Source organism: Parasteatoda tepidariorum, chromosome 9 (genome assembly GCF_982258835.1).
Source record: "Parasteatoda tepidariorum strain Cologne lab strain chromosome 9, Ptep-v5.0, whole genome shotgun sequence".
NCBI classification, from domain to species: domain Eukaryota; kingdom Metazoa; phylum Arthropoda; class Arachnida; order Araneae; family Theridiidae; genus Parasteatoda; species Parasteatoda tepidariorum.
In genome coordinates, this window is record NC_141763.1 from 88,121,175 (window position 1) to 88,243,070 (window position 121,896).

At 30.2% G+C, this 121,896-nt stretch overlaps 2 protein-coding genes across 6 annotated transcripts; one reads left to right on the forward strand and one right to left on the reverse strand.

The window, feature by feature from the left end:
* Positions 1-76,062: 76,062 nt before the first annotated feature.
* LOC107451466 (dehydrogenase/reductase SDR family protein 7-like) lies at positions 76,063-99,654 on the reverse strand. 5 transcript variants are annotated; one of them, XR_015429394.1, is made up of 9 exons: positions 99,499-99,633; positions 99,352-99,412; positions 94,993-95,176; positions 92,283-92,380; positions 90,537-90,756; positions 86,041-86,133; positions 83,007-83,159; positions 76,852-77,267; positions 76,063-76,802 (listed from the first exon to the last, which is right to left on the reverse strand). XR_015429394.1 is itself a non-coding variant. In XM_016067566.5 (8 exons), exons 2-8 carry the CDS (start codon positions 99,394-99,396, stop codon positions 77,053-77,055), a joined length of 1,008 nt encoding a protein of 335 aa, XP_015923052.2. In that variant the 5' UTR covers positions 99,397-99,412; positions 99,499-99,633; the 3' UTR covers positions 76,063-77,052. The 5 variants fall into 5 exon arrangements, 3 of the variants coding, with proteins under 3 accessions (XP_015923052.2, XP_087008421.1, XP_042900430.2); XR_015429393.1 differs by having other exon boundaries at positions 99,352-99,592; XM_016067566.5 differs by having other exon boundaries at positions 76,063-77,267.
* Positions 99,655-100,297: 643 nt separating this feature from the next.
* On the forward strand, positions 100,298-103,339 carry LOC107451461 (uncharacterized). Its single transcript, XM_043044495.3, has 2 exons — positions 100,298-100,361; positions 101,291-103,339. Exons 1-2 carry the CDS (start codon positions 100,298-100,300, stop codon positions 103,264-103,266), a joined length of 2,040 nt encoding a protein of 679 aa, XP_042900429.3. The 3' UTR covers positions 103,267-103,339.
* Positions 103,340-121,896: the final 18,557 nt, after the last annotated feature.

A 121,896-nucleotide genomic window follows, 5' to 3' on the forward strand; every position in this document is an offset into this window, starting at 1 on the left:
TTTATTTTTGTAATTGCAAATATAGATTTTTTTTTCTTTTTTAAGCAAAATCTCTTTTTCTGTAAAGGTAAAAACTAGTTTTAGCTGTTTTTTTAAAAAAAAAAATACTGCAAATATAAAAAATAAAGTAGATAATTGGAATAAGAAATTTTGAACAAAAATTATTCGTTTTTTATTATTTTTAATATTATTTTGTCTTCTTCTGTGTGATCGCAGAGTGAATTAATAATAACGAATGAATTAATAATATTAGCATGAATGAATGAATAATAATTCTTTGAGATTTATTGTCTTAAAGTTAAATTTTTACGCTTCATTTTAATCATAATTATCGAAATTAGATTGAGCGAAGCTATATAAGCAATTTGAAATTTTTTTATACTGTGCTCTTATGTAATAACATTTATGTATACATAGCATTTTCTAATCAATTACAAATCCTGTATTTTACATTTTAGTTCTACTGTATGTAAAAAAAATTCTGTCATATTTTTAGTTACCGTTGTTTATTTCTATCTCTCGTATAATTAATTCTACTACAAACAGAGAAAAACCACTCGTTGCTGGAATTTTTCATTTGTTTTAATACTATAATATTCATTTCATAAATTCTTTGTATAATTCAGACAAAAAAATTTTATTACCCCTTTAAGCAACCCCTATTTGTTCTTGAAATTAGTACCATTACAATTATTTCATTTTTAATTCAATTTTGTTATTGCTAAGACAGAAACAATTATTTTTTCTAAAATCAGTTTTTTTAAATCAAAAATCAATTGCTGAAGTAAAAATTTTGCTACCACTTTGGTGTATAGCAGCTGGGCTTGGCAGTCTGTTCTATAATTTCCACAAAAAAATGCATATTAACTACAGTTATTACAAGTAAATTTTTTTCTTTGATGTAATTTTTTTCTGTATTCTTTTCAGTGAGAAATAATCGCGAAAATAAACAGTGCCTAGTGAAACTTGACATTACCTATAGCTGGTTTTTGCCAAGGTTGTAGCAAACAACGCAACTGTGGAATCTGGTTAATACTACCAAAAATCGCCAACTCATCTAGGAACCCGCAGAAGCAGGTATGGTTGGTGATAAACAGAGAACTGTTATATTTATTTCCATAATCACTTCTCGTTCAACAAAGTATTAAAATAGCGAGAGAGAAAAAAAGGTTCAAATGCCTTACTTTGAGGTACCCTAGGTTCGAATACTAGCGGTGACTGCTTGGTACGAATTCTATTCCTAGCTCACACCGATTGCAGAGCTGGAGTAAAGTATCCTTAGAGGTAGACGGATCATAGTTTAGAGTCCCTTGCCTTTGGGCTAACCATGGGAGGTTTCCGTGGGTTTACTCTCCATGTAATGCGGGTTATAAAATCTATAAAAATTATCAAATCCATAAAAATGTAATGAGGGTGAGCCGCGGTGGATGATTCTACTTCCGATTCGCGCTAACCATAGTGATGAAGTAAAATGTTCTCCATTGTAGACGGATCATAGGCTAGAATCCCCTTGCCGTCGGGCTAACCGTGGTAGGTTTTCGTGGGTTTTCACACCTTGTAACGCAAATGTAAGTTAGTTCCATCAAAAAGCCCTCCCCGAAAGCTAATTTGTCCCAATACTTAATCCCGAAGTTCCGTTGTCTTCGGGGTTTGGTTTTAAATTAGAATGAAATGGAAATAGTCGTAAACGCTGTGATGGGTCGGCTGTTCAACGCATGGTGATAAAATTATAAAATAAAATGAAGAAAAAAAAGAAAATGGAGGTTGAATCCCTTTAGTCTTAAATGTAAACCAATGCATTTGAATGTAATTTGCACGCGCTTTTGAACATTTCCTAACTTTGAACTTAATAATCATCAAATTACATCAGCTTATCAGTTTTATTCTTATTTTTCCATTTAAAAAAATAGGAAAAAGTGCGCATTCAAACAATAAGTTATAACACCTTAATCACGAATCCCCTAATCATCCTTTAATCATGCCTCATAAATTATAACATTATTATCACTTCTGATATAAACCAGACGAAATAACTAGCATTTAATTTAAATTGTTTGGATAACAACAAGAAAATACAATCTCTTTCGCCTCATCTTAATATAAATAAGAAATAAAAAATAATGAAAAAAATAGTAAATAAATAAATAAAAATTATCACCTTGAATTGATCTTGAATTGTATCAATTTGACTTGAATTAGTTCTTATTCGATTTAAATTTTATCAAACAGGCATAAGAAAATACAATCTACATTGCATCGTCCTAAAACAAGAAAGAATTGCATCACGTTGAATTGAACTTAAATTTCATCAATTTGACTTGAATTGAATTTTATTGGTTTAAATCAATTTTTTTACATCAGCTTACCTCACTTTTCTTTATAAGTAAAAATTCAAAAAAAGATCACACAACAATATAAGACTTTTTTCTGGATTTTATACAACAAATGTAAAAAAAAGTTCTGCAACACTATCTTGATCGCAAAAGGGAAACTATACGATCTTGTAGAAACTTGGTTGTTTTCTTTTCATAATCACCTATCATTAAAATAGATAAACCACTGAGACATCGAAGAAAGAAATATCTACTTCAAGTATGCAAGCTTCTTAATCACCTTTAATTTGATTTCATCCAAGTTTCCATTATCTAATAACATTTACTTTTTAAAAACATTAATTTATTCCAATTTTTTTAAAAAGAATCAAAGATACTACCAAGATATCGCAGAATCTTATTTGTTTGAATATGTGGTGATAGCCATTTTACTACCGAAATCTCGTAGGTAATCTAGACTTAATCATTGGCAAATACTGTGTGAAAGCAACATTTGTCTGCAAATTGATACTAGGAAAAGGCTATTTTCCGAGTAGAATTGGAAATTTTATAGCTATTTTCCAGATAAGGGAGCTATTTAAATGTCTAGACTAGATTTGAATTTATTTTATTTATAAAGAAAATAAGATGATTTTGTAAAAAGAATGCATAAACGAAAATGTGGAATCTTTCTGGAAAAGGCTAGTACCGGTTTACTTATATTAATTTAATCTCCATAGCTTGCATTCCTTTAAATAATTGCTTTCTTGAATTGTTTTCCTTCTCCTTTTAAGAAATTGTGTTTATCGTTCAAAGATAATGAAAGTAATTTATATAAACTATTCTTCATAGGCTTTTTTACGTTCTACAAGGAGTGTCGTAATATAAAGGGAACCACCTTCTTTATTGATTCGAAATTAACTTGCAGATCATGTCTTTCTTAGTTCCACAGTGGACTGATCATTAAGGCACGGTTCCCAGTGGAATACCGAAGTCAGGCATCGCTGGCGGTGGTCTGTGTGTCGGTGGGTGACCACTTGGATCAGTCAACGGAAAAACCAAGGGTGAGCGGTATTGGTCCTCGTTAAACTGTTCTACTCTAAAGTGCTATACTTCGCGCGCAGGTCATCGGGCTACCGAAGTAGGGGTGACATCCCCTCTGCAGAGGATCAAAATTGCGATAGTATTTCTTCGGATCATCCTCAGGGATGTTTCCCAGACCGTCACCAATAGCCCATAGTGCAGCTCTAGTGCGAGTGTAAATAAACTACAGCTACAATAACCATGGCTTTCTTTAGAATATTTTTCCATTTTTTTTTCTTATAGAAGAGAATTTGTGACAGAGATGTTTGTTGGCTGATGACAGGCCTGAAAGCGAGACGGAAAAGAGAAAATACTGGTAGGAGAAGTATTTCAATATTGGATAATATTCGGGAGGAGTCAATCTATTCTTAACAATACTCAATTCACTGTAATTAATTTTTTCTCTGCGAAGAAGCAATTCAATATGAAAGTTGTATCCGTTAAAAACAATTGGTAGTTATAGATTTTTATTATTCCCGAAAAAAATTAAAAAATGAAATTTATTTGTTACCAGTTTTTACTCTTTTCCGTCTTGATATATATGGGCTTTCATCCCGGGCTGACGGCAGGGTTCGAACCAAGGACCTCTGGGATCGCAGTCAGAAGCTGTAACCACCATAGAAAAAGGTATACACCCCAGTACTGGGTAAGTTATGAAGCTTTATACGTATATAGTGGCAACCACATTCCTTGCTAAGACCTACAATGCATCTTAAATACAGTGAAATTTCTCGGGAGCGACCGCTTTCCACACGGGAGCGACCACACACAGTAAAATGGTCGTTGGTGGAGGTTAGTCGTTCTTAGAGGTTACCTGCGTCGACGTCTAAAAGTTAATGAGTCTAAGTGTTATCTAGTGGAAGTGTTATAAGTCTAAGTGTTATAAGTCTAAGTGTTATCTAAGGTTAATGATTTTTCGCAAACGATTCTAGTTTTAGTCAGTGTCATTTTCTTGGAGCGGAAATGCCACTCCTGTTGGCGTCATGAAAAGACAGATCTATGAATTAAATTTAGCGTCCATAAAAATTATCACTACTGATATATTTATGCTCAAAAAGTTATAAATTATGAATGATAAATCTATTTTAAATAAATAAACAATTATGTTTTTTGTTTAAAGTTTGCATTTAATTTTATGTCATAACAATTAGCTAGCTTTAAAGGATGAGAAGAGCTTTGTTTGAGATGCTTGTTGTTGTTTTTTTCTAAAATAACTTTTTTTTTCTAATTTAACTCTCAGCTCTAAAAGTAAATCATTGATAGCATCGTCTTTAGTGCCCTCTGACGGCAACATGAAATTGCATCGTCAAAAAGAACTCTCTAATTAAGAGGGTCTCACAAATATTTAGAATACATTTCAATCTACTTATTTGTCTTGTTAAATTTTTTGTTTTGCTATTTTTTTCGTGTTTCCTTATTTGACCTTTTCCGCATTTGGTGAAGTTGTTTGTCCGGTAGCTGGGAGAGGTTTTAATGGTCTCTCCAAAAGGTTTTTTTTACAATACAAAGTCTATTGAAAGAATTCCACACCTCCCAAAAGTGGTCGTAAATAGAGGTGGTAGCTACATATACATGTCTTTCCTTGAGGTTTCACTGTAGTATTTACTAGATAATCCCTGGGAAATTGGGATTCCATCGATTTTTCTAGTACCACTACAGCTTCTGTTTAAATAAGTCAATCCACATCAACTGAAAAATTGCATCAATACTAGAGAAGTTTGAGAAACCCCAGTTTACTCTATACATTCTCGAATCAGCACCACAATTTTTTTACTGTGTGCTTAAGTCTATGACCATTCTTTGAACTTACAAACGCCTTCAGATTTAAAAAGTTTAGATTTAGAGAGTTCAGATAGAGTTTAGATTTAAAGAGTTCAGATTTAAGGAGTTCAGATAGAGTTTAGATTTAAGGAGTTCAGATAGAGTTTAGATTTAAAGAGTTCAGATAGAGTTTAGATTTAAAGAGTTAAGATAGAGTTTAGATTTAAAGAGTTCAGATCTAAAGAGTTAAAAAATTTATAACTAGGTTTATTAAATCGGAAGCACACGAGAAGACTCTCTTGTTACAGATACATCTGGTGGAAAATTATGGAGTTATTGTTTCTATCACAAGAACAGTACAGGATATGGGTAAAAAGTGAATTATAAAGTTTAAGATAATCGTCGGTTTAGCTTGAATACGCAATTTCTAGGCAATGATATAAAGAATATTTGCCTTTATCCAAGCACCATAACCAATTTTTACCTGGATATATCTTTAGATGAACGAATTTTTAAAATTTTGTACAAAAAGTTTTCAATTCGCTTAAAAATTTCTCGAGATATAAAAAATGTACAAAAATTAAAATTAACAATGAGGGGTCTAAACTTTGGACCCCTCTCCTGGTCAAACTTTCAAGTTTGCGTCTGCTCCCTATATTTTGAGGATCAAAAATCGGAATCCTCCGAAAAGGGGTATGTTTATATAGAGAATGTACGTTGATTTCTTAATTTTAATTATCGTTTACACTAATTAATTAACATATTTGAGATTCCAGCCTCAAACCATTAAGATTTTACCCTAGAAGGTGAACCCTATCATTAGAGCAAAAGTTTTTCTGTTTTTTTTTTTCTTTTTTTTTTTTTTTTGCTCATTGTACTTTGAGGTAAAGTATTTGAGGAAATAGTATTAAAGTATTAACGAAAATATAAATACTTGAAAATAAAATTATCAACTAGTTCAAAGTAACCAGTTATTTTTCATTCCTAATTTCGTTTTGCATAGACATTTAGCTCCACCTAGACACAAATTTGTGAGAAACTGTGAAAATTATTTCGGAACGCGAATGTAATGAGCATGGAGTGTGGACCTTAATTGCAAATTATTACATTATTTTATCCGAATTATTTTTAACTACCACTGCTTTGTAATAAAAAAAAGTAACGAATTGTAAGATTTTTATTAAAAATCAATTTTTAGTGGTCGTTCATTCAAAAAAGGAAGAAAAAGGCAAATGAACTTATGGGAAAAGGCGAAAAACTTAAACTTTTACCTCTCAATAACTGTTTCATCATTTCAAATTAACATAATTTGAAAGACGCAAATTTTTACCGCCTTAAAATATTTTTTTTTCTATTTTTTTTTAATTTTTCTTTTTATCACTTAAAAATCACAATTTTTATTAATTTCAGAAGGCTAGTAACAAGTTTAAAAAATTCCTAATATACATTTAAAATCTCAAACATCCATAATTTTTTCAGCTCTTAAAAAACTGGACTATCTTAAGAAAACTGATAGCGTTTTTCCAAACTTGCTTTTCGTGTAATAAAGGAAAGACAGTCTAATCTTTATTTTTCTTCTTCTCTAAAAAGCCTAAGACTTTTATAAACAAAAATTATGAATAAAACATGATTTTGAATTTTGTTTTTTTATTTTCTGTAGCTGAATAATTTTTTCTGACGAAATGCAAGCATAGGAAATGCTATAAGAATCTATTTAAATATGCACATGATAGTCAAAATCTCTTTATTATGACACAAATTATCGCCCAGGATTAAAGTTTGGCTATACGTTCTTTAAAAGCATTTGTCTCCAGAGAAATAAATATTTTAGCTTCTGAATTTTAATTTAAGATATGTTGACTTCACAAGTCTTTCAAATTTAAATATCTGACTATTTGAATAACAATACATACCTTGCTTACCCTGTAATTAAAAATAATTTAAATAGAGGTAAATATTAGTTTTCATTTATTATTTTCTAAAATATTGGTTTGGCAATACTGAGAGATAGATTTAAAAAAAAGTTTCCACCATGAGTAATAATACTTAAAGACAATTCACTCTGACATTATCATGACACGTTTCTTAAAGTTTCTCTTGGCCCAATTGCCAATAGCGCCCTCTAACAACACTTAATGGAAACAGTTAAATGATTCAGTTGATGTGAATGATTAGCACTCTACTGTACATTATGTGGTGTTACTGTATTATTTTTGTTTACTTCTGTGAGATCATATTTATAGCAAGGAAGAATCAATAACAATTCTTCGTGATTTATTGCTTTAAAGTTGAGTTTTCAAGCTTCATTTCAACCAAATTGGATAGTGCGAATTTATGTTAGTGATTTGAAATTTCTTCATACAGTGCATCTCTTCATACTGTTTCTTCATACTGTAGAAACATAAGATTTTCTAATTAATAACAAACCTTTAATTTTAAATTTTAGTTCTATATTATGCAAGAATATTTTGCATAATATAGAGCTCAAATGTAAAAACTAAATAAATTCGTAAACATGCAAGTTTAAGCGTTCATACTTGCGATTGCTCAGTTCTTCGATGTTTCCGTTCTTTGTTGCCAACGCGAAAAAGAAAGTTTTAAAAAAATTTGTAACTTTGTGTGCATCATAAATATATTTCTAGATATTTAATTAAGTAAGGAAATATTGAAGGAAGAAAAATCAGTGCTCGTTTCGGAATGTGTATCCAAGTAACATATCCTAATCTGTTATGTTTGTAGATGTCTGTGTTTGAATTGTAATTATATTTACACGAGAACTAATCATAAGAGATTACGAGATTAAACGTGTCTGAGCCTGTAGTCTTATACGAAGTAGTATAATTGTAATGTTTCTAAACATTTATTTGAAGAAGAAAAATTAGTTTAATCCTAAATTTTCCTGATATTTCAGAAAACATGAAAAATATAATTATGAATAGTACTTGAGATTAGTTGTTTAACAAGCGCATAAAATTTTGTACAATGATTTGGTCAGAGAATAATTAAAAGAAGTACAATTAATATATTTAATATCGTTTAAAATATCGAAAGAATGAAAGCTAATTTTATTAAATTTGTTCTTGCTGTAAATATAAAATGGAATTAAGTCTGCTTCTTTTGTTAAAATATTTCCTCTTTTATTTATAATTATTTTTATTTTTTAGGCTTAAAAAATTATTAATTAGTAATATCTCAAGATATTCTAAAAGCGTGGAAAGCAGTATCTTGTAATATCTATTTTCAAAGGAGGTTTAGGTTTCTGCACAGTGTATATTCTTATAATTTTATTTTTTTTTTCTTTATGACTTAATTCTTTTATCTTTTATATGGAGCACCTAACTTCAATTCTAAAACAGCGTCGAATACACCTATTGAAGAAATTTTAATGGCGAAATATGATATCTTTCCTCTGAACTAGAATCCCTATATCTAACGTAGTTAGAGAATTACGGGTAGCAGTCGCAATTTATCGAAGGTCAAGATTTACTAAAGAGAAAGGAAACTAAAATTTCCTCGTTGACTTCACACGAAATTCAAGGTATTTTTAGTCCACGGACTGAAAGAATTGCTAGCGTCAAAGTATCTATTATTTACAAAAATAATGCTGAATAACCATATATTTTGTTAAGTAAATGGATTTTAATGAACTATTATGCCTATACTTTGCGCTTTTATCAATTCTTTTTGGCTATTATATGCTAAATAGACGGTTATTATTATTATTTTGATAAATCTATCTTGTTTTCTTGATTAAAAATGATTTACTATAGTAAACGTTAAAACAAAACTAAAAATAAAATTACATTTTTATATTTAATTAACCTAACTTAATATTTTTACATTTAACTAAGTAAATAGTTCATCAAACCTTCAGGAGACTTATGTGCTAATTAGCGCAAAATATACATTGTAAAAAAACAGAAAACTCCATAGATTTAATAATTTAACAAGCTGCAATAATTTAACAAGTTTTGCGAGTGTTATGAGAGAGAGACATAGTGGCACAGGGGGTGGCCTTCCCGAGACCTGAGCCAGGTTCAAATCCCACCGATGGCTAGTCGATATGAATTCCTCACCAACGTTTAGGAAACATCAGACGACATCTGTGGTTTGCTTACGATTCGAACACGAAAAGATTGAAGTTAATATTCGTCACAGAAACAGTATTTATCTCCTACAAAAGGCATATATGTTTTAGTTCTGTAATAAAGATAATTATATTCTCATAATAAGATTTACAATAATCTGCCAGTTGTATTAAATAGTTTTAGAATACTTAATTTCTATCTGCTTATTTTTGTTAAGCCTAATTCTAATGCGTCTTAATATTCTTTCTTTACCGGGTGTATGTTTGCTTAACAAGCTAATTTTTCAGGAATGAGTGTATACGGTACGGCCAAAGCCCGAAGTCCGGCCATTTCGCACTTTGGCCATACCTCTCGGCCAAAGTGTGATGTAATTGAAACGATCAGTGAATATTCTACTTTGGTCGGCCATTTCGCGAAGTGGCCACGATGTTCCGGCCAAAACGCGATGTGCTCATTCAAGAAAGCCCGGTAGGCGGCGCATCTGCAATTCCGTCGGGAATATGCCACGTGGCGACATTTGTCTGCTGCTACTACTTTTTTAATATCTTTTGTATTTCTAATAACTTTTACTTTACAGAAAAAGAAAATTGTAGTGGTATGTTTTTTCACATACCGGGTGGTACGGTGGGACCACAATTTTTTAATGTTTGTTTTATCAAAAAGTTAATTTGCTAATATTGTCCCTTCTGTTTTCTTCTTTAATTTAAAAATATAAATCTTCTAATTTAAAAATATAAAAAAATAAACAAGTTTTTAAATTAAAATTTTAAAAATTTAATTTTTTACTTTGTCTCAAATGGCCACATCCCACTCGCAGCTAGTAATTTTACTGTTATACGTGCCAGTGATTTTTTCTTCCAACTTTGGCTGATCCTCCCATGCAACTTCGCGATCTGGCCGGCCAATTACCGAAACCAAGAAAAGATCACGATATTGGCCAGCCAACTTACAGCATTCCTAACCATATTGTGATTTGGCCGGTCAATTCGCGAAGTGACCGAATTCGGGCTTTAGCCGTAACATATGCATACATTCTAAATTAATGAATCTTACTTTATATTGTATCACAAAAATAAATTTAATGACTCTTATGCATATCACATCTTATTGTAATTAAATTTTAGTGTTACTCAGTAACAGAAATGGTGGCAGCTACTTTACACCAAGTAGTGTAAAAGAACGTCCTTCGTTCTTCGTGTAATGAAACAAATTCAATTTAAAGAAAAATATTATTTTGCATAGAGTCACATTTTATGGTTAACAGAGCTTAGTAACAGGTTTCAGTTACCAGAAGAAGAAAAAAATTAAAGTCCCACTGATGTTGAATGAATGAAGTACTTTGAAAAATAAAGATCTTTGAATAAAATTTAAATTTATAAAATTGGATCTATGAATGGACTTGTTAGGAATTCCTTTAATGAAATTCCTATTAATGAGAATTACAGACCTCTGAATGGAATTTCATTGATGTAGCGTGCATTTTTTTCGGTTGTATCGAGTTTATTTAAGCCAGGAAAGTAAATGAAGTCTCCTGGATGCGGAAGATAGATTTTAGAACGAAACTCTCTTGATATGGAAGACAGATTTTAAATTGGAGGCATATTTTTTTTATTTAAAGGCACGTTTATTAAACGGTATACCTTAGGAGGGAATTCCGTTTAAAGGATGACAATGTACCACTCACAACTTGATTTTGTGAAAAATAGATCTTGGTAAAAGATTTGAGGCATTAAAAAAATGTCAAAAGAACCTTATTAATGTTGTAAACAGCAAATTCTTGCAATATAATCCGATTAGTAAGAAAGATGAAGCTGGGAATTGCCTTCTCTTAAGGTAACTTATGTATCTTTAAAAGGAATCCTATTTGTTTTAGAGTCAAATCAGCAAATAACACCCTTCTGACAAGGCAGATACATCATTGAATGGAATCCCATTGACTTCGAAGATAGATCTTTAGATGAAGTTCCATTGACGTGAAGGATAAATCATTGGACAGAGTCCTATTGCCGTGGAAGATGAATCTTTGAATGGAGTTCAGTTGACATGGAAGACAAATCGGGATGGAGTACCATTAATGTTGAAGGTAGATCTTTAGATGGAGTCTAACTAATGTGAAAGATAAATCATTGGATGCAGTCCCATTGACGTGGAAGATGAACCTTTTGTATAAAATCCAATTGCTATGAAAAATATATCATGATGGAATCCCATAACTTTGAAAGTATTTAGATGGAGTCTCATTCACAAGAAGGAAGGAATAGATGGAGTCCTTTTGACGTGGAAGATAAGCCTCAGAATGGAGTCTAACTGAGAGGGAAAACTAGTCGTGATAGAGTCCCATTAACGTTGATCTTTCGATGGAGTCTGATTGACGTGAAAAATAAATCATTGGATTTAATTCCATTTACATGAAAGATGAAACTTTGAGTGGACTCCAATTTATATGGAAGACAAATCATGATGGAACCGCATTGGCGTAGAAGATAAACCTTTGAAGACTCATTCTGAAGTGAAAGATAAGTCTTAATAGATTCTTACTGTGAAAGAGGATTTTCTCGAGGCATTCATTTCAGAAAGAGAGATTCTTCAGTTTAATTTGTGTTGGATTAGCCAATTTCTAAAAAACACACTATATGAAAGAAAATATATTGAATAACAAATAGAATAGATATTAAGGTAAAATTTTCTGTATCAAATCTTAACTTATTAATAAAACAACTAAGCACAAAGCGCCATCTATGAGAAATATCATCACAAATCCTTAAATGTCATCCGAAAGAAAAAAGATTTTGCTTCGGATTTCCACTTGTGCTAAAGATTAGTAATGAAATAATAACACAGTGTCATATAACTTTTTCCCATTTTTATATTTAATAAAACTAGAATGCAACATAATGTAGTTTTAATGACTTATTGCTGATTACGTTTTGCCTTACTGCCTACTTCAGATTATGATTTACTGCTTGAAATTTTATTTACGATTATATTGCATGAATTAGCCTATCTTTAAATGTGGCTATATGCCAGAAAATAAAATAAAAATATCCAAAACAATCCTTACACTGGAATTTTAACAACAAGCCCTTAGTACAGATTTATATATTTTTTTATATGCAATTATTTTTTTGCCTTTTCTCACAAACAAATTTCTGTTTCGGATTTAACTAGTAAATTTTTTTTAAGCATACCGACTATTGAATCAAATGGTAAAAAATTTCTGATAAGAACTAAGGATTAAAATATTATGACGTAACCTCGTTATATGACAAATATCGACAAAATTCCTGCGGTACTAAAAGGTCGTTATCAAGAAGCAATAAAAAAGTAACTACAGAAATATAATAGAAGAAAAATAAGATCCATAAACTGTCTTTACTGTTATCACACGATCCATTTACGACCACTTCGATATTTTCTGAATGTTGATAAATTTTTGTTTGGTTGGCTGTTTTTATTTCTTTATTTCCCTTTATAAAGGGATATGAAGAGCTCAGACGTAATTCTTCCCTAAGAAGAGGGAAAAAATGGATTAATGGTTGAATGTAGATAAGTAAGTAGATTCAATGAATGTTATAGCAGTAGACGTTATTTAGTAAGAAGTTTTATTAAATAGAAAAGTGAGTGTTATGCTATGTTGCAGGGATTAAGAATAATATTTACTACATTTTCACTGGGGAAATATATTGTATCACACAGTTCTGCTGTCGCAGTATAAAGTAATTATGTAGCATAAGAAAATTGTTATCAATGTTTTGTTAAATCGAAGAATGAATTGAATAAAAAATAGGAAAATCGTTCATGATTTATGATTTATTAAGTAGAAAAGTGAATTCTTGTTACAAAGACTACGAATAATATTTACTACATTTTCACTTATCACTTCTTTGACTTCATAAAATAATTTTGTAACATATTAAAAAATGATAGTTATAAGATGTAAAAGTTGAAAAATATGTGGGGTGTTTGGTATCTTTGTTAGAGTCCCCACTTAAACTCTAAAAAGAAATCTAACTTAAGGAAAACCTTCCACATGAAAATGTTACCGAGAACTGATTATAGGTTTCTTCATAAATAACACTAAGTTTAAATAAATAACTATCTTTATTAACATTTAGGAAACTTGTAAATTTAACTAAAACTTTCTAACATATATAAAACTTAACTACTTTAACATTGAAGCAGCATAGAAAAAACTGCGAAAAGGTAACCGGCGAGAACATGCCGGACTGCTAGCTAGAACCGACGGGGAGAGAGAGCAAGCTGTGGGGAGGCGGCCAAGTTATATCCAAAACATACTGTGCGTATTTTGCTGATTTCGCCCTTCACGCATATCTCCATTCAGGTATGAGGTTTACGTCAATTATCGGCTGCAAGCGACGTAGTCCAACGTCAGAGATTCGTAGTTCGGACTTTGCATTTCAGACCGCAACGCCACAAATAAATGAAATACAATTGAATAAGAAAACATTTATAAATTATCATCATTGTTTCATTAAATAGAAAAGGGAATTGAATGAAAAAATCTAAGTAAAAGTTAACTTAACAGTGAAAATTAATAATTATAAATATTTTTTTAAAAATGTATTTATATTAAATATGTAAATTAAAAATTGATTGCCATTCTTGTTTTATTAAATAGATAAGTTAATAGAATAAAATTTAGAGTGTCATTATTGCTAGGCTAAATGAAAATGTGAATTATGAAAAAAAGAAATGAAATTAAAGTCATTTAAAATTTATAAGAAATCAGAATTTATTACCATTATTGTTTTCGTTATGAAAAATGTTTTATTAAAAATTATTTATTAAAAAATATATTAATTGTTGAATGTTATAGCAGCAGACGTTATTAAGAAAGAAGCTTTATTAAATAGAAAAGTGTTATGCTATGTTGCAAGGATTAAGAGCAAAATTTACTACATTTTCACGAGGGAAATATATTGTATCACACAATTCGGCTGTCGCATTATAAAGTAATTATGTAGCATAAAAAGTTGTTATTTATGCTTTGTTAAATGGAAGAATGAATTGAATAAAAAAAGAACAAAATCATTTCTGTGTTATTAAGTAAAAAAATGAATTTTTAGCTATGTTACGAAGGCAACGAATAATATATACTTTATTTTCACAAAAGAAATATATTGTTATCACTTATCACTTCTTTTAACTCAATGTAAAATAATTTTGTAACATTTTTAAAGAAATTATATTAATTTAGTAAAAAAGATAACAAATAACTGAAATAAAATTGAATAAGAAAAAAATATGAATTAACATCATTGTTTCAATAAACAGAAAAATGAATTGAACAGAAAATGTCTAAGTAAAAGTTAAGAAACAGTGAAGAATTAATGATTATTAATATTTTTTTATGAAGATATAGGTATTTGTATTAAATAAGGAAATTAAAAATTAATTGCCATTCTTGTTTTATTAAATAGATAAGTTAATAGAATAAAATTTAGAGAGATTAAGTATCATTACTGTTTTATTAAATAAAAATGTGAATTGTAAAAAAAAGAAAAAATTTAAAATCATAAAAAATTAGTGAAAAAAGAAAATTTAATTACCATTATTGCTTTCATAATGAAAAATGTTTTACTAAAATGATAATTATCATTGTTTTATTATAATTTCCTTTTATAAAGGGAAGTAAAGAGCTCAGGTGTAATTCTTCCCAAACAAGTGGGAAAAAATAGATTAATGGTTGAATGAATGTTATAGCAGTAGACGTTATTTAGTAAGAAGTTTTATTAAATAGAAAAGTTAGTGTTATCTTATGTTGCAAGGATTAAGAACAATATTTACTACATTTTCACGAGGGAAATATATTGCATCACACAGTTCTACTGTTGCAGTATTAGGTAATTATATAGCATTAAAGAAAAATTTAATGTTTTATTGAATAGAAGATTGAGTTAAATAAAAAAAGAGAGAAAGTATTTATCATTTATGCAACGTTAAGTAAAAAAGAGTTGCAAAGATAAGGATAGTATTTAAGATAATATTTACTACAAGATATAATAGATAATATTTACTACATTTTCACAAAAAAATACATTGTTATCACTTATCACTTCTTTTAACTCACTATAAAATAATTCTGTAAAATATTAAAAACTTATAATAATTTGATAAAAAAGATGGAAAATAAATTAAATAAAATTGAATTAGAAAATAAATATGAATTATCATCATTGCTTCATTAAATAGGAAAGAGAAGTAAAACTTAATAAAACAGTGAAGAATTACTGATTATTAATATTTTTTATAAAGATAAATATAAGAATGAACGAAGATATATTTGTATTAAATAAAGAAATTAAAAATTATTTATCATTCCAGCTTTATTGAATCAAGAAGATAATAGAATATAATTTGTAGATATTAGGTAGACATTATTGTTTTGTTAAATAAAAAAGTTAATTAAGTGGGGGGGATTAAAGTCATTTAATATTAATTAATATTATATAATATTAAAATTTAATTATTATTATTGATTTTTTTTAAAATGTTTTATTAAAAAGAAATAATTATCACTGTCCTATTATAATTTCCCTTTATAATGGGATGTAAAGGGCTCCGGCGCAATTCTTCCCTAGGAAGAGGGAAAATATGGATTCATAGTTGAATGTAGATAAGTATGTCGATTCAATGAACGTTGAATTTTATTGCAGAAAAGTGAATATTATGTTATGATGCAAAGACAAAGAATGATATGTTCATGTGGAAAATATATCGTGTCATACAGTTCTGTTTTCACAGTATAAAGTAATTGCATGGAATAAAAAAATTTATTTACGTTTTTTTAAATCGAAAAATGAATTAAATAGAAAAAGAAGGAAATCCTTTATTATTTATTATATATATTAAGTAGTAAAATGAATCTTATACTATATTACATAGATAACAAAAAATATTTATTGCATTTTTACAACAGAATTAATATATTGTTAAGCCTTATCACTTCTGTTATCACAATATAAAATAATTTTATAACACTTTTAATAAAAAGAGCAGAAAGATTAATGCAATAAAAAGATGACAATTAAAATGAAGTAAAGTTGACTAAAAAAAAGAAAAAATTAATTATCGTCATTGCCTTATTAAATAGAAAAGTGAAACTGATTAAATTGAGAAGTGAACTGACGGAAGTTTACTTATGAACGAAGTTCATAAAAGAGAGAATAATTAATCAGCAAAAAGGTGAGCAATTTTCTTGTTGCATTTACATAAACACTTTATTCATGTGTGGGGATTACAAACATAAAATTTGCTTTGCACTTAAATTTAAAGTTTTTCTTAATGACAAGTTTAGTCTATTTTTTGTCGAAATGTACAAGTTTAAGAACGTCATGTATAACCGGAGGTTAAATAAATGTTGCAACAAACTTCTAGTGGAGTTATTTGATTTTATAAATGGCGTTGAGCATACAGAAGACAAGAACCTAACCTAGAGGACAAGAAAACTCTTGGATCAAGCATTGGTACATGCTTGCCTTCTTGGAGAACTTTTTGATGAAACTAACCTGCACTTGCGCAACATGGACACGAAAACCTGCCAGGTTAGTCCAATAGCAAGGATATTCTAACCTATGATCCGCCTACCACTGAGAATGTTGTATGTCATCACTGTGGTCGGTGTGAGCGTGAAGTAGAATTCATATCATTCAGCCAGGCGGGGAACCAAACCTGTGTCACATCATTGGGAGGGGAACGCTCTATCCTCTGAGCCAGAATTAAAATTACTTCTGAGCCCCATGCCCGAAAATGCTGTCATACGCGTCTAGGGACGCTGCCCCATTACGGCCTGTTCAAAAGCACGTGAAGAAACAGTTAAGGAAGCACCCCTAGTCACGTATGAGGATATTTCCTGGATTAAGATGCAATTTCAATGCAATTTAAGAAGCCATGGACTGCTCAAAGTCCAAAATAGACTGTTTACGAAACAAGAAGTCTGTAACTATGGCAACGGAATCAAAGACAGAATCCATGAGGCATTTGACTGCCCAGTATGTTTAAAAGATCAAGGCTTCAAGGATAAAACAAAAGACAGCGAGTTAAATGAGACATTCTCTCGCAGAAGAAGCACCAGAAGTCCTAAGAAAGATAGGGAAACTTAAACAAGAACTTCCAGACACATGAGCTAGTGAAAATGCTGAAAAGTATTCCCACTAGGACTACTTCAATATAACTAAAACAAAACCATCCTCCACATAAATATCAACTCTCTAGTATCATGTAATGTAAACGCTGTAACTCTGCCCTGTAATACTAAATTGTAACACTAAATTACTTAGGTAAACCATTTTTTTACCTTTTGAATAGTGTAAATATCACTTTACGTCAAAATTGTTCGATTCATAGTTTGTTGTATGTTTCTGTGTTTGTTATTGCCATGATCCAATCAAAAATTGTTTAATTGATCGTTCTGTGGCGAGGCCTGCTGTGAGCAGTGTCTGAGCCGGCCGAGGCACCAGCGACCGGCGAGGGTTCTGTGCCGAGTGTTTGTGGCTTTAATGAATAAAAATAACTCAACTATGGTTTACCCTAATTGTCTTTTTTATTATAAAGTAAATGGCCCACTCTCTGATAAGAGATGTGCAAAGGAGTCTTGTAGAGCTATGGATTATTACACAGTGTTGTTGACTTAAAGATAATCGTAAAAGAAAATTACGCAAGGTTTGTTTACCGTAATTGTTTATCACATTAGAGAGTAAACAGCCTACTCTCTCTTAAGACTTGAACGAAGGAGTCTGCACAGCTACCGACTGTTAAATATAGGTGTGTTTGTGACTTTAATGAATAAAAATAACACAACTATGGTTTACCCTAATTGTTTTTTTTATTATAAAGTAAATGGCCCACTCTCTGATAAGAGATGCGAAAAGGAGTCTTACAGAACAACGGATTTTTGCACAACAGAGTGTTGGTGACTTTAAGATAATCATAAAGGAAAAGTTACCGACTATTAAACAGTGGTGTGTTAGTGTCTTTAAAATGGCGATGAATAAAAATTATTAAAAAGAAACACGAGGAAGCTGTTAGAAAAACTTTTTGTGCTAAACTTCTTAAATCCATTAATTGGAAAAACAAATTATTTTTCTATGTTTACAGGCGATACTCTTCTTTTCTAAATCCAGAAACTTGCGCTTTTTAAAATGTCATTTTCTTAGCTCTTTAAACCAATCTAAACAATTTTATATATTTGTTGTAACGGAATTAGCTCTCAAGAATGACATTGACTTCTTATGGAATTTAAATCGCGTATATACTTCCTGAAAGAAGAAACTATTAATGCGTGAATAATTAATGCTATTAATTTCAGTTCCCGAAATAAAGTTCTACTCAGCTTAACTATGAGAGCAATTAACTGAATTGTTATAACATTACAAACAAATTTATCGAGTAATTCATTGATTGCCTGAGGAAATTAGTGTTCTATTTTTCGTTATTTCTCACATTAAAATACGATGAGAATTTTAATAAAATTGTTTCAATTAATTTAATGTTATATCTAGAGGGAGTGTTTAAAACACTTGAACGAAGCAAATTATAAGTTGGTACGCATGCACTTAATTTAAGTAGCAGCTTAATACGCATTAAATCAAGCTTAAACAGAATTTAATTGTTTTATTTTACCATTTGTAATTTGAGATCACTTCAGCTTTTCGAAAATAATCCTTTTATTCTTCATAAAATTTGTATTTTTAAAGTCCTCGATGACTTTAATGAAGGCTGTATTCTATGAAAATAATAATTCCTGTAAGTGGAAAATTTACATCGTTGGAGGTCTCCTCCAATACTTCCAACAGAGAAACCCACCTCCACAGTTAGGATTCTTAAGATGCATTACCATCGAAAAATGTTTAAATTCAATCCAGTCTGACGTCATCACGATGCTTTTCTAAAAGTTTCTACTAGCTGAACTTGCCCCTACGCTCTCTACCAAAATTTAAAGGGAACCTGGTTAGTTGATACAGTAGAAACTCTACGGTTTATCATGTGCTCTCTCTCCCATATCTATTAAATCCTCACTTATTTTTAGTGATGGCAACAAGGAATAGAAAGATCAAGCGGTTGAGCTATCATCAGTATGAAAGCATCATCCTTACCTATGTCCGAGTTTCTAAATGAAAATTATTTCCTTGCACAGACAACGAAAATATAAAACAAACTCAGCTATAAGATTTAAAGAGCTGAAACGTGTAAAGCGAACATTTCATATACACAAACAAAGCTCGATATTATACTTTAATTATTCTTAATAATATTTTTGTTCATTTTCAGTGTTGTTCGTTGGAAAAAAAAGTATTAGTAATACTGTTTTGCTTTTTAGTTATTATCAAAAGAAGCATGCCCGAAGAGCAGAAGAAAGCGTTGCTGTTGTCGTATGCTAATAAGGCTAAGGGGGTTCTTGTTTTTCAGTGGCTCCATCTATGGCCAAGAATTCGACTTCTGCCACACCCTACGTCACACCCGTTTATAGGGCGAACCCGTTCATGCATCCATTCATTCATCCACAGATCGTAATTTTGACCTGAATGAGCGCACGATCAATCTCCAATTCAGTACCCCCAGATGTATTGTTATGGGAACATGAAGGAATTTGTGACCCGTTAGATTTAATGAGCACCATTTACCATTTAGTGCACAGAGATTCTTCAGCTGGCGGAGATTGATTTTACGACCTCTTGGACACGGTCCCAATGCTTGACCAACGAGGCTGTCCCAGATCAGAAGAAAGCGTTGATAGCACTTATGAAAGACCTAACATTGAAAGAAAGCTGGGAGAGGCGTCTCCATGCATGATTTAACTGTACAAGTTGAAAAATGTGACATCTGTTCCATAACCGAAACACGGTAATAACCGAAACCCAGTAGTAACCCGATGTAGCTTTTGAGTTGCTCAAATTTGGGCAAGGAAAAAAATTATTCTGGAAAGTATACTAAATATTCCCATAATGGGAAAATAAATTTATAATTGTAAGTTGGAAAATTCTACCTTTAATCTACGCATAATTTTATTTTGTCTTTGCCTTTTTAACCATTTCATCAATCGCAAGGTGTCGCATAAACGTTGCAACAAACATTTTGGGGGAAGGGCACAGCACAAAGATTAAGAAATGCATAGCAAACAATAACCAAAATATCATCGTACGCCGCTAGGGATCGCATCCCTATTATGAACTGTTTCCTAATGTGTCTTTTAACGGGTAATTTTAATTATCTTAATTTTATGTTTTCTAATATAATATTGTCGAAAGTTTTATTCAACTAGGCTTAGAAATAGCTATTTTTTTTGGAAATTCTATGATTTGACGAGCTTTTTCATCTCGTCGTCAAATCACTAAATGAAAGCAAAACAGCTATTTCTAACCTTATTTGAATAAAATTTTCAGTAATAAATTATTAAACAACGAAGAGTTAGCATAAGATTAAGGTATTTTAGATAAATAAAAGTACCGTTTCGAAGGTACGCCACCTAGCGGCGCAAGATGACATTTCCGACCATGAGTTTCTTGTAATTCTTAATCATTATCATGTGCCCTAACTTTTCTTGAAGTTTATAGCAAAAAATTACGTGACACTCAGATATCATGTAATGGTGCTTCAAATTAAATTTTATAATGCTGCTTTTGAAATAACACAAAATTTTAAATTACGGAATCAATAACATTTTAATGACTGAAAGGAAATTTTCATTAATAACATATTATTCATTAATAATATTCTATGCATTAATAATACATATTACGAAATAAACTTTGTCGGGACAGCCTGGTTAGTAGGACTTTGGGCTCGTACTCCTGAGAACGTGAATTCGAATCATGCCGTCATAAGAATTGCCGTGTATTAAATGGTGACTAGTGCACTTTAAATCTCTCGAGATCACTAAGTCCTCCGAGTTTCTTTGGCGAATTAAACCTCTGCGGGTACTGAATCGCAGATTGATTGAGGGCAACCGGGTTAAAATCCCAACAATTGCTGGTCGCTAAGAATTTTGCATCTGGTTTGCGTCGACCACAGTGCTGATGTAAAATATCCTCAGTGGTAGTCGGATCATGGGTCCGAGTTTCTTGTCGTTAGGCTAACCGAGGGAGGATTTCGTGGTTTTCCTCTCCGTGTAATGTAAAGGAGGGACAGTTCCATTAAAAAGTCCTCCACGAAGGCAAGTTTTACCCAATACTTGATCCAGGAGTTCCCTTGTCTTCTGGATTGGGTTCAAAATCACAAAATTACGGAGTTCAACATTAGAAGTCGTAAACCCAAAAAAATTGGATCGGCTGTTATGAAAAAAATTATTTTTAAAACGTAGCCTGCGTAAGAACAGCAAAGAAATCAACTATATTTCTTTCTTTTTTTTTCATTTTATTTGGCCAAACCGAAAAATTTGAATAATTATTTATAAAGTTTGTTTTCATACTTAAATACGCATAATGCTGCAAAAAATAAACAAATAAAAAAAAAGAAGATATTGTAAGAAGCTTTGAATACGTTGACTATAAACTTCATAGTACTCCAGCGCCTCCAAATATGAGAAAAAGATATCATACGATGAGAAATAAGAACAGTACTTTATCCTAGCTTTTCGCAGACACGTTTTCAATATGCATAAAATATGGATTTATATTTTGAATTTCACTGCATTCCTTGCATTGACTTCTTTTTTACTTTTTTGATATATTTCAAGTAAAATACAATATTTTTGGCATATGAGGTAGTAAAAGTGTGTGATAAATATGATAGGAAAGTTTTTTTTTATTCTTTTTACATGGCGCATTAAAAAAAAAAGCAGAAATAGTGTTAAAAATTTCAAAACTTTCAGAAGAAGTTTTAAACAAAAATGTTGCGTTAGAAATAAATTTAACTTGTAAAGTTCAAATTATATTGGTTAATTACTTTTGTCCCGATATACTTAAAGTATTTTAAGTTTCAGACACTATATATGATAAATTTATAAAAACTAGTATCGTTTGAATAAATAAAAAAATACATATTTTATGAGAAAAATTATATGAAATAGTTCTTATATTAATTTTTTTCTTGTTTATTTTATACCACAAATGTTTTTATGGAAATTAAGCCTAAGTTTTATTTATTTATTTTTTTAAAAAAAAAAGGGAGGAGTTAAAATATTTAAAAACATGATAGAAAGAAAAAAACATTATAAATTAAATTCTTCTGAAAAAGCGGAAAATAAAAATGTTCAGTCTTACGCAATATTTATGAATTAAGTTCCTCTTTTATGATATTGTTTCTCAACATAATTAGTATATTTTATGTTTCAGTAATTTCTCAAAATTTAAAATCAATTTTAAAGTATTAAATACCTTTTGGTGGAAAAATTATTTACCCCACTCAAAATGTACATTTTTTTTTATTTTTAATTAAAAAATTCCTAAAATATTTAAAAAAAAAAGATATAAAATTAAATTTTTTTACAAAAAAGTAAAGAGCAAAAATATTTTGTTTTCTTAATATTTATGACTTTAATTAACTTTTTATGATTTTGTTTGGTTACATAATTATTATATTTTGAGATTCAAAAAAATATTAAATAAAATATTAATATCATGCTCATTCTTAAAAATTAAATTCATTTTAAAGAAACAGTAAAAAATATCATTTTTATGTTTATGTGACATAAAAAATCAATTAATCAAAATTAATTCTTTTTTTTTCAGTTTATTTTTTAAATTTCTTATTTTTTACTTTATTTTGTAAAAGAAATTCTAATGAGAAGATAAATCTTACTAAAAAAATGATAAAAAATATGCCGTTTGAAATAATATTACCTAATTGAATTTTATTTTTAGAAATTAATATTTTTAACTCAGTTTGCTCTGCATATTTTGAGAAAAACTTAAAAACTTAAAAGCTTTTGAGAAAAGCTGTTAAAGGCTTAAGTCTACTAAACTCCTTACTCATAACTTCATGTTATACGCATGCTCAATCTTACGTCTACTGTGTAAGATAAAGAAGCTTTTTCTTAAAATATTATTACATTATAAAAATACGTAAAAAACTTAAAAGCCATTTGTGTTCACTTTATTTCCATATTTTCTAAAAATAAACATTTCAATATTTTTAAATCTCATTATAAAAAAGCAAAAACATTCTATTTTTGAATAGTTATATATACATATATATATATATATATATATATATATATATATATATATATATATATATATATATATATATATATATATATATATATATATATATATATAAACACGAAAAAAGTTAAGAAAAACAATAAGTTTCATTTATTACGTATAAGCTGCAAGTAAACAGAACTCATTAGATAAGTTCAAAATGAAGATAAAACGAAGGAAAATTATAGACATTTGCAAAAAGGGGAAGAGGGAATAATAATGAAATAACAAACAACTGATTTTAAAAGAAGAAAAAAAAGGGATGAAATTTTTTTTAAAAAAACCGGGAAAAAAAAGATCTAATCTTTTTTTCAGCCCACACGATTATATCCACAAAAAAGAGTGCTTTCTGATATTGTATCAATATAGCCAAAGCAAAATATATTAATACAATAGTGTGAGGAGCACTCAAAAAAACTTTTTACAAAAATTACAACAAATAAAATAGAACACAATAAGTAGAAATAACGAGTAAAAACAGAAAATGAAATAAAATAAGAACTCTTTTTTTAGGATATAATTGTGTGGGCTGATGAAAAGATTATATCTTCTATTTTCCGGGTTTTTTTAAAATAAATTTCATCTTTTTTTTTTCTTTTTTTTTAATCAGTTGTTTGTTATTTTTTGCATTATTATTTCCCCCCCTTTTTGTATATATATATATATATATATATATATATATATATATATATATATATATATATATATATATATATATATATATATATATATATATATATATATATATATATATATATATATATATATATATATATATATATATATATATATATATTATATATATATAACATATTAAAGGGTGTGCTTTGCTGAAAATTCTGTATATAATTAAAATTATTCATTTTATTTAACATTACATAAGTTATATTAATAAAATATTGCATATAATTACGTGTTAAACAAGATTATGTACATTAATATAAGATAATCGATATAATTGCCAAAATATGTATTTTGATTTACCATATCGAAATCGAACTTTCGGTCAATGCGTGTCGAAACTTTGTTTAAATTTTAGGATTTGATAAGAAATAAGTAAAATGCATTTTGTAAAATGAATTAATATTCCAATGTTTCTTTCTATTAACATTACATTCAATATTTAAAATATTTTATTCACATGTTAAATTGACAAGTATAGCACAAAAAATAACATGCAAGTCGAAATAATTATTAATACCAAAACACTAAATATTTTGACTTTCATAATTTTTGCTGCAAACTTTTTAACACTATAGTCAAATTTTGCATGCGCTGACGTCATAGATCACATGTGTGAGTATACGTGATCTTCTCCTTAAAGTGCAAGTACCCATTACCCAAAAACTGCAATTTTTACCTTGAATCCTTGGATAGGTTGCTAATTTTAATTCATTACGTTAATGAAGAGCATTGCTGGTTATAAAAGGCAAATTTCAAACTTCTCTTTTTAAGTCAGAACTCGAGAACAGCCTTCAATCAGAACTCGAGATTAGCCTTCGCAAGAAATAAAGGAAGAAAACTTTGCCATGATCTCCGTTGCTTTCGTACATCCTTCATTATAATGTAAAGATGATATTTAAAGGTAACTTATTTTACATCTTCTTCATCTCCGTTCGAAAAAACACCTATCTGCTTGTATTGTACTGATTTTACGTGCTCTTTTTCTTCGCGTAAGATTACTAATGTTATTATACGAAGCACATTACCGTTACTTATGTAATATCTACACTCTCAGAAATAAAACTCTTACTTTTGACGATTCAGCAATGATTGAACCTCATTAATTTTGAGAATTCGCGAAATCACTTGATTTGTGACGTAAACTCGTAAATATGTGACGAAAGTGCTTATTCAACTCGAAACCTCATCGTAGTGCATTGCGGGAGTTTTATAGCCAGAATGACGAAACTGGGATGAAGACTTAAGGATGGAAAATAAAGTGACGAAATAAACCGACCAGCCTGTATGGTTATCCAGAAGTTGGTCTTGTGACAGGAAGATCCCGAGTCCTATTTTTTCTTTCCCTTTTTTTGGCAAAAAATCGGATGACGAAACATTTCTTTACTAATAGCGAAATTTGTTTCTCGAAATTATTTCGATAGTTATTTCGTCTCTTTGACGAAATGTTCACTCGGAGCATATACCAGGAAACGGTTTCGTCAAAAACAAAGAAAGTTTCGTTCAATTTTGAGTATCCAGTTTTGACAATATATTTCACAATTCGGAAAAGATATTAACTTTTCGTATAACATTTATTTACGCCAGTGCGTTTATTTACGTACATTATTTCACTAAATAATGTGCGTAAATAAACCCTACTTCACAAAGCAATCAGTTTAGGTATAAGTTTCCTTCAAAACGAATTATGAATGTTTTCGAAAGTTTTCATGAATATCACGAGTTTATCAAATGAATGCTTTCTCAAATAAAATACTTCGCTCTGAAATCTAATTATCGCGTCTCATTTCAATTTTAAAGCAGCTGTGAAAGTAAATTGGTTTGAACATCCTATAACTCTTTATCACAGAACAACGCTTGCATCATTTTGCAGTTTTCATAAATATGTTTGAAATATTTCCCGGCAATCCAATTTTGCAGTCCAATTCGATTAATTTCACATTTCATTACCTATAAGATTCATTATACCTATACGTTCTGTAATTATAAATGTTAATTCCCAAAAGAAAATCCCAGCTTTATTATAACGTTGCATTAGTATTTAAAGGAAATTGCTTATTTAACGTTGAATTTTCCAACAATTATTATAAATTGAGAGAAAATGTTATTTTGATATTAGAGAAAATAAAACGAATTTATGTTGTGATGATACTTACGTTTAAATAACTTTAAAAAAGATTTTTTTAAAAAGGCTGCTTTACTTTTTTTCAGAAAAGAAAGATTTTACAGGTCGTGTTCAATAGCTAGTTATTGGCTTACTAAATGAAAAACGTGATACTCATTTGTAGCCAAAGTTGAATATCTTAGTGTTAAAGTAAGAACTACTACATAAGTAAGAACATACTACTACATATAATTTACATAAGGCTTTTAAAAATATTTATTTTCAAATCAGTTAAAGGCTATCAAGTTTTGTTTATTAAAACATGATTTTAAAAAGAACAATAGGCAAAACTATTAAATTATTTATTTGAAAACTTTATCGTCTTACCTGATCCTTTGGGTTTTAAGTTTGTGTTACGTAGTGTTTTGCTGCACAAAAACAAAATAATACTCTTTAATCAATTCATTACCTAATGTGAAAATTACATTTTTACAATCTAGCAATTGATAAAAAACACTTTATTGCCCATCATAAACCGCTGCTGCTCAGGGGATAGAGAGCCTGCTTACAATGAGGTGTTTCGAAATTGAATTTCAGAGATGGTTGACAAACCATCCACACACCAACCACAGTGCTGACGAGAAATATCCTCAGTGGTTGACGAATTAAGATTTCCTTCTCTGTCAGGTTTAGGGGGGGGAGAGATTTTCGCGGTTTTCCTCTCGATGCGAGTTAGTTCCATCAAAAGGTTCTCCACGAAAACTAATTTGTTCCTATGGAGTTCTCCTGTGTGACATAGGGTCACTGGATTACACTTTCTGATTTTTACCCATTCTCCCCTTAAAGCCATACATACTTCTGTCCCCTTCAATTTCCGCCGCTTCGAAATTCTTAGTCTGACAAGCACTGCTGCACCAGTTTGGCACTTATTGTTATATGGCACTTATTGTTCTTCTCATGCCGGATGGCTCATATTTTTTTCTTCTGAAGGATTTCATAGAGGGGCACAACCTACTCTACACTTTGTTATTTCTTTGTTATTTCTTCTTTGATCAACACGTGTAATTTCGCCATTGTTTCGGTGTCAGCTGTTACTCGCTTCTTCTCTGATTTTTCTAAAAATAAAAATCTGCTGGTAAAATTTAATGGGGGCAGAAATTATTTCTTTAAAAACGTTAAAATTGTAGACGAAATAAGCTCTGTATAAATGAAAAATCGTCCCCGCAAAGAACACATTCCAACTCTTACCAGTATGCCGTAACATTCTTTCTTTAATTTCAACCTTCCCTCGCCTTTCTTTTTCTCACCGATGAGAGCAAAACTGGCACTTATTCTTCTTCTCATGCCGGATGGCTCATATTTTTTTCTTCTGAAGGATTTCATAGAGGGGCACAACCTACTCTACACTTTGTTATTTCTTTTGGAACTGAACGTCGTCATATCCTGCTGGGCCTCCAATAATAGCGGTTAAATTCTTCTTCAACAACGGAAAACGATGTTCCTTTGCTTTATCCCGCCTTTGGTAAGGACGACCATTTTATTGGTTTCTCGTGAGGACCTTATGATCCCAATCATTTCTCCTCCATTGAGATGAGACACTGATCGGAAAAAAATCCCTGAATCCACCAATATTAATAAAATATACTTCTGACGGATTTGTCCTGGACTCATGACGTTTTTTGGTTTTCTTCTGGTATATTCTGCGGTGTCTTCACACAAGTTATATTTTTAATTATATTTTAGAGGAATTACTAGAATAATTTTTTAATAAAAATGTGGGTTGTTGCAAAATAGCATCAATGAATTACCATTTCAATTAATATGGCCAACATTTTATGTAGTGTATATATCTAATAATTTCTTTCACTCAAATGTGAAAATGTGTAAAATTTCAATAAATTTCCATCAACCATAATCCTTCTTTATTGATTACTAAGGTTAATTTAATTACTGATTTATATAATAATTTATTACCCCTTCATTCAACATTTTTTTATTATGGTATATCCTGTCTTCCGGGTTGGGTTTAAAATAACAAGGCTACGGAATAGAACAATGATAGTCATGAACTCAGAATTTGGCCTGCTGTTCAACACCGGTTGTAAAAAATTCACCATTTTATCAAATAAAAAATATTTTGAAAATAATGGAACTTTTATAAATTATGGTGATTTTGAGCACGGAAAAAGAACTAAAACTCAACTACACTATTCAAAAGGTTCAATTCTTTTATCACCAAATATTTTTTGTCGTCAGTCGTATCGACCATGTTTCCAATAGTTAGAGAGCTCAATTATCAATTTAGATTTTTTATTGATTCCAATGCAAGTTACAATTGTGTTTAAAATAGTGCGTATAAAATTTATAGCTGATTGAAATTTTGCCTTCTTTCTGACGCAAAAAAAAAACGAAAAGAATGAAATTATCAATCAGGATAATAATTTTAAAAAACAAATTTTTCAGGCATATTCAAATATGAAAAAAAAATTCTTTCTTTCTTTTTGCCCTAAAGCAAAAAATGTAAGGTGCACTATTTCTTTAATTAACAACGGTTTTCTCAATTAGAAAAATAATACACCCAACGCTTTTCGGTTAAAGTCTGAAATATATATATAAATATATATATATATATATATATATATATATATATATATATATATATATATATATATATATATATATATATTACTGATTTATATAATAATTTATTACCCCTTCATTCAACATTTTTTTATTATGGTATATCCTGTCTTCCGGGTTGGGTTTAAAATAACAAGGCTACGGAATAGAACAATGATAGTCATGAACTCAGAATTTGGCCTGCTGTTCAACACCGGTTGTAAAAAATTCACCATTTTATCTAATAAAAAATATTTTGAAAATAATAGAACTTTTATAAATTATGGTGATTTTGAGCACGGAAAAAGAACTAAAACTCAACTACACTATTCAAAAGGTTCAATTCTTTTATCACCAAATATTTTTTGTCGTCAGTCGTATCGACCATGTTTCCAATAGTTAGAGAGCTCAATTATCACATATATATATATATATATATATATATATATATATATATATATTATTTTTTTGGATTTTTAGTCTACTTGAAAAACGTAATATTTTTAACTTTTATTTCATTACATCATATGGATTTGAATCTATAATATTTAGTATGGGTTTAGTTTATTTTCTCGTTTTAATTTAAATTATGATCAAAAACTTCTTCATTTATATTACAACAGCGTCAAAACCTCTTCCAAAAACTCCTCCTGGGGTGGGTCGTCTGCATCTTAACCTTATATTTGGTATCAATTTAGAAAAGCTAAAAGCAAACATATCCTTCTTACAATTTTAACCCCATATTTTTATAAAGCAATGTGTGGGTGACAGCCAAATAAGTTAACTTCTTCTTCAAAAAAAGTTCTTCATCTATATTTAGAAATCCTGCCGCACACTTCAAAAGCATGCAGCTTTTGTTGACCACATATCTGATAGGCCTCCTTATTTTTCTTCTTGACAACTTACAATTAAAATCAACATTCTCTGTTATCAATGACCTCACATAGTACAATTTATTTTATTTTATTCTGCAAAACATTGTTGCAATTTGAAAACTTGTAGGTCACATTTCTATCGTAGACATGGCTTCTTTTTTTAAAATAATAAATTCAGTTTCCAATGAGTGTGCAAAAACTGTCCACTCAAGATATGCGTTTTAAATCATAATAGTTGTTCAAAATAAAAGAAAAAGATCTCCATTCATTTATCAAAATGTGTCTATTTCATTTTTTAATCTTTTTATTGAAATTTCTGCATTGTTCCTCCTACTTATGCTATTTGCCAATACAAGCAAGCCTGCTTGAAATCAAGTGGATTTTTAAGACAGAGGGTGCGTTTCCTGTTTTTTCTGTGGCGCCATCTATAGCCAAGAGTAAGACTTCAGCCATACACACGTAACACACTGTTTTGCCGGCGGGACCTGATCATACTTCAGTCATTCACCCGCAGAAGTCAATGATCAGTCAATGATCAATCTCCAATTCATTGCCCCAAGAGGTACTGATAATGGGAACTTAGCGGACCTTGTGACCCCTACAAATTTAACGTCCACCCAGTCCCCATTTAATACATGGACCTCCGGGATTCGAACTCACGTTCTCCCGAACATGAGCCCAACGTCCTACCAAAAAGTCTATCCCGGCACTGCTGTAATCTATGTTAAAGAAATGTTTTAATAGAAGAAAGATATAGTGGGTCAAATTTTTCATGTGTTTCTTTCGTCATTGCCGGAAAAATGTAGTTTTACAACAGTTTTTAAGAATGAGTTCTCCATCAAAACTATAAGTCCTAAATTAAATAGACAGCTTTTAAAATTTTATGATAAAAAAGGTCAATATTAAAGAAAAAAAATTCCCAGAGGTATTGATTATAAGAATTCAGAGGACTTTGTGATCCGAACTGATTTAACGTGCACCAGTCAGCATTTAATATACGGGGATTCTTCAGCCGACAGGATTCGAACACATGTGCACATGAATACGTGTCCAACGTCCTATCAACAGGGCTATACCGGCATTGCCATTTTAGCATTAAACAAGTTTATTTGCATAGAACAATAAGCTCACCAGAATGGTAATCTCATGAGCTATTATGAATTATCATTATAAGGGACTTTCACTGTACTTATTTATTTACTTTTTTTTTCTTACTTGTGAAATTCATCCCTCAAATTTCCATATTATGTAAAGAATAAATAAGAATGAGAAAAGTTTAGCAAAGTATTTCTTCCTATCGCTGAAAGAATAAAATAGAGATCATGTTTCAGCTCCCTGTACTATCATAAAAAGAGATTGAATATTCTCTAGAAAATATTTCATATTTATCTCTCGATGTTCAATTCTATTTACCTTCAATGAAAACTATTTTCAGGATATTTGTAAAACTATACATAAAAATCTCTTCACGCACAATTCGGATTTATCTAAATTCCATTCACTCTTTTTCCCTTCACAGAGAGAGAAGGAGGGTTATTTCAAATCAGAAGTGTTGGCATTTTGACATGATTCTTCAAAACTTTATATAAGCACGAATAAAACTGTCTGTCAAAATAGCTGTATTTGAGACAGTTTTTTTTTCTTTCCTCAATATCGTATTCAATAATATTATATTCAAAACTTATAAAGCATGAAAAATTGCTATTCTGTAAGGAGATACTTTAAAAAAAAGGATATTTACTACAATAGAAAAATTTGTATTGCGCAAATAATGAAGTTTTTGTTTGTGTATAAAAGATTACACATTCATAAGATTATTATTTATTTATTAATATCGTAGAATTAAGATTGATAGCGATCACATCAATTTACAGTGCGCAAGAAAAACTAGAATCTTGATAACTTTTAATCTAATAATCGGATTTCCATGGACTAGGATTTAATGTTTCTATGGTCTTAACCTAAATAGGGTAAACTAACCAGTGATGGAACACTTAAGCTTCGCTTGCCTTTTAAAAAATCATTTTAATTTCAAAATTCGTAATTTTAGTTAAATGACAGTGTGAACATATTTGTTACTAATTGCAAATTATGTAAAAAAAAGTTGTAGAGAACTTACATAATATTGTTTTAAAGTTTTGGAGATTCAAATAACAAGTAGTAAGAAGACCAAATGAAGGAACAGCTCTTACCAGTGAATGAACACCAAGTAAAGGAACACTTAATTTAGGTTATATTTTGCTCTTTATGAATTTATAAGCCATACAAATATTTTTAAAAAAAGCCTATTCTTGAAATTATAGAGTATAAATACTTGGAAAATTTTAACTTTTTTTTGTAATCATGAATTAAAAATTAAAGAGTCAACATATTAGCATATACTGTTCATTCACTGGGAAATCTATGCCCAGTAAAGGAACATGCCTGTTCCCTCACTGATTAGAAGTTGTTTTTCGTATTTTTAACATACTTTTGATGCGGAACATCACTGAAGGTACAAGAAAATTAAAGTTTATCCTTTATTTTCATTAACTTAGAAAAAAAACAGTAAAGGAACACTTGTTCCTTCACTGGTCCTTCATCGTTTGGTGATCCAGTGAATAAACACCCCCTTATCTCAGTACTTTATTATGCTATGATTCTTAAAAAAAATAAAACGTAACTTCAATAACTATATTTTGAATTCCATTTTTAACAGTGATAAAAATAAAACTATTACATGCAATTAATTCCACTTCAAACATATAAATACAAACACTCACTTTATCATTTTTTCATAGAAACAAGGTGTTGCAGAGATAATAACAAATTCAAAAAATTTTCCAGAGAAGTTTATTTGACCAGGTAATCCAAAACATTTTTAGATGACTTCCTATTGTTTGGCAGTAAGCTATTGTTACCAATCAATCTGAAGAAAAACTTTCAAATTCTTATTTTTAATCAATATATATGAAATGTTCCTTCACTGGGTAGTGTTCCTTCACTGGTTGGTTTACCCTATGCTAATTAATAACTGTATATAAATTAATAATTAATACTACATATGTATATGTATATATATACACGATTATATCCTAAAAATAGAGCTTTCTATTACTCCGTTAATATAGCCAATACGAAACATATCTCTTTTCTTTGATTTTTTATTGTCTCTTACACACATATATATATATATTGAACCCATATATATATAAATTCAATGTATATTATTATTTGTATATGTATGGGTGAATGGCTGAACAAATTTTAAATATTGAGGCATATAAAGTTTAACTTCACTTTAAACTATGATATTTTCAATCACATAATTTAGAATTTAAAAGGAATCGGTGAAATAATTCTTGTAAGAAATTTTAAAATACGATTTCGTTGAAATAGAGAATTACCAAACTCCAGCCCGAACAAGTGAGAAGTTAGTTTTCAAATAACAACTACTTCTTTGAGAGAAAAGATTTCAAACTCGTCGACAAAAACATATTTTTTCAGAGAGAGTATGCTTTTGTGTCTGACTTTGTTTCTTAAAATATGGGCTGCATAAATTATCTGGGTTATTCCGGATTAGGTCTCCAAGCAATAAAGATTGAAATCTAGCATTAAATTATCCGATTATGCCATTTTTCAATACAAGTTATTACAAAACGAGCAGCTTTAAACAGGATATATACAGGATTTTCCTGAATTAAGTCTCCAAACAATAAAGATTGAAATCTAGCTTTAAATTATCCGATTATGATATTTTTCAATACAAGGTATTACATAACGAACGACTTTAAACCGGATATATACAGAATTTTATACAAGATATTCCATAATGAGCACCCTTAATGTATATTTTTATAAATTCTTGCCAAATATTGAACCAAAATGGTATGCTCATAAAGGAACAGCAGATTAACATTTATGGGAGGGAAAAAACCGAAGGTCTGTCAGAGATATATTAGTGGGGAGCGAAGGATGAAAAACATCAAAACCAGTTTAATTACTTCGTGAAATTTAAAGGTGTTTCTATCAATAACTTTTGAACTCCCTTCATCAGTCTAGCATATTTCGATATCTCCAGTTCCATCTTTTTTAGTTTTTTGTTAGTTTTTTTTTATTCGGTTACTTAAATTGTAATTTCATATCCCTAATTATTTATTTTTTCGTATTTTTGCCAAAACCTCTAAAATCATATATTAAAGGTAGTAATTTAGGAATACCTTACATCGATTACGTAAATAGTAAACACTCTTATAAAAGTTAATCGAATTTTGTTAAACAAAAAACTAGAGAATAAATTACATCAAAATGATAAGGATTAATTGTATGACATTTAAAATGTTGAAAAATAATAATTATGTATTTTTAATGACATAGTTTTGAAACACAAGAATATATCTTCAAATTTATTTCTGATTTCTGCATATAAATTATTTTTTATTCAAAGGTACTTACTTTTGTGATAAAATTTTCTCAGTTAAACTGAACAATATTAGCAAGAATTTTAATGTTTTCTATATAGAAATCTTCATATTTTCTTTTTTCAAAAGTTTCTGAAACTTTTTCATTTTAAAGTTCTTTCTTACTATAACGCATAAAACACTATATGTGTTCATAGCTTACAGAAATTGAAAAAAAAAATTTCTTTATAGTTTAGGGTAAATACTTTGACATTTTGCGTAAACCTACGTAAACAAACTTCTGACTGAAGTCCTGTCAAAATAAGAAGATAAAAAAAAATTTATGGATTTACTAGGAAGAGGAAATGAATTATTTTCCTTATGATACGATATATATTTTTTATTAAAAAAAATTGACAAGCACTTCAGTTTAATAGAAGCCATAAGACAATAAAACTCCAAACTGTTTACAAAATCGTTTATGATCGATCTATCAATTTTTATATTTAAACCCTAAATGGTGTTAACCTTAAACAACAGACGAAATAAAAACATAAAAGCATTTTTCAAACTATATTTTTTCGTTGACTAATTAGAAATTTTGTAGCTTAGCAAGCTGTCGACGAAATTTATCAGACTTATTGCAATGAGCCACAGGGACACATAGCGGAAGGACGTCGACAGTTTGCAAACAGCTGGATTTCTGTACAGCTTACATCATTGGAAAATTTGGATTGTTGCAATATTTTGACTCTGATTGCAATGAGCCTCATAGACGCATTGGAAAGAGCCTCATGGACGCATTGGAATGAGACGTCGGCAGTTTGCAAACAGCTGGATTTTCTGCCTAGCCTGCGTCATTGGAAAATTTGGATTGTTGCAATATTTTGACGTCACTTGCTAAGCTGATTGCAATGAGCCTTATAGACGCATTGGAAAGTAACATCAGAAATTTGCAAGAGGATTGGAGCTTTCCCCGACAGAATACATTTACAAATTTACATATTATTTATTTAAAAAATCAATATTGATTTCCTCATTCACTATCATTCTGATTCACTTAATGTGGGCCTATGATTGTATATGTATTATATAATATATTGGTCTAATTCCCGATTTGGCGATTCATTATTACGCTGATTCACTGTTTCGATGTTTTACAGATTCCCATCACAGCTCATAAATTGTTTTATTCGATTGCAAATATGAATAATAATTGATAATAACAGATACCACAGCAACGCGAACTTATTATAATGACCTTTTAAAAATAAATATATACAATTGAGAAAAAATGAGTAATTATTATTAATATTACTTATTTAAAAAAGTTTTAAAAAAATAAAAACATGGTATTTATTAATAATTTTTCTCTTTCTCTTTGAAAATATATTACTTTTTCCATGTTTTCTTTGTTTTTTTTAACTTTATATTTATAAAAAGCTTCAACTAAACTTTTTATGTTATTCTTTTTCTGTAAATCTTTTTCTTAAATTATTACTCAAAACGAAGCATTCTTTCTCACACTTAATATTCACATCTTGTCTTTTAATCTATTTTTAATTCAAATATGCATTAATTAACATTTTAACGATTATCCCTTTAACTAACTCGCGAGAAAGACTTTTTCCCTGAACTTATTTAACAGACCAATTATATTTACTTAGGTTTCCCTTATTCTCCAAAACGAAACATCTTACATATTTATTTTGCAAGATTTACCCTAACTTTTATTGAGGAGCACAACGATTTTGTGTCACTTAAATACTAGCTCTTTAGGAATATGTCTCAATAAATAATATTTACGTGCCGACCGGACTGTGTAAGGGTTAGGGAACTGCCCTTGCATCAGAAAGGTTCTGGATTCGAATCCCGGGCAAGGCATGGCCAACAAATCTGCCTTTCAGATGCCAGTATGACCTAGGTCATTATCCGGGTGGGCATTGAAAAAAACAATAATAATATTTGCGTTTAGCCTGGTGCCTGAAACACCAGCTTATTTCTCCCTCTCAGTGACGATATATATATGTATATATATATATATATATATATATATATACACTGATTCTTTAGTTGAAAGATTCGCTTCTTCACTGATTTTCTATTTCTCTGATTCTCCCTTACAATATTACACTGATTACTGATTCTACTATTCAATAATTTGCTGTTTCACATACAATTCGGATTTCACTAATTTGTTCTTTCCTTAATTACCTTTTCTATTCACTATCACATGACTCCATATTTTTAACAAGAATATTAGAAATATATATACTAATTACAGTTATTACTTAGAGCCTTGAACAATTTAATAAAAAAAAGCTTTTACAGCAATATAAACAAAAAAAATACATTTAAAACTACTGCAGATAAAAAGGCAGAATCATTCTAAAACTTTCACATCCCCGGAAATAATTGTAGCGGGTATTATAACACAAAGATAGCAATGTTCATTCGGCTAGCTAACGGACCTTGATGTTTTAGTCCTACCTTCCACAAATTCGTTAGATTTCATTAAAGGGACTTTGGATAGGAAAATTAGCTAGATAGGAATTCGTTAGATTTCGATAGACTTATCGTTTAGCCTAATATTAACTTGCTTATTCCTAGCTTAAATACTAACTTGCATTCCTTAATCTTTGACAAAACAATACATTACAAAATATTACACAATCACATTAAAGAACATACATTAATGGTAGTTATTTCGAATCGCATTTCATGATTTAAGAAAAAAACTCGGTAAATATAAACAAATAATAAGATTAATAATCTTGCGTATAAAAAGGCAAAAACGTTCAAAGAATTTCAGTTCCACGGAAATATTATAACAGTTTAAAAAAAACACCGAAAATCAATTAAAAAAAGAACTTAAATAAATATTTGCGAACGGGACTTAAATGTAAACAAAACCTACATTAAATTCCATTGCAAACATTGGGTTTTATTACCTTTAAGCGAGTGGAGGAAAGAATATTCAAATTTAAGTTTAGAAAGTAAATTTATAAATTCTCATTTATTCTTAAGTACAATGTAATTTTTTGCATGCAAGAAATGTTTGCGTCTGCCTAAACAGTTTAAGAAATAATAAAACTAAATAGTGAATAATCAAATATTGGATAACATGTTTAATCGTTTTCCCTCTAGAGAAAAAAAAATTATTTTTATAAACTTTTTTATTTTTTATTTTTGAACAGTTTGTGTCTTTTCTAATTTTATTTTCTTCGCCAAAGTTCGTTCTTTAAAATTCAAATTCTGATCTTCGAATTCCCCTATTATATTAAAGTATAAAAATATAATAATGTTTGAGGGAAAAAAAAGTATTTACAAATGATTTTGCAGTTGAATTTGATCTTTTATCTAACTTTTTATTGTTCTTTTATGACTTTGATTGTTTATATTGCTCTTTTATGACTTTGATTATTTCATTTTCCACCTAAGGCCTCAGTTAAATTACAAAATTAATTTTGCAAAGCACGTTTTTAAGATTGAGATTTTTCTAAAATCATGAAAATTATAACTGCAAAAAATATAAATCTATATATTTTTTCTTTAATAAGAATAAGAGATAAAGAAGAAAAATTAATGTTCTGTTAATGTTATGTACTATAGTTGTAAATTGGGATAAAAAGTAAATTGTATGTAATTATTTTATCTGAAATACTGATTGAATTTTAATATAATCAATATTATTTAATAAATTAAGTCAGCCTGTATAAATTTTTAATATTGCACGACTACCAATCCGGTGCTGTAGTCAGTTAAAGTACCGCTAATACCGCAGGGAAAGCAGGAGGGTGTGAGTTCGAACCCGACAGCCGACAAGACAACCTGTGCTTATGTGCAGCAGTGTACACATTAAATCTGTCGTGTATGAAATTCCTATTTTTTGTCGTGTTGCAGTTATATATTTTATATTTCATTTTATAACCGTCGTTGAACAGTCGACCCAACTTTTAGGATTACGACTACTAATGTTCAACTTATTAGCCTTGTAATTTTGAACCCAATCCGGAAGACGAGGGAACTCCTGGATCAAGTATTGGGAGAAACTTGCCTTCTTGGAGGACTTTTTGACGAACCTAATCCTCCTTTGCGTTACATGGAGGGGAAGACCACGAGAACCTCACATGGTTAGCCTGACAGCAATTAGATTCTATCCCATGATCCGTCTACCACTGAGGATATTTCACGTCAGTACTGTGGTCGATGCAAGCTGGGTTCGGAGTTCGTATCAACCAGCCATCTCTGACATTCGAACCCAGTTCACCTCATTGGAAGGCGAACACTCTATTCCCTGAGTCATCAGGGATCATGGTATGAATAAAAGGTAACAACTGACCATATCCTCAAATTGAAATGGCATTCCAATGATGACCACCTAAAAATGGGACTAGAAGCTTGCCCGTGAGTGAATGATGTGTATAAGATCAAAGATTGAGATTCTGACTAAAAATATTTATTCTAAAATTACTTTATTTAATTTAGGTTTTTTTATGTCTAATTATATAAAATATGTACAGTGAGCTAAAGAAGAAACTCCTGAATAAATTTTGATCTAATGATAGGATCTTCTCATTCTAGAACTTAATCTTAATGGTTCAAGGGGGTAGCTTCAAATATGTTGATTAATTAGTGCAGACGATATTTTACGGAATCAGGCACAAAAACGTACCTTTTTTTCGTACAGATATCTTATTTCAAAAATATAGGGGGTAGCCGCAATCTGCGAAATATGGTCGAAATAGTTTTGTCAGAAGAGCAATCAAACGTTTGCACCCCTGAATGCTAATTTTACTTTTTGCGTATTTCGACATATCCCGAGGACTTTTTAAGAGAGTTGAAAAGTTTTTGCACGCAATTATAACATTTATTTATCCAGAGATAATTCCATGCGAAAAAAAAATAGTAAATATTTATTAACTTCTATTATTTCATTTAATAATAGTCGAAAAATGTTGAAAGATACGATATACAATTTTACATGGCGAAATATAAAATTTAAGTAAAATTAGTTGAATAGTTCCTGGGTAACAAATTTCAAATTTGTGACTTTTTCAAAATTTAATTTCTCAGGAATCTGTAGTAAAAAATAGTAAAAATTCTGTTATTTGATACAAATTCTTTTCCCGGGTCTCGCCGATAACAGTGCTAACGTAAAATATTCTCAGTGGTAAGCGGATCATAGTTTAAAAACCCCTCCCCGTCAAGGGTTTTGTTCCTTTCCTCTCCATGTAACGCAAATGTGGGTTCCATCAAAAAGTTCTCTACGAAAGCTAGTTTGTCTCAATGCTTGAACCAGCAGTCACATTGTTTTCCAGGTTGGGTTCAGAATTACAAGACTATGGAGTTGTGCACTGATAATAGAAAACTCAGAAATTTTTTCTACGGTTTAACGCCGGTTATAAAATTATAAAATACAATTCCTAAATTAACGAGGAAGCTTCAGATTTCGTTAACTGTGAACAGCTTTAAACAGTTTTGCATCTATTAAGCAGTAAATAAATTATATTTACTTTTATAATAAGTTTTTGTGTCAGGTTATGCCCAATCAGCACTCGAAAATAATATATTAAAGATAAAATTGTTGAAAATGATTAAGAACTAAATTTTCAGAATTGGCAAATAAACTCTATGACGAAAAGCATTTAATAAGTTTTAATATGAACGAAAACTTGAATTGGAATTTAAGCAAGCATTTCGCTAAAACTGCAATATTAATCCAAGGAAAAGGCTGTAATTCAAATTTTACCCCGATAGAATAGGGGACTAAATCTGTATAAATTTAATAAATCACTTTGGGAACTTTACGTTGAGTACATTTAAGTTTTCATGCAACAAAACAAAAAATAATAACGTATTGATAAGGAGGGAATACGAGCAAAGCGAGAAATGTGCAGAACCTCCCTGTTTTTAAAATAAGGCTGGAAAACACCAAAACACCAAGGAAGTACTTACGAAAAAACGTAGAAAATACATAGAGAGAACAAAACAAACATTTTTAACCCAAAGATAAACTGAACATTTGAATTGGAGAAATAGAAAATCGAAACCATAAATTGTAAATCCCCTTGAGGATGATCACCTGACATTTGAACGTTACATGGGATTGATATTGTTTTTCAAGATACTTATTTTGAGCGTCCTTTTTTAAGCTTCATTTCATGCGAGGAAAGTCTTAAAATAAATCTGCAATCTCTTACTGATTGGGAGAATGTTTGTTGTTCTAGGTTTTTCCACGAGATCACATTCATCGACTAGATCAATTTCAGCACCATAACCACAAATAAAGAGTTGTGAGAATCATAAAAAAATCAAGCAAACATGAGACATTAATAAAAATCAGCGCAGCGAAATCAAGCAACAAAAAAAAGCAGACGATAGTTTTGGAACTTCTCAGAGTTGTTTTCCAGACTGAGTTGCTTTTTTCACCAGTGAGCATTTTCAACGTTTCTACATAATATTAATTTAGAGTATTTATGTCCTGTTTATGAATCACTTATTTACAATTGATGTCTTGGTGGTTATTTTAATATAAATATGAAAACTGCAAGAGAAAAGGAAATTTTTGGCATCTTATGGAATTGGCTGGAATTGTAAACCAATCCAGTTCATCGGACAACGAGAGGACAAACATCAATTGATACAGTTTTTGCAAACCATAAGTTGAAATATTGTGATGTTTATGAACATCTGTCTAGAAAAAGAAATAAAACTGACCAATGGGTGACCAGTGAACGTAATAATATAACCATAATTTTCTGTCTTTTGTAGTTAATCGTCATTATATTCTAATTTTTTTTCTAAATTGTTACCGTTCCATATTCGAAGAATATTGCTTAATCAGTAATATGATTTAAAGATATAATGAAAGCTAATTTAAATATGCATAGAATGCGGTGAATTATCTCTCCTTTATAATTTCAGAGAAATTATTTCACTGTGTTTTGTTGAAAGCATGATTTTTAATACGTTTTTAAGTGATGTAAAAAATTTTTTCAAAATTTCAAAAAAAGTTTTTAATTTAAACAATGTAAAGTTTTAAGGATTTTTTTCTTAAACTTTGTACAAGAAGAATATAAATTATTCATATTATTTCGTAAAAACCATATTTTTGAAAATTCCTCAAGTTTAACTACCCATAAAGAACTTTTTATAAGAAAAAAGGGGTTATTTTAAATTTCAGATTTATCCGGCATTTGAAAACTTTAATTTTTCATAAAAATTTATAGTTATATGAGGCTTTCATAATCTAGAAGTATAAACTTCACAAAAATTAGTTATTTTATTTTCTCTGAGAACAAGTATTTATTTAAAGCCTAATTAAGCAAAAGAAATTGAAAGTAAAATTCGTTATTGAATAAAATTTCACTAAGATAATTTTTCTCAACTATTAAGGTAGTTAAATTCTCAGAAATGACATTCATTTTGAAAAATTTTTATTCCTTCTAAATTTGAATAAACCAAACAGTTTGAAAGTTTAAAAGTGAAAACTCATTTAATAAAGGAAATCAGCTCTTTTTTTTCCAAAACAGAGAATTTCAACTTATAAGAATTTAAAGGAAGAAGAGAAGAAAATAGTTTCAAAATGTAAATCGTAAGAAGGGTTTTTTATTTGAGGACGTTTCAAAGAAACGTCCTCAAATCTGTTAAGATCTGGAGAGATCTGTTAAAAGATTAACACAACATTTAAATTCTCTCTCAAATCACATATTTAAAAATGTCTTTTTTTTCATAAAAATTTGAAATTACTTGACAGTTTAAAAGTTTATAAGAGGAAGCTTATTTTTTTAAAGAGAAGAAATAATCTCTTTTTTTTTCAAAACAAATTGCTCCTATATGTCCTAAATTCTCTTATATGTGTGTAATTACTATATGTAATTTAATATATTAATTATATTCCTATTTATTAATTTACATTCGGCTGTGTGCCCATATTGTTAAATGTCTTTTTAATCAAAGCTTAAACTTAACGAGCAGTTTAAAAGTCGATTCATTTTTGCCAAAATGATTTCGAAATAAAATGTTTAAAAAAACTTTGAAATTTAAACTCTCCAAAATCCCTCAAATTACATCGGAAATAAACAAAATATAGGAAATTTCATAGAGGTAATAGCCCAAGTATTACCTAAATTCTAATTAATACTCTATCCTCGTATATTTTTTTTAATTAAATTCAGACAGTAACAAAGTTGGAAATTCTAAGCTCATATTTACAAAAATCAAATTTCTACTCAGTAAAAAAAAATCTGTACTCTCACTTTTTCAGATACTCTAAATAAAAGGAAAAAGGGCATATGCCCCAACCTGAACTAAATTGAATTAAACATCTGGATACCTGAAGTCGCTTACGGCCCGTTTCCCATTCATATACCCCAACCAGAGAGAGTTAGAGAACTATACATCGAAGAGCCATTACATTATGACTACCCTGCTAATAACATGTAGGACCACCTCAAAACTGCTAGCACCCGCCGTGGCATTGATTCCACAAGGTGCTGATAGGTAGTCTGAGGTATCTGTTCCTCGAACCAATCCATGACGATTCGACCCTTATGACATGGTGCATTATCCTGTTGGTAAACACCATCCCCCGCAGGAAAAACTGTTGCCGTGAATAGGTGAACCTGGTCTGCAACTATGTTCAAGTAGCTTACAGACGTCAGGGATTGTTCTATGAGGATTATGGGTCCTAATGTGCCCCATGAAAACACTGTTCCTGGGCGAGAAACCATGAAAACCTGGGCGAGCCCATTGTTATAGATGGAGAGTGGTCATAATATAATGGCTCTTTTGTGTATATGCTCATGCACAGTCCTCCTCTTCCTTTAAACAGGAAAGTTTGACTCTTAGTGAGTCGTGAGCGTTTCACGTATTCATGACGTAGTTTGAGATCAAGGCAATTCACCTGTCGAACCATCGGTTCAATGAACCTTGATGGTTTGATGAACCTTGAAAAAGGCGATTGGTATTTCCGTCATCCGTCAGGATATTGGAGAGTTACATGTCCATCGTTCAAGGTCACCAAAGTGAAGGCACCGGTTGGAATCAAACCAGATTCCTCTCGGTCCATAGTCGAATTCCCTAACCGAAAAAGATGAGTTTGAAAGGTTTATACTGCTGTGTACCCTATTTGTGTAGGGTTTACGTCAAACAGAAATTGTACAATAAATAGAAATAAAAGTTACATAAACACCCAAAGGGGCAAACAGACAGTCAAAAGACCATAGTAGTAAAATCAAACACAATAAAATCACAATGTATTAAAATCGAACACAAAAAGAGTTAAAATTACTGAGATTACATCGTAATGGAAAAATGCAGGTAAAACGGATAAGAAGAAATATTAAAAAGTTGACAGTGATTAAAAAAACCCCATGAAAGCATAGAATCAAGCCCCAGTAAAAAAGATGAATGACAATTAATGAGTAACATAAAATCATTAAGGAAGAAACATTAAAAATGGAATAAAGTAAAACAATAAGTTAAAAGCCGATGAAATGCCTGAGACACCCAAGAAGTAGGGAGCGCAGGTTCCGGGTGTTATTGCCTGTCTCCGAGTGCATCTTCCAGTGTTTGTTTAATAATAGAGATGATAATTTTTCTGCAGGCCAAATTGTCAAAACATTGGTGTTGATTAAAATTGGTAAAAATATTGTCACGAAGTGTCCGGAAATGGGAACAATTAAAAATTAAATGATCGATTGTTTGTTGTTCCCCACAGCACTGAATGTTTTTATTAAATAGTCTATTTTGATGTTCTCCGAACACTCCATGACCCGTTAAAAATTGGTTAAAATAAAAATTTGCCTGCAGTCTGTTTAGTTTTGGTTCCTTGAAGAATTTAAAAGTTTGCCTGCCCTTCCCGGAACTCTGCCACTCCCGCTTCCAGCGACTCATATTGTGTGATTTGACCACGGTTTTAATTTGGGCATTGGAACTGGGGACTTCAATTGAGATGTTGCAGTCACTCGTGGCTTCTTTTGCTGCCCGATCCGCCTCCTCGTTGCCTTGAATGCCCACATGGGCTTTGACCCAATAGCAATCAATGTTGTCATGCCAAAGAAGTTTTATCTCTTCCACAAGTTTTGAAATAAGCTTTGGATTGTTTAGTGCTTGTAACGAGGACAGCGAATCGGAGTAGATGGTTGCCCTGGGATAATTCATGTCAGAAAGCCATGAAATTGCCCTTTTAATTGCCACGAGCTCTGCAACATAAACGCTAGAGTTATTGGTGAGTCTGATGGAGGCCACCTCAATAGTCTCACCATCCAATTTCACAATCATGCCAGAGCCTGTTCTATATTCCTTATCTGGCACATTTCCAAGGCACAGGAAAGTGATTAAGAGCAAGGCAAATGTTAAAAATAGTCAATAACCAATTACAATTAAAATAAAATATGTCTCTAAAAATTTCATTTGGGAGTCCATCAGGGCCCGGAGCTCTATTACATTTAAGGTCCCCAACAACTTCTTCCAATTCTGACCTAGTGAAAGGCAAATCATTGTGACTATTCTCCAATGGTTCACATTGTATATCCTCATTATCCGGGAAGTTGTACGACATGATGGCCAAAAATCGTATCCTCAAAGTTCGTTGTAAGAACACCATTATCTCCCACAACTTGACAATGGATGGACAATCTCAGATTATCACCCTTGGCGATTTTATATGGAGCCGAGAAGGCCCCATCCTCATTAACTCTGTTCAAGAATCTTTTTAAGTCCTGAGCCTTAGCCCTCCTAATTTCCTTTTTATAAAGCCCCAATTGTTTCTTAAATCTGATCTTATAAGTTTCGCGCTCTTGACCGTCAGTGGCCTTCTGATAGCGTCTCCTGAGGGCCCTAACCTCTCTGCGCATCTGCCGAAGTCCAGAACTCCACCACGAACAGTGCTGTTTTCCGCTGTTGTGCCGTCTCTGAATGCATTCCCCGTGGTCTATATCTTTATCAACTTTTATGCATCAAGTTTGATCAACATCAGTCCGCTATAATGGGCTAAATGTTTATTTAAAAATGGTTAATTGTAATCCACTCCAAGGTTTGTATAACGCATATACCAAATTTTTGCGATTTCGGTCGATTGCAAAATGTTTCTAATTAAAGTTACCATAGACCAACATAAAACCCATTCCAATTGTCGGATGTCGAACAATTAAATAACACGTATTACCTAGTCATAACATATAATGCATATACTTGACATGAAATCTATCAACTACAGAGTATTTAATATTAAAACTACCCTGTTTATGCCAACATAAAATTCTCTCAAATTTAAAGATGTCCAGCAAACAAGGTAACACGCATACCTAGCTGCAATATACACTGAAGAGCCAAAAACACTGGTATACCTGCCTAATATCGTGTAGGGTCCCCGCGAGCCCGCAGAAGTGCCGCAACACGACGTGGCATGGATTCGATCAATGTGCGAAGTAGTGCTGGAGATAATTGACACCATGACTCCTGCATGGCTGTCCATAAACCAGTGGGAGTAAGAGGGGGTGGGGATATCTTCTGAACATCACGTTGCAAGGCATCCCAAATATCCCAGCGGTGTCGTAGATTTGATGTTTTACCGGATTTCCGATACTCACGGTATACTCGTGAAATGGTCGTACGTGAAAATCCAAATTTCATTGCTATCTCGGAGATGCTATGCCCCATCTCGCGTGCGCCGACTATAACACCACGTTCAAACTCCCTTAAATCTGTATAATCTGGCATTGTAGCAGCAGTAACCGATCCAAGAACTGTGCCAGACACTTGTTGTCATATATACGCGTTGCCGATCGCAGCGCTGTACTTTGATTGGCTCCATACCCCTTTATTTGCATATTCATGCCTGTACCAGTTTTTTGGCTCTTCAGTGTATAATGCATTATAACACATAACATCCGTCAACTACAGGATGGTTCTAGTTAATTAACCCAGTTTACACCAATATAGAGTTCATTCTAGTTGGCGAATGGTAGCAAATTATATAACGCGTATACCTAGTTACAACATATGTCGCATATAACTAATATGGTTGGCATCCCTCAACTGCAGCGTTTTTTAAATTAAAATGAATATGTTTAAACCAACATAGAGTTCATTCTGGTTGGCGGATGTCGTTTAAACTAGGCTAAGCGGATGCTTAGCAATAATATATGCATTATAATATACACCGAAGAGCCATTACATTATGACCACGTTCCATCTATAACAATGGGCTCGCTCAGGTTTTCATGGCTTCTCGCCCAGGAACAATGTTTTCATGGGACACATTAGGACCCAGAATCCTCATAGAACAATCCCTGACGTTTGTAAGCTACTTGAACATGGTTGCAAACCAGGTTCACCCATTCATGGCAACAGTTTTTCCTGCGGGGAATGGTGCTTAGCAACAGGATAATGCACCATGTCATAAGAGTCGAATCGTCATGGATTTGTTCGAGGAACATTCCAGTGACTTTCAAGTCATGTCTTGGCCCCCAAATTCACCTGACCTTAATCCAATAGAGCATTTGTGATCCTACTTTGAAAACCAAATTCGTGCTGCCACGCTACCCCCTCGCAATGTGAGGGGATTGCAGGACCAGTTGGGGAGAGCTTGGTACCAGATACCTCCGACTACCTATCAGCACCTTGTGGAATCAATGCCACTGCGGGTGCTAGCAGTTTTGAGGGCTAAAGGTGGTCCTACATGTTATTAGCAGGTGGTCATAACGTAATAGCTCTTCGGTGTATAATCCATTATATTGTATCAACATCCATCAACTTCAGGGTGGTTCTAATTAAAGTTACCCTGTTTAGAGCAACATAGAGTCTATCTAGAGAACTATTTGCGAATGTCGATGAAATATACATGGTCGATGGTCCTGTTGTCGTATATACGTTATATGTAACAAGGGAGGAGGTACTTAGCAATGTGAAATGAAACGAATGTGGTATTTTAAATAAAATTTCAATTTATAACATGAATTATAATATAAATCATTGCTTTAAAATACCTTTTACCAAAGACGCACCGCTTTTCAGCAAAATGATCATTTAGAGAAATTTATGTGACGAGAAAAATCTTTAAAGTCATTATCAAGAAAGCATTATGAAAAAACCATCAATATGAAATCATTAGAATAATTTGAGAATCATTTATATCGATGCCAAGCAGCAAAGAATTCATGAGTTTGTATAAGGTTTTTATATAAGAAAATGTTTTTAACACATTTTTCACGTTTCACCATCTTAAATCATTTAAATAAAATGATCATTTAAATAAAATAATCATTCATTTGAAAGACGCGTTTCCAAACAAATAAGAGATAGATAATATAAACGAATACTAAACCATACGTAAAATGTAACATGTTAAATGTGTTACAAAAGTATTTCTACTATTTTTCGTGAGAAAACATTTCAATGAATAGTTACAGTTAGTGTCTAGGGTTGAAAAAAATGGAATGCTTAATTTTTGTATTTCTCACATTTAAGAGTACAAAATCGATTACAAAAAATATAAATGGAGTAGAGTCGTTATGCAATGAAATTTCTGTGATGGTGTAAGCATTATTTTAAGTAATTTTCAGTACGAACCGTTTTTTTTATAATTAGAACTCAAAATTACACAGAGAGCACAAATGATTTCAAACATCACAGAATTATATGTTGATTTGAAAAATTTTTAATATCCAAAAAGGTGTCTTAACGCTTTAGAATCAATTTTATATGCCCCATCGAATGTAATGCACGTTGTAAAAAACTTTGCTGCATAGTTTCCACCAGTTTTGGTGTTGAAGTGAACAAATTTTTTACGCTTCTTGTAGTCATATTTTTATATACTTTTTCACTGTTATAATTTTTTTTATTTATTTATTCATTTTTTGATTGTTTGCTTTCTGCCAAGACATATTATCATGTAAGACTTAATTATAAAAACATTTAATTTAATAAAACAAGTACTTTTTTTTTGAAATATTTGTTTCCAATGACCACCTGCGTTGACATTTCGTCAATTCAGTCGTATTACGGCAGATTTGTTGGCCACTCTTTTAGGGGCACCATATAACAGATAATACAGAGAATGAAAGGACACACGTGCCTTGCCCGGGATTCGAAGCCAAAACTTTTCAACTGAAAGAACAGTTCCCTGACCCCTACACAGTACGGTCGGCTCTTTTTAGAAATATATTTGCACTAATTCCTTCAAACAATTGTTATCTTTACAATTTTAGATAATTTTTTGCTCGATAACTACAGTTATGTACTTAAAAGTGTATTTAGTTTACCTCAATATCAAACATGGCATCGACTATGCACCAAAATTTCTTACACTGTATAAATATCCACTTCTCTGCGATCATACTTAAATTGTATTAGTTATGTTTCAGAAAAGTCTCAAAAACAATGCAAGAATATTTCAAAATAGTGTTAAGCATCATAAAATCCTTTTAAAATGTTTCAGTTACGTTTCAGAAAAGTTTCAAAAACAATGCAGGAATATTTCAAAATGGCAGAAACTAGACGTCCAAATTAACATGACCAACGGTATCTCACCCATTGTGGTGGTCCTGAAAGAGTGGATACCACCTCTGGAGAACGCACTAGGTCTGCTCATCAGCAAGACCGATTGTGCAGCTCATTGGAAATAAATAAATTTAAAAAAAATTTAAAAATTTTTTCAAAATAGCTTCAAGTGCCTTAAAATCACGATTCAATATAATTATTAAATATAAGTTCAATATTTTAGGAAGCAAAGGTTAAAAAATAAATTTATGAAAAATCTTTTTTAAATTCACTAATAACTTTTTTAAATTCACTCATAATTCACTAACAAATAGATATCTTAACATCCCATTATCGCAATACTTAGATTTGAGTTCCTGGTTATCTACACTTAAAGTTCTTATAACTAAAGAGATTTAAGGCGAGCAGCAACAAAATTGAGTAAATTAAGGTGGGGAAAAAATGATAGTGGTGCCAATTACCACTCTTGGCGAAGTTTTCTCAAAGCTTTTCTTACCTCGCGTCCGAATCAAGTTAGCTCCATTAAATTACGTTTTACTTTGGGGTTTTTCATTATTATTATTTTATTTACTTATTACTTTCATTATTTTATTTATTAATTTTTAAATGAACACATAGCTATGACAAAGTTACGAAAATTGATGGTTTACTGATAAAACTATTTGAATATAAAATTGTAATTTTATTTCTAATTATTTGCAAATTTGTCTACAATAAATAACTTCTCCGCAAGAAAACTAATGTTATGCGTTAGTGGATCAAATATGAATGAGACTTTTTTAATAGAAGTAGACGATTTTTATTCTCGTTGTCAAGGCAACAATAGAACTATATCTAGAGTCTTAATAATTGTTTGGCTAGTTTTTTGTAAGTTCTTTCTTTTAGTACCTTGAATCATGAGTGAGCGTAATGAGCTAGAAATGAAATTTGTCAGAGATTATTGAGTCACTATATAGCAGAAAGAGATTCACTTGTTGTTGTCGTTATCGTCGGCCATTAAGACAGAGGGGATGTGGTTATTCCTGCTTTCCAGTGGCGCCATCTATGGCCAAGAATTCGATTTCTGCCACACTCATACGTCACACCCTTTAATAGAGCGGACCCGTTTATACATTCATTCATTCATAAACAGATCGTAATTTTGACCTGAACCAGAGAACAGTCATTCTCCAATTTAGTACCCCTAAAGGCATTTATTTGTTATGGGAACATGGAAGACCTTGTGACCCGACAGATTTAACGTGCATTAGTCACCATTTACTACACGGGGAGTCTTCTGCTCGCTGGATTCGAACTCCCGTTCTCACAAACGTGAATCCAGCGCACTTTCAACCTGGCTATATCGGCCAGAAGATCTTATTTGCTTCACTACACCCCTAAAACAAAGCAACCCGGTATGGAATGACGTAGGAAAAATTAATTTGTTCCATTCAAAGCTAAATCTCTGTAATCGGCTGGTAAGAAACTCGCAAGTATTTCTTTAGACACACGAGGTGTTGTGTACGTTTAGTTCTTTCCTGAATGACGAACAATTAATGCAAATTATTATTGTGTTAAATCAGCCCATCGGTCCCAGAGGCGTGGCATAACGATCCGCAAATTTCTTTTGCATCAGGACAACCCGATACCTCATAAAGACGCTGTACCACGATGAAGGCAGGCAGGGAAATAGTTGAACATCCTCCATGTGGCCCAGACTTAGCACCTTCAGGCTGCAATTTGTTCGAACCCCTTAAGGAACCTTAGGGAGGGGGTGCAAAGATTTTCATCCAATTAAAAAGTAGAAGATTTTGTGCAAAATTGCTTCATTACACAGTCTATTTCTTTCCATGCTACTGGAATTTAAAAAAAAAAGAAAAAAATTTATGAAACAGTGGACGTTTTTTTATGGACGTTAAATGTGGAAGTTCACTGAAATTATGTAGAAAAATAACATTTTCGTATTTTTTTACAGTAGTATTTTAATAATTAGTTATTAAAGAAGCCTAACTTATATTTGATCCACACTCGATTTAGAAAATTAACTGTTCATTTGACGCAAGTTTTTTTTAATTTTTAAAAAGCTTATTATTTCATAAGAAATGTAAAAATATTAAAAGCTAATCTTGTTTGTAGATATTTTGCTGTTAAAGAAGTCAAACTTATCCTCCCACGTATTAGAAAATTAACAGTTCTTTTGACACACGTTTTTTTAATTTTTTAAAAGCTAATTGTTTCATTAGAAATATATAAATATCAAAAACTAATTTTGCTTGTAAGCATTTTGAATAATTAAGAAGAATTCCAATTGAAAAATTGAATGCGTATGTGTAATTTCGCGATTCAATTGAATAAAGATGCCATGCCATAAATTTTGCTTTTAATTATTGCAAAATCTATTTATTTATTTTGGAAATTGTCTGTCATTAAAGAGTCTTTAAAGTAAAGTTTAATATAATACTTAAATCATGGGGTTCTATCACGTAGAGATCACGTTGTCTTGTTAATAATTAAAGCTGTCGTTTTTGATTTTAAAGTTTAACTTTATGTAAACATTTAAATTTAAAAAATCTGCCAATTACATCACTACATGGAAGACTATTAACGAAAGGAATTTTTACGTCAAAACGCAATTTGATGGTGCTTTTTATTGAAAAGTCTTTTGTTCTATTCCAGGGCAAGAAGAAAGAATCAATTTTTACTCTGCTACAACTTTTATCGCCAAGGAAAATAAAGTGTCTCAGTTCGAAAGCCTTAAATTTGAAGCGATGTTATAGTTTTAAATTACCTATACCAGCTTGCCGTAAGGAGTTCTTCCAATTTTTGAACAAACTAAAAAAATATTAAGTTTTTTGAAAAAACTTCCCAATTGGACAAAAAAATTTAACTTCGAAAAAATTTAATATACTGCATTGCAAGTTTAAAAAAAAAAGACCATTGCGATATTTGATTTAAGTAATCATCCGCGACTTAAAATAATTTCGCTTTATTTCGTTATGAAATTATACAAATACACCTTCAAAACAATTTATAAGATTTTAAAATTTAAACTCATCAGGCAGAAATTAAATTCGAGCTATCTATATATCATCGAATTATTAAAAAAATGGTTATAGTTTCGTAACCATACTAGAATCCTAGACTTGACTACATATTTCGATAAATAAGGAGAGCATTCATTTTTAAAAAAAGAAAAAGACAGATATATGACGCAGCTGCAAAATTATTATTTTTGAACAGACCACTAAAATGGCGTGTCTTTTGCTCACTTGCCCTTACCCAATTAAGTGTGAGATGAATCAAATGTGAGCCCTTAACAAATCAAATGTCAAAAAACCATACTTTAAACAACTCGTTTTATCTTGAATATTATTTCCATCTCTGCGAAAGATTAAAAAGAAACTTGAGATGCAAATCATTAAAGTCTGTAAATGCTCACAAAACTTGCATTAAATATCTATTATCTTTCATTGTATTACCTTGTATTGTATTACCTTGTATTGAATTATCTTGCATTCTATTATCTTGTTTTGTATTATCTTGATTTGCATCTTATATTATTCTTAATATGCATAGCTTATTCTTAATATTACTTTAATTTTACTTTATGTTTATGAACGCATCCACTGAGCTATGGCAAAAGATTGCTGGACAGAAAGCTATATGTACGATTTTTCTTCAAATACTATCGTCCACAAATGTGTTTCATGCATTGATCTAGATTTATGGGAGAGCTTCCACATCATCGAAAAGAAAAACTCTTATTGTCATTGATCATGCTGCTATATCATTTTATTGGTTCTTAAATGGGTACTTTATTTACATCGAACTAGAACTGCACAATATGCTATTGGCGACAGTTCGGAAAACATCCCTGAGGATGATCCGAGTATATTTCATCACAATTTTGATTCTCTACAGAGAAGATGGCTGCTTCGTTATGTTAGCCAGATAAATTTACGGTAGAACAGTTTAAGAGTGACCGATACCACGCACCCTCGATCTCTACTCTGGCTGATCAAAGCGGTCACCCACCCACTTTTTGACCGGAGCCAGCTTGACTTTGGTGTTCTGCTGGGAACCGTGCCCTCACGATCACTGAGGGACCTCGTTATTTAAAAAAAGAATCATATTAAATAATATGCATAAATATCTTTAAAAAGTGCTCAACAATCTTTGTAAGCGATGTTTAAGATCTTTCTAAAAAATTGTTTTTTAAAAACAAACTATGACATAAATGAAAACAAAAACGACATGAACTATACAAAAGCATATGAGAGCAATATTTTAAAGAATTTCAGCATTTTCTATGGAAGCAAATTTTTGACGCATTTCTTAAGGAAGAGCCATTGCAAAGTTGGCTTTATAATACTTTCACATTAGGTGGCAACATCCCTATTTTAAACACCTCGTCCGTGTTTTCCATTTTCGATATATTCTTGTCAGTGTGACAGGCTGAAAAGAAACTTGAGTTGTAAATTATTATCGACCTGCTGTAAATACTCACCAAACTTACATTAAAATGTTCCCCATAAAAATCTGACTGAGCCAACTATAAATCAGTCGGACATTCAAAGAAAAATCACGTAGCTTAAATGATCGTGTTGGACTGAAATTCTTTCACTTTTGACGCTTCTGTTTCTCCTAACACAGCACAAAAAGGAATTTATTTTTCAAACCGTGATCCGAGCTTGTTTTTTCTGAATTCTTCTGAAATTGATGACGACGCCTTGAATAAAATTCCCCAGCCTTGCAATGCACACTATAAAATTTTTAAGATACACACAAAAATGTTGAGCACAGTGAATAAAGAGTACCTAAATAATCAAATTGTTCTAGCACTCATTTTCAAATTAAAGCGCAAAAAACACAATCAGCTTATTTGTAACTGTGTTGTAAAGCTAAAAAAAGGTGGCAATGAGAGGTACTTTTTTTTTAAATCTGTGTAGTTAAACTAGAAAGGGTGGTAATGAGAGGTACTTTTTTTTTAAATCCTATCTCCTTTGTTTATGGGCAACTCAGCAAAGATGGGATCATAACACAGATCTGTACTTCATACTTTGACAACAAGTAAGTTTAAATTTAATTCGCAGTAAACATTTTTCTGTTTAATCATAAGAAATCTCTAAAAGTTTCTTAATTTCTTTTTTCCTTAATTTGGCTAGGTACTTTATTTATGTCGCACTAGAGCTGCACATTGGGCTATTGGTTACCAAATATAAGAAATCTAAAAATAATTTGGATGAACAAAATATTTTTCTTTACTTTTATAGATATTAAATTTCATTAAAATGAGATAATCTGTTAAAGCTCTATTCTTATTAACTTGTAAACTTAGATATTATTACTTACGAAAATGTTAATGTAAAATTCACCATCACTTTAAGCAATAAAAGAAAACTGCTACCTTCGTTAAACTAGTTTTCCTTTTATTCTGAACTTAGTGATATACAAACTTTATTTAGTTATGCGTCTTTCATGCTCTCAACGAAGTTAATATAGTAATGTCCGAAAAGAGAAGTGGACCTCTGATTGCCTTCATTTGAACGTTTACAGACTTCTTGAATCAGTAATGAGTTCTTTTATTGCATGGAAGTCTGTCTATTGCATTTAGAAGAAAACTATTAAAAGTAGGAGTATTCCAATGCATTTAGGGTTTATTCAAAATTACTTTAAGCAAAGACAATTTTTTTAGTAAAATAAGATCCAAATAACAATATTATTAGTAGTAATTGGATATAGATTTTGGATTACATTTTAATAATTGAAGAATGTTCCAAAAAGTGAACTTATTCCAATGCATTTTGGAAGAATTAGAATGTAATAAAATTTTATTTAATTAAAATTAAACTTTAATTTTTATTTCGCTTAATTAGAAAGTAATAAAAGCTTATTTTTAAAAAAGTTCTTAATTAGAATAATTGGATAACGGCTTCATCCAATTAATGTACTATAATATAATAATTGGATGGGACATTAATAATAATTATTAAATAGATACTAGAAATAAGACATAAATTCTTATTAATTAAAAATAATTAAAAATAAAATATAATGTAATATAAATGTGTGTTTGCAGAACAGTACTTCATCAGGGGACACACTGCCTGCAAACACACAGGAGCCTTTCTGTTGTTAATGGATTTAACCAAAACTAACAGTGCCCCACTAACAGTTAAATCCACTAACAACAGAAAGGCTCCTGTGTGTTTGCAGGCAGTGTGTCTCCTGATGAAGTACTGTTCTGCAAACACACATTTATATTATATTTTATTTTTAATTCTTAAGAATTTATGTCTTATTTCTAGTTTATATGATACAAATTTGGTTTCAGCTGCCTTATCCACTGTTCTGCAAACTCACATTTATATTATATTTTATTTTTAATTCTTAAGAATTTATGTCTTATTTCTAGTTTATATGATACAAATTTGGTTTCAGCTGCCTTATCCACTGTTCTGCAAACACACATTTATATTATATTTTATTTTTAATTCTTAAGAATTTATGTCTTATTTCTAGTTTATATGATACAAATTTGGTTTCAGCTGCCTTATCCACTGTTCTGCAAACTCACATTTATATTATATTTTATTTTTAATTATTAAGAATTTATGTCTTATTTCTAGTTTATATGATACAAATTTGGTTTCAGCTGCCTTATCCACTGTTCTGCAAACACACATTTATATTATATTTTATTTTTAATTCTTAAGAATTTATGTCTTATTTCTAGTTTATATGATACAAATTTGGTTTCAGCTGCCTTATCCACTGTTCTGCAAACTCACATTTATATTATATTTTATTTTTAATTATTAAGAATTTATGTCTTATTTCTAGTTTATATGATACAAATTTGGTTTCAGCTGCCTTATCCACTTTTCCAATTTGAATTAATAAAGTAAAGTTTCAGTGTGTTTATTTTCCTCTTAGTTATCATTACTAACCTAGTAAATTGTATTGATTTTGTGATTGGATTATTAATTAGATATTAATAATAATAATAATTAAACTAAATGCAGGAATAATAATAATTGGACATTAGCCTTAATTGGATAACGACTTTCGATTGTACAACAATATTTGAATTATAACTTTTAAAAGAAGACTTATTTTAGAGCATTTTGGTCTTAATCACACTTTAAAAATAGAAAATAATGTCAGTGGCTAGATTTTGCTTTATCAAAACAATATCGAAGCAGTATTATGTTTAACTTATTCTCAGAAAACAATATGAAAACAACTTTCAGCTTTTTCTAACAAAAAGATATCGAAACAGCGTTTCGCCCGTATTAACAAAGTAATGACAAAACAATGTTGCACCCGTTTTAGCAAAATTATCTCGAAACAACGAAATAAGCACAAATTAACAAACGCACTAACATTGAGTACTAATCAACATAATTAAGCACTAACTGGTACTTACGCGGCGAAATAAGTACTAACTAACAAACACATTAAATTTAGTACTGACAAACGCAATTAGATAATTAAATTCTTTTTCTGACACTACAAAGAAAAAAAAAATAAGCATTAAATATATCTCATTATTAAGTTTTTAAAAATGCAAACAAATGCATTAAACGAAAATGGACTACCTACGTTAACAACAAAACAATGCTATTTAGAATAAAAATTGCTGTTGCATACAGAACAATTACTCGTCCTATGTTGCCTTACTCCTAAATTGGCAAGGTAATCATTCACTACTCAATACAGACAGACACTTGAACAAATGTTTATTTAATGCAACCTTTCACAATTTTAGCAAAACAAAGAGATGTATGCTAATCGCAGTTCTTTGGAAACAAAAGCTATTTGAAGTCTTTTGCATCTGGGTACTGATAATAAAATTATTTTACTTGGCGCACTTCTCTTCTTCCCATTAAGTTTTGAGTCCTGATTGCACTACAACACAAACTGGCATTATAATAGAGCAATTTATATGCATTGACAGATATATTTAGATTGTTCAAAAAATGCTGAACAAACTTGTTCGGAAAATATAGGAGGTGTAAAACCAAAACATCAACTTTTTTCTTTTAAATTACTATTCAAGGCATTTGCGAAACCATTTTCATATGTTTGAAAGTTTTAACGGACATTTATTTTGAGGACGATAATTGATAGCAATATACTTTGATCATAGACATTCTGAATTAAAGTACCCTTTTTGCTATTTAAAGGGAAGCATCAGAATTAAATAGGCGTCTTTGTTTTCAAACACTATTTTCAGAAATCGAATCGCTTCAATTTAAAAGTGCTACCCCCCCCCCTCCGAAACAAGACTCATTGGGTCAATCCCCAAAGCTCAGAAAAACTTTTTTTCCATTTCAAAAACTATCAAAAATACTTACAAAATGTCAATATTTTTAACAAAATTGCATATTATAAATTTATTTTTGTACGCTACGAAAATCTAATCGTCATTACCTCATTACTCGTTCTTCCAACAACGAAATCCCTCTATAGCGAATTTCTCCCAATAACGGAATTTTTAGTGGAATGGTAAACAATGTTCAAAACGCTTTCCATATTAAGAAGAGGTTAACTTCTTTCAGGGGCTATAAATGAATTTATCTCCGTTATTAGAAGAAGGGTCAAGTCTTTCTAAAAAAAATTTTTAGCTAAAATAACTCTTTATGCATTTTAAGCTCATACCAGTTTAACTAACATTTAGAAGTTTAAATTTTTTTTTAATTAAAATTGACGTAATATATACTAAAGTAGCATATTGCGTTGCATGTTTGTAATACCCAGTCTTTAATTTTTGCAAAATATTGAAACTAATGAAAGTTACTAAATGTTGGAGAAAGAGTAAATGATACTAAGAGTTACTTAAGCAAAAAAAAAAAAAACTAGAACTGTGTGTGTGTTTTTTTTAAGCTGAAATGCGTGCTTAAAATGTCTGAAAATACGAAATGCCCCCCAAAACGAATTTTTAAAACGCTAAATATTTCAATTTTTGTCGTTTGCAGAAAAACGAAACAATTTTTAGTAAATATTTTTTTAATTTAATAATGGCCGAAATAATTTTTGAAATTTAAATGTCAAAATCGAATATTCAAAATAAATTTTTAAAATTAACTCTGAGACATAACATTAATAAAGATTTTGTTTTTAATTTCACTTTTTAAGAATTTTTCATTGGTTAGTTTTTCTGACATACAAAATTTAGATTTTAAAAAAAAAATAAAACAATGGGATACCTCCAAATGACGTAGTGTGGGTATCTCGATCCTGATTGGTTGTTGAACCGTGGAATTTGCTTACGTCAACAACTGTTCTTTCTATACTATTTCGAGTAAGCCGAATCCGCCAAGCATCAATTCTCTTAAGTGGCACATTCTATATTCTTTCACAAAGATTTGAATTCTTTCACTATATATATTTCTTACTTAACACAAAGACAGGCATGGAGCCACGCAGAACATAAGCAAATTAATTATGCATTGACGTTGCCAGGTACACAAAACAAAAATATATCGCGGTTACAATAAAATTTATGAACAAATCATATATAAGCTGAGTAAAAGACGTAGAAGAGAAAGAATTCTATTTCAATAAATTCTATGTGTGATACGGCAGTGTATTTAATTACCTTCACGTTAATTAACATTCTAACTTATATGGAGAAACTTAGATCAACTTTAACACGCCATTTTGCTTATAAACGATCAGCTGGTACTGACATCATAGGTCACATGTGTGAGTATACATGATCTTCTTCAACCTGAAGTGCAAGTACCCAATTATGTTTATTTAGAGAATAAATGCTTGTGTCGGATTAAGCAACAAAAATAATCGGTTGTTATAAGCGATAAGCATATTTTTACATAAATAATGAGCAGTAAGCATATTTTTATTGGCATCAATAAATCATTTCAATTCTCTTTTAGTTCGTAGAAATCCGATCATTAATCTAAAAGTAATTTGGGATATTTCGCTTTTTCTTTTGCGTTTTTTCCCTCATTCATTAAAAGATCACACTTTTAAAATATTACATTGATGTATTTCTAAAGAAACATAAATGAACTTACAGAACTTAATTAGAATATCAGTGATGCTAAACTAGTTTAAAACATTCCATATTTGAAAGTAATCCAATTAAATGATAATCTTCAAATCTCTATTATATGATTAAATAATTTTTTTTTCATTTCTTTTAAGAAAAACACTGCTATTGTTCATTTCTTAATCCAATTAATTTCATTGGATTTTTAAAATACTACTAAGTTTTTTTTTTTTTAAATTTAATTAGGTAATTCAATGAAACTTTTTCCTCCAAAACAACATTTTATTTTAAATATTTGGAATTCAATCATACCTTTTTCTTGAATAGCAGCAATTTAGCAATTTATTTTCCTCTGATTGGTGCAATTACCAAAAATAAATGAGCATTTCCTTGAAGTGTAGTTGTTTTATGTCTTTTATTCGTCGTATAACTAATTTTCTTCAAATCGAATAAATTTCCTTTATACTGCTGCTTTCGTATTTACTCATAAAAGATTATGGTTCTAAATCTAATCATTTCATTCCATAGCAGGAGGAATATAGTTTGTATTTAAAGTAGACATTAAAAATTGAATTATCTTTGCTCAAATATAAATAAATCTCATTATTTTAAAAGAAATATAATAACTGTATTTTAAGCAAAAATGAATACTCTGTATAACTCTTGTGTAATGCGTAGATTTTATATACTAATTTGCAATCTTACTATTTCTAAGAGCTTGTCTGCGATCTGAGATGCATTAGTTTATTAACACTAACTAGTTTTTGTAATTACCTCAAAAAGTATGCTTTACAGTAATAGTTGATAAATTTAACATACTTAAACAAACCCTTTGAAGTAAATACAAGTGCAAAACAATGCATATGTACAAAATTATACACGATATACGAGGGTTGTAAATTAAATAGTGGCAACTTAACATTGAAACTCACAGAAGGGCGGGCATGCGCAAATAGGATATGGGCGCGCTAAGGTGGCGGTGTTGTCGATGTGTAGATAGCAAAAAACAGTCGATCTGCTTAGGGTAGTTGTTGTGAGGCGTTAAAGTGAGGAGTTCCGTTTCCATCGCTCTAAAGCATGTTTTCAAAAGGTGATCAGAGGTCGTGGCTTAAAATCGAGGTTGCCCGTGGCAAAAATGCAACAGAATGCTATCGAGGATTAGTGGAAGCCTGTGGTGCAAATGTTTTACCGTATAGGACAGTAGCACGACGGGTTCAAGCATCTCGTCTTTTTTCGTCATTGAGCCTTTTGAAAACATGCTTTAGAGCAATGGAAACGAAACTCCTCACTTTAACGCCACGCAACAACTACCCTTCTAGGCAGATCGACTGTTTTTCGCACTCTACACATCAACAACAGCGCCACCTCACCGCTCCCATATCCTATTTGCGCATGCCCGGTCTTTTGTGAGTTTCAAGGTTAAGTTGCCACTATTTAATTTACAACCCTCGTATAATACTTGGAGGCACCATCCCCTGCACGCTCCGCTCACTAACATCCGTAATTGCTACTCATTTCTTATTGTTTGTTTGCTTTTTCTTAAAACTCAATAGTTTTCATTAAATAAAAAGAACAATTTGGTAACAAAATATTCAATTATTTCAGTTTTACATAAGCTTGTTTTAAAATCATCAAAATATGAATGATTACTAGGATTTAATAAAAAAATAGCAGATACTTCCAAAAAAAATTAAACTAAGGAAAACAGAGTGTGTGACTTGAAGAAAGAAATAAAAAGTAGCTTTACTCGTTTATGAGACTTATAACAGTTCAAATCGAGTGCCGTTTTTATCTTTCTAGTATTATTAGTTTTAAAAATTTTAATATAAATGTTAAAATTTATAACTGACAACCCTCCCTCTCTAACTATCTATCTCTCTATCTATCCGTTTTACAGATGGTAATTTTGACCTGAACCAAAAAACGATCAATTTCCAATTCAGTACCACTAGAGATACTGACTTGTTATGGGAACTTAGATGACTTTGTGACCTCTACAAATTTACATGCACCAGTCACCATTTAATACACGGGGATTTTTCAGTCGGCAGGATACGAACCCCCGCTCTCATGAACACGAGCCTAACGTCCTACCAACCAGACTATCCAGACACTGATGCAATCTGGTGCTGATGTTGAAGAAATGTTTAAATAGCAGAAAGATAGAGTGGTACAAATCTTTTTTCTTTCGTAATTGTCGGAAAATTTTAGTTTCACTACAGTTTTTAAGAATGAGTTCTCCATTAAAACTATAAGTTGTTCTAAATTAGATAGACAGTTTTCAAAGTTTTATGATAAGAAAAAGGTCAATATTAAGGCAAAAATCTTACAATAAATTTATGTAATAGGGCGATTAAATTTTTTTTTATCAGAAATTTTAGCTTTAGTTAAATTTTCAGACAGAAAAATCGCAGGTCATTTAAACTGCAAATCGAAGAAAAATAATTAAAAATTACATCGAGATAATTTTAAAATAATTTATGAATGAAAGTCAAATTATTATATACTTTGGAAATGTCCAGCATTAGCCGCAATCCCTTTTTACAATCGAAGAACGAAATTAGCAAACTCAACGGAAAGAACAGTAAAAGAGGCCTGCGGTGTCATCTGTCAAAATTTTCTTGAACTAAATTCAAGAACTCTGAGGATAAAGTTCACGCCTTTTTACATAACTTTGTTAGAATTGTTCTTTTTTTTCTTAATAAATAACCATTTGCATTTTAATTCTATATAACTTATTATTAAATTAACTTATATATACTTTGTATATGTTACCGGCAAAGTATGAAACGCCGGCATTCTATAGAATGCCAAATGCTGTTTAGGCAAAATATGAATTAAACGACCTGATGAGGTTATTATGTAAATGATGTGCATGTTACTGTGAATGACCGAAATCGGTGGTTGTTGTCTTTCACCGGTGAATGTTGACAGTGACATAGTCGCTTTGGTGAATGTCCGAAATATTTATTACATCCGATTTGATATTAATTTATGGGGATATAATTACATTTATTCGGTATTTTAATACTTACTGACGATAGATTAGAAGAAACATCAGTGTTTGGAGTATCAGGCAAATATATACCGGACAATGGCACTTGACCTTAAGAAAACATCAGTGTAGGGTATACCGGGCAATAGCACTTGACCTTAAAAAACATCAGTGTAGGGTATACCAGGCAAATGTATACCGGGCAGTGGCACACTTGACCTTAAAAAAACATCAGTATAGGATATACCGGGCAAATGTATATCGAGCAATGGCACTTAACTAGACCTAGTATGACTAGACGTTTGGTAAATCTCCGAAATATATACTAGGTCTAGGGTCCGGTATACCCTACACTGATATTTTTTTAAGGTCAAGTGCCATTGCCCGGTATATATTTGCCCGATACTCTAAACACTGATGTTTCTTCTAATCTATCGTCAGTAAGTATTAAAATATCGAATAAATACAATCTATCCTTAGTAAGTATTAAAATACCGAATAAATGTAATTATATCCACGAATAAATTAATATCAAATCGGATGACGTTTCGAATTTGGTATTTTAACGAATCGGAGATGTATTTTATACTTTGCTGGTTTCTCATTTGGCATTCTGTAGAATGCCTAGGCAATGTGTGAAATATAAATCATTTCAAACTTTACCGGCTAATTTTAGACATTCTATACAATGCATGATTTCATACTTTGCCGGTAACATACATAATAAATTACCTTAAAAAAATAACTTTAAGCCGTCAGTCTATTTTAGAACACCCTATGTTTTTTCTTATCCCATTTTAATCCCTCAATAAGATAAGACAAATTTACACCATGATTATGAAACCTTTTTTTTAGTTCTTTAATTAAAAGAAACATTACTTAACAAACTTCAAATAATATACATTTTATAGAAAACCCAAATCACAATGAAGCAAATCAGTATCAAATATTTCCTTTTTATTCAATTATTTTGTTAAGAAAAAGAATTTAAAGAATCAAAATTTCAAATAACAGTAATCTAAAGAGATACTCTTTTTTGTGCTTCCTAATCACACAAAACATCACAAAACTTTCTTTTTTTGAAGAAACTTGTAATTCTTTCAACTAATTTTGTTTAAGTCTCAGCAAAGGGAAAAACGCATGGAATTTAATTACCACTTAAAAGGGAACTTTTTTAAGCTTGTTCCTTTGTAGGATTTTATTTCCCTGATAAATTACTATCTACTTCAACGAATACTACTTTTGTTTACAAAAATAATTGATAGAACTCTGTATTATATTTTTCCCTATCGGCACTTTAAAAATTCCCCATGTGTTCTCTTGAATCTTTAGCTTAATGCAATTATATGGAATTGAACTAAATCCAAAAACGAAATTGTTTCGCTTATTTAAAAAATATCTTTTGGTGAATTCTTAAATTGAATGAATTTTGAAGAAATAGTAAACAATCGACAAATTGCGGATAAATTAAAAGGGAAAAAAATATACAATAAAGCTATAGAATTAGTTTAAGAAAAACTCGAGCTTATTTCTTTTAAATTTTTTCGATAAGAGTTGTACTACAAATTCATTTTTCTTTTTTTTTATTCTTATTGTATAATTAAAAAAAGGAAGAACTAAAGCATTCTCCAACTTATATAGATATATTTTTATAAAATTGAAATTTTAAAAATTGAAATTATATAGTTAAAGGCAAAAAAGTTACAATATTTTTTGTTAAAAATAATATATTCCACTTAAGCACGATTATATAATTCACGTAGTGGATTTATCCTCTTGAAGCATCTACACAAGGCTATTTTACCAACTTATTAAAGAATCAAAATCGAACGGATAAAAAGGGCACATTTTTAGAATAGACTCTGATTTTTAATTTTAAATTTTCATTGTTAAATGAAATAGTTTAAGACATATAACATTATATTTGGCCGGCAAACTGCCCAAAAAGTTGCTTAATAAATACTCGTCTAACACAGAAAAAAGGACACATTTTTTTTACAGAAAAATACACCTTAAAAAATAGACTTTGTTTTGTCAATCAGTTGAAAATGGCGCATTTTCGAAATAGTTTATTATTTCCTTCAGGAGCATACCTGCATGTGACGAAGTGTGGGTATCTCAATCCTGATTGGACGTCAACAACTGTTCTTTCGATTCTATTTCGAGTAAGGTAAGAAAAGCTCGCCAAGCATCAATTATCTTAAGTGGCACATTCTATATTCTTTCACAAAGATTTCAATTATTTCACTAGATATTTCTTACCTTACAGAAGGACAGGCATGAAGCCATGTAGAATATAAACAAACTTAATTAGTCATCGAAATTGCCACGTACACAAATTAAAAATATATCATGACTACAATAAAATACATAAACAAATAATAAATCTAAGTTAAGTAAAAGGCGTAGGCAAGAATTCAACAAATTCGAAGCGCGATATGGCGCTTCAGTTAATTACTTCAGGTTAATTAGCATTCTAACGCATGTGCAGAAACTTAGCTCAACTTTAACACTCTATTTGTTCATAAGCGATCAGCTGGTACTGACATCATAGGTCACGTGTGTAAGTATACGTGATCTTCTTGTCGTGCAAATACCCAGTTTTTTTTTTTCTTTTTTTTTCTTTTTTTTTTTTTTTTTAAAACCCAAAGACGATAAAATACACAAAAATTGTTTTGTTACTTCAAAGAAAGTTCATAAATTTCTTTTTTAGAAAAATTGAAGTTAATTCTTATTAATTGTGCGTTTTGCTTTCTATACAATCTCATCATATCATGATTGAAAATTCAAACTAACGTTAGCAATATTATTTTAATTAATTTCAAATAGAAAAATTATAACACTTTTAACTAGGCTATAGTCTGCTTAACACTTGATATCTAAAATAAAAATGTCGTAAAAAAAATACAAATTAAAGAAAGTAATACACGGTAGTGCCATTTTCGAATTTGAATTATATGCCAGACATATTATTCTTGAAATCTCTAATGACAAATCGTACCATTGAAAAATCTTCGATCGGCTAAGCAAATAGTGTTAGCAAGCCATGCCGCCAATTGCACAAAGCTGTCGCGGGCGCCATAGAAATTTGCATTTAAATGACATACAGCTGAATCGTTATCGTAAAAGTGACAGTTTTGTATTAAAAACAGTATACAATCTTTATCCTTTGGGTTCGATAAAATTCATCTTTATTGCAAATTCTTTAAATTGTTTATAAACATATATCATATAACTGTGTTTTTCTAAATGTCAAACACCAATGAGTGGCTTGAAATTCAATTTAAATTGCAAAGAATGCGTGATAGAAAAGAAATATATTTCTTGTTATTATTTTACAATTACTATAGTTTATTCAATTTCAAATTATATGAATCAGTTTTATGACATACTTTCTAAACTTTTTTTTCTTTTTATTAACATACAAATACAAAAATAATATTTTTTCCGAAAACCATTTTACAAAAATGAAAGAAAAATTAATTGTTGCCAGTTACCATTTTGAAATTTATATTTTTAAAAAAACTAAAACAAAACAGCCTATTTTGATGAGAAAATATGAAAATCGAAAGTCATCGTTATAATATATTGAAACTCGTTATAATATAGTGGTTCATTATAATATAACACAATTACAATATAGCGACTCATTTAATATTGTTCCACAAAATTTCAATTCCTTCACTATATATTTCTTACTTAACCCAAAGACAGGCACAAAACAATGTTTTTTTTTTGTTTTTTTTTTTTCATTTCCAATGAGCTGCGCAATCGGTCTTGCCGTTGAGCAGACCTAGTGAGTTCTCCGGAGGTGGTATCCACTCTTTCAGGACCACCACAATGGGTAAGATACCGTTGGTCATGTTAATTTTAACGTCTAGTTTCTGCCACACTAGATGGCAGCACCGAGTCTCTATTTGGATGCTAAAGTGCACTAACGAAGCAATGTTGAACATAAACAAACTAATTATGTATCGAAGTTGCAAGGTACACAAAGTAAAAGTATATCACGGTTACAATTAAATACATAATAAGCAAATAACAAACAAATAACAAACAAATAACAAATAATAAATCTAAGTCAAGTAGTAGACGAGAAAGAATTATATTTCAAAAAATTCTATGTGAGATACAGCGCTGTATTTAATTAACTTCACGTTAATTAACATCCTAACTTATGTGGAGAAACTTTATTGAATTTTAACACGTCGTTTTGCTTATAAATGATTAGCTGTATCTGACGTCATAGGTCACATGTGTGGGTATTTGTGATCTTCTTCTTGAAGTGCAAGTACCCAATTGAAATTTTAATACTCTAGCTAGTCCGAAAGTGGTCAAAATGTCAATTGACTTTAAATTCTATTTTGTGCAATATTTTGCTAATAGCTGTCTGAAAATTATTGAAACTTATTTTGCCATCAGGCATAATCCTCCAGTTGAGATATGGCCACCTGTCTCCCTTTTCGAAAATTGATCGAAATTTTAATTGACGATCATTCTATTTGGCTATAAAATGGGGCTTGTAGTTGCCAGGAAACGATTATAATTCAGCATAGAGCACATGTTGAAATTTGGTGATACATTTCACTTTGTTGTGTCGCGCTAGTTGGAATGTGTCCAAATTTTGATTGCCAATAAAGTTTCCATAGCAATAAATTCTACATTTTTGTTATCAGGAAATAATTGATGCTTGCATTGTCATACAGCTCAAAGCTCTGGTTAATAATGAGTGCTTTAGCTAATCGGAAAATAATAGCAGTTTTTAATGATTATCAATTCGCTATTGTTGATAAAATGACAATAAACTATGCTTGTAGTGGTCAGGAAACGATTGAAACTTGCATCCATATTTGCTTCGCCCTCTGTAAATAGAGGTAGCTAAGTCAGAGGCTGAACTGGATCAGTGTCCCACTATCTTCAATCAATGTCCTTTTGTACTGTTCCTATTGGACGATTCGTATTCCTATCCCAATAGAAACGAATCCTATTGGTTGAATCTATAACTTATTGATCATTGATAGATTTCCAAAGAACTAGTAACGTCAGCCTTGACGTCTCTATAAGTTTTCCATTAAAAAAAATATTTTATACTGTTGTGGAGTTTAATTTAAGGAGGCGGGCATGAGCAATAAAAAGAAAACCATCTGAGTAAAAGCTGATTAAGTTTCATAACAAAAACAATAACAGTTAATTTTAAATAAACACAGGAAAAGTGAAAACCTTTCCGTGTTAAGCTTTTAAAAAGCATTCTTGTTATTTGCTGACATAATTTTGTTTATATTACTTTAATCCAATTACTAATGAGCTTTCTAAAAAATTCCGATGTCAAAACAAATGGTTTTGACAAATGCAAAACCAGACAAAAAATACAATAGTAAGTGTATTTAACTTTGTTTTAAAAAAATAATAGCTAAAATATATTTAATTTAAATTCAATAAAAAAATTAGTGTAAAATACCACTAGTAATTGTTGTTTATGAAACAGTCGTTCTATATATCCAAGCCTAATTGGTAACTTTTGAGACATTAATACAGGACAAGATTGGGATAAATTGACACATTAGACAGGATTTCACACATTACGCGAATTCGATCAATTCAAGGACTTGGCTGGGCTTCAATTTTTGAGGGGGGGTGAAATTAAAATACACAGACACAATAACTCTTTAAATTTCACACATAAGAAAAAAAAATTCTTATGTCTACTAAAACATGCAAACAGATTGATTATTTATTTTCTTATTTTTTTCTCATTTTTAATTTTGATAAATTTAAATCAATGATGATTCATAAAAATTTTCTTTATTTGTCTAAAACATTGAGATAGAGACTTTTAAGCATTTATAATTATTGAAAAAGATATATACCCACCACCACCCGGCAGCGACTCGCATTGATCAATAGATAATTTAATCAATCCAATCAATTAAGGTTTACATGATTTTTACATCAAACGTTAAAAAGACTAAGACAATTAAAAGGAAAAATTTAAGTAACAACAAAAATAATGTATCAACATAAATGTCCTTAAAAAATGTCAAATATAGCACCTCCATTCATCTATTCCAGATATCAGACTTTTTCATCTCTAGACTCTTTTTCCATGTGCACTATTTTTAAGACAGACCCTGCATGTAATACCAATTTAAAAAGTATTGTCAAGCTATCGCAAGAACTCCCCCAAGCTGAAAGATTGTTTACTGATGTAGAAAGAAGACTAAAATTATTTCTAATAATAAAGAATTGACCAAATGACATAACGTCTCTCCCAATCAAGGAAAATATGAATGCCCCTCTAATAAATGATCTATCTTCTAAAATAACCGCCAGCACGCGAGTCTGATATCTGGAGAAGTTCTCGTGATAGCAAGCCAGTTTCTACTTCATTCTATGCATTTTTGTTCTGTAGACACTTTTTAATGAAAAAAAAAGTTGGTTTTCGTATTCTCAAAGTAAAACGATATTTGAATAAGTAGCACAGCATATTTGAATAAGTACATCTGCGTACATTATATCACATTACCTATTACGAAAAAAATATTAAAACATCAAAGTTAATTTTAATAATCTCTGTGGGAAAATATTTACCTAGAGTACTGTTAAGGGCACATATTGACGTCGAATATAAGATAGTATACGTAGAAGTCCCTTAAGCATTCTTAGCTAAAGGTATCACCAAGTCAAGAAATGCTGCTCTGTGAAACATTAAAGTAGTCGTTTTATAATTGAAAATATCGTCTTGTTAGCAGTTATTTTATTTACTTATTTTTTTATAATTGGATTATTTTCCTAAATAAATAATTTATTTATAAATAAACCCGGAATTAAAATAATTTCTTATGCAATATATTCATCATGCGTGCATATGAAATTAAATGAATAATATCCAAATGAAACTACAAATAATTCCATCATTTTCACTTGCAGTTGGCGCCGATGGTACCCGTACGCAACTCTCATCCACCGAGAGACAGAATCCGAGACGCTGTGCACCATGTCAGATCGTTTGGAAAAAGCCATGGAAAATCAAGATCCCGTCATCATTATACGCTCGTTTCATCTGGCAGAACTTCAAAAAATGTGGTGGAACGCTGGAATTATGATAATAAATGCTGCCAGTACGTTGTCTCTAAGTTCGTTAGTTCTAAGCTCTCATAGAAAAGATAGTTTTCCTCGAGCGTTGGCTATCGGCGGTCTAGCTCTGCATCTGATGCATGCCTTCATGTGGAAAACAGATAGATCAGCCAACTATGGAATTCAGCCGAAAAACAAGTTTACGAACGGACATCAGACGGTTGCAGAGACTTTAGAAGTAGTGCTAGTCAGGAAACCTCAAACCGGATCTTATTTCTTGAGAACAGCGCTGACGCTGTGTGCGGTGGGAGTTGTAGCATATTTTTACTATGATAACAATTTTGACCCAATTGAATCCAATTAATTTTTGCTTGACAACTTACAATTGCATATGTCGTTTTTAATGTATATAACAGACAAATTCAAATCGTGACTTTATAACCTATTGATAAATCACTATATAAATTAACCAAATGCCTATTATTCTCAACAACTGACTGATTGGAAAATGAGGTTCCTTACAAACCATTGCCATCAATATGCAATGCGCCAGTCTAATTTGAAAATTGTTCAGAGGGATAGAGAGTTCGCCTCACAATGAGGTGAACCGTGTTCGAATCCCAACGGTGGCTAGTAAATACGAATCCCTCACCCGACTCGCTCTGACTACAATGCCGATGTAAAATATCCTCACTATTAAAGGAATCATGGGTTAGTCCCCTAGCCGTCAGGCTAACCGTGGGAGGTTTTCCTCTTCATGTATCGCAAATGTGGGGTAGTTCCAATAAGACCTCTGCGAAGGCAAATTTTTCCCAATACTTGATTTAGTCTCTACTTATGTGATCCAGAAGCTCCCTCGTCTTCTGTATTGGGCTCAGAATTACAAAGGCTACGAATTTGAACATTGGTAGTCGTAAATTCAAAATCGGGTCGGCTGTTCAACGACGGTTATAAAATATAATCAGCTTAACAATTTATAGGCTTATTGCAATGATCCGCGATATTTATAGGCTACTAATATACCATTTATTGTTCCATACCGATGCCTCTATATTTAAGCCTAATTTGAGGCTTATTAAAATGCGCATAAGTACATTCGATCTGATTAAGTATATTTTCTGGTGGAAAAAACACAAATTTAAAAACAGACTAAAAAAATGGGGGTTTAAAAAAAACAGACAGGTTGGGTTTTTTAAAAACAAACAGGGCTTTTGCCAACCTTGATGCCAATTAAATCGGCATTTTGTGGTTTATATCTGCTATTGAGTACAAAATTTTGCTGACGCCTTTACGTATTCAGTAGACAAATTCAATTTCAATTCAGTAGACAACTTAATTATTTATTTGTAAACCATTACAAAAAAAAATAAACATAAACTTACTTTCTCTCTATGATAAGAGTCTTTTGAAACCTTTGGAGCAATTGAGATCAAATTATTAGAATTAAGTGTGCAGATCACTAACGTTTTAACCGTAATCATACAGAGAACAATTATACCAGTTTACGAAACATTAGATTATTGTCATATAAATTTATGGAATTGGTAACTAAACTTTTTTTATATTTTTTTAAAAGTTTAAATGGGAGATCTTTCTCGGCCAGTTCTCTTGTCGTTTGACACGAACTTTCGGGCTAAATTTGATTATATCGCTTTTCATCGAACTGAACTCAAATGGCCAGCCCGTAAGAAGCGGTTTTTGAGATAGAAATCTCAATTTTTTAAACCAAGCATACCAATCATGAACTGTTCTTTCAACGATGGCACCCTCTCCGTACGCAACACATTTAACACGAGCAGCGTTTTAACAACACTTCCTAAAGTAGCAAGGCCTTCGATTAGATTACTTTAGTAGTCCGAAGGAATGAACATAAACTGCGCAGTGGGATTAAATTATAAAGATGTCACAACGTTTGGACTACTATAGCTCGTTCACCAGGAGTTGGCACTTGGCTCCGCCTTCATCACGTGGTATGCGACGATACTATTTCGCTATTTTTGGGAGAAGGTTGTGAGCAATCCTGAACAATGTTGCTATTTGGCGATCGTTTGGCAAAAATATTTATTTCGCAAACTTTATGTGCATTTTTTTAACAATGAATATTTCACAAATTTGATGATATTTTACACTATTTTTTATGATATTTCTTTCTTTTGAGGGAATAGTTTGTCCTTTATGAGACATTTCGCTGGGAGAACAACAGTTTTTAAATTTAAACTATATTTAATTAGCTAGTGAAACAAAAGGTATATTAGCAGATGATAAAGCAAAGTGAAAAAGAATTCACTTTCTGTGTTTGGCGCAAATTAAGGGTTGTCTCAATTTCAACAACGGAGATGTTTTTCCTCTTACTCCCCCGCGCTGAAATGAACTCTGCGTCCGAGGAGGTGGAGCCAAGTCTCAACTCCTGGTGAACGAACTATACTCGGATTTCCCGTGCTAAGGCTTCCTCTCTTCTAGAAGATGTTGGTTTTAAGCCTTAAAACCTTGATTAAAATAAAGTGCCGTAAAAGTTCCTTTTTCTGAACTTGACATTCCACCTAATGATCTGAAAATTAACGAAACATCTCTTTTCGAACGATTTGAAACATAATACCAAAAAAACAAGCAAATTATTTTTTTTTTTAAAAAGCGAATTTAGTTATTGACTTAACACTTTCTCTAAAATTTAACGCTTATATGAAATTAGTGGGAAATATTTAGGAAAGAAAAACTGGAGTTGAAAAATTCTTTTAATAAATAAAACATAATAAACAATGAAATTTGAGTAGAAAAACTATTGTGTGTTAGTAATAAATTAGTTTTTGATTAAAAGATAATTTTACTAAACACTTCCGTTAATACCATTGTTCCCTTTTGTCTATCTTCATTTTTAAGAAATAAGCAGGCTTAAAACAGCAACTGATAAGAAAAATGTGAGCAATAAAAAAAAATTAAAAGAATGCATTTAAAAACAATCAAGAAAACGAGTTCGTGTTCAGCAAATTTATTAACCAACAGTATTTTTGTATAAATGCTGCATCAAGGACTAAGATTTTAAAATGACTCAAGAAGTAAGATTTATCAGATTTAATAATAATAATTTGCGGCAATTTTTTATTAACATTTTTAACAAGAACATTTATCATCAAAAAATCAACACGCAAGAAAACATGGCTCTTAAAAAACTATCTTGAAATAATGGAATATTAAAGTTATAATTAAATCACATTATACTATAAAATAAATAAATAATGGAATGTTAAAATTATAATCAACTAAGATTATACTATCAAATATAACTATAAATATAAATATAAAAGACTTGGGTATCAAACCAGAGTATAGACATTCTGTTTTAGTGAACCGAACGTATAACAAATTAGTGAACAATTCACCTAATATCTGCATCGAAAAATCCAAACTTCCAGAAACTTACCTGAATTTTTATAAACCAGCGGAAAATGCCCGATAGAGAAAAGAGAAATTTCGGGCAGTGTGGTTATTTTTCCACATCAATGAAAATGTAATAAAAAAATCGAAAAAAGCTTTATATAAAAAATTAGAAAAAGAGTAAAATTTAAGGAAGAATATAGTAAAATTGTTTTACAAAGCTTATTAGTGAAAAATTTGTTAGCAAAAAAACTTTTGCTGTGTCACTTTTTTTAAATACAAATTTAAAGATGAAAAATAATAATTATGAAAGTAAGTGATAAAGGGATAATACATTTATCACTATTTTTTGTTTTTTAAAATCAATAGCTGTTAATGAAAATAAGGAATATCAAGAAATATTTTCGGAAACAAGTTGTGTACAAATGCTATTTTGGAATTTACTACTTCAACTTAAGTAAAAAAAAATTTTACAATGAAATTATTTTCTTTGTTACAATAATTACGTTAAAGAGCAACACGTCCAGCATCTTCCAAAGCAAATAAACAAGAGCTCAGTGTTAAAAAAAAAAAAATTTAACAAAAATAAACTTCTATCAAAATAACTTTTATTATTCATATTATACAAATTTATACAAATCAATATTACTTTTTAAATAAAAATACAAAATTGCTATATATTTTTAGTTACAATTTCCTTAAACTTAGAAATTTTATTAGGAAAAATAAGTAGTACCTAAGAAAGAATAATACAAAAGACTTTCTTTGAACTATCTGGCACATAGAATATTACATTTTGACCTGCATGCTTTCTTCTGTGAAGAAAATGTGTATTGGAGAAAATAATAATTTAAACTACAAACTAAAAATGTAGAAGCACCAAATAGTTTACACTTAAAATAAGATTCATTTATTCTATTTGTAACTTCAAATTATGAGTTTATTTCAGTCAGAATAACTCCTAAAAGTGAGGATATAAGTTTGATTATTTTCCTAACTTGTAAAAAAATGTATGATAAAAAGCTAATATTTGTTTTTTAATGGCACAACTATTTACACTACAAGGCAGAAATTAGAACTTCAGAATTTATAAAGCAAAACAAAATCTGCAGCACACCAGCTACCAACTTGTATGATTGTTGAAAAAGATTTTATGAAGTGGTAGTAAAATAAAAACTAAGTTTGGAAGAATGTTCCAAAAAGAAAACTATTAAGACATCTATAAGCATAATTAGCCACCAAATAGATCTTATCAATTCATTTTTTTTTAATTATTCATTCAATGTGATAGTTTTAAAAAAAATTTGAAACTTTTCTAAACTTCAAGATTTAATATGCCAAAATGCTAATGTTGAAATAGAAAATTATTTCTAAACAGTCGTACAAGTTGGCAGTCATGCTGTTGTGTTTGTGAATTAATAATATAGATTATGCAATTAATATATTACATATAATTTATATAATTGCAATAAATTTATATAATTACATATAAATCAGTGTCATTCAACTCTTAGAAGTATATAATGAAATTTGAAAAGTTGACAACCAATCTAAATTTATATTTATTATTCCGAACTGAAATCATCCTAGGTAATAAAAAAGAGAACAAAACCTTTTTTAACTCAACTACTGATGCAACTAATCTGTTGACTGCTGAAATTAGTTAAAAACTCAGTGTTATTCTAAATTCATCATAACTTAGCTGAAAAAAATTTTTCAATCAAATGAAAAGAACAAAACAGTTAATCTGTATTCAAAATCCGTATCGGTATCCGTATATAAAAGCGAACTATTGTATTTAACGTTAAATTATTCATTTTTCACAACTTAAGTCTTGGCCTTTTTATCACATAGGCCTATGGGGCCTGGGAACAGTATCTGAAGGAGCACTAAATGTCTGTTTATTATATTTATTTTTAGCAGTATTATCAATATTTGACATGAATAATTCAACATTTTGTATGAAATTATTATATTGAACATATGAAATTATAAGAACTGAATTAAGAAGCAATTAAAGCAAACTACTTCAGAAACAGAAAAATATAAAAGAAATTATACATTATTTGATAAAACGGAAAAAGAGCTCTAATATCTGTATAAAAAAAAAGTATACATAAAAATAATCCCATCTCATTTCGAAAAAATATTATTAGCTCTATAATTATTTTTTAACATTTGATATAATTTTGAAATAAATACTTTCGTAACAAAAAAAAATCATAAATAAAAGTAGTTTATCTCTTATTTTTATCATAATCTCTCTTATTAAAGAATGTTATAATAACATTCAAAAAATACAAAGTCACATGAAAAAATATTGAAAATACAAATTCATTACAATATACAAAAGTAAAAAAAAAATACACTAACAATGCTGGAATTTAAAACACCTAATGTTTTTAAATATATCTAACTTATTTTAGTATCCAATTTGTTCGTATTTTTTCTAAATTATTTTGAATTATAAAATCCAATAAAATTTCAAAATCAGTGTACAAAATAGGTAAAAAGCACATTAACCTTAACACCATTAAGAGATAAAAGCACCAATTCTTTATGCAGTCTACTTACTTGAATAATTCAGAAAATGAAGACTTATTATTATTTTATTGGAATCACTCTTTCTTTATACAAAGTAAAAACTCTAATACAAAATTATTATCATAAAATAAAAGGATAACTATATTTAAATACATAGTGAGATAATTACAAAATCTATTTTAGTCATCAATGCATTTAAATTGGCAAGATAATGATTACACTACCATTCTAAAAAAAAAAAAAAAGCACATAAAATTTGAAGTAAATCAAACACCAAAAAATGATGCATAAAATAATAAGCATAAGAAAGCACCAAAAGAATTCAAATATTTTTTGTAACCATACAAAAAAGTGCAAAAGACAGTTTTTTTTCTTTTTGCCACTAAATAAATAATAATCACTTTATAATAAAAATAAAATTATGGATGAGGAAAGTAAGTGCTTTTAAAATTAAATAAAAAAAAGTAATCATTAAAGATCATTGATGCGCATTAATAGAACACCTAGTATTTCTTGTCCTAGTATTTCGAAGCCCAAACATTTTAATCATGGTCAAGTTTTTTGAGAAAAACCATGTTAATAAAATGTCATGTAACTGTCAACAAAATGTTATGTATGTAATGTTATCATGTTTATTCCTCGAATCTTAGCAACCTCTTCAAAGAACCTATAAATGACTACTTTATGGATTATTTCAGCTTTTTACTCAAATTCTTTTTAATTAGAGTGACTGACTTTAATCAGAAATTTATTCTGAAACTTTTTAAAATCACTATGGACAAAATAATTTTGAGAAACACCTCCACAAGCAACACAAAATTGGTTATTTTAAGAAAAGTTTTTGTGTTTGCATTTAAGTAGAGCTTGACACCAGAAAATGGGACATGAAAAATAATTTAAATGAAACAAAAACTTAAAAGTTTTTGCTGATACAGAACAAAGATTGAGAATTAATGAGTTTTAAAACTGAATATAACAACTCATTAAGAGCAATTTAGAGACACTTTAATTGAATTAAATTGGATATGTATTAATGAACACCATAAATTATGTTTTTAAACTTAAGTCATAACCGCAATTTATCTTTTTCGAACTATTATTTTTTCAATTAATATTAAAACATCATTGATAATTAGCTTTTTAACAGAACTAAAATGTCACAGGGGAAAATATTAAAGAGTTTCTAAGAAACGAAAACAAAAATGAAATATTAAACATTTGTATGTGGAAGATTAAATATAGGAATCAACGCATTCTGAAAAGAACTAGAAAGTTTAGTAAACAAGCACCATTAGTTAAAAAAAACAATTCATGGGGGAAAAGTATTATAAATTTTTCACAAAATACTTTATTAAGACATAGTTTAATAAACGTTACATATAGAATACGACTGTTTACACATTCTTTCAGTCTTTTATTTTAGTTGTTATTTGAATTAAATATTTATTCATTTAAAGAAAGAATTTAAAATTTTAACAATAGGTTTTCCAACTTTTTGAAAAGATAAATGTAGCAATAGAGTTAACCCTAATGTAAGTTTAGGAAATGACTAGGACAACTGTTTTGGCAACTATGACATATAATGTGAAAATAATAAAAAAATAAAAAAGAAATATCAAATTTAAATAAAACTTTCATTTATTTGTCTCAAAAATCCTACCTATTAGTTATTAACTTAATAACAACAATATTTATTGTAAACTTAAATTTTATGATAATTTGTTATTTTCATGATAGCTTTTAAATAGAAAACTAATATTTTCAAATGCTTAAATATAGCTAAATTTTACATCTACATATTTCATATGAAACATATGAAAATTATCTTTTAAATCATAATATAACTTGAATTAATTGTGATCCAACGATTCTTTATTTAAAAAGTATCTTAGCCTAACGCAATTTATTTAAAGATTTAAGTTAAAATTTTAAATTTGAAGAAAACAATAATAAAAAGTTTATTCAATAATTCAATTATCATGCATTCAAAGTTTTTTTTTAACTTTGAAATATTTTTTAAACAAAATGGGATAAGTCAAAGTGATTTTTTTTAGCTCTCAAACTAAACTATTTCAAAACAACAAAGTGAAGTTGAAATGTTAATTTCAACTAATTTCTAACAGGAAATGAAAATGTAAAAGTTTCACTGTACTTGAATATAAGAAAACATCCTCAAGGAGTTGAAAAGAAAATCAATAATAAGTCAAATAAACAAAACACAATTTGTAATAACACAGTTTAAAAATTCCTTTGATATTTTTTATAATATTGAAACTTACAAATAACTTGTTTTTAACCGAACAAATAATTGTAAAATTTTCCTGTACTTTAGCAATAGAAAACAGCGTTAAAGAATTCACAAGAGCATATGAAATATAAATAAATAATAGGAAACTAAATAAACAAATCACAATTTGTAACAAATAAGTTTCAATTAAAAAAATTTCTATATATTTACAGATTGTAACAGATAAAATACGTAACTTATGGCACATAATCTAGTCTTGTTTGATCATATTAGAGGCTCTCATGCGACGTGCTCTACTACCCATGAGGTAAAAATATAACCATGGGCAAAGATCTCTAATGAGAATAGCTAGCTTTGGAAGCATTCCAGCCAAAACTAGCTCAGTTCTTTTAGAGGCTGTAGCTATTATAATACTCTCGGCGGCTTCCTTTGGATCCATACCAGTCGCTGTTGTTTTATCCATAACTACATAAGAAATGGTTCATATATAAATTAATAATATATATATATATATATATATATATATATATATATATATATATATATATATATATATATATATATATATATATATATATATATATATATATATATATATATATATATATATATATGTATGTATGTATGTATATATATATGTATGTATATGTATATATATATGTATGTATATATATATATATATATATATGCATATGTTATTAAAATGCAGACATACAATCAAGCATAAATAATCTGAGAACCACTGGATTTTCATTTCACACTATCAAACTTATAAAAGAAAATCAATTTCTGATTCCGATAATAGTTTTTAACCCTGATGTCCATTCGAGGAGGGGGAAAAATTCCGACAAAATGTGAAAAAAAAAGTCAATAAGAAGCCACAGAGGTCAACCCTAATTCAATTCCCTCCATCTATCAGTTTCTTTTTCGGTTCGACCTTATTTCATTGATTCAATTGAATAAATTTCTATCATTACCACATGACCCAGATTAGTTTTAAATTAATAATGCATACATATATATAAATACATAGTTTCCATGAGAATGCAAGAATCTCACCGAACCCAGCTCAGTAGACACACATGCACACCTGCCAGTATTTCATCAATCATGTAAAACGATTGGCGATTTCATATGCTACGGACCAACAATAAGCTGAAGTGAATTGTATTTGATAAATTGGGAAACCGTTGAAAACAACAATGTGAAAACAACATTTTCACATAATATGTAGTGAAAATCGACATGGTAAAGAGAAATATCTCATTTTCGAAAAAGGAAAATTAAGCACTTTTTAAAAACACCCAATAAAAAAGCACCTTTAAGTGCTTTTAAATAACAAAAATCAAAAGAAGCACCTTTAAGCACTTTTTTTTTAAAAAACGTTACGCACCATGATATACATATATATGATATACATGTATATAATATCCATATATATAATATCCATATATATAATACACATATATATATACGTATATATACATAAATATGTTATTAAAATGCAGATATATAATCAAGCATTGATAATCTGGAAAACCATAAATCAGCAGCACCACCCAAGAACAAAAAATGGCTGTTGCCACAGGCATTTCACTTCAGACTACAAATCTCATAATAAAAACTAAAAAAATTCAATTCTGAGTCCACTAAAACTATCAACTCTGATATCTATTTGAAGCAGAAAAAAATTCTGTTAAAATTTGAAAAAAATGGCAATAACAAGCCACAGAACTCGACCCTAAGTGGTTCTAAACTAAAACTTGAAAATATTTATGAATATAGAATTAGTTGGCTTCATAAGCTCAAAAAACAACATGATATATCCAGGGGTGATTGTGAGCTCAAGTCAAAATTCCGGAAAATTTCTCTTGAGTTTAAAAAAAAAAAAAAAAAAAAAAAAAAAAAAAAAAAAAAAAAACATTTTAAATTGAAAAATTAGAAAAAAATTTAAACACTGTTTTTTTTCCTTTTTCTCAATATTTCTTAGTTTACTTAAAATATGTTTAAAATTTTACACATACCTATGATGACCTGGAGAAGTAATTATAATTTACAAATAGTCTTTCTTTCTTGAGTTTTATGATTATAACAACCATTTACTGATAAAAAATTTATATTAATCATGAATGTAAGCTTATAAAGTATCTCTCTGGCTCCCCTTTACAAACAAATAAAATAAACTATGTTTTTAAGTTCCACCTTTGAAAATTTGATTTCTGGAAACTTCTGTGATCAATGATTTTTTGAAACGTCTGAACCATCGAACTCCGGAAACTTCCGGATCACTGTTAGCGAAAATTCCGGAAATCCGGATTTTTTCCGGCACACAATCAGCCCTATATATCAATGCATGCATTATCGGAAGAAAAGTTATCAGCAGATTAATTTTTTTCAAGAATTTGAAAAATTCCTAAAAGATTTTTCCGATTCAAAATGTCTGCAATTCTAATGAGACAGCATTGTTTTGACAATATTTACCAAAAAGAAATTCAACATGCAAAAATTAAGAATTGTTTTCTGGAATGAAGGAATATAACGATCTCATTATGAAATTTGTGCATTTAAATATAATTAGCACAAATAAATTCAAACTGCTTGTAATTGGGGAAAGTTATAAGTATTGCGCATTTAAAGGAATAAAAGTATTTCCTGTGCAAACGTGACTGGATCACAAGTGAAATTATCATTGATTGGTTTTAGACTTTCATGAAAGAATCGTGTAACCATAGAGAAATCAAATGCCAAAATATATCTGATTTGACAATAGCTCGACATATCCAGAAATTATGAAAAGATAAAATGTGACTATTGTGTATTGAAATCCGAACACTACAAAGCAAACTGAGCCTCAAAATAAAGATATAATAAGATAATCAAAATATTGTTACCGAATGGAATATATGCAGCAATATTTGACTGATATTAATTCGGGAAAGATAGTGACTGAAGTTATGAAAAGCTACACAATTGAAGACACATTTTGGGCTGTTTTTTGATCTTGGGAAAATGAGCAACAGTCAACTCTGCAAAATGACTGTCATTAAACTTTAGCCTTCATTAGTTTTTCATACTTGACAATGACACAACAACTGATTGACTTTAAAGGCTTTCATATATCATCAGAAAAAAAATTTTAAAATTGTGGGATATGTAAGTAATTTTCAAGTAAATAAAAAACTGAAGAATTGATTAAAGAATGGATGTATGTAGATGCCAATGAACCTATTGTTCATGATTTTACAGATGATGAATTAATTTCATCTGTGCAAAACGAAAAGGATGAAGATGAAGAATCAGATTCTGAATCTAAATCACCACCAGGAAAAAATACAATATGCATGCAAAAAAAAATGGGTCAAAAGTTTTTAAAAGGTTCAGAAAAATTTGAATTTAAGGCAATCAAATAAATTATCAGTCAATAAAGCACCAAAATAATGAAAAAAATTAAATAAATTAAACTTGCTTATATGTTTAATTAAAAATATAGATAGTGAGTTTTTTTTACACTATGTGTTACTAATAATTCTTTCTAACTTTCACTTTCTCATATGGACTTTTTTTTACTTTTTCCTTTTATATCCATTATCTAGAAAAAATTATAACTCGGTAATATATAAACCCTGTCGATACTAGATTATTCATGCTTTACTGTAGAATTGACAAAAAGTAGTAAAACAAAATAAATGCCTTAAAAAAATTCAGAGGACAATATTGAGCGCAAATTTATTTAATAATAATACACTGCTGCATAATTAATAATATTATTGACTAAATTCTACTTTAAATGGAGAATTAGTATCAAATGTAATGATTATAGAAGGTTATAGAAATAATGATTATGGAAAGTTATAGAAATAATGATTATGGAAGATTAATAATATTAAGTTTGAATTAACCCACCAGCAGTTCCGAATGTAGTAATTTTATTTTATTTAATTGTGTAATATGAAGAAAATCTCACCAAATTTTTTGCCTACTAACAGTCCTGCACTTAATAAAGGCCTTTAATAATAATACACTGCTGGGTCAGAAGTTGCCTGAAGAAATTCACCTACTAAAAATTTGATAAGAGAAAAATTATCGCTAATGCCATAGTTTTTTTATTGGTAGAAGGAGGGGGGGAAATTAACTTGACTCAGAGTTGTATAACATTATTTTAACACTTGGAAGATGAAAATAAAACAATGTAAAAACTGCTAGTTGGTTAAGCAAAATTTAACTAAAAATGAAACTGCCAGTGATTACTTACACCCTATGAAATACGCTAAATATCTTAGAAGATATGCAAAAAAATAATCAGCGCATTCTCTGGGATTAGTAATTTTCATTTCAAATTAGTCAAAAAATCTTTTTTAACCTTAATTATTGCCTTTTTATTGGAAATAAATGGTAACTAAAACGTACTAAAAATAATCTATTATTCGATTATATTTCTTTACCAGAATACGATCATTTCATATTACTTGTTATTTAAAGTAATGCATAAGCTTATACTTCATTTTTAAATTCTTACCATACAAGTAACATTCATACTATTCAGTTTTCTGCAATACTTGTTATCCAACTTTCAGATAAATATCATTTAAAATTATCTAATCAACATGTACATAGCAAAAAGAATGTAGTGAGTCGTACTATCTTTTAAAAAGATCACTTAATTTCAATTTTTAAGGAAAATTGATGGACAAATACTTTAATTCCGTGTTGAACAATTCTTTAATCAATTACTAATTGCCTTTTTCTTCCTTAACAATAAAAAATAACTTTTATTAATAATATAATAACGAAAAATGAATATTTTCATAACATATTTACTTTTGATGTGCTATATCTTTAACAGAATCATATTACTTCAAATAGGGACCTGCTTTCAGAAAATATGTATTCAAAATCTGGAAGTACCAAGTCCTAAGGTTCTACAGTTCCCAAAGTCTAGGGAAATCACTGAGTTATGATTATAAATATAATATAAAAACTTGGGATCAAAACTGACCATAATAGCCTCAGTTAATTTCATGAAACTTATATATTAAAAAAACTTTCTACTAATACTTTGATAAACAACATTGATAAATTTAAATTGCAAGCACCCGATTACAATCTTTTTCAAATCATAGACTTAAAAAGTTTTAATTAATCAATTCTTGTGCATTTTGAAAAATATGAAATTAAAAATTCAGGAATGTGATTATTTTTCAACAATTTTAGAAGCATAACAAAAAAAACAAGAAAATATTTAAAAAAAAATAAGCATAAAAGAAAAATAATGAAGGGGCTAAAAATTGTAAATTCGTGTGAGAACTTCAAGCTTGAAAATAATAAAAATTAATATATAATGCAATTAAATTTAAATCTGAGATTTAAAGATTATATTTAAAGATAAAAAATAGGAGGTTTTCAAAAATCCAGCTGAAGGAAACATTTTTTGGAGGAACATTAACCTATTCAGGCAAGAAAGAATATGATTTCCGTATTCAGAGAGATTTTGTTATGATACGTTTTTATAGAGTTCAAAAATTCTTTAAACATGAATTTTTATACGAATTTTATACATTATATTAGTTCAATCTAATTTATTTATTATGAAAATCAATTTATTAATTTCTTTTTATAACTGTAAACTTTTTAACTGTGGATGTTAATCAAGATTTTTCTAAATATTATAAGTGTTTTATTTTGTATTTTAATTTTGAAGATTACTAAAACTGTTTTTATTATAGATAAGAAAATAATATAAAGAATAATATATAATTATTAATTTCCCTTTATTACTGCAAACTTTTTTAACTGTCGTGTTTACTCAATACTTTTTCAAAAGGTTATACATGTTTTGTTTTGTATTTTAATTGCAAAAAATTATTTAAACTGTTTTTATGCAATATTAGTAAATAATATCAAGAATAATATATAATTATTAATTTCTTTACATTACTGCAAACTTTTTAACTGTGGGAGTTTACTCAATACTTTTCTAAATGTTATAAGTGTTTCATTTTGTATTTTAATTATGAAAATTATTTAAAACTGTTTTTATTCGATATAAGTTAATAATATTAAAAATACATAATTTGACTTTATCACTGCCTTTGAAACCTCACATTTTATGGCATAGGTTACTTTCTCTATAATACAGCATATCATTTAAAAACTATTATATCCATATGATTATACAAAAGAATATACATTATAAAAACAATTTACCTCCATACTTGCTACCATCAGCGGTCATAGCATTTAAAGAAAGATTAGTCTGTACATAACCAGGACTAACAACACATACGTGAATATTTGTGTGGCTTAATTCTGATTTCAAAGTATCAAAGAAGGCTTGGGTAGCATGTTTAGATGCAGAATCTTATAATGGAAAGAAAACAAATATTAATAAAAAACTATTCTAAATCATACTAACATAGATTAAACATTGTAAATTTACTAACAAGGATTAAACATATTAAACATACAATCGTTAATTAAACATACTAGCATGGATTCAACATTATAAGTAAAAATTACAAGTAAACATACTAGCATAGATAAATTATAGTCATTAAACATACTAGATGGATTAATTATAGTAAGGAAATATATTATAGATTGAACATCGTAAACATTAAGAGAAACATTCATCAAATTAGACTCAAGATAAAACTTAAAATAAGCATATAACAAAAGTCATTTTTAGGGAGAACTTAATAAGTTTCAAAGTATAGTATATATTCAGTGTTGGTAAATGGAATATACATAATCGTATAAGCAGTTATTTACAGGCAGACACATTTATGCGGGTTTGTCTAAAGTAAGAACTCCTCTCGCCATTCGTCTGTATCCATGGCAGTGACTATTGTAACGAGGTATAACTATTTGAAACAGGGGTGTGGGGTCACTGTTTAGGACAGGTTTTGGCTCAGGTCGCCGAGAGAAAGGTAATATTTTTCTCCAGTCTACTGTGTTAGCCCAAAAGTGAAGAGAAGCTACCCTTCCTGAAATGCGCAAGTCTTGTCTCCATAGCAGCACACAGCCTCAGACTTAGTGGCTGGGGGAGTTCTTACTGTACACAAACTATAAAGTACATGAAATTCATCAAGGTAAAAAAAAAAAATAAACATTTAAGTTTAAATATGTGTAGTAATTTACAGTATTTTCGTAGTGAACAGTGGTGTATTTTAATGACAACTAATATTTAATAAATTTTTAAGTATAAGGCCTTAATTAATGAATTAATCAAAATAAATAATTCCTAAACATTGCAGAGGAAAAATATATTTGATTATGTAAAAAACTTGATTTGCTTTTAAATTTATAAAAATGGAGAAAAATAAGTTTACATATTTCGTGTACTTGACAATAAGAGCTCAGTCTCAAGAATCATCAGACAAAATAAAGATAAAAACAGATTTGAAAAAACAAACACAAAGTTGCGAATAAATGAATGACAAATAAAATGAAGGTGACACAAAACTCTGTTTACTGAGACACAACTATATTAACTGATTATCTATTAACTGTAAAAACGGTATTAACTGAGACACAAATCAGGAGAGGATGCATTTCTATATTAAGGGAAAAGATAAGGAACTTATGCTGTTAACAAGAAGATAAGTACTTAGATGAATGAATAAATGTGGCAGTAAAGTGAGAATGAAAGCTACGGTATAGTTATCTTGACACAAACAATAATAATCCAGACTTCCATAGCCTAGCTCTACACCAACTCCAAAATAAATACTCAGAAGTTTTTATGAGATACAAGACAGAAACAAATCTAAATTAATTTATTCAGAAATTGTAAACATAACTAAGATAAACTATATTCTAAAAACTCTACTCTCTACTTACATTTCGGATGAACACTGTGGTTTAAATCACTACAATATTGGATATACAGTACAGCATACAGCAGTGCTCTTCCTATGCATTTTTCTGCCCTGCCTGCCCTTTGATTCCTATATATGCATCCCCTTTGCATCTTTTATGAAAAAATCCCTTAAAAATACTGCCTTTTTATTCATATTCCATTTTAAAAAAAAGTAATTCACTGTTTAAATAATAATTACACACTGGTAAAAATTATCTGAGGATTATTCTAAACTGGTTAAATTTTTATAAGTTACTCTTTTTTTTTGGGGGGGGGGAGAAAGGTATATTAATGAATTTAAGTGATTTCAAGTTTTAAAATATTTTTTTTAAGTAAATACCCTTTTTTTTAAATGCACATTTAAAAGCTCTTATAATTTTCAGTTCAAATTGTAGAAAAAAGCTTTCAAGTTGTTTATCAATTATCAATTAATCATCACACAATTTTTTCTCTTATTTTGATAATGAGTGAGAATTACTTTTTAAAATATACACATAAAATAGTATATGAGGGTAATTTAAATATTGTTGAGAATCAAATTCAGTTATTACATAATATTACAAGTTTTGATGAATTTTTACGGCATTAATTGAGTACCCTTTCAAAACTCAAAATGCCCTTTTTTATTCTTAGGGAAAACTCTGCATACAACATTAAATCAGCAGTTTGAATCCCTACATATAAATGTAACAAAAATCCAAAACAAAAAGGTGAGCTGATATGACAGATGTTGAAATAATCTTAGTATATCAAAATTAAAATTAAGCCCAAGGTTCCAACATTATGCAACAACAATAGATTGCTTATATATTGAATTCTTGATGAAGAACATATTTATCATGCTATCTTGATCTTGTTCCATGAAGCACATCTAGTTTGCTTGATGTATTGGTAAGCTGAATGGTGAATGCTTCAGCAATTTTCAATACTGACAAGATCTTTTTGGGAATTCACTTTTTTTCATAAGCCTCAATTTTTTTAAGACTGAAACAAGATTAGAAATGTTGATTGCTACAAAATTCTGTTTCTATTTACTCAACCTCAGGTGCTGTACTAAACAAAACAATAACAGTTTTAGCAAATGCATTCATGGTTCCAATTTTTTTTAAAAAAATCTCTGATATCTTATGAATGGCAAAGGAACTATCTTTTGAATGGCAAAGGTTCAATTAACATTGAGAATTGAGATCAGTAAACTAAAGTTAACAAAATATTAAAAATAATTGAATTTTATGAAAATAATAACCATTTTCTTTTAACTAAACAGATTAAAAATAATTTCAAGTCATATAAAAAAACAAATACTCTGGAGCTAAATCTTACAAGAATCAAAGAAACTATTATTTGTAATTGCAAATGTGGATTATAATGAATACTCACAAGCTGATCTGAATGGAATGGCGATTTTTCCTTGAACACTACTAACAGCAACGATACATCCAGAGTTTCTCTCAATCATTGATGGCAAAATGGCTGCAAAAATAAATCTTTTTTTTTTTACCGAAAAACAATCAAAATTAAAATATATTTTAAAAAACTGATAACACAATACAGTACAACATAGATTACCTAAAGAAATTGGAATTGAAACATCATTAAAAAATTGAAACTTCATTAAAAAATCGAAATACTTTAATTATTTAGGTTCATCAATAATCTGATGTCAATCATAATAAGTAAGTTTTAATTGAATAACTTACACATATGTTCATAAGGACTTAAAAAACTTTTTTTTTCTCTTTTTTTTTTTGATATAATAACATGATAACAAGATTTTTGAAAGTTAAAGTTTTATTAATTTATATAAATTTGTATTAATTAGTCTTATTTTTAATTTATATAAATTGTATGATTAGACTTTTGATTCAGTTAAAAACAGAGAAAATATTACTCACTTAAAAATACAATACATGAAAAAGATATTAGGTTAGTCATCTAAGTAATTTATTGAAATCAAAATCTTCGAGTACAGATATGATCACATAAAATGACGAGTGCAGTATTGATCAATTTCACTGAACCTCTATAAATTTAAACGTTATGAAAAACAATATATAATTTGCTTAACCCCTTAACTGCCGAGTGAAATTAACGTGATTCACTCCCCAGTGCCACCGTTTTTCGCTCAAGTGCACTTTCTTACACGGTGTTTGGAGTGGGAAAAATGATACACGCTTTGCAATTTAAAAACAGTTTCATTTTACAAGAAAAAGGAAAGAAAGAAAATACAAAATTTAAATTAAATAATAAAAATACAATATAAAAGATGTTAAAACTTAGCTGCTGTATGATAAATCCTGAAACATGGTTGGACACATAAACCAACATCACATTTATCGCACTGATAGCGGGATTCACGCCGAATTTTTTTTCTTGAACAAACAGCACATTTTCGTGATGCATTTTTCTTTGAAGACGTTGATGGAAAAAATAAAAAGCACCAAATACATACGGGAAACAAAAGCGAAAAAAGAATAAACCCGACCCTACTGAAATAAATACACACAAGCGATTCATACGATATCACTTTTCCATAACATCCTTTTCCCCCTCCTCCGAAATTAGCAATACATTCGCAAAGCTAACACTTTCAAGGTCATTTTACTGCATTCTGAAAAAGGGGTGTAGTTCTATTTATAGCAGCGCAATGCAAAGCATCATACTTCGGGAAAGCGTATATATACGCCTGCGGCAGTTAATGCAGACGTGCCAACCTGGGAAAATGAAAAAAGAGGAGGCTTTTGTAAGGAAGAGAAAAATTATCACGCAAGAGTTAAACATGCAAAATAAGACACAAAAATTTTAAAAACAACACTTTTGTCTTAAGAGAGACTTTATTTAGTACATAATTAATAATTCAAATAGTCATTCATATTGTTAAAATTATATATCAAAATTAAACAACTGTCAATATTAATATCTATAATGTTAAATAGTAACAACAACAAGAAAATTCACTTAGTTAACCATAAATTGATTCAAGCTAGTGATCATTTATTATAAATAAATAAATAAATGGGCCAAACCATCTGTTATTTTTAAAAAATATAATAAATAAAAGTTTAGGAAACTAAATCAATACCTTTCTTTAAATGAAAAATTAGAAACTTCATTTTTAATTAAAAATATTTTAGATTAAAGATCAAAATTTTTAAGGAATTATAAAATAAAAACTAATAAATAAAATTTTAATTATTATTATTATTATGATTGACAGTGGCTGTTTTAGCTCTTTTTAAAAATTCATCATCAAACTTCTGCTTATAACAGGGTTCAGAAATTCTAGATTTAACAGTGATTAAGTTTTCCAAGTTTTTTACTGACATTGAAGATCTAAACTGTGTGTGAGCTTTGGTTACTAAACTGAAAATGCGCTCACACTCAGCATTGCTATGGGGAATTGCCAAAATTGATAGCATAAATTTAGACAACATAGCATATTTATTTTCAAATACAACAGATAATTTTGCCCATTTAGAATCCATCCGCTCTTCAGACTGAACACAATCAATAGATTCTAGTTGCAAAGAGCTAAATTGGGACTGCAAACTGTCCAACACTGAATCTTTATCACCCCCTAAGATTTGCAACAACTGAGGAAATCTATTAATAAAAAATCTAATGCTGGAAAAAGATGTAGTTTCCACATTGTCTAGATTTGCAACTTCTGCATTAATAACGACCTCATCATTATAAGGAAATTTTTGTCGCATGTAGTCACAAACCTTTACAAAATATTTCCTAACATCGCAATAAAAAGAATCTTTGTCTTTTCCTTTCAAAGTCTCAACAATAGATAAAGTGGAATGTCCAATTACTAGGTCACAATCATCTTTCTGGTTCTCTCGAAGATAAAAGTTGACATCCAATAAAGAGCTTTTGGATTGACTTTTTACTATATTGGGTAGCATAAATTTAGATAAAATATCCTTGAAAAGGTTATTCATTAACTGCCCCATGACATGAATTTTGGGAATGTTACTCTGCAATTGCAAATTTAGGTTTTCAAATAGAGGAACTATAAATAGCAAGAAGTGTACAAAGGCTTTATTTAGGTCTGAAGACAAAAACATGAAGATTCTTTCTTCTCTGGAAAGAATTTCATTCTTTGCTGAAAAGTCCTCTACCTTTGGTTTTTTTGATGGAGGAGGCATAACGTTGTCATCTTCTCTTTTTTTTATTATCTTTCTTGCTTCATTGTGAGAGAGGTTACTCTTCTTCTTTGGAATGACATAATTGGGAAGGGCAACACTTGGAGTGCTCTTCACTTCTTCTTTAAAAAAAGAAGTTAGCGGCTCCCATTGCTGTAAAACTCTGGACAGACAACGTCCAACAGATAACCATCGAGTACCTACATGTTTCAATATTTTACGTACCTCCGTACTATGTAATTCTTGGAATTTCTTAAGACGCTCCTTGCGCTTAACACTTTTTTCCAAATAAAAAAATATATCCACAATATATTCTTCGATATTTATTGGCAAGCACTTTGCCCCTTTTTCAGCTGCCAAATTTAAAAGATGGCATAAGCATCCTTGCACAAATAAGTCTGGAATGTCTTTAGTAAGCATTCCTGCCACTCCATTTTTTTTCCCTGTCATCACAGGAGCATTATCCACACCTAAAGCTAAGCAATTTGCTAAAGGTATTTCATTAGAAGTCAAAGTATCTAAAATGAGTTTAGATATATTTACACCAGTGGCATCTCCCTCCAAAGCAGGCACAGATATCAAACATGAGTCAATCAGTGTTTTCTTCTCATCATAGAAAGTAGCAACAATTGGAAACAATTTGCTGTCACCCTTGTTGCTTCCATCAGTAGAAATGGAAAACACGTTGCTTTTTAGCAGATTAGTAATTTCCAATTTGTTGGATCTTGCCATTTCTCCAACAATCGCTGTTGTTTTTGTTCTCGCACAGCTATACTCCTTGGCAATCTTGCTGTCTGGGAACATATTCCGCATTAGGGGACCAACATGGTCGGCAACATTGATGGGAATATTATGTTCCACAATAAATGATGTGAAGAGCGCCTCAGCGCGGATTGCAGAATTATCATTTTTTTTCACAGAAAAATCAATTTTTTTATTCTCTGTGCGTATCCTCTGATTATCGACATGTTTCTGTCTCGAAACATGAGCGGATATGTCACCTTTGCCTTTATGCATTATTGAAAAATCCACTGAACAAAACGTGCAGAAGGCATAATTTGATCCTTTTTTAGAAGGAATGATTCCTGGAAATTCTTCCGAATAAGATTGGTTAAAAGAAGTTAAATACTTCTTATTAACTTTTTTCGCCGCCATAATATATATCCACGCAGAAAACTGACTTAAGAAGTCATAAAAATCAACGCTCGTGCATAAAAACAAACTCCGATTCCAAGTTGCTGATATTGACTTCTCTTCACTTCACAGTACAACGAAAGAGATCCGAAAATAATTTCTCAGTGTATACAGCGAACTCTCTTGCTTCCAAAAGCAGCCAATCGCAAAGCAGTTTTCACAAAGAGCAGCCTGACTCAGCACTTATTCTACTAATAGCAGACGCAGAAAGGAAAGGTGAAATAGCGCTCTTGATTGGCCGATGAACGTCACCACTCAGGCCACGCCCAGCTCTGAATTGCGTCAGAGCTGGGCGTGGCCAGAGTGGTGACGCAATTGAGACGGATATGGAAGAAAATTTCGTTCAGCGTGATAAAACCGGAGATTTTCGAGAAAATCCCGGAGGAGGAAATAACTTGCAAAAACCCGGAGTCTCCGGCCAAAAGCCGGAGGGTTGGCACGTCTGGTTAACGTACCGTCTGGCCGAGACGTATATATACGCCCGCGGCAGTTAAGGGGTTAAAAAAAACATAATGTAATAATTGAAATAACCTTTAGTGAGAGCTACTGGTCCAAAATAATTAGTCACCATCACTCTTAAATCCACTTCCAAACTGGTATCAGATACCTCTCCCCGATAACTAATCCCACCATTGTTCACCAAAATGTCAATATGTCCATAGATATTTATAGTACCCTGAGCTCTCTCTGAGATTGTTTTCAAGTCATGTAGATCTAATGTAACAACGGCAGGAATATGTTTTGACTGATACTGAAAGAAAAACAAATCATTGAATTATGGAGTTGCACATACTTTCAGCAGTTAAAGTTAAACAAGAGCATGCAAAAAAAATTAAATTAATTACATAAATTATGTGTTTAGAATCTATTTGAAGAAATAAACTGAATAGCTATCATGATTGAATAATAGTATATTACTTTTCTTCTTTTTGCATAGCTTATAGATTAAGTTAGTTTTTTTCTGCTCAGCCTCCGATTTTAAAACAAAAATAATTTTGAGTTGGTATGTGTTAATCGTGTAAAAGACGACCTTCTAAATATTATTACAATTTAGATGTTCAAAAAGTTGACTTATATACAGAAAAATATATTACCTTGTCAAGGTTTGCAAATAACAAATTATGAATACATTAGCATTATTTAAATAATTAAAAATACATTAAAAAATTTTCTATATTTAAACTAAGGCAAGATCTTATTTTATGTGTATATATTGCACCCTGACAAGAAAGTGACAAAAGTCAAAAAACAGCAACCTTGAGTTTATGTCAATAAGAAATATGTGTGAAGTGCCCCATCAAGCTCAAAAAGTGTCACATTTCAAACTCGCAATTTATCCAGAAGAGAGCAAGTGTGTGTGTGTGTGTGTGTATATATATATATATATATATATATACTGAAATCCTTGAAAAATTTAGAAATGCAGCATCTTACTTATGCACTACTGAGAGTGCTGTGGTAACTACTTAGTAATTACTGTGATTGTTGCTAATCAGTGAATGGTTATTTAGGATAATATTTAACTTTGGTAGCTACATACAATACACTTGAGCTGTTTTAAATCAATCTCTTTATAAGCTAATTATTCATAGCAGTTCGCCTAGTCACTAGTCTTTTTTTCACCACCAGCCACACATTTTTGGCACACTCTTAAAACAGATGAAGCTTAAAATTCTTAATCTCTGATACTTTTGAAAATTGAAATAGACCATGCATCAAGCACTTATTGTTTGTCAGCTACTAAAGGCGTCTAAATTAGAAGTTTTACCTACAATGGTAATTTAAACGACTAATTTATATAACAAGAATTATAATGCTAACTATATATGCAGTTACATCAAAGTCCTAGTGTGTACATAAATTACAGCACAATAAAATTTCCATAGTTTGTGCAGCACTGCACCATTTCCTATATTCATTGTAAATAGATTTGGCATCTCAAGGTTACCCACTCTCCCCTTCTCTGTATCCATGGTTTCAACAAATCTTGATTTTTGTCCAACTAAGTATATACTTCTGATTGAAGCATACTGTCAACAGAAAAGAGCAAGATTTATTGAAACCAAGAACATGGTGTAGGGGAAAGTGTGGAGAGTAGGAAAATTTGGTCACCTTTAACATTTTATAGTACAATGAGAGTAATTCAGTGGCACTTCAGTGTTAGATATTATTTAAGATAGATACAATTTGTCATTACATAGTGAGTGAAAATCATGTGTTTAGTTAGCTATGCTACACAACTAAGTATTTAAAATGAAACTTTTCATTTTATCTTACATTCGTCATCAAATCCTCTTTAACTTTTTCCAAGGCATCTCTACGCCTAGCCGCCAAAATGACTCTACAACCAGCTTTGTGGAAAGCATGTGACAAAGCTAGATTACAAATTTTAAAAAAAACATTAAAATTTTTTGAAACTGAAATACTTAAATAACATCATTAAATGCAAAAATTAATTCAAAAGGAAACATTTTTAGCATAAATAAAATTAATTATACTATAAGACTGCAAGAAATAAAAGTTTACTTCATTGCAATAATAGTATAATAAAAGGCTAGTAGTGCATTTATGTTTTCATTTATTGTTTATATTTTTTTAGTAACCAGTTTCTAAGTATAAACATAAAAATTACATAATTCAAATATGCCACATTAAAATAATTAATACTTCATGGTAATACTTTTAATTACAATTTTCGTAATTACAATTTCCTAAAAAAAATGATTTTGATCTTAATTTTTACCTTTTTAACTCAACTGTTAACTTAACTCAACTGTTAACAGCAGGAGGAGGTCAACAGAATTGATAACAAAATTCAAAGTTTTTGATTTTAATAATAAAATCAGAAAATAATAAAATCAGAAAGAATAGAAAAGTATGGAATAGAATATTTAAAAAATTCTAATTCAATGATTTATATGCATGTACAGGGGTCTGTTCAGTCCGAATTTACTACCGTTTAACCGTACCTTCACAAATTCAACTTTAGGAAAAACGGTAGTTTCACAAATTCAACTTTAGGAAAAACGGTTGTTTCACAAAATACTTTTTCTTAAAATTTTATTTTTGTATCCCTTAAGAAACGACAAATACATATTTTTGTGCTGAGTTTTTTTAATGTAATTTTTATTTTGTCACAAATTATGTTTAAATTTTCACAAAATAGGTACCTATTAGAAAAACCTAGACAGACACCTGATGCATATGCATAAATAATATGAGGGGACAGACCTTCCATTTTTTTTTCAGCTAACCAACACTATTTTGAAGGAAAAAGGATATATTTCTTTCAGAAATTGAAATTATTAAATGAAAAGGCATTTACCAAAAATATGCCAATTCATTTGAGATTTTCTTATGCTAAAAAAGAAGAACAAGCTTTACAATTTTAGGCAGTTATGATAAAAAATTCAAAATCAATAAAATAATTGATAAAGACCAATACAAAGAACAAACAATTCATTAGCATGAATTTAGTGAATTTAACTATGATTTGATAATTCCATTCACAAATAAGCTTACTTCATGGAATGATATTTACAGGGTTGCCACTCAAATCTGGAAAAAAAATTATCAGTGTTTTCCCTGTACATGTGATACGCAATATATTAAGAGGAAACAACAATTACTGTGCTCTTGTGTGAGCTATATTGGGCTAACTATATTTATTAGTTTCAACTGCTGGAAAAACAGCTGAACATACTTAAATAATGCTATGGTAAATGAATTGCCTCTGAAATTCTTAGGCTCCCAAGATTGAAGATTCAAACAATTGTAGGCATCATCACTGGGCACTATCATTTCAGGAAACATCTACATAGAATGGGACTTTTCGAACAAGAACCAATATGTCGGAAATGCCGTGAAGCGGTAGAATCAGCACATCACATCCTATACGAGTGTGATGCCCTCGCCCTTACGTGCCTCACTATCTTAGGCAATCCATATCCTAAAGAGCTTCACCTTAACTCCATTAAGGGACTGTCAGACTATATAAACGAAGTAGGCGACCGAAGACAAAAATTGGGCTTGGAGCATGGTACAAAATGCAACACATGCAGAGGTGCCACATATCTGACAAGCTCAAGCAAGAAGATGGTAATGAAATAGTTTTGTATTACTGAAATATCATGGTTAAATATCCCATAGATTACGCTTTGAGTGGTCACCATTTTTTAAAAGACCAAAATAAAAAAACAAAATTCTCTGTATTTTCCCAGTTTGTAAAGAAAAAATCAAAATTGCCTGTATTTTCCCTGTTATTTTAGGTGATTTTTAAATTCCCTGTATTTTCCAGGTTTTCCCTGTTCTCCCTGTGGAGTAGCAACCCTGTATTAATATAGCAACTACATGCATCATCTGTTTGTTAATTTTTCATTGTTTTTTGGACACTCTAAATACTTGCGTGAAATAAAAATAATAGAGTAAAATAGAGAAAAAATTAGAGAGCTGGTTAAATATTGCATATCATATTAATAATATTTATGGGTTAACCCTCCAAGAGCTGAGATCTTGAGCAAATTCTTACTGATATTACTTTCATTTTCCTATTGAAAAACATAGAGAAAACTGCTTCTTGATATAGTAAACCCTATTACTAAAAGTTGGGAAAAAGCTAAGAATGAGGCTCAGGAAGTAAAATACAGTTTAAAACAAAAAATTAAAAGCCAAAAACAATTAAAAAGCATCATATCAACCTTTTGTAGCCTTATAATGTTAATCACTTAAAAAAAAATTTAGATTTTAAGTGTTTAAAAATGCAGTTACTACAAAACACATTTACATGGCAAAATACTTTGGTAATCATGGCATACATAAAACACACATATAATTCTATAAATAAATATTACAAGGCAACTTCAAAATTCATAAGAAATGCAAACAATTTTTAGTTTTCATCTTCATTAAGAAATAATAAAATTTCACTAAATAACATTGTAGAACACATCTAAATTAGTTTGAAAGTATTTTAATATAGAGTACATACCTTCACCAAGTCCTGAACTAGCTCCTGTGATTAAAACAACTTTATCTTCAAGGGATCGATCTCTGAATATTTTATTCTTAAAATGATAACGATATAAATTGTAAACTAGCAAAGGAAAAACCAAGGGAATAGACAAGCCTCCTATTATTAACCGGGTCCAATGTAATAAACTTGATGACATAACCTATAATGAATATTTAAAAACATTAATATACCTTCTGAATGGAAAAAAAGTCCTTAAACCTCCAAGCATTGAGTCCCTGGATAAAATTGAGCAGTATTATCCTGCTGCTCACTATTTTCCCATTCAATAAGATGGGGAAACGGTTTTTAGATCCAGAAATGCCTGCATTTGAAAGTTCTGAAGGTAGGACTGATGCTCAGATGGTTAAACAAATCACAAAAACACAAAGCAAGTCTTTTAATAACATCTATATTCTGGCTAATTAATATATATAAAAAATTAGTTATTTAAAAAAATTAATTATTTTTAAAAAATATATATATTTTTAAAAATAACTGGCATGCATCACTAACAAAAGAATACAAATGTATTTTCACTAACTTATCAACTTAATATTAAATTTATAAGAAACTTTGTAATTTCTTATAGGGTCGGGTGGGATAAAGTGGGAATATGTTAAGAAAAAATAATCAATTTTTTCCTTTTAAATTCAGAAAATTTGTTTAATATTTTTAGAGACATTTACTGAGATTGCAGCAAGCATTTTAATTTCAGTTTTAGAAACTAATAAAAAATTTAATGTTTACTAACTATATGTTTATGATCGCACAGTAAGCTCTTGATGAACTTTGTTCTAATATCATTAAAAAATGGCAAAAACTATTAATTTTAGTTTAAACTGGTAAAAGGGCATCTAAAGAACAGATCAACATAGAAATTTAAGAATAATTTCAAAATTCTATTTATTATGAGTTGCTTTCTGAGATGGGGTAAAAAGGGTTAGCTAAATGTTGTATGATACGGATATTTTTTTTTCTACTTCTCCATTAGTAATTATCTAATGTTCTGTATTTTATAATGAAATAACTAAAAAATAATTTACTTGTTTGATTATTGTGCTACATAATAATTTTAACACTTAAAAGAGAGTTTCTTTTAAATTTCATTTTTAAAAGAGAAGAATGATAGGAGAGAAATAACAATATAAGAGACATATTATACAATTAAAAAAATTACGTAAATAACACGGTGCTACAACCTAGTGGGCATATTTGAAAATATAAATGAGCATTCATTGTAGAATTCAGAAAAATATACAGCATCCAAAGTGAGACCTTATTTTGATTACCATGAACATTAACTCTTTAACTAATTAATATAAACAAAAAAAATTATCTTATAACATTTGTTTTACTTTTTAAATATAATCATTATACATTTAAAGAGCATTTTTAATTATAAAAAAATAGTTTCAAATGTTCTTTAAAGTGTAATATCTACCTACTAATTTTGGAAAATACCCATGTTATGACAGGGGTATACTGGATATATCTAAACATGTTGTTTTGAATGCATTACTCCACGAAAACAGTCAAACAAAATAAATAAGTTATGCCTCATATTTAATCTATATGGATTCAATGTATACAAAATGCATTGATGAAAACAAAAAATCAAACAATATAAATAAGTTATGCCTCATATTTAATCTATATGAATCCAATGTATATAAAATGCATCAAAATTGTCAGTAAAATAAATTTAATGGTTTTAGAGCCTTCTTTATACAAAGCTTGATTTTATACCAGTGTTTTCACTACAGCGCGAGAATGCGAGAATTTCGCATATTTTTATCTTTTCTCACATTAAAAAATGATTACCATTAGAAATTTGCGCATTCTATAAACCAATTTCAAAATTTGCGAATTTCTCACATTTTGAAAAAAAATTTCTCATTCAGAATAAAATCCGTTTCACTTTTCTTCCTGTATCTTTCATTATTTTCAACATCTCCCCCATTATCTAGCTTCCTTATTTACCAGTATTGTTCAGAACCTTTAAGAACAACAGAACACCATCCCTGGAAACCACAGAACCTCTTTCAAAAAGCATTTCTCTGCAACCACGTGTTTACCGTAGGTAAGGTTTCTTCATGCAAGACGTTCAAATTTTTTGCACATTAATGTAAGATGGACAAATACCATGTAAAGGCAATATCTTCTACTCCGAATTAGACAAATGAAAATGAAACAAATAGGGTGACCTGGGGTAATTCCTGATCAAAAAACGCAAACATCTATTTTGTGAAAAAACTATTCAAAATAGAATTTTAATATTTACTGGAAGTTTGAGGCTATATGAGATGAGTCCAATGCCACCTTCTTTTGTTTGAAAATCTAATTAGAATTTAAAAGATTTTAAATTTTCAGTGATCAGGAATTACCCCTGGTCTTGATCATTTCTGGGGTAATTCCTGATCACTTCTGGGGTAATTACTGATCACCAGTTTTTATTGTAAAGGGGCTGTTTAAAAATAATTATATAATGGTAATTAACAAATAAGACATCAAGATCAAACAAATAAACCAAAAAGCTATGTTTAAGCAGCTAATAAAATGATTTATTTAAAAGCAAGAAGAACGATTAACATTTTAAATTTTCAAAAATGTTTGCATCGTGCCATACATTTTAGGCAATCAGCCAACTCATTCTCATGTTCTTCTGAAATATAAGAGAGTTTTCACATGGGTTACTTTTGCTGGATTTTTTAACTTCATTAAAGGAAAGTGTAAAGTTAAGTAAGGAATGTCAACAGCTCTGGCAGCAGCTCTCACACTGAAATTTTCATTTTCAATCATTAAAAGAAATTCATTAATTTTGTTTTCTAGAAACTTAGTATCCTTTTTAGGCTTTTAATTTCTCACCATATTTATACTAGGCTAATTTATAAACTTAAAAATTATTCTAACGATGTACACACATAAAATTAAGATAGAAGCAAAGTAAGATAAACCAGAAATGGTGCAAATCAGAATACAGTCTTGTATACAGTTAAAAACAAATTTTGTGATGACAGTTAAAATATATTTTATAGTTGTTCCACTTAATAAATATGAACTGTTATTTAAGAAAAGACAATTAGGTATTTATAAGCTATTTTATATACTATTTATAAGAAGAAATGACAATGATCAGGAATTACCCCAGTGATCAATAATTACCCCATCTGTAGGGAGCAACATTTGATATAGTTTCCTACAATCAATTATAATGTTTGCAGTAGATGTGAAACAATTAAACAAAAGCTTACACTACTTTTATATCAAAGAAAAAGAAAGTGACTCAAAATATTTATTATTAAGAGAAGGAGGGAGATCTTTGTAGAAATGCGCACATTTTGAAACCCATCTTTGAAATGGAAAATACAGAAAGCAGTTTAAAAGATATTTATTTTGTAAGATTAAACAAAAAATTATTCTTAAGTAAATGTAGTTATACTTTAGTAAAGTGTACAAGCATTCTTGTCCATGTCCTAAATTTAAAAAAAAAAAACATTTTTTTTAAAATAAAACTTAGGTGATCATTATTTACCCCAGAAACAGAGTGATCGTGAATTACCCCGCGTCACCCTATGGGTAGAAACGATCAAAACGAAACAAATATGCATCTGAGCAACCAAATGAGAATAGCTGATGAAAAAGTAGATGTAGAACATTTTCCATATGATGATGCAGGAAAAATATTCAATGCTTTAAAAATTAGAAGATCTTAAAAATTTATTATGATTAAAGAAGCGACTTTTTTTTCAAGACATATTGTGCCTTTTTTTTTTTTAATTTTTAGAAATCTCACTTAACTTTTTGAAATCTTACCATGTTTTTGAGAAAGGGTGAGAAATTCTCACCAATTTTTTTTCCAAGATGAAAACACTCTATACCCACTTTTGTATACCATAATTTTTTCAAGATATAAGAAGTTCCTTGCTAACTAAAATTTACAAGTCCTGTTAAAAAGAATTATTTATATTCTTGCTTAAAAAGTATATTAATTAATGCTGTCTATATGAGAGCCAAATATTTCCTTAAGTTCAGAGGTTGAGTTTTTATGAATAGTATATTAATATTTTATAACACTAAGAATAACGTGATTCTAAGAAATGAGCAAAAAGACAATGACTTTTCACCCTTAACAATTTCACCACCTGTCTAATTGCATCGCTAGGTTTCACTCAGACAGGTTTCCCTGTACAAACAAATAAGAACATTGACAAATTTTATTCTAATATAATTTAAATAGATAATTTATATTCTAAATAACTATATTTTTAATGAAAATAACATTAGGAACAAATATTTTTATACATAACTAAAAAATATAGTTGGATATGCATTTACTTGGAACACATTAGTTGCTTCCGAATCGACTGGTCGCTCACTCATTTTTTAAGTATATTCTCTGAAATTTTCGAAGAGAAATTAATAATAAAAAAGAGCGGAAGAATGTGATAATATAAGCATAAAATAAGAAGAAATTACAAGTACATCAAAATTTTTTCTAAATATTTGAACTGTGGCACAAATACAGATTCAGAGATAAGAAACCAGCATTGGTCATCAAAACATGATTAAAAAGATCATTGATTAACCATCAATCCAGGCAAAGGAAGTTGACTTAGAACGCTTTTGGCTGCTGATTTTGCTCTTCTTAAGATTGATTTACGCCTGCAAACCAAAGTTATTAGTGTTACAGTTACAAACGGATCTAAAGGAATGCACATTTAAAAAGCCATTCTCGCTGAACTCAGTTTACACACTGCTTCAGTAAATACAACATGACAATTAACCAATAAAGATGAAAACGATGGTATAATTGACCAATCAAATGCCTCTATTTATTACAAAGTCGGTCAGCCAAGCGTCTCCTTTTATACAAGTAGCGAGCTATAAGCGCAACCAAGACAGAGCTTCAAAAATGCCCGTCAGTCTTCATCATCAATAAGGCTCTTCAAATGGAAGATAGATTTCTTCAAATATTCTATATTACCTATAAGTATTTAGAAAATTCTATTTTGTTTACAAATGCATTCCAATTTACGGAGTGTTGACACAGAATGTGATCAACGGACTTTCAATCATCGACGAGAGAAGAGGATCATCAATTTAAGCTCTCATGCTTCCTCAATAAGCAATCAGGGGTGTGTTAAATGTGAACTGTGATAATGTTTCTGAACGACACAAAAATAGTGCTGGCTTAAAACTCATGTGTGTGAATTCTGAGATGCAAACGTGACTTCGTTAGTGAAATACTATACTTCAAAAGAATTTCCCAATCATTTTCTCAATGGCATCTTCAGAATTGCGGTTTTCTAAAATGCAGTATGAATGCTCTCTTAAGAAAAGGAGAAGTTGATATTCTGTAGTAACTTACTCTACTTTTCAAAAACTGTCCCTAGATTCTGGACATCAGGTGTGTTGAAGTAGGTAACCAACGCTCAAATCTGTACTTAATTGTTAAAAAATTCTTTGCTGAGAAACTATATTAAAACATACTTTCTTACTTATACCGAAGACGACTTTAATAAACCCTATTTGTGTAAAGAAAAAGCATAAAAAAATTGTTTTTGATTTGCCCCTACTTGGATTAAATTTATATGCCTGCATATCCATAATCTTACGAATGTGAAGTGAATTACCATCATAGTAACAGAAACAACATAGAAAGCGCTTTATAAAGTTTATTTCCATGCAGATCTAATTCAAATATTATCTTCTACATACGGTAAAAAAATCGATATGAGTGATAAAATATTTTCTTGCTGACAGAAAATAAAATTCATATTGTGCGTGCATATATCTTTTTCTTTTTATAAAGATTATGTATTTTTGGTTAATTGAATCGAATACATGAAATTGTGCATTATCTGCTTTTTTTTGTGATAAAAAAAAAACAAAAAAGTGAGATAAATTAGTTTAATAGTATCATAGTAATAATTTAGTATCTATATAGTAATAATTAAGTATAGTAATAATTTAGTATCTTGGCAATATAATTTAAATTCTCATATGCGTCTATTAATAAATCATGTGCCTGCTGTAAGGTGATCATATTTCCAAAATATTCTATTTTACTTAAGTAAAAATTTAGTCAAAGTAAGTGACTTGATACAGCATGTTCTTTTTTGTATCATTTGTTATTAAAGCCATAATTTAAATCAGAATAGGTGTCATCCTGTAAGTCAACTTTATTCTAACAAGAGTTTTTCAGGAAAAAGTCTGAGCAAATACTAAAATTCATACTGGTGAAAAATCTTATTCTTGTAGTAAATAAAATAAGGGTTTTTCGCAAGTGTTCATACTGGTGAGAAGCCTTCTTCTTGTAGTATATGTAACGAAATTTTTTCACTAAAAAGTAGTCTGATCAAACACATTCATGTTCATACTGGTGAGAAACCTTATTCTTGTACTATATGTAATAAAAAGTTTTCAAGAAAAAGAAATCTCACTATACACAATCGTGTTCATACTGGTGAGAAGCCTAATTCTTGTAGTAAATCTACTAAGAGTTTTTCAACGAGGAAGACTCTGAAACATCACTGTCGTGTTCATACTGGGGAGAAACCTTATTCTTGTAGTGTATGTAATAAGAGTTCTTCACACAAACGTGGTCTGACAGAACACAGTCGTGGTCATACTAGTGAGAAACCTTATTCTTGTAGTATATGTAATAAAAAATTTTCACTAAATTGTAGACTGATGAAACACAGCCTTGTTCATACTGGGGAGAAACCTTATTCTTGTACTATATGTAATAAGAGTTTTTCAATGAAAGGTACTCTGAATCAACACTATCGTGTTCATACTGGGGAGAAACCTTATTCTTGTAGTATATGTAATAAAAGTTTTTCATATAAAGATAGACTGAAAATACACAGTCTTGTTCATACTGGCGAGAAGCCTTATTCTTGTAATATATGTAATAAGAGTTTTTCACAAAAACGTAGTCTGACTGAACACAGTCGTGGTCATACTGGTGAGAAACCTTATTCTTGTAGTATATGTAATAAAAAATTTTCACTAAATTGTAGACTGATGAAACACAGCCTTGTTCATACTGGTGAGAAACCTTATTCTTGTACTATATGTAATAAAACATTTTCACGAAAAAGAAATCTCACTATACACGGTCGTGTTCATTCTGGTGCGAAGCCTTATTCTTGTACTATATGTAATAAAAGTTTTTCTCAAGAAAGTAATCTGAATCAACACTGCCGTGTTCATACTGGGGAGAAACCTTATTCTTGTAGTATATGTAATAAAAGTTTTTCACATCAAGATAAACTGAAAATACACAGTTTTGTTCATACTGGTGAGAAGCCTTATTCTTGTAATATATGTAATAAAAGTTTTTCACAAAAACATAGGCTGACAGAACACAGTCGTGTTCATACGGGTGAGAAACCTTATTCTTGTAGTATATGTATTAAAAAATTTTCCCTAAAATGTAGTCTGACGAAACACAGTCTTGTTCATACTGGTGAGAAACCTTATTCTTGTACTATATGTAATAAAACATTTTCGCGAAAAAGAAATTTCACTATACACTGTCGTGTTCATACTGGTGCGAAGCCTTATTCTTGTGCTATATGTAATAAAAGTTTTTCTCAAGGAAGTAATCTGAGTCAGCACTCCCGTGTTCATACTGGTGAGAAGCCTTATTCTTGTAGTATATGTAATAAGAGTTTTTCAGAAAGAGGGAGTCTGAATAAACACAGTCTTGTTCATACTGGTAAGAAGCCTTATTCTTGTAGCATATGTAATAAGAGTTTTTCACAAAAAGGTGGTCTGAGAATACACAGTCGTGTTCATACTGGGGAGAAACCTTATTCTTGTAGTATATGTAATAAAAGTTTTTCGGAAAGAGGGACTTTGAATAAACACAGTCTTATTCATACTGGTGAGAAGCCTTATTCTTGTAGTATATGTAATAAGAGTTTTTCAGAAAGATCGACTCTGAATAAGCACAGTCGTGTTCATACTGGTGAGAAACCTTATTCTTGTAGTATATGTAATAAGAGATTTTCAGAAAGAGGAACTCTGAATAAACACAGTCTTGTTCATACTGGTGACAAGCCTTATTCTTGTAGTATATGTAATAAGAGTTTTTCAGAAAGAGGGAATCTGAATAAACACAGTCTTGTTCATACTGGTGAGAAGCCTTATTCTTGTAGTGTATGTAATGAAAATTTTTTACTAAAATGTAGTTTGACAAAACACAGTTTTGTTCATACTGATGAGAAGCCATATCCTTAAAGTTTGTGTAATAAAAAATTTACTACATTTATTTTACTAAAGTTTATGTTATTATAAAAATTTACTAAAACTACACGCAGTAGTGTTCTTACTAAAGAGAAGTCTTATTCTTGTAGTATATGTAGTAAGAGTGTTTTACATTGATTGACTTTGAATAAACACTGTTGTGTGCATACTGGTGAGAAACCTTATTCATGTATTACATATTATAAGAGTTTCTCACAAAAAGTAATGTTACAGATCACAGGCGGTGCTCATACTGGTGAGAAGCCTTATTCTTGTAGTGTATGTAATAAAAGTTTTTCATTAAGAGGTAGTTTGACTGAACAATGTCGTCTTCATAGTGGTAAGAAACTTTATTCATGTAGTATATGTAATAAGGCTTTTTCAAGAAAGAACTATCTAACTAGTCACAGTCATGTTCACGCTATTTAACAGCCGTATGCTTGTTAAAAGTTTTCTTTTTTTTCACTTAAGGTCCATCGAATTTATTGTTGTTTTATTCATACTGGTGAAAAATCTTATTTATTTAATATGTTTATAAAAAAAAAAGAATTTTTAATTTTTCTAAAGCTAACTTTACTGGTGAGAAACCTTTTTATTGTAGTATAATGAATAAGAGTTTTTCTCAAAAATGTCATCTGATTAAATACAGTATTGTTTATTCTATTGACACACCATATTTTTGAAGTCTGTAATAAATTAGTTTTTTTTTTAAATAACAAGGATCTAAATGTTTGCATTCATGTTCATATTGTTTTCAATTTACCCCTTGATTACTGGATTATATTACTTTATTTACAACCAGTTATGTTTGATTAAGTTATAAATTGTGATTTATTTTCTTATCATTAGAATCCTGAGTTCAAGTTAATATGTTTTTTTCAATGAAAAAAAAAAGACTTCTAGCAATTTATTAAAATCATTTGTAACATCTTTTATTTAATAAATCTTTTCTAACACACGTTGTACAATTGCTTTTATAAAAGTAGCTGTTGTAATTTTATTACTAAATGTTTTTTTTTCTTTTAAAAAAACGACAAGTGGTAAAAAAAAACCATTTTTAAGTCAATTTGTTTAGATACATAAAATAACTTGTATGTAGCACTTAGGCTACCGGGATACATATTTCTCACAGAAATGATCAATAATATTTAACCAATTTTAAAATCTATTGAGTACTGACTTACTGATTCAAAGTCTCTCATAATATGATTACATCTAAATTTGACTAACTTCAAAATATCTGTTAAATGCAATTTTATTTGAAACCTAAAATCCAGTCTCAAAAATGAAATAAATTTAGTCAAAGATTTAATTCTGGGGTCCCCAACCCTATACCCGTGGGCACCATGACCCCCCTCGATCGATCTAGGTGTGCCCAACCATAAAATATTTCCGTCGATGAAGTTAAATTGCATGATCACCCATTTCAGCTGATCGCCAAAGTTTAGGTTTATAAAACGGCTGGCATTCAAGACAGTGCGATTTCTTTTCCTACAAATTATGGTCATAACGTGCAATTTCATCGCTTCCACGTTAGACATAAAGTCACACTGGGGCTGGTGAACTAGATTTTAAACGATAGGAATTTACTTATTAGTTCATAAAAAGATTGTGTACATTATTGGAGCTATATAACGTATTCGCCATTTTCACCACGCTCAAAAAAAATCTGGCATCCAAGCTCTTGGCGATAGATTTCGTTTGGCAATCACCCATTTCGGCTGATTGCCAAAGTTTAGGGCTATAAAACGGCTGGCATTCAGGACAGTGCGCAAGTTAACTCTACTGCTTCAAGAAAACCGTCGTCCCGCAGTGGACTGATCGTTAAGACACGGTTCCCAGCAGATCACCGAAGTCAAGCATCTCCGGCTGCGGTCAGTGTGTGGGTGGGTGACCACTTTGATCAGCCTGCGTAGGGACCGAGGGTGTGCGGTAATAGTCCTCGTTAAACTGAGCTACCGTAAAGTGCTCGACCTCTCGCGCAGGTCGTCGGTTTCCCGAAGCGGGGGTGCCATCCCCTCCAGAGAGGATCAAAATTGTGATGGCATGTCTTCGGATCATCCTCCGGGATGTTTCCCAGACCGTCGCCAATAGCCTATTGTGCAGCTCTACTGCGACGTAAATTCACAACCAATCAAGAAAACCATCTCCTTTTATACAATCAGCGAGCTGTAAGCGCAACCAAGACTGAGCTCCAAAAATGCCCGTCAGTAATCATCATCAAGAAAAGCGTAACGATTTTAAGGCTCTTTATATGGAAGATGGATATCTTAAAATATTCTATATTACCTATAAATATATAGAAAATTCTATTTTGTTTAAAAATATGTTCTAATTTACGGAGTGTTGACTCAGAATGTGATCAATGCACTTTCAATCATCGTCGAGAGAAAAGGATCATCAATTTAGGCTCTCATTCTTCCTCGATCGCAATCAGGGGTGTGTTAAATGTGAACTGTGATAATGTTCCTGAACGACACAAAAATAGTGCGTGCTTAAAACTCATGTGTGTGAATTGTGAGATGGAAACGCGACTTCGTTAGTGAAATACTATACTCGCAAAAGATTTCCCAATCATATTCTCAATAGCATCTTTAGAATTGCATATGCGGTTTTCTACAATGCAGTATGAATGCTCTCTTAAGAAAATGAGAGGTTGATATTCTATAATAGCTTACTCTACTTTCTATAAACTGTCCTAAGATTCTGGACATCAGGTGTGTTGAAGTAGGCAACCGATAACGTAACCAACGCTCAAATCTGTGCTTAATTGTTGAAAAAATCTTTGCTGAGAAACTATATTAAAACATACTTTCTTACTTATACCGAAGACGACTTTAATAAACCCTATTTGTGTAAAGAAAATCATATATTGTTTTTGATTTGCCCCTACTTGGATTAAATTTATTAGCCTGCATATCCATAATCTTACAAATGTGAAGTGAATTACCAGCATAGTAACGGAAGCAATATAGAGAGCGCTTAACAAAGGTTATTTCCATGCAGATCTAATTCAAATATTATCTTCTATATACAGAAAAAAAATTGATATGAGTGATAAAATATCTTCTTGCTGACAGTAACTAAAATTCATATTGTGCATGCATATATCTTTTTCTTTTTTTAAAGATTATGTTTTTGGTTAATTGAATCTAATACATGAAATTGTACATTATTCTGCTGTTTCCTGTGATAAAAAAACAAGGTGAAATAATTTAGTTTAATAATATCATGCTAATAATTTAGTATCTATATAGTAATAATTTAGTATCTTGGTAATTTAATTTAAATTCACAAATGCGTCTATTAATAAATCATGTGCCTGCTGTAAGGTGATCATATTTCCACAGTATTATATGTTACTTAAGTAAAAATTTGGTCAAAGTTAGTGACTTGATACAGCATGCTCTTTTTTGTATCATATGTTATTAAAAGCCTAATTTAATTCAAAATAGGTATCATCCTGTAAGTAAACCTTATTCTTTTTATTCTGAAAATGGTTTTTCAGGAAAAAGTATGAGTAAATACTAAAATTCATTTTGGTAAAAAAACTTATTCCTGTAGCATATAAAATAAGAGTTTTTTACAAATGTTCATACTGGTGAGAAACCTCATTCTTGTAATTTATGTAATAAGAGTTTTTCGCAAAAATTTAATCTCACTAGACACAATCCTGTTCATACTGGTAAGAAGCCTTATTCTTGTAGTACATGTAATGAAATTTTTTCACTAAAAAGTAGTCTGATCAAACACATTCATATTCGTACTGGTGAGAAACCTTATTCTTGTACTATATGTAATAAAAAGTTTCACACAAAAATGAAATCTCACTATACACAGTCGTGTTCATACTGGTGAGAAGCCTTATTCTTGTAGTATATCTAATACGAGTTTTTCGATGAGAATAACTCTGAAACAACACTGTCTTGTTCATACTGGGAAGAAATCTTATTCTTGCAGTACATGTGATAAAAAAATTTCACAGAAAAAACATCTCACTACACATGGTCGTGTTCATAATGGTGAGAAGCCTTATTCTTGTAATATATGTAATAAGAGTTTTTCAAGGAGAGGGACTCTGAATCAACACTGCCGTGTTCATACTGGGGAGAAACCTTATTCTTGTAGTGTATGTAATAAGAGTTTTTCAATGAAAGGTACTCTGAATCAACACTGTCGTGTTCAACCTGGGGAGGAACCTTATTCTTGTAGTATATGTAATAAAAATTTTTCACATAAAGATAGTCTTAAAAAACACAGTCTTGTTCATACTGGTGTGAAGCCTTATTCTTGTAATATATGTAATAAGAGTTTTTCACAAAAACGTAGTCTGACAGAACACAGTCGTGTTCATACTGGTGAGAAACCTTATTCTTGTACTATATGTAATAAAAAATTTTCACGAAAAAGAAATCTCACTCTACACGGTCATATTCATACTGGTGCGAAGCCTTATTCTTGTACTATATGTAATAAAAGGTTTTCTCAAGAAGGTAATCTGACAAGACACAGTCGTTTCCATACTGGTGAGAAGCCTTATTCTTGTAGTATATGTAATAAGAGTTTCTCAGAAAGAGGGACTCTGAATAAACACAGTCTTGTTCATACTGGTAAGAAGCCTTATTCTTGTAGTATATGTAATAAGAGTTTTTCTCAAAACGGTAATCTGACAAAACACAGTCGTTTTCATCATGGTGAGAAGCCTTATTCTTGTAATTTATGTAACAAGAGTTTTTCAGAGAAAGGGAATCTGAATTTACACTCTCATGTTCATACTGGGTTGAAACCTTATTCTTGTGGCATATGTAATAAAAGTTTTTCATTAAAAGGTAGTTTAGAAATACACAGTCGTGTTCATACTGGGGAGAAACCTTATTCTTGTAGTGTATGTAATAAAAGTTTTTCACTTAAAGATAGACTGAAAATACACAGTCTTGTTCATACTGGTGAGAAGCCTTATTCTTGTAGCATATGTAATAAGAGTTTTTCACAAAAAAATAGTGTGAAAATACACAGTCGTGTTCATACTGGTGAGAAACCTTATTCTTGTTGTATATGTAATAAGAGTTTTTCGGAAAGAGGGACTTTGAATAAACACTGTTTTGTTCATACTGGTGAGAAACCTTTTTCTTGTAATATATGTAATAAGAGTTTTTTAGAAAAAGGGAATCTGAATAAACACAGTCTTGTTCATACTGGTGAGAAGCCTTATTCTTGTAGTATATGTGATGAGAGCTTTTCACAAAAAGGTAGTCTGACAGAACACAGTCGTGTTCATATTGGTGAGAAGCCTTATCCTTAAATTTCTGGAAAAAGTCATCTCACTAAATGCGGTAGTGTTCATATTAAAGAAAAGTCTTATTCTTGTAGTATATGTAATAAGAGTTTTTTACATTGAGTGACTCTGAATAAACACTGTTGTGTGCATACTGGTGAGAAACCTTATTCATGTATTACATATTATAAGAGTATCTCACAAAAAGTAATCTTACAGTTCACAGGCGGTGCTCATACTGGTAAGAAGCCTTATTCTTGTAGTGTATGTAACAAGAGTTTTTCATTAAGAGGTAGTTTAACTGAACAAAGTCCTCTTCTTAGTGGTAAGAAACTTCACTCATGTTATGTACGTAATAAAGCTTTTTCAAGAAAGAACTATCTAACTAGTCAGTCGTGTTCACGCTATTTAAAAACCATATGCTTGTTAAAAGTTTTTTTTTTCACTTAAGGTCCATCTAATTTATTGTTGTTTTATTCACACTGGTGAAAAATCTTATTTTTTTCATATGTTTTAAAAAAAAAGAGTTTTTAATTTTTCACAAGCTAACTTTACTGTTTGGTGATTTTGCTGGTGAGAAACCTTTTTATTGTAGTATAATGAATAAGAGTTTTTCTCAAAAATGTCATCTGATTAAATACAGTATTGTTTATTCTATTGACACACCATATTTTTGAAGTCTGTAATAAATTAGTTTTTTTTTTAAATAACAAGGATCTAAATGTTTGCATTCATGTTCATATTGTTTTCAATTTACCCCTTGATTACTGGATTATATTACTTTATTTACAACCAGTTAAGTTTGACTAAGATATAAAATGTGATTTATTTTCTTATCATTTGAATCCTGAGTTCAAGTTAATATGTTTTTTCAATGAAAAGAAAAGATTTCTTGCAACTTTTATTAAAATTATTTGTAGCATCTTTTATTTAATAAATCTTTTCTAACACATGTTGTACAATTGCTTTAATAAAAGTAGCTGTTGTAGTTTTATTACTAAATGCTTTTTCTTTTAAAAAACGACAAGTGGTAAAAAAAAAAATTTTTTAATTCAATTTGTTTAGATACATAAAATAACTTGTATGTAACACTTAGGCTACCGGGATAGATATTTCTCACAAAAATGATCAATAATATTTAACAAATTTTAAAATCTATTGAGTACTGACCTACTACACTGGTTATCATAAATTAAGGAAAAATCACAAAAATAGCGATAACTCTTTCAAAAGTAAGCCAAACCGTGCAAAATTTGCATATGTTGTCCACTAAGAGTAGCTGAGTAAAATTGCAATATGCAAATTAGTGGCGCTGCACTCGGCTTACGTCATCTGCCTGGAGCATAAAAGTCCAAGTTTGAGAGAAAGCACACAAATTTTACTGTGATTGCGACATTGAAAATCTGAGATAGCCAATTCGTAATAATGACCTCTAGGCATCATTTGCCTGAAGAACTACGATGGAGAGCCATCGGGAGACTAGAGGCAGGGCAGAGTCAATCAGAAGTGGCCAGATGGCTAAATGTGAGTCCATCTGTGGTTCATAGACTTTGGAGGCAATTTCAAACCACAGATTCGGCATCTAGGAGGTTCAGTCAAGGACGGCCAACTGTTACGACCAGTGCCGATGACCGATATTTGACATTAAGTGCACGCAGGAATAGAACCGCTACTCCGACACATCTTAGATCCTCTCTTGCTGCAGCCACCGGAAGGTTGGTGTCAACGTCAACTGTGCGCAGAAGGCTCCACGAAGGTGGTCTGTATGCGAGACGACCAGCCATTTGCGTGCCGCTCACATCACGCCATAGGAGAGACCGTTTGCAGTGGGCCCGACAACATGTCCACTGGACGTCAGATCAATGGAGGCCTGTTCTCTTTACGGATGAGTCCAGGTTTAGTCTAGAAAGTGACAGTAGACGTTATTTGATATGGAGAGAACCTGGGACCCGTTATCATCCATCAAACATCCGTGAAAGAGATGCATACGGAAGAGGCAGTGTCTGTGTTTGGGGAGGCATATCCTTAGGAGGGCGCACATACCTCCATGTCTTTCCAAGGGGAACCGTGAATGCTCAGGTTTATCGAGACAACATCCTTGATGCTTATGTGCGCCCATATGCCGGGGCAATTGGTGATTGCTTCCTGTTACAGGACGATAATGCAAGACCACACAGAGCTCGCATTGTTGATGATTATCTTCAACAGGAAACAATTACTCGCATGGAGTGGCCAGCTCGATCCCCGGACTTGAATCCTATCGAGCACGTTTGGGATGCTCTAGGGAGGCGTGTATCTGCCATCAATCCGCCCCCTCAGACCCTTGCCACGCTTGCAACTGCTTTACAAGAGCAATGGCTCTCACTTCCTATTGAACTGATAGACCGCATAATTGAAAGCATCACACATCGCTGTTTGTGCTGTATTGCTTCTAGAGGCAATCATATTCCATATTAAAGGTACTTTTTCTATTGCAAACCGATACTTCCAATTTGTTTATTTTATACATGTGCTAATTTCTATACTACTATTAATGTCTGATAATTTCTTTTTATGTTGTTTAATACCTTACTATGTGTTGTATATTGTGGGTAAGTTTCATAAAATTCCATGTGTAATTTCTTGAGTTATCGCGATTTTTGTGAATTTTCCTTAATTTATGATAACCAGTGTAATTCAAGGTCTCTCATAATATGATTACATCTAAATTTGACTAACTTCAAAACATCTGTTAAATGCAATTTTATTTGAAACCTAAAATCCAGTCTGAAAAATAAAATAAATTTAGTCAAAGATTTAATCCAGGGATCCCCAGCCCTTTGTCCACGGGCACCATGGCTCCCCTCAATCGATCTAGGTGCTCCCCCTACTTTTGCCTAAGGATAAAGTATTTCCGTTTTCCAATAAATGCTATGCAAATACATACTGAAGTACGCTGGCTTAGTAAAGGCAAAGTACTTGATAGATTTCTACATTTAATTGGAGAAATAAAAAATTATCTTGCAGCCAAAAATCAGACATTTTTAGAACTAAGAGATCCTCTTTGGCTTTAGAAGATTTGTCTTTCATAACGGATGGAATATGTTTTTTTAAATATGAAATATGTTTTATTATTGTTGTAGTCCCGCAGTGGACTGATCGTTAAGACACGGTTCTCAACAGATAACCAAAGTCAAGCATCACTGGCTACGGTCAGCGTGCGGATGGGTGACCAGTTGGATCAGTCTGCGTAGGGACCGAGGGTGTGCGGTATTGGTCCTTGTTAAACTGTGCTACCGTAAAGTGCTCGACTTCTCGCGCAGGTAGTCGGGCTACCGAAGCGGGGGTGCCATCCCCTCCGCAGAGGATCAAAATTGTGATGGCATGTCTTCGGATCATCCTCCGGGATGTCTCCCAGACCGTCGCCAATAGCCCATTGTGCAGCTCTAGTGCGACGTAAATTAACAACAACAACAAAGTATTATAAAAGTTTTTTTTTCCTTTAATCATCCTAAATGTTTCAACTAGCCTAATTGTTTAATTTATTTAGTTATTGTGGTTGATTTAATTTTGTTATTTTTTAAATCAATCGTAAGAGAATGAAATAGGAATTTCTATATCAAATTTTCGTAGGATATTAAGAAGACATAAATCTTTCACGTTGGAGGTAAGCAAATGTTTCTGTTAAATCAATTTGATTTTAGGGAAAACGTGAAAGGTTTGCGCTGTTTTTTCTATATACATTGAGATTTTTTTGTTTATTTATTTAAATGGCGGGCCACTATTCAATTCCCTCTTTGACTGGCCTGTTTGCCAAAACTCTTAATTTTGTCTGTTCTGGATAAAATTGATACAACAAATGTAATTTTATTTTAATTTTACTTACTGCTAATAAACAGAAACAACATATGATTTTGTTTAATAGAGCATTGAAATCAAATGATCATCAGCTAAAAAAATGTTTAAACATGAGAAGAAAAATTGTTTAAAACTCGTGTATGACCAAATTTTCCATGTTTCCCCTAAATATGAAATATGTTTTATTTGTAATATATTTCGTACACGAAATTAATTTATTTAGTTAGCTTATGATTTTATTGTTTATTGATCATATTTGTTTCTATTTTTAACTCCTTTTTGTTGTTATTATGTGTTTAAAGTTAATAAGGCTTCTCAATTTTTTTATTAATAAGGCTTTTAAATTTCCTAATCAAAGTCGAAACAATTTCTTAAAATTATAAATCGAAACTATATATGAAATTTTGACAGCTTTGTTTTTATTTTAAACGTGATGAGCATTTAATTTAATGAAATTAAAATAAATAAAAAAATGGAAAAAATATAAATAAATGACTGAATAAAATAAAAAACTTCGTTGTCATATCATCTTTTAGATAATTTGAGTATTAATAAATTATTTAAAAATGAGCAAATTTTTAGTTTAAAAGGTAAAAAAAATTTTGATTTGTTTAAAAGGTAATTATGCTCCATCATTCGATCATGAGACTTTTTAATATTTGTTCCTAAGGATCAGAATTCTTTTTTATTTTACTTTATTGTAAAAATTATATATATACTTAATACTTTCATGTGATATGCTGCAGTTTTAAATACCTAAAAGATGATTGAAATTGTCAATTCAAAAAACAATTAATACGCAAAAAAGTAGTAAAAAAATAATTGTCGCAAACAAATTAATATTAAATAAGAACGAAACAAAATTGATATCAAAATATGCTGAATCACTAGTGAGACATGTGGGATGAAAGACATCGAAACCAATTTGATTGAATATTAAAACTAGAAGGTGTTTCTAAAATCCGGAAATCAATCAGTCTTCAATTTTCTTCTTTTTTTTGTCACGAAATTTATCACGGGCTATTCGTTAGATTAAACATTAACAAATATTTGTCTTTTAAAACCTTTCATTCTATTATAAATATTAATTCTATATTCATTCTATAATAATCTTATAATAATTATTCTATAATTGTAATTGTAAAACTAATTGCTATAAAGCTTTAGTGTGTTCCATTGATATATTAAATGTCTTCCATCGGTGGAACCCCGACATTACGATTAATGTTTATTAAGGTAATTAGGAATATTATAACCCAAAAACAGACTATTTTTAAAATATTTAATTCGAGGAATGTAGATTTTTCATAGTTTTATTATTTTCAATCTTAAATAAGGTTTATATCCGACAGTTAAATTAGCAGTCCTTGTGTTATATCTAGTCTAGTTTTGAATTTATTTTTGGTGCATATACATAAGCTGAAAATGAATAAGATAAGCCGAATTATGGTCAAGTAACCAAATGACTTAATTTATTAAGTTTAAAAAATATCCGCAAGGCAGGTGTGTATATTTGGGGCTGATGATTATGAAATCTAACACATAACTGTGAGATCGTGGGTTCTATTCCATCTGATGACAGTTTTTAATTATTATTTCCTAATACTGAGAAATGTTTTTCTTATTTTTTTAAGTACGCAGGTTAATAGCTAATAATTTAACAATTATTTAAAGAACTGGAAGGCTCCGCTGCCTGTTCATTTTGCTCACTTAACCCTCGTGGTTGCTTCTGCATTCATTGCAGGTTAAGAGGAAAAACGGTTTATTTCCTTTTTTCTCTACAAAAATTACGATTGAATTACCATTTACATTTTGAAGATGATTAAATTTAAGCAAATCAATAAAATTGGAACCTGTCGCAGAGTTATTACTCAATAAAGTTGGACTCGAGGGATAGAGCATCCTCCGAATGAGGTGCACCGAGTTCGAATCCCAGTGATGGCTGATAGATATGAATTCTAAACCCGACTTTTACCGACCACAGTGCTGACGTGAAATATCCTCAGTGGTAGGCGGATCATGGATTAGAGTTCCCTTGGTATTAGACTAACCGTGGGAGGATTTCGTGGTTTTCCTCTCCATGTAACTCAATTGCAGGCTAGTTCCATCAAAACGTCCTCCACAAAGACAAAACTACTACTTTCACTACTTGATCCTGGAGTTCTCTTGTCTTCTGGATTGGTTTTAAAATTTCAAGGCTTGGTAGTTAAACATTGGCTCAAAATTGAGTCAGTCTTTCAGCGGCGATTATAAAAAAAAAAACTAATAATCAAACTGTATTTTTTCTAACTCTTTACATATTTTCTACACACCTTCATAATTTGATGTTTCTAAGTCAAACAGATTTTGACTGCAAAGCAAAATGTATGTCTCACAGGAAATTGATTTTGATGATGTGATAGAAGATTCGCCTCTCAAAAAGCGCGAAAAGTATTGTTACCTTAAATTTTCGATAAAAATAACGTATATAAGCTTTTATAATTAATTTATATGTTTTTACTCTTAAAATAAAATAATTTTTAAAAATTATTTAAAAAAATTTTTTTTTTCTCTAAATTTACTCATAAAGGGTCCCCAGATAGCGACAGGCCCAGGGCCCCTGTAAACATAAAAACGGCTCTGAATGTATACAAAACCCTTTTTATATATATTTTGTTCATTTTAAGACGTTCAGAATAATTCAGTTGATTATTAACGTATCATAAAAAATTAATGATCACTTATGAACAAGTTGAAAAATGTGGCTTTTGGAATAAGGAGTGTTTCTTTAAAGGCAGGTTTTCGAAGGCTCCGTTAATATAAAATGATGCATTTTTGCGGCGAATAATATGCTATTTTTATAACTGCTGTGAGTTTGTAACTGTTACTCATGACTGTAAGATTAGTTTTTAATGTATACAAAACTTTTTTCTATTTATATTATTAGAAGTTCAGAACTATTCAGTTGACCGTTAACGGTATTAACCTATCGCAAAAAAAATTGATGATCCTTTATGAACAATTTGAAATAAATGGCTTTTGAAACAAGGCCCAGATAACAAAGTAAGGTTTATTTTCACTCGACAGAAACCTTTTCATGCGAACCTTAAAAGATTTTTATGCGGTTTACGTGTAAACCTTCTAACCTTAAAACGAGGTCTGTTACAATCTGCTCTATTCTACGCACTTTACCCTAATCCAAAACCTTGGAAAACAATTCTTTTTCTTAATAACAATGGATCGAGGTTGTCTTAGGGTTTTCAAGCTTAAAAAAATCCTCAAATAAAGTCTGTCTTAAGATGAATATCATCTAAAATTTAGGTAATTATAAGGTTTCTTTTTACAACGTTTTGTATACCCAACTAAAATCCACCTTTTCATGTGATTTTTGTTGCCAATGCAATGATAAGAGAAACTTAGGTCATGTGACTAGTTCACTTCAGTTGCACCAGTGCAGTCCGGTGTGAATATTCCAAGACCGTCGCCAATAGCTCATTGTGCAACTCTAGTGCGACGTAAATGAAACTGCGACAGCTCGTAAGACGGGGAAAATAGTAACTTTCGCAATGCATATGATGTGAAATCTCGGAAGTTTCAATTCAACTGAACCATTTACTTCGAAAAGGATAAATCGTCGAAAATATATGAAATGTTACGTCGAAATGATAATGAAAATGTATAGTTATAAATTATAAAGCAATATATTCAGTTAACTATACCCATTAGGCCATGGCCTGGAACCTCCTTAAAATGTATTTTTTGAAAATAAATTTAAGAAAAACAATGATTTTTGAATAAATGGACAAGCGGAAAATGAATATCTAGAAGCAATTTCTAATTTAGTTGACTTTTATTTTGACGATTTGGAAGATTTTTATTCTGAACTGGAACAGTTACATAAAATCAAAATTCCCATCAAAAACTCAGTTCACTCATTCTGAACTTCACAAAACTTTATTTCAAGACAAACTTGGATCTGTTTTTCCAAATGTTGAATCTGCTCTTCGCATTTTTCTAACAAATTGTTCAACGGAGCGCTCGTTTTCAAAAATGAAACGTATCAAGAGTGAGCAAAGAAGCGTCATGTTTCAAAAACGATTAGACATGCTAAGTTTGATGCTTATCGACTCAGATTTTTCTCAGTGAAATTAATTTTGATAACTTTATAGATGAGTTTATGGATCGCAATAGCAGAAAAAAAGATTTTTGAATACCAATTCGCGATTGCAACGAACTATAGGGGGCGTTTTTGTATGAGACGAATACCTGCGATTTCTATATGAACAATCAGTCAGTTACTCTGCAGACGTCTTTAATGTAGCTTGTAGCATTGCAACGTTCCTTCTTTATTGCGGCTTATTAAATTTAAAAAAGAAAATTTTTTGATATTCTTTCTTATGCAAACGAAAACAAAATGGTGTCTCTTTTTATTAGATAAGGAACATCCAAAACACATCGGAAAAATATTTGTACATTAACAGAAAAAAATATGTATATTCTTATAAGAGTTAAAACCTAATGCCCGAGAAATAGTATTACTAAATTTAATGATATAACATGAAAGGCCCATTTAAACTTTACATTCTTTAGTTTTAAGAATCATATTAGTTCAAACATTAAAATAAGTAAAAAGTATACATAAGCCTCATAATTTTATACAGTTTAATTTAGTAAAAAAAAGATTTTTGACAGCAATTTTTATCAAAAAATTTTAAGTTTTAATAAAAATCGTTATTTAGAAACTAAAAAACGTAAAATAAGGAATGCTTAAGAAAAGAAAAAAATCTAAAAATTCCTCACATTAAAATAAGAAAACTTTTTATTTATTTATTTTTTTTGCTGTTTTTTTATTTATAATCGGACGTAGAATACCATTCTAGAGAAAATTATCATCAAATAGTCCTGGATATCATCTTTTGGATTCCTTATTGCCTTATTATTTGCTGATTTTTTACGCCATTTTTTAGTGCTACGAAAATGCGTCTTTGGGATTTGCCAAAAACAGAACAAGATGCAATTTTATTTTTTCAGGAGCGAAATATTTTACAAAAAAAGAAATGTACAAAATCCCATGACATGAAACTTTATCTTGGTAAACGTACGTTTTGGAAATGTTATTTCATTTGGAATCTTATTTATTAGAGTTCATATGGTGACAGAATCTGGTGAAAGAAAACAGAGATTGATTTGAAACTATGTTAAACTCCATATCGGCCCAGTTTCCATCGAAATCCGAGTGACTACTTTGATTCTAAACAAAGTTTTTTGAATTTTAAGTGTTCTTATTTTAAATAAAGTGTTTTATTTTATGATTTGTAGCAAAAAATTTATGTTTAGATTGGCGGCCCTTAAAAACCGCCAAATCTGTAGCTGCGGTGGTGTTAATACGTAAGTACCGAATTTTTATTCCATACTTCTCTGAATCATATTACTCCAAACATTAGAATATGCAAGAAGTATTCATAGACACATAATGTTGTACCATTTAATTTTAAAAAAAAAGTATTTTGACAACAATTTTTATCAAAAAATTATAAACTAAAAAACGTAAAATAAAGAATTCTTAGGAAAAAAAAAGATTCTAAAAATTCCTCATACAGAAATAAAAAACTTTCATATGGTTTCTTTTCGTTATTCTTATAGTGCTTAATCAGATGTAAAAAACCATTCTGTAGAGAACAATCATAAAATAAGAAAAAAAAATTTTTTTCAAGCAAATGTTTTATTATAAAAATAATAACACTCACCTGTTTTATAAATCCGGAGAATTCCAAATGAAATGTTCTTCGTTTAAAAATTTTATTTTCAAATAATTTATATATATATAGATTATCCCTTCATTACTTTTAAATAACATACCACACAGCAAAATTTTATTATTGTATGATCTCAATATGAATTTCAATTTGCAACTTGAAAACACAATAGCTGAATTCTAGTTGAAATTATTCTTTCAAAACTAAAAAATACCAAGACAAGGATAAAAATTTGTTAATAATCAGCAAAAAGGATACTATTTGAAGTAATTCAGATGATTCTTTATTGTTGTTTGTCGAATTATATAGATGCAAAAATATATACTATTCTATAAAGAAGAAGAATGTTCTATAACTATTACAGTTCTGTACGTTCTGAATTCACATTTATTCATTGGAATGAAGAAAGCAATGTTAACTTCACTTTAATTTGTAATGAATTGAAGGTAGAAAATTTTTTTTTACCGTAATACTGTAACAGTATGTGATTCCGAAATCGGAAGTTATCAGTTGCAAGTTTGTTGATAATGGATGGTGTTTTCAATATAAATGTAAACAATAACAATCTTTAGCTCGATACCTACTCTAAGTTCCGGTTAGAAAGTTTGCAACTACAGCTTGTTCTGCGAGGTTCAAACGTTCAATTTTTCAATAAAAGAAATAAATTAGATAAAATCTGAGCTCAAATCTGCCATATTTCATAAGATATTAATGTTATGTAATTCTCTTGAGCGTGAAGTGGAAATTTGCTTTAGTTATTTATAGATGAATTATTTAAAAAGGTGACATGGTTGCTAGATTTTGAATAACTCGCTTTTTTGGCTGTATTGATTTGGCCTCTTTCCATTTGTTTATTACTATTTGTTCCTATTGCAAGCTGTGCACCATCTTATGTTAGTGTTAGCATATTGTTCTAGGAGCAAGATTAATTTATACATTACCTATAATTCAGGTTTAAATTTGAAAGTTGGCATATGTTATTGACACGTAGTGTTACAGCTTAGTATTCGCGATCGCAACACTCGACACTCGCGATCGCAACGCCATCTGGGGAGAGGCCGGTTTCATGCCATTAGCTCTTCTCCCTTCCCTCTCCTCCTCTTTTCAGTTGTATAGGAATGTACTACGATATTTTCCCTTTCTATTTAATAAGAATATTTTTTAACATTTCCATAATACTTTTCTTTAGAACTATGTTTAGTGTAGTTTTCAGTTCCATATAGTTTTTCAAGTTAAAAGATTTCAATCTATATGAAAATCAAGAGAGAAACTAACGTACTTCCTTCCTCTATGACTTTCCTCACGCTAATGGGGAAAGCATGTGAAGTGTTGCCATAGGAAAAGAGTTCTGCTTTACGCCACCTGCAGCCCATTTCGATCGCCAATTCTGCATTTCGATATGAAATAGAAGGCGGCAAAATTACGAACAAGATATTACTTTGTTAAGGATAAAACGGGTACGAGTAATTTTTAATTTTGGTTGCTTCTGTTATATCTTTTTTCACGACATCCTCTTTTATGTGGAGTTTATACACTTGATTTGAATTAAGCTTAAGAAAAGAAAAATTACTCGAGATTTAGAATAAGTAGAAACTGGGAGCTTATTAAGTGAATTTAGTAAATAAACCGATTAAATATTATTTACATTAAGAATATGGATGCTCTTAAAGTGAAAAGAAAGTCATTGGCTGCGTTCCAATATTCGCACCGGTGACACTGGTTACACGAAAGCAAACTAGTCACGTGACCTCAGTTCGCACCGTAATTTAGGAACGATCGGTGCGGTTAGGTCCAGTTCTGGTTGCCATTAGCAACCAGAAGCAGACGCTCTCCTCTTTCGGAATCTTTGAGAAAAATATATTAGTGATAACAAATTTATTTTTTGTTCTATTATATTTATTTCTTGACCATTCTATTTTTGCATTACTTGTTAAAGAATATATATTTCTAGACTTTTAAAGCTGCTTCATATAATAAAGCAAAATATCATGATTAGTTTCAGTTTATCTTATTTATTTTTTAAGTTTAGTTGATAGAAAGTAAAACTTCAGTTTCTTATTGCATATTTTTCCTATTTAAATGTTTATTTTAAAATGCATCCATCATCTCAGTAAGTTTTATATTTAAATATTTAACAAAATTAAAGAGAAAAATAAAAATCTTAGTACAATTTTTACTGTTTTTCTTTGAAATATTTTGGAAATCATATTTTTGAAAAATGAGTGAGTTATGATTTTTTAAATTAAAAAAATATATATATTTAGCTTGCTTTAAACTTCATTCTTCATGTAAATAGCGTAATTAATTGACTTTAAATATATAAAAAACTTACTTTTATAATGAATTTTCTCAAGAGAGCAACTTTATCTTAATATAATAAGATCTTTTAAAATGTAAATTTGATAGCATTTCAAATGCATGAGATGGCATCTTTGAAATGTCTCCCATTGTAAGCTTAAATGTCAATGACAAACAGTCAAAATAAGTTTAAAATTTGATTGCTAGAATTTAGAAAAATTAACTCAGCTTCTATTATGATAGAGATGGTATATAGTGTAATGTTTATGAGCAAATTGACTTCAATTGTGTAATAAATATATATTTTCATAGTGAAATTTTTCACGAAAGCTAATTTGTTTACATGAAGAAATTTTAAATTGAAACTTCCTCAGTTCCTCTAACAGAAATTGAAAATAACCATGTGTTAGATAAGACTAAAAAGATCAAAATCCAGTTGTGAGATTTTTTTCTTAGCTGCAGTTTAAGCATTTATAAAAGAAATTTAAAAAAAAGGAAGTTAGGTAATTTTTATTAGTGAACATATTGTAAGATATTTTTTATACTAGCCACCTTTGGCGAGAAGTTATGTCACCTTTCAAAATTACCTTGTACAATATTTAAACTTTAACGGTAATCAAGTCGAATGCAGAGCTCATCAGTATTTAAATATTTTAATACTTCAAACCCACCTCCGATCCTAACAGCATAATTAGTTTTAAAAAATATATTAACCAAATTTTTTTCACCTTTTAGCTGTTGCCCTAGTTGAAAGTACTTCCATCACAATTTTAACAAAATAGTTAACACAGAGGAAAAAATTAGATTATTGTATGGTAAAAGAAATCCCTCCTAATACTGGATAATAAAACCAAAATATATAGTATTTATATATTTCACTTCAATTTTCCCATTCACAAGATAACGATTTTCTGAAAATTCTGGTTTTCAAAATTACCCACACACAATTAATAAAAAATACTTAACTGAAAAGCGGGTTTAAGTGAATAAATTAATTTTAGGCCATGCTCCAAGGTATCATGAAAAAATTATTAAACTTTACCAAACTTAATTTCATATTATAAAACCATATTTCATTTATGGTGTTTATTTCTATAAAATTACAAGATGACTCTAAATAAATACTTAATGCATAACTAACTGTAAAGCTTAGTGCCAAATATTTTTATTAATTTACAAATAGCACATGGACAAACAAATTTGATTAATTACGAGGAGAGAAAAAAGGGCCATTCGGTTTAAAGTCGGAGCATCCACTGCCTGGTATGTGGAGGTGCTGCAAGTTTTTATATAGTTAACATTTCTGTATGAAAAGCAACTTGTTGAATTCTTTTTTTCAAAATTTCTTTTTATTTTACCAGTTATTTGAAATTCTATTTTAGCATTAATAGTATTAGCAATAGAAAGAAAATAGTTGTCAAGCCACTTTTCTTGAATTCTACTGTGAAGCACTTATGCTGTATAAAATTTACTTTGAAG

Excerpts from the sequence above, each read along its gene's own strand:
- LOC107451466 (XM_087152295.1), bottom strand. The coding sequence starts at position 99,396 with ATGAGTGAGCGACCAGTCGATTCGGAAGCAACTAATGTGTTCCAA. Across the intron at positions 92,381-94,992 it reads TAGTTCAGGACTTGGTGAAG|CTTTGTCACATGCTTTCCAC; the intron begins GTATGTACTCTA and ends TTTGTAATCTAG. Across the intron at positions 90,757-92,282 it reads AAGAGGATTTGATGACGAAT|TATCAGTCAAAACATATTCC; the intron begins GTAAGATAAAAT and ends TTTTTCTTTCAG.
- LOC107451461 (XM_043044495.3), top strand. The coding sequence starts at position 100,298 with ATGGCATCTTCAGAATTGCGGTTTTCTAAAATGCAGTATGAATGCTCT. Across the intron at positions 100,362-101,290 it reads CTCTCTTAAGAAAAGGAGAA|GGTTTTTCGCAAGTGTTCAT; the intron begins GTTGATATTCTG and ends AAATAAAATAAG.